The 144,179-nt window shown below is 46.7% G+C and overlaps 3 protein-coding genes and 1 non-coding gene across 7 annotated transcripts; 3 read left to right on the plus strand and 1 right to left on the minus strand.

Annotated features, from left to right (window-relative positions):
- Positions 1-6,142: 6,142 nt before the first annotated feature.
- mllt11 (MLLT11 transcription factor 7 cofactor) lies at positions 6,143-19,526 on the plus strand. Its single transcript, XM_043683973.2, has 2 exons — positions 6,143-6,272; positions 19,166-19,526. Exon 2 carries the CDS (start codon positions 19,188-19,190, stop codon positions 19,434-19,436), a length of 249 nt encoding a protein of 82 aa, XP_043539908.1. The 5' UTR covers positions 6,143-6,272; positions 19,166-19,187; the 3' UTR covers positions 19,437-19,526.
- Positions 19,527-45,902: 26,376 nt separating this feature from the next.
- On the plus strand, positions 45,903-106,329 carry gabpb2b (GA binding protein transcription factor subunit beta 2b). 4 transcript variants are annotated; one of them, XM_043683970.2, is made up of 9 exons: positions 45,903-46,042; positions 71,225-71,332; positions 74,654-74,821; positions 77,524-77,718; positions 80,789-80,930; positions 85,879-85,992; positions 88,344-88,523; positions 91,139-91,251; positions 98,131-106,329. In XM_043683970.2, the coding sequence occupies exons 2-9, from the start codon at positions 71,225-71,227 to the stop codon at positions 98,431-98,433; spliced, it is 1,323 nt and encodes a 440-aa protein (XP_043539905.1). In that variant the 5' UTR covers positions 45,903-46,042; the 3' UTR covers positions 98,434-106,329. The 4 variants fall into 4 exon arrangements, with proteins under 4 accessions (XP_043539905.1, XP_087841168.1, XP_043539904.1 ...); XM_043683969.2 differs by lacking the exon at positions 45,903-46,042 and adding an exon at positions 46,225-46,265; XM_043683971.2 differs by lacking the exon at positions 45,903-46,042 and adding an exon at positions 52,836-53,012.
- A 1,839-nt stretch (positions 106,330-108,168) lies between these two features.
- On the minus strand, positions 108,169-116,379 carry LOC148135306 (cortexin-3). The gene is made up of 2 exons (XM_087985005.1): positions 116,243-116,379; positions 108,169-109,101 (listed from the first exon to the last, which is right to left on the minus strand). Exon 2 carries the CDS (start codon positions 109,032-109,034, stop codon positions 108,801-108,803), a length of 234 nt encoding a protein of 77 aa, XP_087841131.1. The 5' UTR covers positions 109,035-109,101; positions 116,243-116,379; the 3' UTR covers positions 108,169-108,800.
- Positions 116,380-129,949: 13,570 nt separating this feature from the next.
- On the plus strand, positions 129,950-130,021 carry trnag-ucc (transfer RNA glycine (anticodon UCC)). The gene has a single exon. It is a non-coding gene; the product is annotated as a tRNA-Gly (tRNA).
- The last annotated feature ends 14,158 nt before the right edge of the window (positions 130,022-144,179 follow it).

Here is a 144,179-nt window from a genome sequence, read left to right on the forward strand (position 1 = left end):
TGTCAGAGAGTCAGTGCTGAGGGAGTGGGCACTGTCGGAGGGCCAGCACTGAGGGAGTGGGCACTGTCGGAGGGCCAGCACTGAGGAAGCGGGCACTGTCAGAGGGCCAGCGCTGAGGGAGAGATTTCTGTTGGAGGCCCAGCGCTGAGTGAGTGGGCGCTGTTGGAAGGTCAGCACGGAGGGAGAGGGCACTGTCAGAGGGTCAGTGCTGAGGGAGCGGGCACTGTCAGAGGGTCAGCACTGAGGGAGCAAGCACTGTTGGAGGGTCAGCACCGAAGGACTGGGCACTGATGGAGGGTCAGTGCTGAGGGACTGGGCACTGTTGGAGGGCCAGCGCTGAGGGAGTGGGCACTGTGGATGGGGCAGCACTGAGGGAGCGGGCACTGTGTGGAGGGAAGCCATTCTACCCACTTCGACAGCTCTAGACCCTCTTGGTGTGACTATCCAATTGGGCTTTGCCAGTTCTTTCCCTCCCGTTGGGTGAGTTGAACAGGAGGGATTCACTGAAGGGAGGAAGGCTGGATGAACTCATGAGGGAGAAAGGAATAGGAGGATTGAGGAATGGGGGAGAGGGGCAGGGAGAGATGAAGGGGAGGGTCAGTGCTGAGGGGGCAGGAACTGAGGGTCAGAGCTGAGGGAGTGCCACACTATCGGAAGGTCAGTGCTGAAGGAATCCTGCAGTTTGAGGGTTAGTGCTGAGGGAGCACCGTGCTATCAGAGGGCCAGTGCTGATGGAGCACTGCACTGTCAGAGGGTCTGCACTGAGGGAGTTGCATACTGTCAGGGATGCCATCTTTCAGTTGAGATGTTAAACTGAAGTCTCAGTAGCCCCTCTCAGTTGGATGTAAAAGAAAATATTATTTTCAGAGAGAGAGAATAGGATTGTTCTTCTTGATGGTTTTAAAGAGCAGCATTCATTCGAAAAATATCTCATTGCTGTTTGTGGAAGCTTGCTGTGATTAAATTGGCTGCTATATTATAACAGAGACTTGTTGAAGGTGGCTGTAAAGTGTTTAAGGAATACATGAGCCATGACAGGCGATATAAAAATGCAAGTCCTTCATGTTTCCTACAATGGTTCAGTTAGTTTACCACCTGAGTCTCAGCTATCTCCCTTCATCATTTTTTAAAACTTGGTCTATTCTGATTGGGGGCAACGCGAGTTGGTTCAGCAAAGGACTTTAGGCAGCTGAGGCTGGGGAAGACAGTGATCCTCACATTATCCACTGACTACTGGAACAGCACTTCAGGGAAATGCAGAATTGGAAGGTCATGCTGTCTCACTCTGCCTGCAAACTGAAGAAGAACTGGGGCTGTGGTTCACCCCTGAGGACACTGCTGCCTGAGTCAGGAGACTGAGGTTCCCATTCCCCATTTGTCATCACAAGTTCAGTCATGGTCACATGATCCAGGTACAAGCGTTCTGTCATTATCACATGACACTGATACCATCAGCATTGTCAGCATGATGTGTGATCACATAATCAGTGTTGCTATGGTTAGTGTGATGACATCATCGATGTTGCCATCATTACAGGCAATGAGACTACTAGTATTGCTGTATGATGACATCATCAGCATTGCTGTCAAGAACATATGATGATATAATTGGTGTTGGCATAATTACATATGATGACATCATTGGCGTTGCCATCATTACAGGAAATGACATCTTAGTGTTACCATCGTTACATGCAATGACACCATTAGTGTTGCCATCGTTATGCGCGATAGCATTATCAGTGTTGCCATCGTTACGTGCGATTACATAATTAATCTGTTATTATCACAGAATGCTGACATCACAGTGTGACATCATTGGAGCTGGCAGTCGTCTTGGAAACCTCGAGGGTGAGTCATTTTTGAATTTCACATTTAATTATGACACAAGTTATAATTATATGTTAGGCCGAGGGGGTGTTAATATTGGCATTGGGTGAACATCAGAACGAGGAGCAGGAGTAGGCCATTCAAGCCCTCGAGCCTGTTTCACCATCAAATACATTCACAGCTGATCAGATTGTGGTCTCCATTCCACTTAGCTGTCTGCTTGCCCCCCGCCCCCCACCCCCCACCCCAACCACCACCCTCCCCCCATAACCCACGACTTCCTTGTTGATCAAAACTCTGTCAAAGTCAGCCTTTAATATGTTCCCTGAGCCAGCCTGCTCTATCTCTGCAGGAAAACATTCCATACACTAATGGAATTCCTCCTCATCTCCACCTTACAGGGGACAGGCCTTCTTTAGTACACTGCCCTGTTCCCCCCGCCATCCCCCAACAGAGATAAACATCCGCTCAGCACTCACCCGGTCAGAACTCCGCTCACCCCTCCCCCAACCTCCTCCCACCCTCTCAGGATCTCATATGTTTTAGTAACATCTAATTGAATACCAGGCCAAGTGATGACTGATGTTAACTACGTTGGCCAACAGCGGGCAGTGTGACTACTGACATTGCAGTAAGTTGTGTTATGCTACGATGAGGCATTAAGGCTGCTATTGGCAGTGTTCTTTGGAGTGGTCAAGAAACAGACACCTCATCAGATGGCTTTAGATACACAGTTCCCAAGGCTGGTGATTTCCCTCTCCTTGTGCCCATGGTCCACAAATAGATGGAGCTTAATCCCTGTGATAAATCGACAATTCCATTGTTGTTGGCCCGAGAGACAGCAGGCATGGCCCTTGCTTGGCCAACCTTACTTCAAGGATTCGGCCATGAGCCCTTCTTCAGGCTTGTGCCCGAAACGTCGATTCTCCTCCTCCTTGGATTGGTGCCTGACCTGCTGCGCTTTTCCAGCAACACATTTTTAAGCTCTGTTCTCCAGCCTCACTTTCCCTTACTTCAAGGATTCCCTGTCTCCGTGGAAACCAATTCTCTTGGGGGGGGGTGGGGGGGGCACCCAAGGGAGGAGGTCCTGCTCATTTCAGATCACCATCGCAAACTGATCTGGGATCTTCTCCAAGCACGTCGGACCTCAACATGGTTTTATGAGAGAGAAAGCATGGGTCACAGCCTGTCTGAGTTTCTTTGAGAAAATAACCAAGAAGATTGATAAGGGCAGAGTGGTAGACATTGTCTACATGAACTTTGGTAAAGCCTTTGACAAGGTTCTGCATGGTAGACTAACTAGTAACATGAGAATACATAGGATTCGGGGCGAGCTTGCCAATTGGGTACAGAATTGGCTTAACGACAGGAGACAGAGAGTGATGGTGGAGGGTTGTTTTTTTGGGCTGGAGGCCTGTGACCAGCGATATTCCACAGGGATCAGTGCTGGGTCCACTTTTATTTCTCATTTATATAAATGATTTAGATGAGGGATATATAAGGCGTGGTTAGTAAGTTTGCGGATGACACCAAGATTGGTGGTATAGTGGACAGTGATGAAGCTTATCTAAGATAACAAAGAGGTCTAGTTCAATGGGCTGAGGAGTAGCAGATGGAGTTCAACTCGGATAAATGCGAGATATTGCATTTCACTAAAACAAACAAGGGCAGGACTTGTACAATTAATGTTGGGGCCTTGGATAGAAACAGAGAGACCTAGGGGTTCAGGTACATAATTCTTTGAAATTTACATCTCATATTGATGGGATAGTTAAGAAGACATTTAGCATGCTTGCCTTCATTGGTTAGACCTTTGAGTACAGGTGTTGGGGACGTCATGTTGAGGTTGTACAGGACGTTGGTGAAGCCTCGTCTGGAGAACTGTGTCCAGCTCTCGTCGCCCTGTTACAGGAAGGAGATTATTAAGCTGGAGAGGGTTCAGAAGAGATTTACCAGGATGATGCTGGGAATGGAGGGTTTGAGTTATAAGAAAAGGCTGGATAGTCTGGCACTTTTATAGTAGGAGGGGTGACTTTATAAAATCATGAGGGGCATAGATAAGGTGAATGGCAGGTGTCTTTTCTCTGGGTTGGGGGATTTCAAGACTGGGGGCAGACTTTTAAGGTGAGAGGAGAAAGATTTAAAAAGGCCATGAGGGGCAATTTATTTACACAGAGGATAGTTCGTGTGTGGAATGAACTTCCTGAGGAAGTGGGTACAGTTACAACGTTTAAAAGACATTTGAATAAGTACTTGACTAGGAAAGGTTTGGAGGGATATGGGCCAGGAGCAGGGAGGTGGGACTAGTTTAGTTTGGGATTGTGATCATCATGGACTGGTTGGGCTGAAGGGTCTGTTTCCATGCTGTATGACTCTATGATTCTATGTGAGACCTGCTGGTAATGTAGCAGGTACAAGACCCCAGGTTTCCCATCACAGCCAATGGTAAGATGCTGTTTGTGAACAACCTCACCCGAGCAGTATTGGATGGAAGAGAGACTCAAAAATGACAATACCCCACCGAACGGGGTCATTGGGTTTCAACACCGGGAGGCTGTTGGATGTTGGAAAACAGAAGACATACCGATTCACATTTGGGCCGCCCTTAAGCCAAGGAAGTACTTTGTGAAGTGGAACATTGTCATCAAGTTGGGCAGCTGATTTGTACACAGCAAGATCCAACAAAATTCATACTCGGGCAACCTGCTTTGCTTTTTAACTGGGGGTGAATTGTCTTTTTCCCTAGGGTAGGGGAGTCCAAAACCAGTGGGCACAGGTTTAAGGTGGGAGGGGAGAGATTTAAAAGGGACCTGGGGCAACGTTTTCACGCTGAGGGTAGTGCGTGTATGGAATGAGCTGCCAGGGGAAGTGGAGGAGGCTGGTACAATTGCACCATTTAAAAGGCATCTAGATGGGTTCATAAATAGGAAGGGTTTAGAGGGATATGTGCCAAGTGCTGGCAGATGGGACTAGATTTGTTTAGGATATCTGGTTGGCATGGACGAGTTGGACCAAAGGGTCTGTTTCTGTGCCGTACAATGTCATGACTGTGTGGCTGTCACTGGAAGGGCCAGCATTTATTACCCATCCCTAATTGCCCAGAGGGCAGTTATGGATCAACCACATGTTTGGAGTCTGGAGTCACATGTTTGGGCGGCACGGTGGCACAGTGGTTAGCACTGCTGCCTCACAGCGCCAGAGACCCGGGTTCAATTCCCGCCTCAGGCAACTGACTGTGTGGAGTTTGCACGTTCTCCCTGTGTCTGCATGGGTTTCCTCCGGATGCTCCGGTTTCCTCCCACCATCCAAAGATGTGCAGGGTCAGGTGAATTGGCCATACTAAATTGCCCGTAGTGTTAGGTAAGGGGTAAATGTAGGGGTATGGGTGGGTTTCGCTTCGGCGGGTCGGTGTGGACTTGTTGGGCCGAAGGGCCTGTTTCCACACTGTAATGTAATCTAATCTAAACATGTAGGCCATACTTGATAAGGATGGCAATTTCCTTCCTTGAAGGACATTAGTGAACAAGATGGGGTATTTTTTCCGACAATGGATTCATGGTCATCATTAGACTCTTGATTCAAAATTTTTATTGAATTCAATCTGCCGAAGTGGGGTTCAAACCGGGGTCCCCAGCATGTTACCTGGGGCTCTGGATTAGCTGTCCACTGGTAATACCACAAGGGGCTTAGGACCTGGCAATACACTGCCTGGAGATGTGATGGAAGCATCAAGAGGGACATTGGACGATCGTCTGGGGAGAGAGAGCGTGGCAAGCGTGTGGGGAATTGGCAGGAGACGGGCATGGAGGTCACCATGCTCGCTTGAAGGGCTGGGACAGGCAATGATGGGCCGAACGGTCTCCTTCCGCACCGTAGGAATTGGGTGACGCTGCTTTGGTGTCTCATCCGGAGTTCGGATATGATTGAAAATCGTTTTCGCGATGCAGTGCTGGCTCAAACACCGGCTTGTTACAAAGACAGAAGAGCAGATGCATTCTAAGCCTACCCTGCACTCCAACATTGTGCTCCTTGCACCTGAATCCGTCTCCCTCCACCCGAAACATCCTGGTCTGCCCTGTGCAGCCTCTGCCCTAACACTGTTGCCTCGCTGGGCTGCATATTCCATTGTCTCTGGGCCTGAGCCTTGGGACCATCGGAGAGGTCCAATGGAAAGGGAGGAGGCAGCTGGAGACAAAGGCAGGCAGCTGGGGAGCTGCTCTTGATGGAATAATTCAGGCGTGAACTGTTCCAGACAGCATCTGCTGCATTGCAGTAGAGAGAGGTCTCCTGCCTGAAGGGGGTGGGGACAGCATCTCGAAGCTGACTCTCTCTCTCATATACAGACACACACACACTGCTCCTCACAGGCACATACAAAGAGCTCCCTTCAGCCGTCCAAGGCAGCGTCTCCTGGAGAGCGACACTTTTTTTTTCCGGATAAGGTCAGTATCTGTCTCATTTTCCTTCCAGATCATTATTTACTTTCCTCCCAGCAACACCTCAAATATTTAATATTTACCTGCGCTGTCATCGCTTAGTATATCTGGAGACTGGCGTTCATCTTAAAAGTGGATGCTTAAAACAACATTTCAAAACATTTTCTTTAAAAATGGTGCTGATTTATTAGCTGCGGGAAATATTAGCAAGAAAATATTTATTTTGTGCAAAGTGGAAGATTTTTGAGTATTGTCTTCAAATTTCCCTGATCTATTTTTGTTTATATCTATTCCTGGGTCAAATGGAATTCAGAGACAGATTTGGGATTTGTCTGTGTGTGTATGTGTGGCCTAAATTGGGCATCTCTTCAGGAAGATGCCAGAGGCTAGTGAAGAGGTCATCTTTCCCAGACTCTGTCAGCAGACTTGCTGCAGAATTGTTGCAAGTGCTTCTCTAGGGTGGGGCACACCTTTCATTGTAATATCTCGCAGACGATGAAAAATCACTCTCCGAGACACTGCTGAAGAGCACAGGGGAGAGAAGGGATCGCAGGGGGCTGGGTGGGGCGTTAGCCAAATTATTTTCAGCATTGTGGATAATTTAATCTGAGAGCTGAAACAGCAGCTGCTGAAAGCATTCGCAGCCCAGAATCAGCTGGGAAGGTGGCGATCATTTCTGCTGGTCATTCAGCTCTTCTAGCAAACCCCACCAATGACACAGTCTGCCTAGCTCAGTTATCCCTTCAGAGATGAATCTGGAATGTGTGTCGAGATCTAAATTGAGCATCCCTTGCTGAGAGGGCGTAGCACAGAGGATGAATTAAATGCGGTTTGCTAATTAATCGACATGGAATATAGCCGTAGAGCACAGAAACAGACCCTTCAGTCCAACTCGTCCATGCTGACCAGATATCCTAACCTAATCCAGTCCCATTTGCCGGCATTTGACCCATATCCCTCTAAACCCATATCCCTCTGTTCATATACCCATCCAGCTAAGTTTTAAATGTACTAGCCTCCAACCCCCCCCACTTCCTCTGGCAGCTCATTCCATACACGCACCACCCTCTGCATGAACAGGTTGCAGCTCAGGTCCCTGTTAAATCTTTCCCCTCTCACCCTAATCATGTATCCTCTAACTTCTGGACTCACCCTGGTGAAACGAACCTTGACTCTTCACCCTACCCGTGCCCCTTGTGATTGTGTCAACCTCTTAAGGCCCCCCCCCTCGGCCTCCTGGTCCAAGGAAGATGGAGCCTCTTCCTGCAGCTCAAACCCTCCAATCTTCTTGTAAATCTTTACTGTACCCTTTCAGGTTTCACAATGTCCTTCCTCTAGCAGGGTGTCCCAATACTCATTAAACGTAATTGACTATTCAAATATTCTGCACGTGAGTGGGCAGATTTCATTAGCGGACAGGTACTGATAATTAGATTAGATTGCCTACAGTGTCCACACTTAACCCACCCAGACCCATTCCCCCTTACTAATGCGCCTAACACTACGGGCAATTTAGCACGTCCAATTCACCCTGACCTGCACATCTTTGTGACTGTGGGAGGAAACCGAAGCACCCGGAGGAAACCCACACAGACACGGGGAGAATGTGCAAACTTCACACAGACAGTCACCCGAGGCGGGAGTTGAACCCAGGTCCCTGGCGCTGTGAGGCAGCAGTGCTAACCACTGAGCCACCGTGCCGCCCCTAATGTGAAACCGAATCATCTGACGCAGTTAGAATCAGCAACACAAAGCCTTTCTTTGTAGCGGGCGTTTGGGACCGCCTGTTTAGAATCTTTTGTTGCGTTTTAGGTCGTATTTCAGCCCCTTTGGTCATCCAGCACACTCGGGTATGGGAGGGGTGTGGGCAGATTGGAGGAGGGCTAGCCAGGCTGGTTATAAACAGCAGGCTGTGGACTGCAGCTTGCCTGTCCTCCTCCTCCTCTGCGGTTACATCCCTGGGAGAAGGAGCACGTGGTGTTCATCAACCCCCTTTAGATAGATGGGGATACAGTGCCTTATTTCCCCCCATCAAATCCATTTTGGTTTAGTCCTTTTCCGCTCTCCCCAAGGGGCAGCACAGTGGCTCAGTGGTTAGCACTGTTGCCTCACAGCGCCAGGTTCAATTCCTGTCTCAGGTGACTGTCTGTGTGGAGTTTGCACATCCTCCCCATGTCTGTGTGGGTTTCCTCTGGTTTCCTCCCAGAATGCTGAACAGGCTGGGGCTGTTTTCCCTGGAGCGTCGGAGGCTGAGGGGTGACCTTATAGAGGTTTACAAAATTATGAGGGGCATGGATAGGATAAATAGGCAAAGTCTTTTCCCTGGGTTCGGGGAATCCACAACTAGAGGGCATAGGTTTAGGGTGAGAGGGGAAAGATATAAAAGAGACCTAAGGGGCAACCTTTTCACACGGAGGGTGGTACGTGTATGGAATGAGCTGCCAGAGGATGTGGTGGAGGCTGGTACAATTGCAACATTTAAGAGGCATCTGGATGGCTATATGAATAGGAAGGGTTTGGAAGGGTATGGGTCGGGTGCTGGCAGGTGGGACTAGATTGGGTTGGGATATCTGGTCGGCATGGACGGGTGGGACTGAAGGGTCTGTTTCCGTGCTGTACATCTCTATGACTCTATGTGCAGGTTAGGTGAATTGGTCATGCTAAATTTGTTCAGGGATGTGTAGGTTAGGTGTATTAGGTCTGGGGTAAACGTAGAGCAGAGGGGAATGGATCTGGGTGGGTTACTGTTCGGAGGGTCAGTGTGGACCTGTTGGGCTGAAGGGCCTGTTTCCACACTGTAGGGATTCTATATGTATATCTAACTCCTCTCCCACCGCAATCATGATGGGAAGTTCTTGCAGTTACATGTGATTCTAGGTAGAAGAAAAAATATGCTGTAGCTCCCCACCCCCCTGCCCCCATCCCGTATCCACAGGGGATACATTCTAAGGCCTAACATGGATGCCCAAAACACGGATAGTGGCAAACTCCACTCTTTTAAATGGAAAAATTACCTCGTCGGCAGCCTCCTGGTTCATGGTTCTAGAATGTTCCATGGAATATTTTCAGGCCGCGACAAACCGTGGATAACTGAAACCTCGGAAGCCAATTCCGCAGTTACAATGGTCGCCCTGTAAATACAATCTCTGTCTCCAGTGGTGCAGTGACAATGCCCCTACCTCTGACCTAAGAGGCCTCAGTTCAAGTCCCCTCTGTTCTAGAGGCATGTCATAACTTCTGAACAGTGTTGTGAGTGTGGTGCTGGAAAAGCACAGCAAGTCAGGCAGCATCCGAGGAGCAGGAGAATAAGCCCTTCATCAGGAACCTCTGAACAAGCTGGTTAGGAAAAATAATGATAAAACTAGGCTTTAGGCCTCTTGTGGTGCAGTGGTAGTGAGCCAACCTCTGTCCCAAGAGACCCAGATTCAACCCCCATTTGGTCCAGAAAATAACAATTGGAAAATATCTATGAAACTAGTCTCGGTGATGGTGACCATGACGACAATCATCGATTGTGGTTAAAGACCCCAATGGGTTCACTAACTGGGAAAAGGAATCTGCTGTCCTTACCCAAGTCTGGACCTACACATGACTCCAGACCCCAGACAACGATGGGGTTGTCTCTTAACCACCCTCCAGCGTTGGCCCACCACTCGGTTAATGGTCAACAAACATGACTTTGCCAGCAATGCCTGCAGCCCACCAAAGGATTGGGAGAAAGAGAAGATGGTGGAAGGCTCCCTGTTGACCAGAGCTAGGCCCCAGTCTCCTTCCACTGGTTTAGCAACCCACCATTCCTGGCCAATCAAAAGTCTTCTCACTTGGATTATATTGAGGGGAGATGTCAGCTCACACCAGGATCAGGGGTATTGGGGGGCGGCAGGAGAGAGCAATTCTTGATCTCTCCCTCAGAGGCTTACGTGATATCCAAAAGATGGCACTTCCTACAGTGCGGCATTCCTTCAGCATTACTATCCAACAGTGCAGAGTCCCTCAGCGTTGACCTTCTGACAGTGTCCGCTCCCTCAGCACTGACCGTCCAATGGTGCCCGCTCCCTCAGTGCTAACCCTCTGACAGTGCCTGTTCCCTTAGCGCTGATCTCTGACAGTGTGGCGCTACCTCAGTGCTGACCCTTCGACAGTGCAGCACTCCCTCAGCACTGACCCTCTGACATTGTCTGCTCCCTCAACACTGACCTTCTGATAGTGCCTGCTCCCTCAGCACTGACCCTCTGACAGTGCCCACTCCCTCAACACTGACCCTCCCACAGTACGGTGCTCCCTCAGCACTGACCCTCTGACAGCACCCGGTCCCTCAGCACTGACACTCTAACATTGCCCACTCCCTTAGCACTGACCCTCCAACATTGCCCACTCCCTCAGCACTGACACTCCAACATTGCCCACTCCCTCAGCACTGACCCTCCAACAATGCCCACTCTCTCAGCACTGACCCTCCGACAGTACCCACCTTTGGTAGTTCATTCCATACACGCACTATCCTCTGGTCCTTTTAAAATCTTTCCTCTCTCACCTTAAACGTATACTTAAGGAGTTCTGAGGAAGGACCACTGGACTCGAATCATGAACTGTGATTTGTCTCCACGAATGCTGCCAAACCTGCTGAACTTTTCCAGCAATTTCTGTTTTTGTTAATGATTTCCAGCATCTGCAGTTTGGTTTTTATTAAACCTAGTCCCTCTAGCTTTGGACTACTCCAACCTGGGGAAAAAGACCCAGGTTATTCATCCTATCCATGCCCCTCATGATTGTAAGGTCACCCCCCCAACCCCTGACGCTCCTGGGAAAGTAGTCTCAGCCTCTCCCTCCAACCCCAGCAACATCGTTGCAAATCTTTCTGGACCCTCTCAAGTTTAAGAACATCTTTCCTATAGCAGAGAGACCAGAATTGAACGCAGTATTCCAGAAGTGGCCTTATCAATGTCCTGTACAGCCGCAATGTGTGACATCTCAACTCCCATACTCAATGCACTGACCAATGAAGGAGAGCAATAGCTATACAGACCCTTCAGTGCAATACATCCACACTGACCAAGTTTTCCAAACGAAACCAGTCCCAATTGCCTGCGATTGGCCCATATCCCTCCAAACCTTTCCTATTGAAGTTCCTATCCGAATGCCTTCTTAAATCGTGGAGATGTATTTGTAATTTTCCAAACCATTGACAAAATTCTTCAATCTAAGCAGCTTTGGAAAGTGAAGACTGCTTCCAGATAGGTACTAATGTGGATGAGAATACAAATATACTTCAGAAATAACCCCAACCCACGCTGGGTTTCCTCTGGGTGCTCCGGTTTCCTCCCAAAGATGTGCAGGTTAGGGTGAATTGGCCATGCCAAATTGCCCACAGTGTTAGGCGCATTAGTCAGAGGGAAATAGGTCTGGGTGAGTTACTCTCCGGAGGGTCGGTGTGGACTTGTTGGGCCGAAGGGCCTGTTTCCACACTGTAGGGAATCCAATCTAATCATCTTATCGTGAGGCATGATGTTTGTTCTGCACTTTTATTCACTGGATCCTATGACAGAAAGAGATGCTGCAGTTAGCCAGATGGGCAAATTTATAAAGATTGTCTTTTTAAGTGTCAATAATTGATTTGGTCTGAATCAATAGTTTATATGTTTGTAAACAGCTGCTTCATAGGCAGATTTGCAAAACCTAATCACAGAAGTGGATATTTAGATTCAAATACCCTTTCTCACAAAGGGACATATCAGATTAATCAGTAAGGGAATCAACAGTTATGGAGATGAGATTCCCTACAGTATAGAAACAGGCCATTCGGCCCAACAAGTCCACACCGACCCTCCGAAGAGTAACCCCACCCAGACCCACTTCCCTACTCTATTTTTACCCCTGACTAATGCACCTAGCACTATGGGGTAATTTAGCATGGCCAATTCACCCAACCTGGACATTTTTGGATTGTGGGAGGAAACCAGACCACTCGGAGGAAACCCATGCAGACACGGGGAGAATGTGCAAACTCCACAAACTAATGGGGGACTCGCTCCAAAGGGGAGTGGGGGGTGATTGGGGGACTCGCTCCCACAGGAAGTTGGAGGGAGAATGGGAGAATGGGGGAGTTGCTTCCACAATTAGCAGAGATATATTGCATGGGGGAGCAGGAGATAGATAGAAGGATTGGGTGAAGGGGAGGTAATGAAGATGAGGTTGGGAGGAAGCTGGTGCACACAGAGGGTCCGAATGGCCTGTTTTGCGTGCTATGATCCCAGACGACCAGGGGATCTGAGGCAGGAACTGAACCCAGGTCCCTGGCGCTGTGAGGCAGTAGTGTTAACCACTGAGCCACCATGCCACCCCGATTCTTAAGGGGCTTGACAGGGTCAATGCTGAGAGGATGTTTCCCCTCACGGGAGGGTCTAGGACCAGAGGGCACACCCTCAGAACAAAGGGGCACCAATTTGAGACTGAGATGAGGAGGAATTTCTTCTCTCAGGCGGTTGAGAGTCTTTGGAAGTCCTTGCCACAGAGAGCTGTGGGGGCGGAGTCCTTGTGTATATTGAAGATGTGGAAGTGCTGGTGTTGCACTAGGGTGGACAAGGTCAGAAGTCACATGACACCAGGTTATAGTCCAACAGGTTTATTAGAAATCACAAGCTCTTGAGCGTAGCTCCTTTGTCAGCTTGTGATTTCAAATAAATGGGTGGACTATAACCTGTGTGCTTTCTGACCCTGTGTATTTAAGGCTGAGATAGATTTGTCATCAGTTGGAAATCAAGGGTTACAGGGATAAAGGGCAGGAAAGATCACGATCCTATTGAATGTGGAACAGGCTCGAGGGGCCGAATGGCCTACTCCAGTTCCATTTCTTATGGTCCTATTTTCACTTTGTAAACCTCAGACCCATGAGAGACAGATGTCACTTCCCCCAATGAAATGAGGGCACCATCTGGCATTGCCCAGGCAGAGATGCCAAATCCAAGTCCTGACCAGTGACTGAGTCACAAATGTATTATTGGGACTGGCAACTGCTCGCTGCAAATACAGAAGGCTGACCATCCACATTTTTATTCTCCCTCGTCAGAATTTCTCTTCCCAGCACAGATCTGTAACTTTTTATAAGGCACTCTGCCTCATTTCACTTTCTGAGCAGGAGGGAAGTCAGTCAGGATTTCAAAGTCTTTGCTGAAATCAGGAGGCATGGTGACTCAGTGAGTTAGCACTGCTGCCTCACAGCACCAGGGACCTGGGTTCAATTCCTGCCTCGGGTGATTGTCTGTGTGCAGTGTGCACATTCTCCCCGTGTCTGTGTGGGTTTCCTCCCACAGTCCAAGGATGTGCAGATCAGGTGAATTGGCCATGCTAAATTGCCCATAGTGTTAGGTGCATTGGTCAGGGGTAAATATAGGATAGGTTACTCTTCAGAGGGTCAGTGGTGGGCTTGTTGGGCCTGCGTCCATACTATAGGGAATCTAAGTAAATCTACTATTCACATGCACCATACCTTTCCCTCCATTACCATCTCGAATATATTCAATGGCTGAAATTCTGTGGCAGAGATTTCCAAAGGTTCCCCCACACTTTCTGAGTGAAGAAATTTCTCCTTATCTCAGCCCCATGGTGTGGGACTGTGACCCCGATTCAAAATTCCCCCCACCTTCTGGGGGAAGTCATCAAAAAGGACCCGAGAGACAATGTTTTCACCCAGAGGTGTGTGTGCGTGTGTGGAATGAGCAGCCAGAGGAGGTGGTGGGTGTGGGTACAGTTACAACATTTAAAAGACTAGGAAAGGTTTCAAGGGGTACGGGCAGGCAAGGTGGGACTAGTTTAGTTTGTGAAATCTGGCCAGCTCGGAGCAAAGTTTCCGAGCTGTATGACTGTACCCTTTCTGTGTCTGTCCCATCACGTCTGGTAAGAATTCTAAAAACGTTGCAGAAATGCAACAGGCCTGAGGTGGAGAAAGCAGTCCCATGTTTTGACTCCGATAATGACCCTTCCTCAGGACCGTTAAGGAATCCATTTTGAGATCTAATCTCGTTCCACTGATCCCCAGAGAGCAGGGATCCAGTTGATCTGGTCTTTCCTAATAAGGCAATCTCTCAGTCTCAGGCATTAGTTGGGCCAACCTTTGTTGCACTAAACCAGACAATACTCCAGGCGTGTTCTCATCCTGTTTATATCTAAATGCAGTGAGACCGAGAAAAGAGCTCTGCATTCAAATACACTTCCACTCGGCGATGGGTGGGGGAGGCAAGGAGACAGTGGAGAACGATTATTGGGATGTACTTCTACTACAGTGTGGCTTCCCCACCATGATAAAGTACGATGTGGGGAAGCAGACCAAAACGGGGAGTAGGCCAATTGGCATATCCACCACCATTAAGTCAGAGAATGGGGACGGGGGGACGGGACATAATCCCACGAGGAGTGGGGGACATGTCCCACGGGGAGTTGGGGGGATAATGGGGGACTCGCTCCAAAGGGGAGCGGGGGGAGATTGGGGGACTCGCTCCAAAGGGGAGCGGGGGGAGATTGGGGGACTCGCTCCCACGGGGAGTCGGGGGAGAATAGGGGATCGCTCCCACAGGGAGTTGGAGGGAGAATGGGAGAACGGGGGAGTTGCTTCCACAGTTAGCAGAAATATATTACATGGGGGAGCAGGAGATAGATAGAAGGATTGGGTGAAGGGGAGGTAATGAAGATGCCGTTGGGAGGAAGCTGGTGCACACAGAGGGTCCGAATGGCCTGTTTTGCGTGCTACGATCCCAGACGACCAGGGTTCACAATGATGAGGCCGGATCTCCGTGCTGACCCCTGGCAAGCGAAGGGGACCCCAGCTGGTGGTTTTGCCTGGACACTGGCCAGTTCATACAATCGGCATTGTTCCTGCTTTACATCAGAAATAAATAATTCCTTATCAAAGGAATTGCGCTGCACTGCCATTCTTCCTGCAGAATTCCCAAGGTAGGAGCTGTGCAGAGGAAAATGATTTCAAAACAGAGAAAAGAACATAACTACTGAAAAATATGGGAGTATCTGCAGAGAATAAAAGTCAATAAATAATTCAATGGGAGTGAGTGAGTCATCGTTATTTAATTTCTCAGTCCTGGTGTTGCTAGGCCTACCTTTATCGGGGTCCTCGGGTCCTGGTAATAGAATCATAGTCAACAGGAGTAGGCCATTCTTCCCTTCGAACCCACTCTGCCCCTCAATACTATCATGGCTGATCATCCAAATCAGTCCCCTGTTCCTGCTTTCTGCCCGGTACCCTTTGAGATTATTCCAGAAAAACTAAGCTGTTGGATAAATGGGGGCTTCGGGGCAACATGACTGGTCTATGAATCCAAAAGCAAGCCTAGGCCAAGGTGAGACATGGCTCCAAATCCCATTTTCATCCCACTGAGTCCATAATGACCATTCAGAGAGCACCCCACTTGGACCCACCCCACTATCCCTGTCATCCTGCATTTCCCATGGCTAATCCACCCTAATCTGCACATCCCTGGACACTGTGGGACAATTTAGCATGGCCAATCCACCCTAACCTAAACATCCCTGGTCACTACGGGACAATTTAGCATGGCCAATCCACCCTAACCTAAACATCCCTGGTCACTACGGGACAATTTAGCACGGCCAATCCACCCTAACCTGCACATCCCTGGGCACTATGGGTAATTTAGCATGGCCAATCCACCCTAACCTGCACATCCCTGGGCACTATGGGTAATTTAGCATGGCCAATCCACCCTAACCTGTACATAGAGTCACAGAATCATAGAGATGTACAGCACGGAAAACAGACCCTTCATTCCAACTTGTCCATGCCAACCAGATATCCTAAATTAATCTCGGCCCATTTGCCAGTACTTAGCCCATATCCCTCAAAACCCTTCCTATTTCATATATCCATTAGATGCCTTTTAAATATTGTAATTTAAAAGCCTCCACCACTTCCTCTGGCACTCATTCCATACACGTACCACCCTCTGCAAGAAAATGTCGCTCCTAAGGTCCCTTTAAATCTTTCCCCTCTTACCCTAAACCTATGCCCTGTAGTTCTAAGCTCCCCCACCCCAGGGAAGAGACCTTGTGTATTCACTCTCTCCATGCCCCTCATGATTTTATAAACCTTAAAAAGGTCACCTCTCAGCCTCCGACGCTCCAGGGAAAACAGCTCCAGCCTTTTCAGCCTCTCCCTACAGCTCAAACCCCCTGACCCTGGCAACATCTTTTCTGAACCCTTTCAACTTTCACAACATCCTTCCTATAGCAAAATTGCACACAATATTCCAACAGTGGCCTAACCAATGTCCTGTACAGGCACAACATGTCCCCCTAACTCCTGTACTCAATTCTCTGACCAATAAAGGAAAGCATACCAAACGCCTCCTTCACTATCCTATCTACCTGCGACTCCAGGAGCTATGAACTTGCACTCCAAGGTGTCTTTGTTCAGCCACACTCCCCAGGACCTAACCATTAAGAGTATAAGTCCTGCTAAGATTCGCCTTTCCAAAATACAGCACCTCGCATTTATCTAAATTAAACTTCATCTGCCACTTCTTGGCCCATTGGCTCATCTGATCAAGATCTCGTTGTACTCTGAGGTAACGTACTTTGCAGATGAATATAGGCTCCAGGATCTGGGGGGGGGGGGGGGGGGGGGGGGGAACCCACTCACCTCCCTCCCACCCACCCCGAACACCTATATCCTCCCCACTTATAGAACATAGAACATTACAGCCCAGTACAGGCCCTTCTGCCCTCGATGTTGCGCCGCCCTGTCATACTAATCTGAAGCCCATCCCACCTACGCTATTCCATGTAAGTCCATTTACCTGTCCAATGACGACTTAAATGCACTTAAACTTGGTTAATCTACTACCATTGCAGGCAAAGCATTCCATACTCTTACTACTCTCTGAGTAAAGAAACTACCGCTGACATCTGTCTTATACTTATCTCCCCTCACTTTAAAGTTGTGTCCCCTCGTGTTTGCCGTCCCCATACTTGGAAAAAGGCTCTCCCTGTCCACCCTATCTAACCCTCTGATTATCTTGTACGTCTCTATTAAGTTACCTCTCAACCTTCTTCTCTCTAACGAGAACAGCCTCAAGGCCCTCAGCCTTTCCTCGTAAGACATTCCTTCCATACCAGGCAACACCCTAGTAAATCTTCTCTGCACCCTTTCCAAAGCTTCCACATCCTTCCTCTCATGCAGTGATCAGAACGTTACACAATACTCCAAGTGTGGCCGTACCAGAGCTTTGTACAGCTGCAGCATAACCTCCTGGTTCCGGAACTCAATCCTTCTATTAATAAAGGCCAAAACACTGTATGCCTTCTTAACAACCCTGTCAATCTGGGTGGCAACTTTCAGAGATCTGTGTACATGGACACCATGATCTCTCTGCTCATCTGCACTCCCAAGAATCTTACCATTAGCCCAGTACTTTGCATTCCGATTACTCCGTCCTCACACTTGTCCACATTAAACTCCATTTGCCACCTCTCAGCCCAGCTCTGCATCCTATCTATGTCTCTCTGCAACCTACTACATCCTTCGTCACTATCCACATCTCCACCGACCTTAGAGTCATCCGCAAATATACTAACCCACCTTTCTAAGCCCTCATCCAGGTCATTTATAAAAATGACGATCAGCAGTGGACCCAACACCGACCCTTGCGGTATGCCGCAAGTAACTGGACACCAAGATGAAAACTCAATAAGATTCTTTAGGCATGACCTACCCTTCACAAAACCGTGCTGACTGTCCCTGATCAGATTATTCTTTTCTAGATGGTTATAAATCCTATCACTGGTCTGTAATTACCAGGGTTGTCTCTACTACCGTTTTTGAACAAGGGAACCACATTTGCTATCCTCCAGTCCTCAGGCACTATTCCTGTAGACAATGATGATTTGAAGATCAATGCCAAAGGCTCGGCAATCTCTTCCCTTGCTTCCCAGAGGATCCTAGGATAGATCCCATCCAGCCCAGGGGACTTGTCTATTTTCACACTCCTTCAATGGTGGTCTTATCTTTTGCATCCAGTACAGAGGGCAGATAGGGCCTTGTGATTAGCACTTCCCCCTCATGACACTCCACCCCATGCCCCCACCCCCCACCCAGAGCTGCAATGCATGCGCCGGTCTCAATTTTCCCAGAATGAGCCTGTGAGTCTCTGGCGCATCAGCCAAGTTGTTGCCATGATGGATCGAGTGCCTTATATATAAATGCAAATCTCTTCTTTACAGTATACTGCTCCCTGAGTGCTTGTTTGCACCTCCCACAACCATTCTGGTGCCCTGATCTAAGGAAAGATGGACTGAGCATCAGAGGCAGTCCAGAGGAGGTTCACCCAGCTGATCCTGGGGACGGTGAGGTTGAGTAGGTTTGGGGCCTGTACTGATTGGGATTTAGAAGAATGAGAGGCAACCTTAGAGAAACAGACAAGAATTTTTGGGGGAGACGTGGAGAGGTTGTTTCCCCTTGTGTGGGAGAGTCTGAGAGCAGAGGGGCATCGTCTCAGTGTAAGGGTGGCCCGCTGAAGAGAGTGATGAGGAGAGAATGGCTTCTCCCTGAGGGGAGTGTGTGTGTGTGGAAATCTCTACCACAGGGAGTCTGAGTCACTGAGTATATTCAAGGCTGAGAATTTTCATCAGGAAGGGGACCGAAGGTTATGGGGTGAAAGTGGGAGTTGAGGGTGATCAGATTGGCCGTGATCTCAATAAATGGCGGAGGAGACCTGATGGGCTGAATGACCTCGCTCTGCTCCTATCTCCTAGGTTCTAAGAGCGAAGCCGGTTCTGTAAGGTTGACGTTTGATTTGAGTGCATTGCCTGAACCACTGACTATGAGTGAATTCCACCCCCCCCACCCCCTGCCCCTTCAATTCCTGCTCTCCTAGCTTCCTGTTTTTCAGTGCAAAGATGCTGGACGTCCTGAACAGCCAGTTTGACTCCTTTCTCTTCTGGAGGACCCCCATCCCTGTGGTGGACATCTCCGAGATCGAGGTGCTGGGGCTCGACGTGCCTGAGTCTGGCGCCGGGGGCCAGAGTACGCCTCGCAGCTCACGGGACATGGAGGAGCAAGACGGAACACTGGCCCAGTACAACACCTTCAACTTTTGGAGGGAACCCATCGCTAGTTTCAGTGGCCTCGACCTGGAACAGCTCTGAGTCAGCGCTCCGACGAATGCCGCCGTGAATGAGTTGTTAATGTATTGTTTCCCAGAATCCATAAAGTTTTACCGTGAACATGTGAAAGAATCGCTTGCTTTACTGCCAACGCGTCCCTGTCACCTTCAATCGCCCCTTCAAAACACACTGCGTGTAACGTCCTCCACTGCTCAGTTGTTCAGCTTCCTGTCAGGACGAAGCAGAGCAGGAGGAGGCCATTTGGCCCTCTGTCCGTACGCTGGCTCTTTTCCGGGACTGTCCCATCATTTCCGTTGCACCTGCCCAATGCCAGGGGGCGGCCCAGCAGCTCAATAGTTAGCACTCCCGCCTCACAGCGCCAGGGTCCTGGGTTCGATTCCACCCTCGGGCGACTGTCTTTGTGGAGTTTCCACATTCTCCATACCCCAGGTTTCCCCCAGGTGGTCCGGTTTCCTCCCATAGTCCAAAGATGTGCAGGTTAGGGTGGATTGGCCATGCTAAATTGTCCCATAGTGACCAGGGATGTGCAAGTTAGGGTGGATTGGCTGTGCTAAATTGTCCCATAGTGCCCAGGGATGTGCAGGTTAGGGTGGATTGGCCATGCTAAATTGTTCCATAGTGCCCAGGGATGTGCAGGTTAGGGTGGATTGGCCATGCTAAATTGTCCCATAGTGCCCTAGGGATGTGCAGGTTGAGGTGGATTGGCCATGCTAAATTGTCCCATAGTGACCAGGGATGTGCAGGTTGAGGTGGATTGGCCATGCTAAATTGCCTGAAGTGTGCAGATTAGTTGGATTGGTCCTGGGAAAGGCACAGTTATGGGATAGGGGATGAGGGTCTGGCTGGGATCCTCTTTGGAGGGTTGGTGTGGAATCGATGGGCCGAAAGGCTGAATTTCCCCACTGTGGGGATTCTATGATTCTAAGCACTGCATCGTGAACCCATTGCTAAAATAGGGATCCATTTCCCCTCCCTCCATCATCAGATTGGCAACATTGTCTGTTGATAGTCTCTGAAAGGCAGAGGAACAGGACAAAATCATTCGATTATGATGGATCCACTTTCAAATTCCCATCAATATGGTCCGCTCTCCCAACTGCCCCTTAATCTCCCCTTAAACTGCCCCTTAATAAAGATCTATCCATCTTCCATGCATCTCAGTTCTGATACTTTCAACTGACCCACGCTCCTCCCTCCGCCACCCTTTATGTGGGTGGGGTTGGTGAAAAGGGATAGTTTTGCCCTGAATGGCTTGGTTCGAATTTTCATGGTTTTGGACTGCGCCCCCCCCCACTCTCCTACACCTTGCGAGGGCATAGTTGCTTTCCATCGATCTTATCGAATCCTTTAACACACAGGATTCAAATCCCACCACGTCAGTCTGTTAAATTTGAGTTCGATAAAGATCTAGAGTTAAAAAGAAAATCAACTAATCTAACTGGTCAGGCTCACTAATATCCTTCAGGGAAGGTAATCTGTCATTCTTACCTGGTCTGTCCCAGGTGACTCCAGATCCACAGCAATGGACTTGACTTTTTAACTGCCCTTAGGTTTTGGCACATCCATGAGGGGCTTATGCCCAAAACATCGACTCTCCTGCTCCTCAGATGCTGCCTGACTGGCTGTACTTTTCCAGCGCCACTCTGGACTCTGATTCTCCAGCATCTGCAGTCCTCACTTTCCCCTACATCCAGCACACAATTTCTTTTCAAAAAATCTCATCGAGATCACCCCCTCAGTACAACATTTAAAAATGCATCTGGATGAGGACATGAATAGGAAGGGTTTAGAGGGATACGGGCCAAATGCTGACAAATGGGGCCAGATTAATTGAGGATATCTGGTCGGCGCGGAGGAGTTGGTGTTTCCTTGCTGTATGACTCTGTGCGCTGAAACTGAAGATAAAGCTCTCCCGACACTGTCCCCATCGGTTTGGCAAACTTGGCCAGCATGGACGAGTGGGGCCGAAGGGCCTGTTTCTGTGCTGAGTGACTCTCAATGGAGAAGTTGGGGGAACATCTGTGACAAGATGGCCTTTTAGATGGAAAAGGGCGCTCTGTCGGCCTTGGCATCATCACCCTGTTGTGTTGGTTGGTAAACGTTTTTTGCTTCAAAAACACTGGGATCGGGAAATTGAGGGGGTGGCGGGGGTGGGGCTGGGTGCCCTGTGTCGCAACAGAACTTAGATGACTAACTTTCCCCCTCCCAGTTGAGACGCAAAGCAGATGCACAATTGCAATGCTCTCCGCCCCACAATCTCTGTTCTTAATTTATCACACTCAGCCGCATGGTATGTTCACCAGAAAACTGACAAAAGGGGGCCACATCTCCTTGAAGAGACGGGCCTCGTTGAGGAACAAGCTTGGGAACAGAATAAAGTCACATTTAGCATGTCAAAAATAATCGTTTGCGGGTCTTGTTCATGTGAATTATTCACTTGACATTTTTGGTGCCTTAAATGTATATATTGAATGCGTTTTCTTAATGAATTTGACTTATAAGGCAACTGAGGGACACTGGGTTCTGTTATCCCAGAGAGGACCTAGTGACTAGTACCCAGGGGTTGATGGGACAGAGCGAGAGTTCAAGAGTGAACATGGGGTGGCCACCCAAAAGCCAAAGTGAAGGAATAAATGAAGGGAGAGGTAGCAGCAGATCAGTCAATGCTAACATTGGTTTGCAAATGTTACCGGATGCAGAGTTTGGGAAACATCAGCGTAGCCCTACTTTCAGAGCACTGGCTTATTTGGAGGGTTCTGGCTACTCAAAGGTTTGGTACAGGGAACAGAAACCGGCCACTCAGCCCATCTGTTCATGCTGCTATCTTCTGCTCCACCTCAGCCTCCTCCCACCGTCACCTCGGCATCTCCCTATCCTATTCCTCACTACTTTGTATGTTTATCTAGCTTCCACCCTTCAATTTATTACTACTCTTCACCTTCATTGTATTGCTACTGCTCACCTTGAATTCTCCCCATGGGAGTGAGTCCCCCATTCTCACCCCACTCCCTGTAGGAGCGAGTATCCCATTCTCCCCCCTCACACTCCCCATTGGACCAGATCCCCCATTCGACCCCCTCTCCCTGTGGGAGTGAGACCCCCATTCACCCCACTCCGCACAGGAGCCAGTCCCCCATTCTCCAGCCCACTGCCTGTGGGAGCAAGTCCCCCATTCTCCCCACTCCCCGTGGGATCGAGTCCCCCATTCTCTCCCAACTCCCCGTGGGAGCAGGTCCCCCATTCTCCCCCCATTCCCTGTGGGATCGAGTCCCCCATTCTCTCCCAACTCCCCGTGGGAGCAAGTCCCCCATTCTCCCCCCACTCCCTGTGGGAGCGAGTTCCCCCATTCTCCCCCCACTCCCTGTGGGATCGAGTCCCCCATTCTCTCCCAACTCCCCGTGGGAGCAAGTCCCCCATTCTCCCCCCACTCCCTGTGGGAGTGAGTCCCCCATTCTCCCCCCCACTCCCCGTGGGATCGGGTCCCCCATTCTCTCCCAACTCCCCATGGGAGCAAGTCCCACATTCTCCCGCCAACTCCCCGTGGGAGCGGGTGCCCCATTCTCCCCCCACGTCCCATGGGAGTGAGTCCCCCATTCTCCCTCAATCCCCGTGGGAGCGGGGCGAGTCCCCCATTCACCCCCCACTCCCCGTGGGAGCGAGTCACCCATTCTCCCCCCACTCCCCGTGGGAGTGAGTCTGCCATTCTCCCCCCACTCTCCGTGGGAGCGAGTCCCCCATTCTCCCCCAACTCCGCACGGCAGTGAGTCCCCCATTCTCCCCCTCCTCCCTGTTGCAGCAAATCCCACATTTTCCCCACTCCGTGGGTGAAGATGTTTCTCCTGAATTCCTGCCTGGATTTATTACCAACCGTCTTATATTAATGGGCATCCCTCCCCATCGAGTTTTGACCTTTCCCACAAGTGGAAATGCTCTCACTCTGTCCTACCACCACCTTACCATCCTGTTAAGTACCATTATCTGATCGTTATATACCTCGGGTACATGGACCTTCGTGAGACTCAGGTCTGCTGACCACAATTTCAAAGGTCTGAAGCCTTCTGGGACACTAGAGGAACACCAGTTCTGAAGAAAGATCTTTGGACCTGAAACATTAACTCCGCTTTCTCTCTCCACAGATGCTGCCAGATCTGCTGAGTTTCTCCAGAAAATTTCTGTTGTTGTTTTTCCACCCCACCTGCTGTTGGACGACGGGGTGGAATTGCTGGATTATTTCTCCCTTCACCCGTCTCCCTCACACACGTGTCTTTTGCCAGGACATGGTTCCACAGGGAGCAGACTCTCACCTGTACAATGTCAAGGACCCAGTCCACAGAGGGGAGACATACCCTGCTTTCTGAAAGAGTCGATTTTATTTTATTTTTAGAGTCATAGAGGTGCACAGCACGGAAACAGACCCTGTGGTCCAACTCGTTCACGCCGACCTGATATCCTCGATAAATTATAGAACATAGAATATTACAGCGCAGTACAGGCCCTTCTGCCCTCGATGTTACGCCGCCCTGTCATACTAATCTGAAGCCCATCCCACCTACACTATTCCATGTATGTCCATATGTCTGTCCAATGACGACTTAAATGCACTTAAACTTGGCAAATTTACTACCGTTGCAGGCAAAGCATTCCATACCCTTACTGCTCTCTGAGTAAAGAATCTAGTTCCATTTGCCAGTATTTGGCCCATATTCCTCTTAAGCCTTCCCGTTCGTATATTGTTGCATGTATTGGGATATTGTTTTGCGTATTATCCAGACAAATCCTACCTTACATATGTACGTGTGGTTCTGTTCGCCAAGCTGGGAATTTGTGTTGCAGACGTTTCGTCCCCTGTCTAGGTGACATCCTCAGTGCTTGGGAGCCTCCTGTGAAGCGCTTCTGTGATGTTTCCTCCGGCATTTATAGTGATTTGTACCTGCCGCTTCCGGTTGTCAGTTCCAGCTGTCCGCTGCAGTGGTCGGTATATTGGGTCCAGGTTGATGTGCTTGTTGATTGAATCAGTGGATGAGTGCCATGCCTCTAGGAATTCCCTGGCTGTTCTCCGATAATAGCAATTTCATCAACAGATGCCTAAGGGAAAGACAATGGAATGAGGACATGCCACGACCCAAAGGACTAGCCACACTACCGTACATCAAAAACATTTCTGAACTGACAGCCAGACTACTGCAACCACTAGGACTCATAACAGCACACAAACCAACAGCCACTCTCAGACAACAACTCACCAGGACAAAGGACCCGATACCCAGCATGAGCAAAACCAATGTAGTGTACAAAATCCCATGCAAGGACTGCACAAAACACTACATAGGACAAACAGGAAGACAGCTAACGATCCGCATCCATGAACACCAACTAGCCACAAAACGACATGACCAGCTATCCTTAGTAGCCACACACGCAGATGACAAGCAACATGAGTTCGACTGGGACAACATTACTATTATCGGACAAGCCAAACAGAGAACAGCCAGGGAATTCCTAGAGGCATGGCACTCATCCACTGATTCAATCAACAAGCACATCGACCTGGACCCAATATACCGGCCACTGCAGCGGACAGCTAGAACTGACAACCGGAAGCGGCAGGTACAAATCACTATAAACGCCGGAGGAAACATCACAGAAGCGCTTCACAGGAGGCTCCCAAGCACTGAGGATGTCACATAGACAGGGGACGAAACGTCTGCAACACAAATTCCCAGCTCGGCGAACAGAACCACAACAACGAGCACCCGAGCTACAAATCTTCTCCCAAACTTTGAATTCCATATGTACATCAGGGTAATAGAACAGAATGCAGAACACAATGTTACAGCTACAGAGGAGGCACAGAGAAAGATCAACTCTTATGTACGAGAGGTCCATTCTTAACAGCAGGTAAGAAGCTGTTCTTGAATCTGTGAGTATGTGATTTCAAACATTTGCATCTTCTGGGTGGAAGAGAGTATTATCAAGATGAGAGGGGTCTTTGATTATGTTGGATGCTTTCCCGAGGCAGTGGGATGTATAGACGGAGTCAGTGAATAGGACTTTGGTTTGCATGGTGGACTGGGCTGTGTTCACAACTCTCTGTAATTTCTTTGCCATCCTGGGCACAGCAGCTGCTATACTGTGATGCGTCTACAGACAATGCTTTCTATGGTATATCTACAAAGATTGAAAAGAGACATTGTGGACATGCTGAATTCCTTTCGCCACCTGAGGAAGTAAAGTATGCATTGATGTGGATGGACCAGCATGGATTCTTGGTGATATTTACTCCTAGGAACTTGAAGTTCTCGAACATCTCAGAATTTAATCGTCCTCCCAACTGCTTCCGCCATTAGCTGAAACTGTGATCAAACTGTTATTCCTCAACCTCCCTGTTCTTTATTCCTCCCCAACCCTACAGCCCCGAATTGTCCTCTCTCAGCAACCTTTAATACACATTGGGTTTTCTGATATCCTTGCCTGCCCCTCTTTTTTGTCTGCCTGGGGCTGTTTTCCCTGGAGTATCGGAGGCTGAGGGGTGACCTTATAGACGTCAATAAAACCATGAGGGACTTGGATAGGGTGAATAGCCAATAGTCTTTTTTTAATCCCCCTAAGTTAGGGGAGTCCAAAGCTAGAGGCCATAGGTTTAAGATGAGAGGGGAAAGATTTAAAAGGGACCTAAGGGGCAACTTTTTCACACAGAGGGTGGTGCGTATATGGAATGAGCTACCAGAGAAAGTGTTGGAGGCTGGTCTAATGACAGCATTTAAAAGGCATCTGGATAGGTAGATGATTAGGAAGGGTTTAGAGGGATATGGGCCAAATGCTAGCAAATGGGACTAAGTTTGGGTAGGTCTGGTTGGGCTGCTCTTCAGAGGATCGGTGTGGACTCGATGGGCTGAACGGCCTCCTTCCACACTGTAGGGATTCTATGATGAGATCTATTTGGATATCTGGTCACCATGTATTGGTTGAAGTGTCCGTTTCCATGCTGTCCGACTCTATGACTCTGTTTGTAAGACCCCCTTTCCAGTCTGCTTTGCAGGGACTTTAGGGATTATTTACAGACCAACAGTTGGTGCTTTCGGTGAGGTATTAAAGGCTGTTATGGCACGGTGGCAGTGTTCCTGCCTCTGAACCAGGACGCCTGGGTTTGAGTCCCACCTGCTCTGGATTGGAAACCATCTCCCAGAACTGTGAACTTCTGCATTTGTCTCAATCCCTGTTCCTTCATCCCCACAGTGCACGCAAAACACATGCGCAGGATTCTATATGTATCGATTTAAAAAGGTGTTTTAAATCATGATTTGGAGGTAAAAGCCCTGGAGTAGTAAGCCAGAGGCCTGGGCTAATGCTTTGAAGTCAAATCCCTTGCAATTTGAATTTGGTTAATAAATCCACCATATATAAAGTTAGTCTGAGTGCTCGTACCTGTAAAATAACCCATGGTTATTGTAAAAACCCATCGGCGTTCACTCGTGGGGAGGGGAAACGGTCATCCTTACTTCCAAGTGACTCCGGGCCCAGAGCGGTGGGGTTGACTCTTATTTTCCCCTCAAGGTGACCCCTGACTCAGGTCAAAGGTCAACGAAGGATGGATGACATGGGAAAGGTTTTGAGGCACCTGGGCCAAATGCTGGCAAACGGGACTGGTTCAGCTTAGGAAACCTGGCTGGCATGGATGAGTTGGGCCGAAGGGCCTGTTTGTATGACTCGATGACAAATGCCAGCCTTGCCAGTGACGTCCGTGTCCCATGAAAGGCTTACTGAGGGGGACTTAGAGGGAAAGTAGGAGAAACTGAGGACTGCAGATGCTGGAGGTCAGAGTCGAAGAGTCCGGTGCTGGAAAAGCACAGCCTGTAAGGCAGCATCTCAAGGAGCAGGAGAGTCGACGTTGTGAGCATCAGCTCTTCATCAGGAAAAGTAATCGGACGTGCCACTGGAACAATAAAATTGGTAAATGGCGGCTGGAGGGAATACATTTTGGCAGCAGATTGCTTATTCACTCACAAGGAAGGGCAGGCAGGGGAGGCATCGGCTTCCTTTTGGGGCTAGGACATCATCATGCCGGGGGGGGCATACATTTGTAATGTCCAAACCGTATCCATATGGGTGGGGGCTCTCACAGTGGCTTTAACACCATCTCCCTGCCCTCGCTTGGCAGAGTGGTAGTCACCCTGAGCTGACCGTACTCCCAAGGGGCGTGAGATGGCATTAACCCCCCCCCCAACAAGTTGTAAAGGGTTGGGTGAGGACTCATGAGACCAATGATTTGGAGCTATGGAACAGTAAGAGGGCTGTGATGACGCCATGTTTTTGCTGAAAAGCATTTAACGCACACCATTTTCACTGCAGCAGGAGACAGATTTCAGGTCATTCAGGCCCTGTCCACGGTTTGAAGGAAATTTGTGAAGACTCAAAAGTCGTTGTGTTTGCTTTTGATTGACACTCCGTGGCCGCCATTACTGCCTGGGACCACTTGACCCCAAGATGGCGGCTTGTGACCCCAGCTGACAACCTGCACAGTGTGGCCTTCAGACCCACACCCAATGTCACTCACCGCCCTCATCAACCATGAGGCGGTGCTTAGGAATTCTTCCCTTTGTAGGAAACTTCTAAAATGTGACATCCAGGGATATCAGGAAATATCGGGCATTTCACGGGATAAAGTACATACCGCTGTGTGTTACTTGCTGTTGCTTTATTTGAACTGACCAATGAAATGGGAAACATTCAATAAAAGGAAGATGTGTTGTCAATGTTTTTTGTGCTGACTCCACCCACAACAAGCTCTGTTTTCATGACAGAAGTCAGGGGCTTTGGTGTTTTGAAAGAAGAGCTGTAGAGGCAAAGAATCCACACAATATGGAAGCAGGCCATTTGGCCCATCGAGTCCACATTGACCTTCCGAAGAGCATCCCAACCAGACCCACCCTATCCCTGTAACCCCACATTTCCCATGGCCAATCCACCCTAACCTGCACATCCCTGGGCACTACGGGATAATTTAGCATGGCCAATCCACCCTAACCTGCACATCCCTGGGCACTACGGGATAATTTAGCATGGCCAATCTACCCTAATCAGCACATCCCTGGACATATAGGACAATTAGTATGGCCAATCTACCCTAACCTGCACATCCCTGGACACTATGGGACAATTTAGCATGGCCACCCTAACCTGCACATCCCTGGACACTATGGGACAATTTAGCATGGCCAATCCACCCTAACCTGCACATCCCTGAACACTATGGGACAATTTAGCATGGCCAATCCACCATAACCTGCACATCCCTGGACACTAAGGGACAATTTAGCATGGCCAATCCACCCTAACCTGCACATCCCTGGACACTACGAGACAATTTAGCATGGCCAATCCACTCTAACCTGCACATCCCTGGACACTATGGGACAATTTAGCATGGCCAATCCACCATAACCTGCACATCCCTGGACACTAAGGGACAATTTAGCATGGCCAATCCACCCTAACCTGCACATCCCTGGACGCTACGAGACAATTTAGCATGGCCAATCCACTCTAACCTGCACATCCCTGGACACTATGGGACAATTTAGCATGGCCAATCCACCCTAACCTGCACATCCCTGAACACTATGGGACAATTTAGCATGGCCAATCCATCCTAACCTACACATCCCTGGACACTACAAGACAATTTAGCATGGCCGATCCACCCTAACCTGCAAATCCCTAGACACTCTGGGGCAATTTAGTGTAGCCAATTTACCTAACTGGCACATCTCTGGACCTTGGGAAGAAACTGCAGCACCCAGAGGAAACACGCACAGACACAGGGGCAGGGGGAGAATATGCAAACTCCATGCAGTCGCCCGAGGTTGGAATTGAACCCGGGTCCCTGGTGTCGGTAGGCAGCAGTGCTGCTAACCACTGTGCCACCATGTCAATCCGTATCACAGTTGTGTACCAGCTACGTGATGCACAGCAGCAATTCACCGAGGCCCTCAACACTTGGCGAGAGGATCATGAACGAGAGGGTGTGTAGTTAAAGTAATTAGTCAAAGAAGCAAACATGACATGAGGTGAAAGCTCTCCACGCAGTGAGTGGTTTGAAACTGGAAAGTGGCCATTAACAGACCCGGGCAGTGGGTCACAGCAGGGGTCTTAGTGTCTAACTGCCTATCCCACTTATGGAGAAAACAGGGAATCATTTCTGCGATTTATTCGTACTGCGCAATCCAGGGGGAATACACCAATGAGGTCTAACCTCTCTGGTATAAACAGAAAGGTATTATCAATGCATGCATGTCATTTTGATAAGGCTTAGCCAATTCTCCTCGACATTGTCCAACTTGCTCCCCATTGCTCAACATTAAAATGGGACTAGATCAGTTCAGAATACCTGGTCAGCGTGGGTGAGTTAGGCGGAAGGATCTGTTTCCGTGCTGTAAAACTCTATGACTATGGTTAAGAGCTGATATCATAGAAGCCCTACAGTGTGGAAACAGGCCATTTGGCCCAACAAGTCCACACTGACCCTCTGAAGAGTAACCCACTCAGACATATTCCCCTACCCTATTACTCTACATTTACCCCTGAGTAATGCACCTAACCTGCACATCCCTGGGCACTATGGGACAATTTAGCATGGCCAATCCACCCTATTCTGCACATCCCTGGACACTACGGGACAATTTAGCATGGCCAATTCACCCTAACCTGCACATCTCTGGACACTACGGGTCAATATAACATGGCCAATTCACCCTAATCTGCACATCCCTGGGCACTATGGGACAATTCAGCGTGGCCAATCCACCCGAACTTACACATCTCTCGGCATTATGGGCAATTTAGCATGTTCAATCCACACTAATCTGCATATCCCTGGACACTACGGGACAATTTAGCATGGCCAATCCACCCGAACTGACACATCTCTGGGCATTATGGGCAATTTAGCATGGCCAATCCACCCTAATCTGCACACCCCTAGGCACTACGGGACAATGTAGCATGGCCAATCCACCCTAACGAACACATCCTTGGCACTACGGAACAATTTAGCATGGCCAATCCACCCTAACCTGCACATCCCTGGACACTATGGGCAATTTAGCATGGCCAATCCACCCTAATCTGCACATCCCTAGGCACTACGGGACAAATTAGCATGACCAATCCACCCGAACTTACACATCTCTGGGCATTATGGGTAATTTAGCATGGCCAATCCACCCTAATCTGCATATCCCTGGACACTACAGGACAATTTAGCATGGCCAATCCACCCGAATTTACACATCTCTGGGCATTATGGGCAATTTAGCATGGCCAATCCACCCTAATCTGCACACCCCTAGGCACTACGGGACAATTTAGCATGGCCAATCCACCCTAACCAACACATCCCTGGCACTACGGAACAATTTAGCATGGCCAATCCACCCTCACCAACACATCCCTGGCACTATGGGACAATTTAGCATGGCCAATCCACCTTAACCTGCACATCCCTGGACACTATGGGACAATTTAGCATGGCCAATCCATCCTAACCTGCACATCCCTGGACACTATGGGCAATTTAGCATGGCCAATCCACCCTAATCTGCACATCCCTGGGCACTATGGGACAATTTAGCATGGCCTAACCAACACATCCCTGGGCACTATGGGAAAATTTAGCATAGCCAAACCACCCTAACCGACACATCCCTGGACACTATGGGACAATTTAGCATGGCCAATCCACCCTAACCTTTGGATTGTGAGAGGAAACTGGAGCACCCTGAGGAAACCCACGCAGCCATGAGGAGAATGTGCAAACTGCACACGGACAGTTACCCTGGGGTGGATTCAAACCTGGGTCCTTGCCGCTGTGAGGCAGCAGTGCTAACCACTGAGCCACTATGCCATGCAAATTGACACCAAACTAGCTCCAGCTATATTACAGATGTTCTTTCTTTGGTGAAACGTGTGTGACTTATACTGAGTTTGAATTTTAAACTCGAGGTGTTGGTCTATTTTTGTGAAGAGGTTTAAAAATGAGCTAAGTCAGTCTTTCCAGTGCCATGAATTTAAATCAGTGAATGTTACCAGGAGTATTAATGGAAACTTGTGGATAGTTTACAATCAGAAACAGAAAATGTTAAGTCTGGGATGAGCAAAGTTTTTTTTTTAAATTAGCTGAAAGGCTTTTGGAGTTTTGAAGAAGGTCTGCCTGGAGTCAGAAGCATGCAAGATTGTACAGCGTAGTTGAGGAAATAAATTAACTCAGTGAAAAGAGTAGTTTGCAAAATGTCCAGACGAGAGTGTTTGATTAGAACTCTGCAGATTGTTAAAGGGCTAAGGAAGCTGGAACTCTCAGTTGTATTAGTGGTTACGGGAAAAGCTCTGACAAGAAGTAGTTAAGTCAAACCCATGGTTTGGATAGGGAAGGAATTCCTTTGGATTTTGAGGTTTTCAGCAGTATTTTGATTTATTGTGTATTTTGAAGTCTTTCAAACTGTGTTACATTGAGATAGGAAATCAGTTTAGCTCAGTTGGCTGGGTTGTTGGTTTGCAGAGTAATATAATGCCAAACAGTATGGGTTCAATTCCCATCACTGGTTTGAGGTTACCATGAAGGACTCAACTTCTTCCCTCACCTGAGGGAGGCCTGGTGGCCCTCAGGTTAAATCACCATCAGTGACAGCAGCCCCTAAGGTCTGGTTAAATGATGGCGATACAATTCAATATGTTTAGATTACTCAGCGTGTCTTATTTTGTTTTTCTTTCTTTTGTGTCTTATTGTTAAAAAACACGACAAATTTAAGGGAAAAATAAAAGCAAAGACATGATAGAACATAGAACAGTACAGCACAGAACAGGCCCTTCAGCCCACGATGTTGTGCCGACCATTGATCCTCATGTATCGTTAGCCATTTCTGCCCTGGGAAATAGTCTCTGCCTATCGACTCTATCTATGCCTCTCATTATCTTGGTCTATCAAGCCTGATTTAATTATGGGAGCACAACACTCTAGATCAGTCTTCGGGGATGCCACATCGACCTAAGTCCAGAATGGCATATCACTTAACCTCAACTTGTCACATGCATTAAGGGAAAGAGGCCACTCAGGCCTTCAACCCTGCTTCACCATCTCATAGAATATACAGTGCAGAAATTAGTCACTCGGCCATCGAGTCTGCACTAACCCTTCGAACAGCATCTCACCCAGACCCAGGCCTTCCTAACCTATCCCTGTAAAGCTCCATTTTGCATGGCAGTTGCTTTATTTGAACTGACCAATCAAATGGAAAACATTCAATAAAAGGAAGATGTGTTGACAATGTTTTTTTGTGGTGACTCCACCCACAACAAGCTCTGTTTTCATGACAGAAGTCGTGGGCTTTTGTGTTTGAAAGATGAACCACAAAGTAGAGTCAAAGAGTCCACACAGTATGCAAGCAGGCCATTTGGCCCATCGATGACACACCGACCCTCCAAAGAGCATTCCACCCAGACCCACCTTATCCCCGTAACCCCACATTTCCCGTGAGTAATCCACCCTAACCTACACATCCCTGGACACTATGGGGCAATTTAATATGGCCAAATCTAGACACCTTTGGACTGTGGGAGGAAACCGGAGCAAACCCACGCAGACACGGGGAGAATGTGCAAACTTCATGCAGACAGTTGCCTGGGGGTGGAATCAAACCCAGGTCTCTAGCGCTGTGAGGCAGCAGCGCCAACCACTGAGCCACCGTGCCACCATTTGATAAGACTTTATTGTGGTCTTAACTCCATGCCCTTTGACTCCCTCAAGGGTTAAGAATCTGTCCAACTCAGGCTTAATTTAATCATCTAGCCTCCACCACTCACTGGGGCTGGGGGGGGGGGGGCGAGGGAGGGGGGATTACACAGACTCTTCAGACAAAAAAAATCTTGAGTATAGCTGACAGAAAAACAGATTAACACATTAAATGGGAAACCCCCTCAGTTTTAAACTGTGCCCCTTAGTTCTAACCTTTCTCACACTTGGGTACACATTCTGTCAGCGGTCACCCTGTCAAGTCCCCTTAGGAGCTCACATAGAGTCACACAGCACAGAAACAGACCCTTCGGCCCAATTTGTCAATGCCGACCAGGTTTCCCAAACTAATCTAGTCCCATTTACCTGTGTTTGGCCCAAGTCCCTTACATTATTTGTCCAAATATCTTTTAAATGTTATAACTGTACCTGCATCCACCATTTTCTCTGGCAGTTCATTCCACAAATGAACCACACTCTTGTTTGAAAAAGGGTCCCTTTTAAATCTTTCTCCTCTCACCTTAAAAAGGTACCCTCCAGTTCTGAACTCCCTTACCCTCGGAGAAAAGACCTTTTTCAATTGACTTCATTTATGCCCCTCATGATTTTATAAATCTCTTTAAGGTCGACCTTCAACCTCAGGCGCTCCAGGGAAAAAAATCCCAACCTCTCCATATAACTCAATCCTCCAGTGCTGGTAACATCCTGGTAAATCTTTTCCGCATCCTCTCCAATTTAATAATATCCTTGCTATAGCAGGGCGACCAGAGGTGTACATGGTACTCCAGAAATGTCTTAATAATCCTTTGTAAGATAAAGAGACCAAAATTGTGTACAGTACTTTAGATCTTCACACATCAATTCCTTGCAAGACAGGAGAAACTGCATTCCTATTTTTATATTCTAGTCCCCTTGTAATAAATTCCCCTTGGACGTGACTTTTCTTAACTGGAAGTGCTGCCTGGGTCTCTGCTGCCTACACCCTATGCACTGCAGCAGTTCAAGCAGACAGCTCACCACTGCCTTCTCCAGGGGAAATTTGGGACGAACAGTAAATGCTGGGCCCAAACAAAGACTGATACCCACTTATAGAATCATAGAGATGTACAGCACAGACCCTTCGGTCCAACTCGTCCATGCTGACCAGATATCCTGACCTAATCTGGTCCCATTTGCCAGCACTTGGCCCATATCCCTCCAAACCCTTCCTATTCATATGCCCATCCAGGATGCCTTTTAAATTCTGTAATTGTACCAGCCTTCTCCACTTCCTCTGGCAGCTCATTCCATACCTGTACTACCCTCTGCGTGAAAAAGTTGCCTCCTAGGTCCCTTTTATTTCTTTCCCCTCTCACCCTAAACCTATGCCCTCTAGTTCTGGACCCCCCCACTCCAGAGAAAAGACCTTGTCTATTTACCCTATCCATGTCCCTCATGATTTTGTAAACCTCTATAAGGTCACCCCTCAGCCTCCGACGTTTCAGGGAAAACAGCCCCAGCCTGTTCAGCCTCTCCCTGTAGCTCAAACCCTCCAACCCTGGCAACATCCTTGTAAATCTTTTCTGAACCCTTTCAAGTTTCCACAACATCCTTCCGCTAGGAAGGAGACCAGAATTGCACGCAATATTCCAAAAGTGGCCTCACCAACATCCTGTACAGCCACAATGTGAACTCCCATCTCTTCGTTAGGGTGGGGGAATCTAGAACTAGAGGGCATTGGTTTAGGGTGAGAGGGGAAAGACGTAAAAGAGACCTAACGGGCAATGTTTCACCCAGAGGGTGGTATGTATATGGAAAGAACTGCCAGAGGAAGCGGTAGAAACTAGTACAATTGCAACATTTAAAAGGCATCTGGATGAGTACATGAATAGGCAGGGTTTGGAGAGATATGGGGCGTGTGCTGGCAGGTGGGACTAGATTGGATTGGTCAGCATGGATGAGTTGGTCTGAAGGGTCTGCTTCCATGCAGTACATCTCTATGACTCTATGCCTTGGGAAAGCAGCCAAAATAATTAAAGATCCCTCCAACCCCAATTATACTCTCTTCCAACCTCTTCCATTGGGCAGAAGTTACAAAAGTTTGAAAAACACATACCATTTAATAACAGCTTCTTCCCGCTGTTATCAGACTTACGAACCTACCCCTCATATACTAGAGTTGATTTTTCTCTGCACCCACTCTGTATCTGTAACACTTATGCCGACCACAAATGAACCACACTGTGTGTGAAAAAGGGTCCCTTTTAAATCTTTCTCCTCTCACCTTAAAAAGGTAGCCTCCAGTTCTGAACTCCCTTACCCTCGGAGAAAAGACTTTTTTCAATTGACTTCATTTATGCCCCTCATGATTTTATAAATCTCTTTAAGGTCGACCTTCAACCTCAGGCGCTCCTAAGGGGACTTGACAGGCTGACAGAATGTGTCCCCAAGTGTGAGAAAGGTTAGAACTAAGGGGCACAGTTTAAAACTGAGGGGGTTTCCCATTTAATGCGTTAAACCCCCTCAAAATATATTAAGAAGACAGTGTAGACCCTAACCTTTTCTAATTTTAAAGTTAAGTGTAAGATGCTGAATTCCAGATGCAATTCAATTGGTCAAACTACCCGATTTTAAGCAAAACACACTTTTACTTTTACACTGCAGTTAACATACAGAGAGACTAAAAAGAATTGGCTTAACTGGATCTATCGAAATGCTTAACAAAATAATAGATACATTAACTACGACTAATTAACTGTTCCAATACAGAAACATCCCATTAACACACCCTGGCACCACTCCCCACCTCTTCCTCTGCTACATTGATGACTGCATTGGCGCCACCTCGTGCTCCCGCGAGGAGGTTGAGCAATTCATCAACTTCACCAACACATTCCACCCTGATCTTAAGTTTACATGGACCATCTGTGACACCTCCCTACCCTTCCTGGACCTCTCCATCTCCATTAATGACGACCGACTTAACACTGACATTTTTTTTACAAGCCCACCGACTCCCACAGCTACCTGGATACACCTCTTCCCACCCTACCACCTGCAAAAATGCCATCCCGTATTCCCAATTCCTCCGCCTCCGCCGTATCTGCTGCCAGGAGGACCAGTTCCACCACAGAACACACCAGATGGCCTCCTTCTTTAGAGACCGCAATTTCCCTTCCCACATGGTTAAAGATGCCTTCCAACGCATCTTGTCCACATCCCGCACCTCCGCCCTCAGACCCCACCCCTCCAACCGTAACAAGGACAGAACCCCCCTGGTGCTCACCTTTCATCCTACCAACCTTCGCATAAACCAAATCATCCATTGACATTTCCACCATCTCCAAACAGACCCCACCACCAGGGATATATTTCCCTCCCCGCCCCTTTCCACAAAGACCGTTCCCTCCATGACTACCTGGTCAGGTCCATGCCCCCCAACAACCCACCCTCCCATCCTGGCACCTTCCCCTGCCACTGCAGGAATTGCAAAACCTGCTCCCACACCTCCCCCCTCACCTCCATCCAAGGCCCTAAAGGAGCCTTCCACATCCATCAAAGTTTTACCTGCACATCCACCAATATCATTTATTGTATCCGTTGCTCCCGATGCGGTCTCCTCTACATTGGGGAGACTAGACGCCTCCTAGCAGAGCGCTTTAGGGAACATCTCCGGGACACCCGCACCAATCAACCACACTGCCCTGTGGCCCAACATTTCAACTCCCCCTCCCACTCTGCCGAGGACATGGAGGTCCTGGGCCTCCTTCACCGCCGCTCCCTCACTTCCCGACACCTGGAGGAAGAACGCCTCATCTTCCGCCTCGGAACACTTCAACCCCAGGGCATCAATGTGGACTTCACCAGTTTCCTCATTTCCCCTTCCCCCACCTCATCCCAGTTCCAAACTTCCATCTCAGCACCGTCCCCATGACCTGTCCTACCTGCCTATCTTCTTCTCCACCTATCCACTCCACCCTTCTCTCTGACTTATCACCTTCATCCCGCTCCCATCCACCCATTGTACTCTTTGCTACCTTCCCCCACCCTCCTCCCTGACCTCTCACCTTCATCCCCACCCCCATTCACCTATTGTACTCTATGCTACTTTCTCCCCACCCCCACCCTCCTCTCATTTATCTCTCCACGCTTCAGGCACTCTGCCTGTATTCCTGATGAAGGGCTTTTGCCCGAAACGTCGATTTTCCTGCTCCTCGGATGCTGCCTGAACTGCTGTGCTTTTCCAGCACCACTCTACTCCAGAATCTGGTTTCCAGCATCTGCAGTCATTGTTTTTACCAAAGGCAAATTCAGTAAAACAGATTGTCTCACATGCAATTCTAGCAGCAGGAAGAGAACCCCAGCTTTTAGCTGCAACAGAGAAAGGAATAAGCATCAAGGCCCCTGCAACTCCAGGAAACTAAACCTAAAAATTCTGGTTCTGTTGGGCTTGACTCCACCCATCCAGGCTGCTTCTATTGTTCCAACGTTTGATTAAAAAAAACCCGAGGACTCACATGCTGTTTACTTTATTGGATTTGGAGCAGACTGCTCATCACCTCTGTCTCAACCTTTCTTTATTAAAAAGGACAAAATATGCCTCTTGAAGCCACATTATCGTCAAACCTCCCTGCTTTAAAAAAAGAACGAACAATATGCAAAGGTGGCCTTATGTTTAAAAACCTTTAGTTTTATGCTATTAGTGAACTACAATACATGTACATACATTGACTCTAAGCATGCAAATGTTCACTGCTACAGTCCATTTCAGTCTGTTTTTCCCCTCCATCAAATGCCTTCATCTTCCTTCATCAAAGTTGCAAAAATGCATTGGTAGCTTGGGCAGCACAGTGGCTCAGTGGTTAGCATTGCTATCTCACAGCGCCAGGGACCTGTGTTCAATTCTGCCCTCAGGTGACCGTCTGCATGGAGTTTGCACATTCGTCCATGGAGTCTGCATGGGCCCTCTCTGGGTGCTCTGGTTTCTTCCCACATTCCAAAAATGTGCACGTTAGGCAGACTGGCCAAGCTAAATTCCCCTGTAGTGTCCAGGGATGTACTGGCTAGGTGGATTGGCCATGGGAAATGCAGGGTTACAGGGATGTAGTGTGGGAGGAGGGTGGTGGGTCTGGGCAGGATGCCCTTTTGAGGGTCAATGGGCTGAATGGCCTGGTTCCACATTGTAGATATTCTATTCTATGGAATTACATTCTCTCTCTTCCTGCCCTGTGTATAATTATTAAATGGATTGGCTGCAATAATAAGCTCCATCTGAAAAGTCTGGAACTTTTATCCTTAAAATTTTCCAAAGACTTTAAGGGGTTATAATCAGTATATACAATTGTCTCAAGACACATCATTGGCAATATAAATGTTGTAGCGCAACACCAAGCCCCAGGTCTCCTTCTCAATCATGGAATATTTCTGTAGATGATTATTCAATTTTCTGGAAAAATGCCCAACAGGTTTTCCTCTCTTCTTGTTGTCTTCTTGCAAGAGTACAGCACCAACCCTCTCATCGATAGCCACCTTGAATGGCTTTGTGTAATTAGTTATGGCTAACACTGGGGCAGTGATTAACGCAGCTTTCAGGCCGTCAAATGTCTTCTGACAGGCCGCCATCCACTGAAATTTTTCTGCACTTCTTCAAAATGTCAACCAGTGGAGCAACCACACTGCTAAAATGCGGTATGAACTTCCGATAAAAATCACTCAGTCCCAGGAATCGTAATACTTCCCTCTTCATCGATGGTATGAAAAACTCCCCAATAACCTCTGTTGTCACGTCCCATGGGCCCATCTGTCCATGTCCAACGACATGGCCTAGGAACGTGACTTGGGCTTTTGAAACCTCACTCTCAGCCAGGTTTATCACCAAGCCTTCCTCCCCAAGTCAATCAAACAATTTGAATAGATGCTGCAAATGTTCCTCCATGGGTGACTCAAAATCACCAGATCATTAATGTATACCACACAATCGGGTAATCTTTGAAATGTGACTAGCATATTTTTCATATCAAGTTGCATGTCTTTAAATTGGCACAGTCCATTCGATGTCACAAAAGATGAAATTTCTTTTGTTCTTCGGATAAAGGTATCTGCCAGTATCCTCTAAGTAAGTCCTACTTAGAAGCATGTCCCATCTTCTCAATACAGTCTTCGAAATGTGGAATAGGATATGATTCAGACATTGTAATTGCATTGACTTTGCAATAGTTCGCACATAACCATCGGTTACCATCTGGTTTTAGCTTCATTACGATGGCCGAGCTCTAGTCACTGCAACTCACTTTGATTATATTGTCTTTGAGCATGCATTCAATTTCTTTTTGAACCAGTGCCAGCATTAGAGGGTTAAGTCGATAAGGATGTTGCTTAAGTGGAACAGCATTTCCTATATCTACACCATGCATAATCAGATTAGTACTTCCCAGCTTATTCCCATATATCATACCATGTGATTGTAATAACTCTTTCAGGTCACTTTGGTATTCCTCAGGAAGATAACACAATTTATCCTAATTTGTGAGAACTTCCTCAACTCATTGAGAACTTTCTGAACTCATTGTCCAATTTAATTTTAAGAATTTCAATTCAGAATCATCTGAAGTCAGTTCTTCACTTTGTGCTGTAACCAGTAATACTTTTGCTTTCCTTCATTATCAAAATACTTATTCAGCATATTCACATATGCGACATTTATTTCTCTCAGGCACTCAACAAATAATTCAGCTCATTCAATTTGCTTTCGATTTGATAAGGCCCACTAAACCTTGTTTTTAAAGGTTCATCAATTACTGGGAGTAACACTAACACTGTACGTCCATTAGCAAAACTATGAATTCTTTGATTTATTATCTGCTTCCTGTTGCATCACATACTGAGCTACTTTCAAATGCTGTCTAGCCAACTCACCCACTCTATTTAATGTCTGCTTAAAATTTGACGCATAATCCAAATATGTGGTCTCTGAACTGACTTACCAAGTTCTCCCTAATTAATTTCAATGATCCTCTCACCTCATGCCCCAAAACTAATTCAACTGGACTGAATTTAGTTGATTCATTAGGTGCATCCCTAATTGCAAAACATATAAGTGGAATACCTTTATCCTAGTCCTCTGCATAGTCTTGACTATAAGTCTTCAACATGGTCTTTAAATTTTAAAGCCACCAAAATTGCTCCCTACGATTCTGGATGGTAGGCAGTGGATTTGTATTGTTTTATTCCTAAGCTATCCATTACTTCCTTGAATAATTTTGATGTAAAATTTGACTCTTTTCTGCATCCTTTCAAGTTTAATATCTTTTCTATCGTAGGGAGACCATGAATAATTTTTATGTAAAATTTGACTCTTGATCCAATTGTATTTCTGTGGGTAGCCCGTATCTAGTAAAATATTTGAGTAACTCTTCTTCAATCCTTTTAGCTGTGATACTGAGTAATGGAATGGCCTCTGGAAATCTACTGACATATCCATTAAGGTAAGAAATACTGTTTTGCATTTTTTGTTTTAGTATCATCACACGCTATATTATGCATTCTGTTCTATTACCCTGTTGGACTTGTGGAAGGTATGATTTGGTTGGTTAGCATGCAAAACAATACATTTCACAATATCTCAGAACATGTGACAACAATAAATTAAATCAAATCAAGATTTTTCCAAAATGCAATGCTATTTGATAGGGATCTTTGACTGTACATGCGCTCAATGGACCTTTAGGACCCAGAGTAAATAGTAATAGAGATGCACAGCAAGGACACAGATCCTTCAGTCCAACTCATTCATGCTGTCCAGATATTGTAAATTAATCTAGTATTGGTACCTGCCTCCACCACTTCTGCGTGAAAAAGTTGCCCCATTAACGCAGAAGTGGTGGAGGCAGGTACCAATACAACATGCAAAAGATATCCGGATGGGTGCATGGATAGGAAGGTTTTAGAGAGATACAGGACAAATGCTGGCAATGGGACTAGCTTAATTTACATAGGATTAAGGTGAGAAAGGAAAGATGCCCTCTAGTTTTGGGTTCCCTCACCTTGGGGAAAAGACCTCGGCTATTCGGCCTATCCTTGCCCCCCCATGATTTTATAAACATCTAAAAGATCACCCTTCAGCCTTGAACAGTCATAGAGATGTACAGCACAGAAACAGACTCGTCCAGGCCATTCTAACCTAATCTAGTCTCATCTGCTAGCAAACGAAAAGAGCTGGTCATTGACTCCAGGAAGCGGAATGGAGGGCACGCCCCTGTCTGCATCAATGGTCCTGAGGTGGAGATGGCTGAAAGCGCCAAGTTCCTCGGAGTGATGATCACCAAGAATCTGTCCTGGTCCATCCACGTGGATGTGACAGCCAAGAAAGCACAACAACGCCTTTACTTCCTCAGAAGGCTAAGGAAATACAGTAGCTCCTCGACCTACAAACTTAATCCGTTCTGGGACCCAGATCGCGAACCGAAAAGTTCGCAAACTGAATCAATTTTCCCATTGTTCGGATAGTCAAAGCGCGCGTAGCAAAGCAGAACAATGACAGTGAAACCATGGGCTTTTTGCGTTCGTACCTTCGTTCGTATCCTGAATTTCGTACGTACGTTGAAGCAAACTTTTACGTACAATCCTGTTCGCAAACCGATTTGTTCGTGAACGGGGTCGTTCGTATGTCGAGGCGCTACTGTATGGCATGTCCATTACCAATTTTTAATCGATGCACCACAGAAAGCATTCTCTCTGGATACATCACACCTTGGTACGGCAGCTGTGCTGCCCAGGACTGTAAGAAACTACAAAGAGTTGTGAACACTGCATCACACAAGCCAACCTTCAATCCATTGACTCTATCTATACTTCTCACTGCCTCGGAAAGGCAGCCAACATCATCAAAGACCTCTCCCACCCCAGCTATAATCCCTTCCAATGTCTTCCATTGGGCAGAAGATTAAAAGAGCTTAAACACATGTACCAACATAGTTTCAAGAACAGCTTCTTCCCTACTGTAATTTGACTTCTGAATGGACCTTTCAAATTTAATGTTGATCTTGTGCACCTTCTATGCAACTGTAATATTGTATTCCTCAATCTTATGCACTTTCTATGACATGATCCATCTGTACTGCATGCAAAACAAAACTTTTCACTGTACCTAGGTATGCGTGACAATAATAAATCAAAATATCTACCTGAGAATTAAATTGATAATTCTTGCTGGAAGAGTGTGGAATGTGGGAAGCCTTGCATTCGAATTGCGCTGATTGTAATGAGGTCAGCCAGGTGGACTTCATAGAATATTAATTCTCTGATTGGGCTGTTAACCTGGTCCAATCAGGGAGCACTGACCAACAGATTCAAACAGGAGTGACAGAGGCTCTGCTTAGGCTGAGGGAGTGGGATCAGTGAAGGGCTTGCCATTTTGTGTTTGGAGGGGAAAGAAACACACAGTTAGTGTGTTAATGCTGCTGTTGGCTTTTCTATGAAGGAGGAGTTTTTTTTCTCTCTCTCTCTTTCCCCTTGTTTCAGGTAGACATTTTTGATTTTGTTTGGTTTTCTTTATTGTTTGGGGGGGGGGGGAATCAAGAGTGTCAGAGGCGCTGCTCACTCTTGAGAACTGGCTCTGAGGGAGCTGGATCAGGGTTAAAGACCCTCTATGTAATAAACAAAAGGTGACTCCATGATGGGATATTGGCCTCTGGAGTTATTTCAGGAAAAATCCTACCTAGGGGTAGCAGTGAGGACTATGGCAGCAGAAGAGCTGAGAATGAAGATGATCATGGAGATAGCAGTTGTGTGAATATGTGGTCAGAAGCTAATTTTGGGGTCACCCAGAACACTGACACTGGGTTTAGTCTCAGTTGTTGGGGGAGGGGTGGAGCATCCAAGGAACAGGAGAATCGACGTTTCGGGCATAAGCCCTTCAAGCTTATGCCTGAAATGTCGATTCTCCTGTTGCATTGGATGCTGCCTGACCTGCGCTTTTCCAGCAACACATTTTCAGCTCTGATCTCCAGCATCTGCAGTCCTCACTTTTTCCTCGAGGGGTGGAGCAGTTGGGTGAGTGGAATTTGGAAGTGAGCAAAAATGCTGATTTTAGTCATCCTGATTTTTAACTGGAGGAACTCTTAGCTCATCCAGTTCTGAGTGTTGCATGAGCAATCTGATTAATTTTAGCAACTGTGTAGGAGTAGTTGCTGATGAGAGCTGGATGCTGTCAGCTTATACACTGCAAATGAATGTTCAATCAAACCTATTGTCAAACTCTCCTTCTCTGAAATTTCTTCCCTAATTTATCCACATAAACCAAAATTGTTCTGCTAAATCTTTTGGTAAAAGGCTGCACATCTGTGGAGTGTAGCACCCAGATGAACTGGATCAATATCTTATCTGTAGAAGATGTGGGAGGAGAAGCAGACCATTTAGCCCATCGAGCCATTCAATGGGATCAAATGGCTGAGTCAACTGGTTCCCTATCTTCCCCAGTAACTATTGATTCCCTTATTTAAAAAATTCTCACATGAATATGCCTAACTACTGAGTCTTGACCGCCTTGTGCAATAAAGAATTCTACAGATTTCTCACTTTGAGAGAACAGATTTTTTAAAAAATTGATAGACTAAGTGGTCATGAAGATTCATGTGGGAAAATGTGAAGTTCCTTTTTGTAAGGGAAGATGAAAGGGGGTATTATCTAAATGGGGAAAAGCTGCTGTAAAGTGTAATGCAAAAGGTTTCAGGTAGCACTTGTGCATAGTTAGCACATAGATGTAGCAGGTAATTTTAAAGGTGAATTGAGATTCTGAAGAAGGGACACTAGACATGAAACATTAACTTTGCTTTCTCTCCACAGGTGCTACCAGACCTGCTGAGTTTCTCCGGCAAATTCTGGTTTTGTTTCAAATCTTCAGCATCTGCAGTTCGTTATTTTATTTTGGGCTAATTAAATGTTAGCCCTAATTTTGAGGGGTTTGAAGTACAAGGAAGGAAGTTTTGCTGCAATTGTATAAATTATTTAGCAGACTATCTTAAGTACTGTGAGCAGTTTTGGTCCTCTTATTTAAGGAAAGATATTTTCATGTAAGCTGTTCTGAGAAGGTTCACTAGATTGATCCCCAGTATGGAGGGATTGTCTTAGAGCAAAGGTTGAACATTTTGGGACTCTACTCAGTGGAATTTAGAAGAATGAGAGGTGATCTCATTAAAATGTGTAGGATTCTTAAGGCACTTGACAGAGTTAATAGTGAGAGGCTGTTTTCCCCTTGTGGCAGAGCCTAGGTTCATAGGGCATAATCTCAGGATAAAGGGGTGCCAATTTAAGACTGAGATGAGGAATTTCTTCTCTGGTTGTGTTTAGACTCCCTACAGTATGGAACAGGCCCTTCAGCCTGAGGTCCTTGACACAGATCAGGGGTGAGGACACAGACCATACGTTTAAGATTTAGGTAGTCACATTCTTGATCAATAGGGGAACCAAGTAAAATGACATGATGGATGTCATCAATATCAGCCATTACATGCTCATTGCCCTTCTCCAGTCATAGAGATGTACAGCATTGAAACAGACCCTTCAGTCCAATCTGTCCATGCCAACCCAATCTAGTCCCACCTGCTAGCACCCAGCCTGCATCCCTCCAAACCCTCCCTATTCATATACCCATCCAAATGCCTCTTAAATGTTGCAATTGTACCAGCCTCCACCACACCCTCTGGCAGCTTATTCCATACACATATCACTGTGTGGAAAAAGTTGCCCCTTAAGTCTCTTTTATATCTTTCCCCTCTCACCCTAAACCTATGCCCTCTAGTTCTGGACTCCCTGACCCCAGGGAAAATACTTTGCCTATTTACCCTATCCATCATAATTTTGTAAACCTCTAAGGTCACCCCTCAGCCTCTGACACTCCAGGGAAAACACCCTAGCCTATTCAGCCTCTCCCTATAGCTCAAATCCACCAACCCTGGCAGCATCCTTGTAAATCTTTTGATTCCTTATTGTCTCAAGGAGACTTATTGTCCCACTTGAGACTTTGCCCTGTTACTAGACTTCCCCCACAAGGTGAAAACAACCCCTCCCTGTCAAGTTCCCCCATTTTAAAAATGTATTGCCTCAGAAAGGAGCTAAAAATAAAACTGTCAACCTCTGATCTCCCAGGTCTACAAGACATTTTATTTAAAAAGTTTAATTCCCAACAACTTATGGCATTGTGTTTTGATATGGAGGTGCGGGTGTTGGATTGAGTAAATGTTTATTGAGGGAAGGGGGGGAAAAAAAACACCATCCCTAATACTCTTTGCAATACAGTTGATGGCGGGAAACAGAGTTGGCTTCATGGAAAAAAAAGCGCGCCAAACCAAACACGTGCCCGGGACTACTTCCGCCCTCAGCCCGAAACCGCGTCGCTCATCGCCTCCCGCGCGCGTCACCCTCCGCGGGGAAAAGAATTAGTGCGGCTCCCTCAACGCGCCGGGCGACCAGAGAGAGAGAGAGACCCGAGAGAAGGGGAGGGGGTGAGAAACCGAGAGGTCATATCGTACCGGGGCCGTCATCCCGTTTGAAGGAGCGGGGGGTGGGGGGAGAGAGAGTATCCTTCCGCCCGCCCGGCCGGGAGACCTTCCACTTCCGGAGAAGAGGCGGCCGCCATTTTGTTGGCCCACCTTTTTTTTAAAAAAAAAATTGACAAAACAAACTCAGAAAATATTTCTTTTCCCCCCCGACGCGATATTTTTCCACCTCCCTGACGGCAAAAGAGGGTCGATTCTCCTCAGGAAAACGACGGCCGGCGTTATATGTTGGAGGGAGGAGGACGAAGACGACGACGACCGCCGCCGGGTGCGGGGAGGAGGGGGGGCAGGCGGTTTGTTGAGATAAAAAGGTAAAGAAAAAAGACGGCGTCCGCTTCAAACCCAAAAACCCTCCCCCTTTCTCTTTTATAACCCAACCCCCCCCCCCCCCCCCACTCTTCCTCCACCTCTTTCCTCCTCCCCTCTCGGCCCGGGCCTTCATTTTTTTTTCCCTTTTCCCCCACCCCCCTCCCTCCCTCCTTTTCTATTTTCGCCAAAACAACAAAAGACCGAAGTTAAACCGTCCGCCTCGAGGTAAAAGATTGGGGAGCCGGAGAGGAAGGGAAGGAGAAAGGAGAGAGAGAGAGAGAGAGGAAGGAAGGAAGGAAGAGGGGAGGAAGAGGAGGGGGGAGATATAAAAAAAAACGGATGAAGTTTTTAATTCCAGGTTTCTCCACCGGATGTGGAAGTCGACTTTAGAAGAAATTCATCGACTTCCCCCGGAAAAGGCGCCACTCTCTCTCTCTCTCTCTTTGTCGGGTTTCCTGTTGTCCCCTCTTTTATTTTCGTCCTTTCCCCACCTTTGTGTTATTTTTAAATGTCTCCCCCCCCCATCTCTCAGTCTTCATGGGTATTCGCGCGCTTCTCTCTCTCTCTCTCTCTCACAATCTCCGCCATTGTCTGTCTCTCTATAAGTGTGTGTGAGAGATGGGGGAGGAGGGGGTTGTGTGTGTTTTTATTCACTTACCTGTGACTCTCTGTCTCGGGGATTGATGGCGGCGGCGGCGGCTCGATTCTCCTCCGGGACACGAAGCGGATCCAGGGGCTGGAGCTCGGCGGCTCGTCTCCCTGCAATCCCTCACCCCCCCCACCCCCCACATCCCTCACCCCCCCACCACCCACATCCCTCACCCCCCCACCCCCCACATCCCTCACCCCCCCACCCCCCACATCCCTCACCCACACCCCCCCACATCCTTCACCTCACCCCCCCATCCTTCACCCCCCCACATCCCTCACCCCCCCCACATCCCTCACCCCCCCCACATCCCTCACCCCCCCCACATCCCTCACCCCCCCCACATCCCTCACCCCCCCCACATCCCTCACCCCCCCCACATCCCTCACCCCCCCCACATCCCTCACCCCCCCCACATCCCTCACCCCCCCCACATCCCTCACCCCCCCCACATCCCTCACCCCCCCCACATCCCTCACCCCCCCCACATCCCTCACCCCCCCATCCCTCACCCACCCCCCACATTCCTCACCCCCCCCACATTCCTCACCCCCCCCCACATCCCTCACCCCCCCCACATCCCTCACCCCCCCCCACATCCCTCACCCCCCCCCACATCCCTCACCCCCCCCCACATCCCTCACCCCCCCCCACATCCCTCACCCCCCCCCACATCCCTCACCCCCCCCCACATCCCTCACCCCCCCCCACATCCCTCACCCCCCCCACATCCCTCACCCCCCCCATCCCTCACCCCCCCCACATCCCTCACCCCCCCCACATCCCTCATCCCCCCCCCACATCCCTCCCCCCCCACATCCCTCCCCCCCCCCACATCCCTCCCCCCCCCCACATCCCTCCCCCCCCCCACATCCCTCACCCCCCCCCACATCCCTCCCCCTCCCCACATCCCTCCCCCTCCGTCGCTGTCCCCACTCCCTCCCTCTCCGTCGCCCTCCCCCTCCGTCGCTCTCCCCACTCCCTCCCTCTCCGTCGCTCTCCCCACTCCCTCCCCCTCCGTCGCTCTCCCCACTCCCTCCCCCTCCGTCGCTCTCCCCACTCCCTCCCCCTCCGTCGCTCTCCCCACTCCCTCCCCCTCCGTCGCTCTCCCCACTCCCTCCCCCTCCGTCGCTCTCCCCACTCCCTCCCCCTCCGTCGCTCTCCCCACTCCCTCCCCCTCCGTCGCTCTCCCCACTCCCTTCCCCTCCGTCGCTCTCCCCACTCCCTCCCCCTCCGTCGCTCTCCCCACTCCCTCCCCCTCCGTCGCTCTCCCCACTCCCTCCCCCTCCGTCGCTCTCCCCACTCCCTCCCCCTCCGTCGCTCTCCCCACTCCCTCCCCCTCCGTCGCTCTCCCCACTCCCTCCCCCTCCGTCGCTCTCCCCACTCCCTCCCCCTCCGTCGCTCTCCCCACTCCCTCCCCCTCCGTCGCTCTCCCCACTCCCTCCCCCTCCGTCGCTCTCCCCACTCCCTCCCCCTCCGTCGCTCTCCCCACTCCCTCCCCCTCCGTCGCTCTCCCCACTCCCTCCCCCTCCGTCGCTCTCCCCACTCCCTCCCCCTCCGTCGCTCTCCCCACTCCCTCCCCCTCCGTCGCTCTCCCCACTCCCTCCCCCTCCGTCGCTCTCCCCACTCCCTCCCCCTCCGTCGCTCTCCCCACTCCCTCCCCCTCCGTCGCTCTCCCCACTCCCTCCCCCTCCGTCGCTCTCCCCACTCCCTCCCCCTCCGTCGCTCTCCCCACTCCCTCCCCCTCCGTCGCTCTCCCCACTCCCTCCCCCTCCGTCGCTCTCCCCACTCCCTCCCCCTCCGTCGCTCTCCCCACTCCCTCCCCCTCCGTCGCTCTCCCCACTCCCTCCCCCTCCGTCGCTCTCCCCACTCCCTCCCCCTCCGTCGCTCTCCCCACTCCCTCCCCCTCCGTCGCTCTCCCCACTCCCTCCCCCCCCGTCGCTCTCCCCACTCCCTCCCCCCCCCGTCGCTCTCCCCACTCCCTCCCTCCCCCGTCGCTCTCCCCACTCCCTCCCCCGTCGCTCTCCCCACTCCCTCCCCCCCCGTCGCTCTCCCCACTCCCTCCCCCCCCCCGTCGCTCTCCCCACTCCCTCCCCCCCCCCCGTCGCTCTCCCCACTCCCTCCCCCCCCCGTCACTCTCCCCACTCCCTCCCCCCCCCGTCGCTCTCCCCCACTCCCTCCCCCCCCCGTCGCTCTCCCCACTCCCTCCCCCCCCCGTCGCTCTCCCCACTCCCTCCCCCCCCCCGTCGCTCTCCCCACTCCCTCCCCCCCCCGTCGCTCTCCCCACTCCCTCCCCCCCCCCCCCCGTCGCTCTCCCCACTCCCTCCCCCCCCCCCCCCGTCGCTCTCCCCACTCCCTCCCTCCCCACTCCCCCCCCCCCCCCCCCCCCCCCGTCGCTCTCCCCACTCCCCCCCGCCCCCGTCGCTCTCCCCACTCCCCCCCCCGTCGCTCTCCCCACCTCCCCCCCCCGTCGCTCTCCCCACTCCCTCCCCCCCCGTCGCTCTCCCCACTCCCTCCCCCCCCGTCGCTCTCCCCACTCCCTCCCCCCCCGTCGCTCTCCCCACTCCCTCCCCCCCCGTCGCTCTCCCCACTCCCCCCCCCCCCGTCGCTCTCCCCACTCCCCCCCCCCCGTCGCTCTCCCCCCCCCCCCCCCGTCGCTCTCCCCCCCCCCCCCGTCGCTCTCTCCCCCCCCCCCCCCGTTCCCCCCCGTTCCCCCCCGTCGCTGTCCCACCCCCACCCCCCGTCGCTGTCCCACCCCCACCCCCCGTCGCTGTCCCACCCCCACCCCCCGTCGCTGTCCCACCCCCACCCCCCGTCGCTGTCCCACCCCCACCCCCCGTCGCTGTCCCACCCCCACCCCCCGTCGCTGTCCCACCCCCACCCCCCGTCGCTGTCCCACCCCCACCCCCCGTCGCTGTCCCACCCCCACCCCCCGTCGCTGTCCCACCCCCACCCCCCGTCGCTGTCCCACCCCCACCCCCCGTCGCTGTCCCACCCCCACCCCCCGTCGCTGTCCCACCCCCACCCCCCGTCGCTGTCCCACTCCCACCCCCCGTCGCTGTCCCACCCCCACCCCCCGTCGCTGTCCCACCCCCCGTCGCTGTCCCACCCCCACCCCCCGTCGCTGTCCCACTCCCACCCCCGTCGCTGTCCTACCCCCCCCCCCCCCCCGTCGCTGTCCTTCTCTTCCCCCCAGGCTGCCCCCACTCTGACCCTACCCCACTCTGTCCCCCTCCCCCCGTCGCTGACCCCACTCTGCCCCTCCCCCCGTCGCTGACCCCACTCTGCCCCTCCCCCCGTCGCTGTCCCCACTCTGACCCTACCCCACTCTGTCCCCCTCCCCCCGTCGCTGAGCCCACTCTGCCCCTCCCCCCGTCGCTGAGCCCACTCTGCCCCTCCCCCCGTCGCTGAGCCCACTCTGCCCCTCCCCCCGTCGCTGAGCCCACTCTGCCCCTCCCCCCGTCGCTGAGCCCCCTCTGCCCCTCCCCCCGTCGCTGAGCCCCCTCTGCCCCTCCCCCCGTCGCTGAGCCCCCTCTGCCCCTCCCCCCGTCGCTGAGCCCCCTCTGCCCCTCCCCCCGTCGCTGAGCCCCCTCTGCCCCTCCCCCCGTCGCTGAGCCCCCTCTGCCCCTCCCCCCGTCGCTGAGCCCCCTCTGCCCCTCCCCCCGTCGCTGAGCCCCCTCTGCCCCTCCCCCCGTCGCTGAGCCCCCTCTGCCCCTCCCCCCGTCGCTGAGCCCCCTCTGCCCCTCCCCCCGTCGCTGAGCCCCCTCTGCCCCTCCCCCCGTCGCTGAGCCCCCTCTGCCCCTCCCCCCGTCGCTGAGCCCCCTCTGCCCCTCCCCCCGTCGCTGAGCCCCCTCTGCCCCTCCCCCCGTCGCTGAGCCCCCTCTGCCCCTCCCCCCGTCGCTGAGCCCCCTCTGCCCCTCCCCCCGTCGCTGAGCCCCCTCTGCCCCTCCCCCCGTCGCTGAGCCCCCTCTGCCCCTCCCCCCGTCGCTGAGCCCCCTCTGCCCCTCCCCCCGTCGCTGAGCCCCCTCTGCCCCTCCCCCCGTCGCTGAGCCCCCTCTGCCCCTCCCCCCGTCGCTGAGCCCCCTCTGCCCCTCCCCCCGTCGCTGAGCCCCCTCTGCCCCTCCCCCCGTCGCTGAGCCCCCTCTGCCCCTCCCCCCGTCGCTGAGCCCCCTCTGCCCCTCCCCCCGTCGCTGAGCCCCCTCTGCCCCTCCCCCCGTCGCTGAGCCCCCTCTGCCCCTCCCCCCGTCGCTGAGCCCCCTCTGCCCCTCCCCCCGTCGCTGAGCCCCCTCTGCCCCTCCCCCCGTCGCTGAGCCCCCTCTGCCCCTCCCCCCGCCGCTGAGCCCCCTCTGCCCCTCCCCCCGCCGCTGAGCCCCCTCTGCCCCTCCCCCCGTCGCTGAGCCCCCTCTGCCCCTCCCCCCGTCGCTGAGCCCACTCTGCCCCTCCCCCGTCGCTGAGCCCACTCTGCCCCTCCCCCCGTCGCTGAGCCCACTCTGCCCCTCCCCCCGTCGCTGAGCCCACTCTGCCCCTCCCCCCGTCGCTGAGCCCACTCTGCCCCTCCCCCCGTCGCTGAGCCCACTCTGCCCCTCCCCCCGTCGCTGAGCCCACTCTGCCCCTCCCCCCGTCGCTGAGCCCACTCTGCCCCTCCCCCCGTCGCTGAGCCCACTCTGCCCCTCCCCCCGTCGCTGAGCCCACTCTGCCCCTCCCCCCGTCGCTGAGCCCACTCTGCCCCTCCCCCCGTCGCTGAGCCCACTCTGCCCCTCCCCCCGTCGCTGAGCCCACTCTGCCCCTCCCCCCGTCGCTGAGCCCACTCTGCCCCTCCCCCCGTCGCTGAGCCCACTCTGCCCCTCCCCCCGTCGCTGAGCCCACTCTGCCCCTCCCCCCGTCGCTGAGCCCACTCTGCCCCTCCCCCCGTCGCTGAGCCCACTCTGCCCCTCCCCCCGTCGCTGAGCCCACTCTGCCCCTCCCCCCGTCGCTGAGCCCACTCTGCCCCTCCCCCCGTCGCTGAGCCCACTCTGCCCCTCCCCCCGTCGCTGAGCCCACTCTGCCCCTCCCCCCGTCGCTGAGCCCACTCTGCCCCTCCCCCCGTCGCTGAGCCCACTCTGCCCCTCCCCCCGTCGCTGAGCCCACTCTGCCCCTCCCCCCGTCGCTGAGCCCACTCTGCCCCTCCCCCCGTCGCTGAGCCCACTCTGCCCCTCCCCCCGTCGCTGAGCCCACTCTGCCCCTCCCCCCGTCGCTGAGCCCACTCTGCCCCTCCCCCCGTCGCTGAGCCCACTCTGCCCCTCCCCCCGTCGCTGAGCCCACTCTGCCCCTCCCCCCCGTCGCTGAGCCCACTCTGCCCCTCCCCCCCGTCGCTGAGCCCACTCCGCCCCTCCTCCCCCCGTCGCTGAGCCCACTCCGCCCCTCCTCCCCCCGTCGCTGAGCCCACTCCGCCCCTCCTCCCCCGTCGCTGAGCCCACTCCGCCCCTCCTCCCCCCGTCGCTGAGCCCACTCCGCCCCTCCTCCCCCCGTCGCTGAGCCCACTCCGCCCCTCCTCCCCCCGTCGCTGAGCCCACTCCGCCCCTCCTCCCCCCGTCGCTGAGCCCACTCCGCCCCTCCTCCCCCCGTCGCTGACCCCACTCCGCCCCTCCTCCCCCCGTCGCTGACCCCACTCCCTGTGGCCCCACCATCACTGACGCTGCTCCCCTCCTCTGCCCACCATCGCTGGCCCTGCTACCTTCCCCAGTCCCCTTCCAACCCCTGCCTCAGCAATTACTGACCCACCCCCCACCAGTCACTCACTCACTTGTTCCCCTGCTTCTCAACTCCCTCCCCCAAAGCACCCATTCCCCTGCTCCCTCCCCCCATACATTTGTTCCCCTCCCCTCCCATCCATTTCAACGCTCCCCCTCCCCATCCACTCATTTCCCTGCCCATTCCCCCCACACAGCCACCAGCTCCACACCACAGAGCCCACGCACCCTCATCCTGCTACCCCATCCTGCACCTCAGATTCCAACACCCTCACCTTAGATCTCAGCATTTTGGATCCCACCTTCCCCCCCCCCCCCCCCCCCCCCCCTTTAATGTAACTTCTCAATCATTGTGCGCGCACATCCCCCCAACCTGAATTGCCCACCACTGTGTTCCCTGCTCACCCTTCCCCTTCACCTTCACCCCAGCCCACCAATATTAACTGGTGGTGAATCCTTGTGTACGCCTTTTATTTATCTGGTTGTGTTGCTGTTGGTTTGATTGGATAGTGCTTGTATGTGCTCTTATGTTTGTGAACTATTTACCTTTGACCTTACCAAAGAAGTTGCTCTTCAAAATGTATAAATCTAAACGTGAGCTGAAATTTTATTTGTGTGACGCTGTGCTGTCTTATTTGTTTGCATTGGTGTTGTCATAAGTTTATTCACTGAACACATCTTGTTCTGATTTCAGACTATCTGCACTATTGCAATTTTGAAAAGAATTTGTTCTGATGACTTAGGACTCTGAGTGTTTGTGTTCGAATCTTGAGGATTTTGCATTTTCATGTTGCAATACTAAAAGGCAACAGGTGCCTAGAAAATTGAGTTGCCCTTGCATTTTGGTACTGACCCTGTTGTCCTGTTTGTAATGTTAAGTTAACTTGCTTGAATCATCAGCCATTTGGACAGAAGATTAAATTGAGGCCCTGTTCGTCATTAGTCAAATGTAAAGTATCCCCGGCCGCTAATGGAAGACGATAAAGGGTAGAGATCTCTTGGGTGTCCTGGGGCCAATATTTATCTCTTGACCAACATCACCATATTTAAAACAACTATCTAGGGATAGTTCATCACATTGTTGTTTTGGGGAGTTTACTGTGTGCAAATTGACTGTGGTGTTTTCTGAAACCGTAACTGTCTGTCAAAAAGTATTGGTTATGGAAAGCTTTTAGAGACATGCCAATGATGAAAAGTTAGTTGGACTTGGGAGTCTGTCTTGTGATACACCAGTCAATCTGAAAAGTGTGACAAAGCTCAGATTGCAATTTTTGGCCTTTGTTCGTTGATGATTTGCACTCAATTGACTGCTCTGTCTAAAGTCAAAAAGTGTGGTGCTGGAAAAGCACAGCAGGTCAGGCAGCATCTAAGGGCGGGAGAGTCGACATTTCAGGCATAAGCCTGCTCCTTGGGTGCTTGCTGTGCTTTTCCAGCACCACACTTTTCCTCAATCTGATCTCCAGCATGTGCAGTCCTCACTCTTCCAGCTCTGTTTACAGACCTGAAACAAAAGTTACAAAGTCTTTTGTGGATTGAAACCAAATTGAATTAGAATTGGATAACTACTGGCAGGGGAAGAGGCAGTGAGTGGGGACTAGACTACTTCAATACTTATTTTTCAAAAATGAGCACAAGTGAAAAAGGTGAGTTGGTGGACTAGTAATGTCGGAGGCCCAAGCTGATGGATATAAACTCCATCATGACGAATTATATTTTATTCAAAATAATGTAGAATAACTCCACACAGACAGTCGCCTGAGGCTGGAATTGAACCTGGGACCCTAGTGCTAGGTTTGATTCCAGCCGCTGGCGACTGTGTGGAGTTTGCACATTCTCCATGTACCGACGTGGGTTTCCTCCGGGTGCTCCAATTTCCTCCCGCAGTCCAAAGATGTGCGGGTTAGGTGAATTGGCCATAGTGTTAGGTGCGTTAGTCAGAGGGAAATGGGTCAGTGTGGACTGGTTGAGCTGAAAGGCCTGTTCCCACACTGTAGGGAATCTAATCTTTTTTTAAAAAACCTAGCTAAATGGTTACCATTGTTGATGTTTATAAATCCACATCTAGTTCACTGTCATTTAGGGAAGGATACCTGTTCTGCTTACCTGGTCTGGCCCAGTGGGACAACCGCACCACCCTGTGGCCAACCACTTTAACCTCCCCCTCCCACTCTGCCAAAGGAAATGCAAGTCCTGCGCCGCCTCCACTGCTGAATCCAAACCACCTGACACCTGGAGGAAGAATGCCATATCTTCCACCTTGGGACCCTCCAACCACGCGGTATCAACGTCAATTTCACCAGTTTCCTCATTTTCCGCCCCCATGTCAGATCCAACCCTTCAACTCGGCACCTCCCTCTTGAACTGTCATACCTGTCCATCTTCCTTCTCACCTATCTGCTCCACTCTCCCCTTTGAGGTGGTGGACACTGTTCTTAAAATGTGAGCCAATGGGTTTGCGGATTCTGCCTTTGAAAAGAAAAATCTTGTCCCTGTTTATCTTAATTTCTACCTTTTCCATTTTGTCAAAGGTAAAAGATAGGATATCAACATAGCACACTGTCTCCTGGTCAAGTAACTCTGAATTTAGGATTCTTATCCTTGCTTTAAAACCTTCTATAGCCTCACCCTTCCGTCTTTCAGCCCACAACCCTCTTGTTTAATTCCAGCCTCTTCTAAGTCCCCCCTAGATTCCATTCCTTCATGATTGGTGGCCATGCCTTCAGGGACTGGGAGGTTTTGTGATGTAGGAGGCACTAAAGAAATATCGGTTGTTGGCCGGGTGAAAATGAGAGACATGAGGTGTGATAAAAATAGAGCTACTTAGACTTTTTAATTTTCCCCACTTGCTTCTTTCAGAATTATGTGGGAGGCTTGTAGAAGGAGAGAAATGGGGTTATGGAAATAATTGAGCATGAAAGTACTTATTTCCACTAATCAGGAAATGAACTCGTGCTCGATATCCAAAACCCTAACTACACAAGTCGAGGACGTGAAGGCAGAGTTAGAAAGGCTCAATCAAGGTAGACATGAATGGAATTTGGAATTTTGTCTCTTCCTTCCCCTAGCTTGATCAGCTCCTGTAATCACTGTCAGAGTTTTTTTTTGTAGTTTTTATTACATTTTCAGGTTAGATGCAGTGATGTTGGGGGAAGTCCATTTTAACTTTGGCTTTGCAGCCTTGGAGAGCAAGGACAGTAAGGGAAATGTATATATAATGTAAAGATTACATTGATTACAGAAATAACAAGTTTAAAACACAGTTGAAACTGAACAGTTAAGACAATGGGGTGTAGGTTCAACTGGGAGTGTACTGCTGAGCTATGGATCTTAAAGCCATAGGTTAGTTCAGCAAGCAGACTGAGGCTGTATACGACTCTGGTCAGACCACATTTGGAGTATAGTGCATAGTTTTGGGCCCCATATCTGAATCGAGAGTGTAGTGCTGGAAAAGCACAGCTGGTCAGGCAGCATCCGAGGAGCAGGTGAATTGGTATTTGGTATTTCGGGCATAAGCCCTTCATCAGGAATGAGGCTTGTGGATCAAGGAGGCTGCGAGATAAGGGGGGGGGGGGGGGTACGAGGAATGGGACAGATGAAGGTCAGGTGGAAGTGATAGGTCAGAGGGGACGGTGGAGTTGTTGGGTGGGAAGAAAGGAAAATGGTTAGGTCGGACCAGTCAAGGGGGTGGTATTGAGTTGGAGGCTTGGAACTGGGATAGTCCAGGTGTAGTCTGACTCCCACAGCTACCTGCTCTGCACCTCCTTCTGCCAAAATGTCATGTTTTATTCCCAATTCCTCCATAGAACATCCCACATGACCGCCTCCTTCAAAGACCGCAATTTCCCCCCTCACGTGAAAGTTGTTGCCCTCCACATCTCCTCCACTTCCCACTCGTCTGAACTTGAACCTCACCCTTCCAATTGCAACAGGGGCAGAACCTCTCTGGTCCTCACATTCCAACTCACCAACCTCCAAATACATTGCATCATCTTCTGCCACTTGCAAACAGAGCCCATCACTAGGGATGTATTTACCCCCTCACCCCTTTTGGCATATCGCAGAGACCATTCTCTCTGCGACTCCCTGGTCAGATCCTCCACACCCCCCACCCACCGCAGGAAGTGCAAAACCTGTGCCCTCACCTCTGTCCAATGCCCCAAAGGATCTTTGCACGTCTGACAGAAATTTAGCTGTACTTACACCCACATTATCTATTGTGTCCGTTGCACCCAATGTGGTCGTCTCTACATCGGAGAGACAGGATGCTAACTTGCAGATCATTTTGGAGAACATCTCCGAGACACCTGCACCAACCAATCCCAGTGCCCTGAACATTTTAACTCCACCAAGGACATGCAGGTAGGTCATGGGCCTCCTCCATCACCAAACCTTTACCACTCGATGCCTGGAGGAAGAATGCCTCTGCCTTGGGACCCTGCAACCATATGGGATCAATGTGGATTCTCACCAGTTTCCTTATTTCCCCTCCCCCATATTATCCCAGTCCCAAGCCTCCAACTTGGCACCAGCCCCTTGACTGGTCCTACCTGTCCATCTTCCTTCCTTCCCACCCACTGGCTCCGACCTATCACTTCCACCTGCACCTTCATCTACCTATCACATTCCCAGCTACCCCCTCCAGCTCTATCCCCACCCCAATTGCCATTTATCTCTCAGCCCCCTTGGCCCACTAGCCTCATTGCTGATGAAGGGCTTATGCCTGGAACGTTGATTCTCCAGCTCCTCAGATGCTGCCTGAACTGCTGTGCTTTTCCAGCACCACACTCTCACCCCTGATCTCCAGCATCTGCAGTCCTTGCTTTCTCCCATATCTCAGGAAGGATGTACTGGCTCTGGAGCGTGTTCAGAGGAGTTTGATGAGAATGGCCCCAGAAATAAAAGCTTAATCTGTAAGGGACGTTTGACGACACAGGATTTATACTCAGTGGAGTTTAGAATGGGTGAGGGGGTATCTAAATGAAACATACAGAATACTGAATGGCCTGGATAGAGTAGATGTTGAGAAGATGTTTCTAGTGGTAGGAGAGACGAGGACCCAAGGCCACAGCCTCCGTGTAAAGGGAAGATGTTTTAGAATAAGAGATAAAGAGAAACCTCTTCAGCAATCTATGGGATTCATTGCCACGGAAGGCTATGGAGGCCAGATCATTGAGTGTGTTTTAAGACTGAGATAGATAGGTTCTTGAGTATCAAAGAGACCAAGGGTTACAGGGACAAAGGGGTTGAGAAACTTATCAGCCATGATTGAATGGCAGAGCAGACTTGATGGGCTGAATGGCCTAATCTGTGCTCCTATGTCATAGTCATAGAGATGTAGAGCATGGAAACAGACCCTTCGGTCCAACCTGTCCATGCCAACCAGATATCCCAACCCAATCTAGTCCCACCTGCCATCAGCCCATATCCCTCCAAACCCTTCCTATTCATATACCCATCCAAATGCCTCTTAAATGTTGCAATTGTACCAGCCTCCTCCACTTCCTCTGGCAGCTCATTCCATACACGTACCACCCTCTGTGAAAAAGTTGCCCTTTAGGTCTCTTTTATATCTTTCCCCTCTCACCCTAAACCTATGCCCTCTAGTTCTGAACTCCTCGGAGATTTTAATTAGAAAAAGCAAATTTGATTATTTCCCTCAACTTTCCTCAGATGAACAGCTATTGCTTTTACTTTGCCTATCACTGAAGGAAAAGGCTGAATAACTTCACTCAATTGACTGATTTGCTGAGGTCCTGCATTAATTTTAATGTTTGGCCCTTGGGGTTACAGATTTTAGCGTCTGATTGGCTGAAAGTCAACCCTGAAAACTGAGTTTTCCAGAGCCAAAAATGTGAGCTTTGTAGTGAAATGTTCAGGGAACATTGCTGATTGAGTCATTCTGGCACTGACCCAGGAGCCTGCTCATGTCCCTTCTGACAAGAACCTGATGCACTCTCTTGTTTCTAATGGGCCAGATGTGCTAAGTGGAGATGTGGGAACCTAAGTGTTTGATGAAGCACTTAAGATTCCATGAAAATTGGAGGAATTACATGGAATCAGGCCATGTTGGATGACACAAATTATAAACCTTTGACTTGCTCATTGTATTTACCCAAAAGAAAAAGTTTACTAACTTAATGATGCTCCAGATTGCATGGCCAACACCTCTGTCTCAGGCCTCTGCAATGCTCCAGCAAAGCTCAGTGCAAGCTGGAAGAACAACACCTAATTTTCCTCTGGACTCGGTATCCAATTCAATAATTTTAGGCCTAAACTCTTCCCATGTCCTAAACTCCCTACCCCACACACCAGGCCTTTTATTACGCACTACCTATTGTAGGCTTCTAACAGTCTCCATTAACAGCTATTCACCCTCCCAGCGGATTGTTATCAAGTCGTTTGTCTGTCCAACTGTTCTATCTCTTTGGGCTCTATCCCTATGTATTGTTTACTCCTTAAACCCCCTCCCAAAAAAAACTTCTGCATATAAACTGACATTTTCCAAGCTACCATCAGTTCTGAGGCAGGGTCACTGGACCCAACATGTTAACTTTGATTTCTCTTCACAGATGCTGCCAGACCTGATGAGCTTTTCCAGCAACTTCTGTTTCTGTTTCTGATTTACAGCATCTGCAGTTCTTAGTTTTTACTTGCATGTATGTTGTATTGGGAGGAGTTTGCTGAATGGGACATATCCTTGTGCTCCCACTCAAGTTGCACAGGAAATTAATTGACATACATGAAGAGCAAATGAAAGCAAAGTACTGCAGAGGGTGGAGATATGAATCAGCAACAAAGTGCTGGAGAAACTCAGCAGGTCTGGAAGTACCTTAAATATTGCTAAAAGCAGACCAGAAGTTGAAAGCTTTTCATTTTGCACTCCTTAGAACTGGACACATGAAACTGAGTTAAGAAAGAGACACCATATACATAATGTGAAGAGGGTGCTGATTGAACTGTAATTGTAAGAGGTATAGCAAGGACAGCTAACTGTCAATCTTTACGATAAGACCAGGCAAACGCATTCTAATTAGTCAGGGCATTGCCATGGGGATGCAACAGAGTCTGACTGTCCCTCTCTCACCCCTTTTTTTTTGGAAAAGGTGCAACGTATGTACAAATTCCTTTTGCCTACATAGGGTCTTGAATATTTACATATGTAGCTTCTAGCATGCTCAAATCCTGTGGTTCAGCTGATAATCTTAAATTGGTTTCTGATATAACTCTTGGCATAGCCCAGGTTATTTAGTGAATGATTTCCAATAGTAGAATCACATCTAATGGTGAATGTACTTCCCTGAGACTTGCAAGCATGAGCTGATTGAACACGAGTGGCCTGCTGCCAGCTGCAGATATTTGACAGGGTGCCTTTTTTATTCCAGCCACCAGTTGTGGGAGGGAGGTGGAACCACAGCACAGCTACACACACACAAGCTGCATTAGTCAAGTCAACAAAGACACTTGCTAGAGCATACTAATCTGAAAGCAGCAGACCTCAGAAGCTAAGTAGACTCACTTAGTACTTGTATTCCCAGACAGATTTATCTTAGGTGCAGAAGGAAGGATCTTGTGGCTCGATGGTAGCATTGCAATATCTGCCCTAGAAAGTCTGGTTTCAAGTTCCAGTTCAGGATGTGATGTCCACTGAGATGTGCCATGGCATGTCTGTCCATGTTGATTGACTTTCCTTTTTTTCGAAAGAAAGGGTCCTCACTAACCTTTTTAAGATGGAAGATTAAAAACATAGATGTTATTTGCTTTTTAGCTTATCAAACATATTTGCAACCAATCTGGGGTGTGCACAAATCCAAAAATTGTTAACAAGCGGCCTTGGTGGATATCAATCACTCCATGCCTTCAATTGCTTTGTCCCTAAGTTCTTGACAGTCACTTCCTTGACATCACCACCCCTCACTCCTCCTTTTAAGGTGCCTCTCAAAGTCTACTTTATTTCCACAAATATCTCGTTATGCAGCTACATTACAATTTGTTAACACATCTGTGAAATGCATTAATGTTTTAGGGTATAGGTTTGCTCACTGAGCTGTAGGTTTGATATCCAGACGTTTCATTACCTGACTAGGTAACATCATCAGTGGCGACCTCCAAGTGAAGCGAAGCTGTTGTCTCCTGCCTTCTATTTATATGTTTGTCCTGGATGGGGTTCCAGGGGTTTGTGGTGATATCATTTCCTGTTTGTTTTCTGAGGGTTTGATAGGTGGTATCTAGATCTATGTGTTTGTTTATGGCGTTGTGGTTGGAGTGCCAGGCCTCAAGGAATTCTCTGGCATGTCTTTGCTTAGCCTGTCCCAGGATAGATATTGTCCCAGTCGAAATGGTGGGTTTTTTCCTCCCTGTGTAGGGCTACGAGGGAGAGAGGGTCGTGTCTTTTTGTGGCTAGCAGGTGTTCGTGTATTCTGGTGGCTAACTTTCTTCCTGTTTGTCCTACGTAGTGTTTCTGGCAGTCCTTGCATGGAATTTTGTCCATGGGTCTTTTTAAGTTTTAGTTTTTGTTTGAGGGTGTTGGTGGGTGTGTGCTACTACGATTCTGAGGGGTCTTAGTAGTCTGGCTGTCATTTCTGAAACTTTTTTTTGTCTTTGAGAGTTAAGTGTTACAGGAATTCAAGTTTTCAGTAACTGGATGGATGTAGTATGCTTTGTGAGGAAAGTGTGGTTCCTTGTCTTCAGAGCCCTGATACAGATCAGTTTCATTTTTGAAATATTTCTCTTCTCTTCTCTCAAATTTTTGAACTTGCTTTCCTTATCCATATTTTTGATTGTTATTTCTGGTTCTACCCTTTTGCATAGAAGTCATGCTGCAATATTTTTGCATTGGAAATGGTGCCTTAACCAGATGCCAAACATGTTGCTGCAAGGTTGAAAAATGGTAACACTTCTCCCCTGTGAAGAAGCACTATCTCTAGGATTTCAGTAAAGAGTAAAATTAGCACTCTTATAACTGCCCTACTGGTTATTTCTGTACCTGGAAATATGGGTGGTTTTACAGGCCTATGTTGTGATGATGAAACAAGAATGGAAAAGTATTGTTTATTTCCCCTTCAGTCTACGATAAATTTGTTTCGTGACATTATTGACCAATGTTCATAACTCAATCGGACTACAAGTTAAAAATGCATCTCACTGTTGAACTGGTTGGGGATATTCAGGGCTGTGGAGGTGGGTACCATATCAGCCAGCATCACCTGAATAATGGAATAGTCTTGAGGGACTGAATGGCCTAATTTTTAAAAGTCCCTTGTTAGCCAGCAGATCCAGAAACATATGACTGGTCTGTGAGTTTGGGAGAAAATGAGGACTGCAGATGGGCACTCCCCTGCACCTTGGATGCTACCTGACCTGCTGTACTTTTTCAGTGCCACACTGGTCTGCTAGTTTGAGGCACCCTATAGCAGGTTCTAAATGAGTCAAGATTAGACTGATGCTGAAAAAGCACAGCAGGTCAGGCAGCATCCGAGGAGCAGGAAAGAAAATCAGGAATGAGGCTGGGAACCTTGGGGTGGAGAGGGATGGTGGAGAGATTTTATCTCTGCATCCCTGAGGCTTCCAGCTTCATTCGTGATGAAGTGCTTTTGCCTGAAGTGTCAATTTTTCCTGCTCCTTGGATGCTGCCTGACCTGCTATGCTTTCTCAGCACCACTCTAATCTTGACTCTAATCTCCAGCATCTGCAGTACCTACTTCTGATGACTAAACGTAATGACCCATGTGAGATTGGAAAAGCAATAATTCTGTGTTTGGTACAGATGAGCTTTTCTTTCTCATGTCTAATTTGAAATGCAGCCCTTGACTCGTGGTTGCCAAATACCTGAATCCTTTCTTTGCTCTGTGAAAGGCTGAGCACAATGTGGATTTGCTGACAGTAGTCCCTGTGTATTACCTCTGATCCCAAATGATGATGCATCGTTACATACTCAATCCACATCTTGCCTCTTGGTAATATCATCTGAAGCTTCCACATGTATGCTGATGACACCCAACCTCCATTTCACCACAACGTTTCTCAACTTCTATACTGCTTGTGTTATCAGATCACTTGTTTTAACATTTGGTTTTGGAGATTTCTCTGGTTAAACAATGGAAGAACAGAAAATCTGGATTATTGAATATATTTGAGGTTATTTATCAAAAGCCAACTTCATGATGCCCTTTGCATAGCACACCAAATTAATCCCAATCTATTGTAATCTGATTATAAAACATAGGAACAGAAGCAGACCATTCAGCCCATCGAGTCTACTGTGCCACTCCAATGAGATCATGGCTAATCTGATAATCCTCACTCCACTCTCCTGCCTTCTCCCCATAACCCTTAATTTCTTCACTGCTTAAATACTTGTCAACCTCAGCCTTGAATATACTGTGACCTATTCCCAACAGCCCTCTGGTAAAGAGTTCCACAAGTTTTCAATCCTCTGAGAAAAGAAATTCCTCCTTATCTGTATGAAATAGGTATATTTAAAAATTGAGATTGTGCCTGCGGTCTCCCACAAGGGAAAATAAACTTTCCACATTCACCTTGTCAACTCCTTTTAAGAATCTTCTATGTTTCAATAAGGTCACCTCTTATACTTCTATTTTCCAACAAGCACTTGACCAACCTATTGAAATTCTCCTCATAAGGCAGTCCTCTGGACCTGGTCTCGATCCAATGAACCTTCTACGGGCTGTTTGTCTATTTAGATAAGAGGCCTGTTTTATATTCCATTGTGTTTACATTTGCTATTATCCACTGAACGTGGGTGCTAGGATTTTGTGATTGGTGGGGCTAGTTACTACTACCACCTGCCCCCCCCCCCCCCACGCGCGCGCACACAGTGTATGGTACCTTAAATACTATCTGATAATCCAAATATATTACAATTGCTGCCTTTCCCTTATTTCTCCTGCTTGTTGCCTCACTACCTCTAGTAAATTTGTCAGGCATGATTTCCCCTTCATGAAGCCATTCTGACTCTGCTTCATTTATATTATGCACTTTTTTTTTGTCTCCTTGCCTCCTTAAATCCTCTGGGACTTCTTCAGAATCTTAAGTATTCTAAAAAGATTTCAATTCAAAATGTTGACTTCTCTAGAATATTCTAGTGATCTTCATGAACCACTACTGTCATGGTATATTTTTAAAATTTATTTAGTGAAAGAAATCATGCTCTTTGAAAAATACAGTGGTTTATACTTTGCTTTGGTATTATGTAGGATAGTGGTTCATATCTCAGCCCTTTTACAATTGGCTGTCTGTTTTCTTTCTGTGAAGGGCCACCTCAAGTTTTAAGCCTTAAAGATGCTGTAGTTTGATATTGAATGTCCAGCTTGCACGTTATGGTGCAGCAAACACACAGTTGCACTTTTCTTTTTCAAATTTCCCCAGGAATGGTGATTCAGTTTCATGTTGGCTCCTTTCCATGTCACTCATATTTGGTTGAAAAGAAAAGGAAGTCCCTATACTGAAAGGCTCCTATGTGCCATTGCTGAAGATTATGATTTTTGTCATATTGCCCAACTGCATTCGGAATTTCTGAAAAACAAGCCATGGGATTTGCAAATAATGTTTCATGACTCCAATTTTCTCGTTGCATCACAATTACTCTTGGCATAAGTTCCAAAACCATCCTCACAGGAAGTTCTAAGGGCTGTTCCTGGTTCTAATTACATTTGCGCTATATTTTAGTTTGAAGGCAACTGACTTAAAACTTGTTCAATAGTCAGGCAGAGTTCTTCCACATCATCGCTCTGAAGGTTCAAATTACATTTGGTGTCTAATTACATTTGGTGTCTAATCACATGCTAATTTTGTATGGCTGATCTGTTCCAACATTTTGCAATCTGAAGAACATTGCACCACTCAAGCCTGTTTTGTCATTCTATGAGATGGTGATTGTGGTTGATCTTCTGTGTCAACTTCACTTTCTTGCATCACTCCTATATCTCCCGGCTCACTCAATGAGCAAAAATCTATCTGTCTTGAATAAGGATTACCTGTGTGTCCTTATCCTTTTGAGTAAAGAAATTCCAGTTTACAATGCTGAGTGGCTGATTAGAACATACAACAATACAGTGCAGAACAGGGCCTTCGGCCCTCGGTTGCGCCAACCTGTGAACTATTCTCAGCTTGTTCCCCTACACTATCCCAAAATCATCCATGTGCTTATGTAAGGATTGTTCAAATCTCCCTAATGTGGCTGAGTTGACTACATTAGCAGGTAGGGCATTCCACGCTCTTACCACTCTGCGTAAAGAACCTGCCTCTGACATCTGTCTTAAATCTATCATCCCTCAATTTGTAGTTATGCCCTCTCGTACACGCTGATGTCATCATCCTAGGATAAAGACTTTCACTGTTTACCCTATCTAGTCTTCTGATCATCCTGTATGTCTCTATCAAGTCCCCTCTTAGCCGCCGCCTTGCCAGTGACAACAGGTTCAAGTCTCTCAGCCTTTCCTCATAAGACCTTCCCTCCAGACCAGGCAACATCCTGGTAAATCTCCTCTGCACCTTTTCCAATGCTTCCACGTTCTTCCCGAAATATGGCGACCAGAACTGTACACAATGTTCCAAGTGTGGCTGCACCAGCATTTTGTATAACTGCAGCATGATATTGCGGCTCTGGAACTCAATCCCTCTACGAATGAAAACTAACACACCATATGCCTTCTTAACAGCACTATCAACCTGGGTGGCAACTTTCAGGGATCTGTGTACATGGACTCCAAGATCCCTCTGCACATCCACACGGCCAAGAATCTTTCCATTGACCCAATACTCTGCCTTCCTGTTTTTCTTCCCAAAATGCATCACCTCACATTTAGCTGCATTGAACTCCATTTACCAACTCTCAGCCCAATTCTACAGTTTATCCAAGTCCCCCTGCAACCTGTAACATTCTTCCACACTGTTCACTCCTCCACTTACTTTAGTGTCATCTACAAATTTACTAATCCATCCACCTTTGCCTGTGTCTCAGACATTTATAAAAATGACAAACAGCAGTGGTCCCAAAACAAATCCTTGTGGCACACCACTAATAACCGGACTCCAGGCTGAATATTTTCCATCAACCACCACTCGCTGCCTTCTTTCAGAAAGCCAGTTTCTAATCCAAACTGCTAAATCACTGAAGAAGGGCCTGTGCCCGAAACGTCGAATCTCCTGTTCCCTGGATGCTGCCTGACCTGCTGTGCTGTTCCAGCAATAAAGTTTCAACTGCTAAATCACCCTCAATTCCATGCCTCTGTATTTTCTCCAACAGCCTACCATGTGGAACCTTATCAAAGGCTTTACTGAAGTCCATGTATACCACGTCAACTGTCCTACCCTCATCTACATGCTTCATCGCCTTCTCAAAAAAACTCAGGTTTGTGAGACACGACCTGCCCTTGAAGAAACCATGTTGACTATCTGAAATCAAATTTTTGCTTGCTAGATGATTATAAATCTTATCTCTTATAATCCTTTCCAAAACCTTTCCTACAACAGAAGTAAGGCTCACTGATCTATAATTACCTGGGTCATCTCTGCTGCCTTTGAACAATGGCACATTTTTAATCCTCCAGTCCTCTGGTACCAAACCTGTAGACAATGACGACTCAAATATCAAAGCCAAAGGCTCTGCTATCTCCTTCCTAGCTTCCCAGAGAATCCTCGGCTAAATCCCATCTGGCCCATGGGACTTGTCTACTTTCACTCCAAGAATTGTTAACACCTGTTCGTAACTAACCTCTATCCTTCCTAGTCTAATATTTTGTACCTCATTATTCTCCTTTTTCTGAGTGAAAACCGACGAGAAATGTTTGTTTGGCACCTCTCCGATCTCCACAGGGTCCACACAGAACTGTCTTTGATTGACCCTATTCCTACCCTAATCATCCTTTTATTCCTCACATATCTAGAGAAAGCTTTAGGGTTCTCCTTTATTCTATTTGCTAAAGACTACTCTTTGCTCTTAACTCTCTCTTTAAATCCTTCCTAGCTGATCTGTAACTCTCCATCGCCCCATCTGAATGGTCTTGCCTCATCAACACATAAGCCGCCTCCTTCTTCATAACAAGAGATGCAATTTCTGTTGTAAAACACGGTTTCCTTACCTTATCACTTCCTCCCTGCTTGACAGGGACATACCTATCAAGGACACGTAATATCTGTTCCTTAAAACAGCTCCACATTTCCATTGTCTGCATCCCCTGCATTTTGCTACTCCATTCTATGCATCCTAATTCTTGCATAATCTCATTATAATTGCCCTTGTCCCATCAATAATTCTTGACTTGTGGCATGTGCCTATCCCTTTCCATCACTAAACTAAACGTAACTGAATTATGGTCATGCTCTCCAATGTGCACACCTACAACTAAATCAAACACCTGGCCTGGTTCATTACCAAGCACCAGATCCAGTGTGGTCTCCCCTCTTGTCAGCCCTTCGATATACTGTGTCAGGAACCCTCCTGTACACATTGGGCAAAAACTGATCCATCTGCCGCACTAGAGTTATAGCATTTCCAGTCAATGTTAGAGAAGTTAAAGTTCCCCATAATGACCACCCTGTTCCTTTCACTCCTACCCAGAATAATTTTGCTAATCCTCTTTTCCACCTCCCTGGAACTCTGTGGAGGCCTATAAAAAAACACCAACCATTGTGACCTCTCCTCTCCTGTTTCTAACCTCAGCCTACACTACCTCAGTAGACGAGTCCTCATCAAAAGTTCTCTCAGCCACCGTTATACTATCCTTGATTAACAAGGCCATGCCTCCCCCTCTTTTACCGCCTTGCCTGTTCTCAATGAAAGACCTAAATCCTGGAACCTGCAACATCCATTCCTCACCCTGCTCTATCCACGTCTGCAAAATGGCCACAACATCGAAGTCCCATGCTGCAAGCTCACCTACTTTACTTCGTACACTTCTGGCGTTGAAGTAGACACACTTCAAACCACTTTGCTGTCTGCCAGCACATTCCTGTGACCCTGAAATCCTGTCCCTGTCCTTCCTACTCTCATCGTCCTGTGCACTGCAACTACATCTCCGGTTCCCATCCCCCTGCTGAGCTAGTTTAAACCCACCCAAATAGCACCAGTAAATTTCCCATCCAGGATTTTAGTACCCCTCTGGTTGAAGTACTTTTTTGTCTAGCAACTCATAGTACAAGGGTTTGGCTTCCACCAGGGCAGCTGGTGGAATTGAAAGCTAGTCTCGATGATTGTGACCAACCATCATTGTGATTAAAAATCATCTTGTTCACCAACCAGGTAGGAAATCTGTCATCCTTTAGCAGGATACGTACCATGGCTCCAAACCCACAGCCTTGTGATTGACATTTGACCGTCCACTGAAATGGCCCTAGCAAACCACTTAGGGTCAGTTAGAGATTGAGATCAAATGTAAACTAACTAGTAGCGCTTGCGTTCTGTGAAAGAAATTCTACTGAGAGACTTAGTAGCCAATGAAATACTTCTCATTTGTCTGTCGTAACCACATTGTACGCAGCGTGATTCCTCTTACTGACCGATCTCATTTCGTGTCTTTTGAACTTACAGAAACTGGTAGAGTAATGCTGGTCTTTAAACTGAAATAGGGATAAAAGGTCTCCATCTTTATCTGAGAGAAGAGACAGGACTTCTGTTTAACCATTTCATCTCAAACCATTTCTTACCAAAATTAGCATCTTGACCAATGCAATAGTGTGCTCAAATGTCAGCCTATGTTATGCTTTGAAGTCTCTCTAAAGTAGAACTAAAGTCAAAGACTGGGACTTTTTCCCACCGAAGCATAGGAAGTTGAGAGATGACCTTGTGGAAGTTTATAAAATGAGGGTATAAATAGGGTTAATGGTCATTGTCTTTTCCCTAGGATATGTAAGTTCAAGACAAGGGTGTGCATTTTTAAGATGAGAGGAAAGAGATTTTAAAAGACATGAGGGGTAAATTGTTTACACAGATGGGGCTCGTGTGGAATGAACCTCCTGAGGAAGTGGTGGATTTAGGTACAATTACAATGTTTAAAAGACATTTGGCGAAGTACATGAATAGTAAAGGTTTGGAGGAATATGGGCCAAGAGCAGGCAGGTGGGACTAGTTTAGTTTGAGATTATCTTTGGCGTGGACTGGTTAGACCAATGGACCTGTTCCCATGCTGTATAACTATATGACTGTATAGGGTCATTGAACCAGGATTGAACACTGTCTGTCCATTTCTGTGAATTATACCTGTTCGGTGCCTCCTCCCAGGACATACTTCACTAGTGTATCTCCCATGGCTTTCCCATTTTAGAAATTGAAGGATCAATCACATTTCCGTCATTAGCTCTAGTCTAGGTTTGGGGGGGTTGAAGTCCAGGAATGCCCATAGAACAATCTGCTGCTTAGTGAGATAATGTCCAAGTAAGAAGACTGTGACACAGATTGCAGATTTTATACGTACTACTCAATTTCCTATTGCTGTTGGGAGTTCTGTCCAACTACAACATGGATATTGGAGGGGGAGTAATTGGGTTAGGGTGAACAGTTGTGATTCAGCTCTTTTTCTTAAGTCCTACATTTTGTTTTATTTCTATTTTTCATTGTAAATATTAATAAATGTTGAATAGACTAAGCTGGCATACTGTAACATGCCCCTCCAATTATGGCATTTCAGTGCTTGAACAGGTCAGAGGGTCAGTACAGTGCTATATGTTACGCAATTCCTTTTCTATTATAAATTTGTTTTAAAAATTAAATATACTTTATTCATAAAACATATCTTTGTGTATGTACATACATAGTCACAAATGCAGTGGCGTGTCAAGGAAACTGAACTACAAACTTAGAATGGCTCAGTGAATTAACTCTTCAAGCTGCTCCATCATTCTATAGTGTTATGATTCGATTAGATTTCCTACACTATGGAAACAGGCCCTTCGGCCCAATGATTCCACACTGACCCTCCGAAGAGTAACCCACCCAGACCCATTTCCCTCTGACTAATGCACTTAACACTATGGGCAGTTTACCATGGCCAATTCACACTAACCTGCACATCTTTGGACTGTGGGAGGAAACCAGAGCACCCGGAGGAAACCCACGCAGACACAGGGAGACTCCACACAGCCAGTCACCTAAGGTGGGAGTTGAACCCGGGTCGCTGGTGCGGTGAGGTAGCAGTACTAACCACTGTGCCACCGTGCCGTGGTAGATAAGTGTGAACGTACGAAGGTAGAATGAAAGAGCATATGCAGTCACAAGATGTCTAATATATATTGACTAAGTTATGGTGTTATGCATTGTGCAACACTGACACAACAGCATCTGGAATACATAGTGAAGAATAACATATGGAAATTAGTCACCTTGGAGTAAAGTGCAAAGGCACCATGAAAAATGAATGAACCTTGCTCTTTTTTTCCCCCCCTCTTTTCCTCCCTTTCCCTGCCTCTCATATCTGCTGGTGCCAAGTATTCTCTGATGTTCCTTGTTGAAAGTATAAATTGCAGTGTGGGTTGAGATTGGGAAAGTAGCCAGTATAAGATCACTGGCCCCTTCCACTGAGCCAATTAAATCCTATTGTGGACCAAGTTGGCTAAAGTTTTCCATACAAATGAAATCAAAAGCAACTCAACCTCTTCACTCCGTGCAGCTTTCCTTCCTGCATTTCCTACAGTCTGTTAAAATCCAGACGTGGAAGTGTGTCATTAGACCATAGTGGGGGGATGGGTGTGGCCCGGTATTCCCTCGTCTCTGCACATTTTAGCAAAATTCACTGAGTGGACTCAGGATATATCCTGAAGTTTATTTTCTTTTTGACCTGTTCTATTGGGATCAAATGTGTCCCTCTTGTCTGCCTCTGTTGTTCCTCACCTCCACTCATCCCTTAGAAAACCCTAAATTCTGAAGCAGCAGAGATGAATTAATTCAATATGTTCCATTTGCTGTGGTTTACTTTAAAAGCAAGCAGCACTGTGTTAGTTGTTACGAGGCTAGTGTAGCTTAGTAGGTTAGTTTCTTTTAATGGTATCATAGAACATTCTGATAAAACTGTTGCAGTATGAGCTGACTCTAGTCACTGTGAAAAGGCTCGTTGTCACTGATGTGAGTTTTCCCACCTCTGTGTCCAGGATGCTGTTATCTCTGCCCAGGTTAAAGATCCAGAGATGTTGGTGGCTCTGCATTTGCTTTACCCAAACGACCATCCTTATTTGTTAGTTGACTTTTGACGGGAACTATTCGACCACGTGCAGTGAAGGCCTAAAAACCGAAAGAACTGCAGGTGCTGCAAATCAGAAACAAAAACAAAAAATTGCTGGAAAATCAAAGGTCTGGCAGCATCTGTGGACAGAATTCAAAGTTAACCGGGGTGACCCTCCGAATGCAGTGAAGGCATGTTGCCAGTATATGCACTTCCATGGCCCACTTGGGTGGTAGGCGTGATTCCTTGGTACACTGTTAGCAGTGGGAAACCTAAAATTTAATTCTTGTTTCCATAGCCCAGAGGCAATGAGACCAATGTCAGCATCTTGTCTCCCGATCGAGCTTGTCAGGTAACTTATCAGGCCATGAATCAAACCAGCATCTCTCTTGAATTATATGGTGTGTCATACATCAGGTGCTTTTCCATTGCCTTGCTAGACCGTGGATAATTTTGAACCCCTAGGTTGTGTTGAAGAGGAAGCATGCTGAATCGGGCAGTAACAGCGAGTGTGTGTTCCGAGTGTCACTTGTCTTCGGTATTTCTTAGCGAACAATAAGTTTTCAATCTCTCAAGCTCTAACTGTTTAACAGTCTGACTTTTTTTTTCTTGTCTTGTCCTTTTTGAATTGGCCAGATGTCCCTGGTGGATTTGGGGAAGAGGTTGTTGGAGGCCGCTCGAAAAGGACAGGATGATGAGGTGCGAACACTAATGGCAAATGGTGCTCCCTTCACTACAGATTGGGTAAGTGAACCATTTTTTTTCGGTGTGAGTGCTGGTTGGTGAACATCAGGCAGTATATTTTTTAAAAATGTGATGTTTTTGAGCAGGAACTCTGCATTCTGAACATGGCCCATCCCCAGGAAGCATTGAAGAAGAAAGAGGTGCTTTAAAACCTCAAACCACAGCTGACTGGCTATGAACCAGTAATACAGCAGGCAATATGTTTACTTTTAGGGAATACTCTGGGAGCCCCTGGATAACAGTATTTGGGCCATTGGATTCTAGTAGTTAGGAAGATGATGTGAATGCACCCAGACATTTAGAGATACTAGACACAAGCAAATCAGGTGGGTTAGAAATAATGGTGAATATGGAGCACATGGAAGTTAGGTAGATTAAAGCTGCTTTGTATGCGTATGTGAGAATGGGTGTAGGAAAGAAAAAGACTGTGTGGTACCGTCTGTCAGGAATCATTCGTGTGTTGATGAGAGAGAAGACTGGGAATTAGAACAGTCGCTATTCATGAATCCAGAGGGAGGTAAAGATAACAACAACATTGCATTCCAGGGCAATTGTCTGGGAGGACAAGTAAAGCATCAGTGCTTAAAGCCTTAGTTATAATCACCAGGAAGGATTTAATCTGCCTGACACAAGTCTGAACTTGAACCTGAGATAGTCTGAGTTAATTATTCTTCAAGAATCTCCCCTCATAGTCTGCAAGGGAAGCCACAAGAAGAATGTCAATATTGGATTTGTTCTAGACTAACAATAATGCTTCCTTGTGCTGGGGTGGCAAGAGGAGGAGTTGGGATCTAGTATTAAAATAGTGGTTAATTTAAGGATGAAATAAAGCAGAACACTAGCAAAAACTATTTTAAGAAATTGAATTTTAACTAAATTCCACCAGTTTCCATGGTGGGGTTTGAGGCCCTGTCCCTCTAACATTACCTGGGTGTCTGGGTTACAAGTTCAGTGTTTTAAAACTGCACCACTGACTTCACTTTTTTTTCATAATCCTGTTGTACTCGTTGACATTAGTAGGGAAGATGTGTTGGGTAGGCCAGAAGTTATTATCCCCAGGACCCAGATGGGATCTATCCCAGGTTGCTGAGGGAGGCGAGAGGGGAAATAGCTGGGGCCCTGATAGATATCTTTGTAGCATCCTTAAACACGGGAGATGCCTGAGGACTGGAGGGTCGCTGGTGTTGTTCCCCCTGTACAAGAAGTGTAGTAGGGATATTCCGGGTAACTACAGACCAGTGAGCCTGACGTCAGTGGTGGGAAAGTTGCTGGAGAAGGTACTGAGGGATAAAATCTATTTATATTTGGAAAAGAATGGGCTTATCAATGATAGGCAACATGGTTTTGTGTGGGGGAGATCGTGCCTTACCAACTTAATAGAGTTCTTTTGAGGAAGTGACTGAGTTGATAGATGAAGGAAGGGCTGTAGATGTCATATACATGAACTTTAGTAAGGCGTTGATAAGGTTCCCCATAGTAAACTAATAGAGAAAGTAAAATCACATGGTACGCAGGGTGTTGTAGCTAGGTGGATAAAGAACTGGTTGAGCAACAGGAGACAGAGTAGGAGTTGAAGGGAGTTTTTTTGAAATGGAGAAAGGTGACCAGTGGTGTTCCACAGGGATCAGTGCTGGGGCCACTGTTGTTTGTGATATATATATATGAGATCTGGAAGAGGGCATTGTTGGTTTGCAGATGACACGAAGACTGGTGTAGTAACAGAAAGCATAGGGGACTGTCAAAGAATACAGGAGAATATGGTTAGACTGGAGAGTTGAGCGGAGAAGTGGCAGATGGAGTTCAATCTAGGCAAATGTGAGGTGATACATTTTGGGAAGTCTAATTTTAGAGCGCAGTATACAGTAAATGGAAGTCTGGAGAAAAGTTGATGAGCAGAGAGAACTGGGAGTTCAGGTCCATTGTACCCGGAAGGTTGCTGCACAGGTGGATAGTGGTCAAGAAGGCATTTGGTATGCTTGCCTTCATCGGACTGGATATTGAGGATAAGAACTGGCAGGTTATGTTAAAATTGTACACTATGTTGGTTCGGCCGCATTTAGCATACTGTGTACAGTTCTGGTCGCCACATTACCAAAAGGATGTGAATGCTTTGGAGAGGGTGCAGAGAAGGTTTACGAGGATGTTGCCTGGTATGGAAGGTGCTAGCTGTGAAGAGAGGTTGAGTAGGTTAGGTTTGTTTTCATTAGAAAAAAGGAGATTGAGGGGGGGATCTGATTGAGGTCTACAAAATCAAGAAAGGTATAGAAAAGGTAGATAGAGATGAGCTTTTTCCCAGGGTGAGAGGTCAAGGTGTGAGGTGAAAAGTTTAAGGGGGATACACGCAGCAAGTCCTTTACACGGGGTGGTACGTGCCTGGAATGTGTTGCCAGCAGAGGTGACTCCAGATCCATAGCAATGTGATTGACTGACTCATCACTACCTTCTGAAATGGCCTGGCAAGTCACTCAATTTGAATGTAAGTAGTGATGGTGTTATGTGTAGGGCAGTTTAGAAATTCACTGAGGAGGCTTGTAGAACTTGAACCGGGAGAAATCTATTAAATGTCTTTAGAGCTATTCAAACTGATCCAAAGCTCTCGCTCCGAGTCACCAGACCCACTGTTTTAAAGAGACAGCATTCGCTTCCAACTGCATACATAACATCCCTCCTTTTAATTTAATAACTCCCATTCATGAACATATATACAACATTTGTACTGTCATCATAGTAAACTTATTTTACATAGTCAGGAACATTTACAAAGGCACGGAAAGCATGTGAATGACCACTCTCTCCACCTGTGCAAGTCCTGGCCAATCAGATAGCTTTGTATCATTAGCAAATATAGATACATTAATGTCTGTCTGTTCATCTAAATCATTCAGAAATAGCTGAAGTCTCATGACTAATTCGTGTGGCACCTCACTGAGCACAGCTTGCCAGCGTAAAAAGTTCCCTTTTAAAGATGGGAAGGACATGTGGTTTTGTCAGCAGTGTCCATATCCTAACCAGGTTAAGGTCACATCTTGCTCTGGTGTCCTCCACTGGTGAGCTCAACCTATTGATGGTCATCCTAGAACGGTCACTGTCTAGGCTTGAGAAACGGAAGGTTGACTGCGTGCTTGTGAACTGCTTTCCCACAAATCAGAAAGAGCAGAAGGGACAGAGTGCAGCTTTTTAAAATTGAAGCCTCATGTAGCGAAGCATTGTCATCGATTCACTCGCGTGTCTTTCAGAGGCAATACTGCCAGGTAGCACCATTTTATCTCTGGGCACATCTTGCTGTAATAGAATTTGATGTATCATTCTCCTTCTCCCTAGCTGGGCACATCTCCTCTTCATCTTGCAGCCCAGTACGGTCATTATTCAACAGCAGAAGTCCTCCTCCGGGCCGGAGTTAGTCGGGACGCCCGAACCAAAGTTGACAGGACACCACTGCACATGGCAGCAGCTGAGGGCCATGCAAGCATTGTGGAGCTCTTGATCAGGGTAAGCTTTCAGTAGAGATTTGCCCATTGGGAGTCACTTCCCTGCTTTATATCTTTTAAAAATGAAACAAACTATGACCAAATTCTTTGACTAAAAGCCACAAGTGTCAGAGTTGTGCAGCTGGTCAGTCAGTTTCTGGCAGACCCCCACCGTGCCCCTACACAGCTGCTGGATACGTGTGTTTAATACTGAGAATCAATTTTCTTTCCTACAATCCAAACTGAATGCTTCCAAACAGGAGAAGGCAAAGTCAAGAGAAGAGAGGTGCTAAATATATTCACAAAGAAACAGTGTTGGGTCAATGCTCAGCAGCTGGTATTTTATCTGCAATACTCTATACAGAGCAACCTCGATTATCTGAGCATCGATTATCCGAATGAGATCCCAAGGCCCAGATGCTCGGGTAAACTGTTGTCCGAACATTCACTTTATCCGAACAAAATACTCTGTCCGTGTCGTTCGGATAATTGAGGTTGCCCTGTATATCACTGAAATAGCAAGCTGATAAGGCCATTAACAGAGAGCAGGCCAAGCTCTGGGGTTCAGTTCTCGAGGCATGGAATTGAAAAATAGAATAATCGCCTTAAACATGTTTTAAGTCTTGGGTGGATCAGACTTGGTGTTCCTGTGAACAGTTTAGAGACACTGGAGAAGGTGCAAGAAAAGATTTACTGGAATACAGCAATGCTGCTGCAACCAAAAAGACTTTAAGCCTGTTGGGGAAGATTAAACGATGTTGGATCCTTTTCTGGTTATGTTAGGAAGTAGAGAGATTGACTCAATTGAGGTCTTTAAAGCATGAAAGGATTTGATAGAATTAATGAAAGGCAGCTGTTTCTGTTTGTTGGGGAAACTAAAGGTATGGTTCAGAGAGCCCTCTTGTGGCACAGTGGTAGTGTCCCTACTGCTGATGACCAGGAGGCCCAGGTCCAAGTCCAAGTCCCACGTCCCACCTGCTTCAGAGGTGTGTCGTAACATCTCTGAACAGGTTGATTAGGGAAATTAGTTTAAAGGAAATATTTGGGTCAGCTATATAAGGCTGAACAATCTAATTGGGAATTGAGGGCAAACTTGTTCACCCAAAGAGTTGGGGGAGAAATGGGACTTACTCCCACAGGGAGTGGTCAAGGTGAATAATAGATCCATTGAGAAATGAAGCTGGGTAAGTACACAGTGGAGAAAGGAATAGAAAGATACGATGATGAAGTTAAACGAGGAAAGACAGCAGGAGGCCATGTGGAGCAATAATACCAGCATTAACCTTTTTTTGGCTGAATCAATTGTTCCTGTGCTGTTTGCAGGAATGAAGCATCAGAAAAGCTGATAGCAATCTTTTCTTAGATATGTGAAGAAGTAGTAACGACAGCTGATTTTGTATTCCAACCTGTCCCTCAGCAATGTCCGAGAATGTGCTGTTTGTTTGCTGGCTGCAGCTCGGGTTGGTGTGGGCCTCAAACATTTTGGATCTGTGAAAGATAAATGATAGCGTGAGTTTACAGATTGGAGAGTAGGAGCAGGAAGGTGCAAATGGATTTGGGTAAAGTGGTGCACAGAAAGTGAGAAGCTAATGGATTGGTGCAGAAAGTTATGGAAAACACGAATAGATTGGTTTTGTGTGGATTGCATGTGTTGACATGTAAATGTGAGAAAATCGTATATGGAGGCTTGTTTTGGCAGCACTTGGAACACTGTGATCAGCTTTAGGCACTGGATCTCAGGGAAACAGTCTCCTGCACTGTTAACCCATTTTTATAGATGCACTGCAGAAAGCATCCTATATGGATGCATCATGGCTTGGTATGGCAACTGCTGTGCCCAAGACGGCAAGAAATTAGCATTGTGAATGTAGCCAAGTCCATCATGCAATCAGCCTTGCATTTGTTGACTCGGTCTGCATTTCCTGCTGCCTCAGGAAAACAGCCGACGTAATCAAAAACTCCTCCTGTCCAGGTTATACTCTCTTCCCACCCTGCTCCATGGGCAGGAGATACAAAAGTTTGAAAACACGTACCAACAGACTCAAGAATAGCTTCTTCCCAACTGTTATCAGACTTATGAACAGACCTCTCATATGCTAGAATTAATCTTTCTCTACACCTTTTTTTTGTAGCTTTAACTCTATATTTTGCATTCTACCCTGATGTAGTTACATTAGATATGATTTATCTGGGTAGCACACAAAACAATACTTTTCACTGTACCTCGGTATATGTGGCAATGATAAATTAAATAAAGCATTAAATTATGAATCTGGCATATATTCAGTTTAAGGTGATTTTAATTGAGATATTTAAAATTTTATAGAATAGATACCAGGGAAACTATTACCTTTGGGCAAAGCAAAAGGGTATGATCTTAAAAGCTAGAGCTAAGCCATTTGGAGTAAAATCAGGGAGCACATTTGCATACACAAGGTAGTGATGTAAATCCGGAGCTTATAGCCTCAGAAGGCTGGAGATGCTGAGGGAATTAAAATTCCTAAGGTTTGAGATGGATGAATGGATTTTGTTTATTATAAAAATGAGGAAATGGAATTTAGATGCCAATGCCAATGATCTACTTGAATGGCAGGACAGATTTGAGGGGATGAATGGCCACCTCCTGTCTTTTTGCCACTAGTCGTCACTTTGTCTCAGATGTGTGCAAATGCAGGCTGGCTCAATGACGCATGTCCAAATACCTTCTTTTTCTTTCCAATGTAGAACAATGCAGATATAAATGCTAAGGACATGCTGAAGATGACTGCTTTGCACTGGGCAGTGGAACATGACCATCGCGAGGTGGTGGAGATTTTGTTAAAATATGGAGCAGATGTTCATGCTTTGAGCAAATTTGACAAAAATGCCTTTGATATCGCCCTTGACAAGCACAATCCTGAATTGGTGGGAATATTGCAGGTATGTGGAAAGATGTTTGGAAGGTGTGGGTGAGTTTTGGTAAATTTGGAAAGCATTGCTTCAGTTTACTAGAAGAATTTCCAGATAAAAGAGAACACAGCACCCTTGTCATGTAATTATTGGGTCAGAGCAGGAAGAGAAGCTAGCATTCTTATGGCACCTTTTATACCCTGGAGACCCTTTTTTAAAGCATTTCAGAATGCATGAAAAACAGACAAAGTGTAACTGTTGCTCTAGGAGGGTAGTGGTTTGAGTACCATAATGGCTTTGTTGGCTATGAACAAAATTAGCCACAGCCCTTGCTCCTAATTTATTATGTAGCTGAGCTGGGAGGTGGTATTGCTGAGAAATCAAGATTAGCTGAGATATCTTTATGGGCAGCTAATGTGGCTACTCTTCCTGAATAATATATCCAGGAGAAATGGGTGAGATACTTTTTCAGTAATGGCAGGTGGTACAGGAGCTTCCCCTATAAAGAATTGGTCTCTGCAGAACAGAAAAGAGGGGAATTACAGCTATTTTGAGAGCAGGGTTTAATCATCAGTAGTGTGTTCTTTATAATAGATGTAAAGAACCTTTCGTACTTGTAACAGAGTTTCATTCTTGGTACTACCCATGACCGGTTGATGAGCATGTTTCATGTGGTTGTAATACACACAATACAGTGAGACAGAGGATCTAAAACTCTTTCTACCTAGGGAAATTGCAACTAAATTGTTACAATTGTTTATGTGCCAGGTTCCCTTTTGAGACATTTTCATCAGTAAGCAATGCCATTGTTCAGTGTTGACTTGAAAGTACAACCACAGGAAGGTTGGGTGAGAACATCTGCAAAATTTTTAATAATCCTGATAGTTGGAGACAGGGTTGGTAGGCATTAAGCAATGATGACTTTTACGTATACACCATTAATGTGATGGTTTTCTGCATGTTTGCCCAACTGGCTGCTGCAGTGCAGCCTTGATTTATCATGTTAATTCTGAATTCTCCATGAACTCTAGCACAAATGGGATCTGTCAAACTTCATTTGGAAGTAACCTTGTTTGACATAACTCTGGGAGCATAATGATGTTCATTAGAAAGACTGCAGTTTTCAGAATACCCATTATTTTAAACAGTTAATGTCATCCGCCAAGAGCTTCTCCGTAGACACAGCTAACTGAAATGTTGCACTAGTGTCCAGTAGGTTCATTTTCTAAAGTAACTCCAAGTGAGTCCTGTGGCCTATCTTTGCCACAGCATTACGTCTACTTGCCGAGATGCAATGCCTTAACATCTGCTGCCCAGCTGTGCACTTAGTAATGTCACCATCCAGATTTCAATGCCAAACCAGTTAGCTTTGGTAAGCATGTAAATATCCATATGGATTCAATGAAAAATTACCTTAAGAATGCACGTCAATGCTAAAGTGTCTTGAAGCTCAGCTATCGCAAAATCACTCTCACCTATTGAGGAAAAACTCTACAGGCTGGGGCTGTTTTCTCTAGAAAAAGGAAGATTGAGTGACCCAATAAAGGGTCTGTTGTTTGGATGGAGAGAAGCTTGGGTGGCTGTCTTATAAATAATTTGGGTTGCATTGCCTGCCAGTGCTCAGTATGCTTGTACTTAAGCTGCCAAATGAGGCCTCCCCATGTTTCTGAAACTTAACCCAGCAAGTGTGAGCACATAGGACAGGTTGTCAGGAATAGGATGCAAAAAATATTCAAGCAGATTTAGAATTCTGTATTAGATTAGGAAGATGATTGGATGTGTTGGTCTGGATGACCCCATGGACTTTGAAACCTATTCATGATTGCAGATTACTGAAGCATCATGAAGTAATCATATAATCCCTACAGTATGGGAACAGACCATTCAGCCCATCGAGTCCACACCAACTTTCTGAGAAGCAGCTCACCCACAGACCCACCCCACTACTCTGTTTCTGTAACCCTGCACTTCCCATGGCTAATTCACTTATCCTGCACATCCCTGGACACAACGGGCAATTTAGCATGGCCAAATCACCCTAATTCTCACATGTTGGACTGTGGGAGGAAACCGGAGCACCCAGAGAAAACCCAAGCAGATGCTGGTGAACGTGCAAATTCCATGCAGTTAGTCGTCTGAGGTTGACATTGAATCCAGGTCTCTGGCACCGTGAGGCAGCTGCGCTAACCAGTGAATCACCATTCTGTTCACAAGTCCTTTAGAGGAGGCCAAGGACCTGCATGTCCTTGGTGGAGTGGGAGGGAGGTCCTTGGCCGCCTCCATCACCAGAAAGGACATGCAGGTCCTTGGCCTCCTCCATCGCCAGACCCTGACCACACGACGCCTGGAGGAAGAGTGCCTCATCTTCCGCCTAGGAACCCTCCAACCACACGGGATGAATGTAGATTTCTCCAGCTTCCTCATTTCCCCTCTTCCCCCCCCCCCCCCCCCCCCCCCCCCCCACCTTATCTCTGTCCCAACACCTGGATTCAGCACCGCCCTCTTGACCTGCAATCTTCTTCCCGACCTCTCCGCCCCCACTCCCTCTCCGGCCTATCACCCTCACCCTCACCACCTTCCACCTATCGTGTTCCCAGCGCCCCTCCCCCCTACCTTTTATCCCAGCCCGCTTGGCACACCAGCCACATTCCTGAAGAAGGGCTTATGCCCGAAACGTCGATTCTCCTGCTTCTCGGATGCTGCCTGGCCTGCTGTGTTTTTCCAGCACCATATTTTTCAACTCTGGTCTCCAGCATCTGCAGTCCTCACTTTCTCCCAGTATACAGCATTTCCAGGCTTGGCATACAAAGTTTTCTCTGCTCTGATATTGTGACCCAAAAGATACTCTATGACATGCTTTTACTCCAGAAGGGCATGGGCTACTGCCTCCGTGTTTTAGATTTCCCACATTTCCCAGCCCCCAGAGTGGAACTGCTGGGTTTTTTTTTGACATTGAAGCAATGTGCTCCATCCTTGTATGATGTTGCTCATTACCTGACCCTGGGATTTCTAACTCCTCAAAGTGCCACTTTGAAGGTGTTAAATCTCTGAGCACACCATAGTATACCCCATGTAACAGGTTCACTCATGTCCTTTGCAGGAAGCCATGCAGAATCAAGTGAACACAAATCCAGAGAGGACAAATTCAGTCGCTGTCGCCACACCACAGTTCATCATTGCGCCTGCAGGAGTGATGAACCTCTCAGGACTGGTTTCTTCAACATCTACCAAAACAACCTCAGGTGTGTAAAGGGCAAGTTATGGCCTCCCCTTACAAAGGCTGAATTTCAGAATGGGACAATCTGAGGTGGTTAACACTGTTGTCAGTGGGTTTGTGTGTAATCTTTTCTTTGTATTTACTGTTACCCATCATGGCTGTGCTGAGTTGGTCATTATCACTTTTTGATATAGATGATGATTGTGTTAATTGTAGGGTCAGAGGCCTGGCTAGGGGTTAACCCTTGCTGATCTATTCGCTCTTCCTGTCCGCAAGTAGACCTTGGACCTTGCCAGGAGCTCCACTCATGCCACGTTTCCCCATGTTTGCCTCCTGTCTGGCTGTTAACAAAGTGACCTGTTGAAATCAAACACTACCAGGCCAAGTGCAGCACTGGTTAGATGCAGAATAACTGCTATCCCCTCACCAACACAACCACCACCACCACATACACACCCACCCTTCGTTTCTTCATGCACTTCCACCAAGTGTAGCATGCATCATGTATAGAATAAATCTCCCTCCACACTGCCTAACAAACACACACCAAGAAAGTTGACTCAATGTGTCCGTGTTGTACTCACCCACCTAACCCATTCGGTCTGGTTGTCATGTGTTCCACGGGCTGGTTGCTCAAACCAGTGGAGGCTGTGTCGCCTATTACCACCAATTCAGTTTATCTTCCCCACCAAAACATTTGTTTGTGGTGCCCACAGACACGGTCAATGGATTGTTGTCAATGTATGAAAGTAAGCAATAAATGTAGAATCTGGATAGACAGTAATGGCTGAACCTTTTTCTAATTGGAACCCAAGCGTGTGTCTGGGTTCACCCTGCCATTCTTGTTGCAGTGGACCCAACCCCAAATGGGGGACCTCCTTTGATGCACAGAATGAAATCATCTAGCTGAGCAGGGATGAGGACACAAGTCCCTCCTTTAACTTCAGAACCATTGCAATTCAGCTGGAAGAAGTGAGCTTTTCATTGTACTCGTGAGTACATGTGACAATAAAGCTAATTCTAATTCTGAAAGAGGAAGTTCAGAGTGCCATAACCAAGGTAGAGGATGGATGCATCAATGATTCCTTTTAAATGGGAATGTTTACATTTTTGTCATTTTGGCAATTAATAGTTCTTTTCTGCGGAACATCACTTTTAAGACCTAGCAGTATTAACAAGGTGAAAGAAGGACATTTTCATGTCAGTGTAACATTTCATCCATACTTTTCCCTTGAACTGAGTGGCTTGCTTGGTCATTTTAGAGGGCAATTAAGAATGAAACACATTGTGAATTTGGTGTCACATGTAGTCACAAGTTTGGCAAGGATAGCATATTTCCGCTGATGGGCATGAATGAACCAGGTGGGATTGTACAAGAATTGATAACAGACTCTCGGTCATCATTGCTGGTTCAGGTGGAATTTAAACCCATGTCTCCGGTGCGTTAGCATTGAGCTTCTGGATCACAGGTCAGTGACATCTCCTCTGCATCACTGACTCCCCTCTGTCACAGAATTGTTTTTCCATTGCAAAGTTGTCTTGATTTCCAAAAATCTTAGTGAGTCCTCTGTCACTTTTTTTTGACTTCTATCATTGTGACCCTGGTAATGTATTGTGTGTCTGTGTGTTCGTATCTGTACCTGTGAAAATTAAACCGTATCCGCCCAATGGTTGATGCCAACTCACTGTCTTTATACCCATGTAAATCAGCATGGTCAAAGAAATAAATGCATTCTGAAGTTAGGCAGTGTCTGTGGAGAGAGAAAGCAAGTTAATGCTTCAGGTCCCATCAGAAGTGGTCAGGGATCGCAGAAGATTTGGATGGAACGGTATTACTTTCCATTCTGTGTCCTTGGTTTGGGAAAGAAAGATCGGCTTGTGTATGAGCTCATCACTGGTGTCGTTTACACAAGCTGCTTGATATGTTTACATTATAATTTTTTTTTTAGAATTTTGAGGGTTTTTATTGGCTAGTGGAGAGGACCCAGGGAGATGGTGAGGAAAGAGATCGATCTGAGACGGGTATAGCTGAGAAGAGAAGTGAGTCAAACAGTCAGAGCAGACAGGGACAAGGTAGGACTAATAAATTGAACTGCATTTATTTCAATGCAAGGGGCCTAACAGGGAAGGCAGATGAACTCAGGGCATGGTTAGGAACGTGGAACTGGGATATCATAGCAATTACGGAAACATGGCTCAGGGATGGGCAGGACTGGCAGCTTAATGTTCCAGGATACAAATGCTATAGGAAGGATAGAAAGGGAGGCAAGAGAGGAGGGGGAGTGTCGTTTTTGATAAGGGATAGCATTACAGCTGTACTGAGGGAGGATATTCCTGGAAATACATCCAGGGAAGTTATTTGGGTGAACTGAGAAATAAGAAAGGGATGATCACCTTATTGGGATTGTATTATAGACCCCCGATCATCAGAGGGAAATTGAGAAACAAACTTGTAAGGAGATCTCAGCTATCTGTAAGAACAATAGGGTGGTTATGGTAGGGGATTTTAACCTTCCCAACATAGACTGGGACTGCCATAGTGTTAAGGGTTTAGGTGGAGAGGAATTTGTTAAATATGTACAAGACAATTTTCTGATTCAGTATGTGGATGTACCTACTAGAGAAGGTGCAAAACTTGACCTACTGTTGGGAAATAAGACCGGGCATGTGACTGAAGTGTCAGTGGAGGAGCACTTTGGGGCCAGCGACCATTATTCTATTAGATTTTAAATAATGATTGAAAAGGATAGAGCAGATCTAAAAGCTGAAGTTCTAAATTGGAGAAAGGCCAATTTTGACAGTATTAGGCAAGAACTTTCGAAAGCTGATAATGGCAGATGTTCGCAGGTAAAGGGAGGGCTGGAAAGTGGGAAGCCTTCAGAAATGAGATAACGAGAATCCAGAGAAAGTATATTCCTGTTCGGGTGAAAGGAAAGGCTGGTAGGTATAAGGAATGCTGGATGACTAAAAAAGTTGAGAGTTTTGGTTGAGAAAAAGAAGGAAGCATAAAGATTAGATTCGATTAGATTCCCTGCAGTGTGGAAACAGGCCCTTCGGCCGAACGAGTCCACACCGACCCTCCAAAAGTCACTCCCCCCCTCCCCCCGACTAATGCACCTATAACACCATGGGCAATTCAGCATGGCCAATTCACCTGACCTGCACATCTTTGGATTGTGGGAGGAAACCGGAGCACCCGGAGGAAACCCACGCAGACTGAGAGAATGTGCAAACTCCACGCAGACAGTTGCCCTGAGGTTGGAATCGAACCTGGGACCCTGGTGCTGTGAGGCAGCAGTGCTAACCACAGAGCCACTGAACCATAGATCGAGTGAATCTTTAGAGTATAAAGGAAGTAGGAGTATACTTAAGAGGGAAATCAGGAGGGCAACAAGGAGACAAAGCTCCTTGAAAGTGGAGTTGCAGGTAAATAGGATAGTGAAGAAGGCGTTTGGTATGCTTTCCTTTATTGGTCAGAGTATTGAGTACAGGAATTGGGACGTCTTGTTATGGCTGTACAGGACATTGGTTAGGCCACTGTTGGAATATTGCATGCAATTCTGGTCTCCTTCCTATCGGAAAGATGTTGTGAAACTTGAAAGGGTTCAGAAAAGATTTACAAGGATGTTGTCAGGGTTGGAGGATTTGAGCTACAGGGAGAGGCTGAACAGGCTGGGGCTGTTTTCGCTGGAGCGTCAGAGGCTGAGGGGTGACCTTATAGAGGTTCACAAAATTGAGGGGCATGCATAGGGTAAATAGGCAAAGTCTTTTCCCTGGGGTCGGGGAGTCCAGAACTAGAGGGCATAGGTTTAGGGTGAGAGGGGAAGATATAAAAGAGACCTATGGGGCAACTTTCTCAAGCAGAGGATGGTACGTGTATGGAATGAGCTGCCAGAGGATGTGGTGGAGGCTGGTACAATTGCAGCATTTAAGAGGCATTTGGATGGGTACATGAATAGGAAAGGTTTGGAGGAATATGGGCCGGGTGCTGGCAGATGGGACTAGATTGGGTTGGGATATCTGGTCGGCATGGACGGGTTGGACCGAAGGGCCTGTTTCTGTGCTGTACATCTCTATGACTCTATGGTGTGCCTTATTTTGATTTGAGGCGCTGCTCACAATGATTGCTGCAGGAGTACAGTGCAAGTTATACTGTGGAGATTCAGGTGAAGTGCAGAACAATTCAGTGTTGAAAAACTAGTTGGACAATGACGTGTGGATGAGAATGTTTAAATAATCAGATTGCTTCCAATGTTTCAAAACAAAGTCTATCCAACAGCCCCTTCGAGCGTGTGAGTTCAAGATGAATGTTTCTCTTTTTTTTAAGAGAAAACTATTGTCCCTTCCCCTTGTGATGGCAATTCTTGCTGATGTGAAGTTTCAAGTCTGCTTCATCTAACATGTCATTTGTCTCCTGGAAGACTAGAAGGATATTATTAGATATTTATCCACGTGGAGGGGTGTGGGGAAAGAAGAGTGAGGGTAATGCCTAGAGATCTGGATTACTCATTTGGACTTTTTTGAACTCTGCCCTCTGAGTACTGCAGCCAGTGGCTGCTCCACTAGTTCAGACCAGCAATCAACCCTGTAGCCGTCCATATCTCTTGTGGCTAAGTACAGCACTTTCTTTTTCTTGTTATCTTGAAGAGCACAGAGAGCCCAAATAGTATTCTTCTTAATAATACAGAAAAAGTTCTGTCTCCAGAGTTGGAGATAACTGGCACCGAACTGTCATTTGCAACTTCTTAAGAATAGTCTATTTACTTCGATGTAATTTTTGAACCATGGCAAAATATAAGATGGTCAAATGAATCAGTGCCCTATGCTGTTTTTGTAATACAGCATTGAATATTTGCCACACTTTATCAAACTACATATATAAGATTTTTTAAAAAATGAGTCTCCATAATTTCCATCCTTAGTTGCTCATGTCTTTGTTTGGTACTGAGTCTAACCCCTCGTTACCTCTGCAGGTGAATCTGGTGTATCCACAGTACAGTATGGTAACTCCACAACCTCAGTACTGGCTACGCTGGCTGCTTTAGCTGAAGCTTCAGGGCCACTCTCAAATTCACCCCGAAGTACAGGTAATTTCCACAAATGTATCGTAAAGTGTGCCCTTTTTAAATATATATATGATACAAATATATTTGGAATATGTAAATATTCCATAAGTTTTTTAATTTAAAAGTCTGCCCCTTAACAGTTGAGAGTGCATAGTTCGAACATAAATGTGGCACAGGCAGAATTAGGGTAGAACTAATACCACCATTGCAACTAAAACAAAACATTCTGAACAGTCATGCTATATGAACAGTTTGGAACTGACCAGTTTGCTACTGGAGGTGCCAGGGCTAAATGCAGCACATGGATCTAGTTTAGTTTGGGAAACTTAGTCAGCATGGACGAGTTGGACTGAAGGATCTGTTTCTGTGCTGTATGATTCTTTGACTCTATAAATGATCATGACAGAAATTGCAATGTTCACGAAGAATGTGGATACCGATTGTTTTAATTACAAAAAATTCTCTTTGCTGTGCTGCCCTATATATTCACTCAGATCCTGGAATGAAGAGTTCAACAGCTTCTGCAGCTTGTGTTAATATATTTCTGTCACAGCGGGAGGGAAAATGATTTTCTCTCCACAATATGACCAAACAAAAAGAAGTGAAACTCATTAAAAAATAAGGCTGGCTCCAAGGCAATTAATATTGTACCAGAACACTCCTCAGTATTTTCTTTTGTGGCTTTGTTTGCCCATAGGCTAAAATCCCAGCAATAACGTTTCTTGATGCTTGAATAAATGTTATTTACTGTACCTATTGATGTTTGTTTTATATTCGCAGTGTGTGAACTGAGGACAGGCAATGCAAATTACTGCAGAAAGATGAGGATTTCCCTGACCCTGCTGACAGGGGGTTATGATGCAAATTTTTGGTGTTGCTAGATGCGAGACTATTTTAAGATAACAACCAACCATGATCTAATTATATGGTTTAACAGGCCCAAGGGGGCTGATTGGCCCACCCCCTCCTGTTCCCATGTTTTTCTGATAGGTTGATATAACTTGATGAACAAAACCAGACTGTAAATAGTAAACATGAGTGAAATGAAGTGGTCAGTGAAGTGGGCTCCCACTTTCCAACCATCAACATGATTTTGCCAGTACATGGATCCCCAACTTACAAACACTCACATGTTTGAACACAATCCCATACTGGGGTATAATCTTAAAGATCCAACCCACAAATGTTTCTGTACTTATAAACTAATATTCTATATTGTCCAGCATTGTGTTCTGACTTGTGTACAAATTAGCTTGCGAACCAAATCAAGAATGGAACCAGTTCACAACCTAGGGATTGCTTAATTCTAATTGTAATGCTATTTAGCTGGAGCCCTCGAGATCCTCCTTGTGCATTGATGACCGAGTTTATTCAATAAAGAGTACCTCTGGGACGCCTACTGGCGATGGGGGAGAGTGAAGCTTGTAGCTTTTTCAATCGGGGAAATCTTTGTCCAACGCTGGCATGTTTTTTTTAAGTTTGCAATATTACTGGTTGTGAAACTGAATGCCTGTGTGTTAAGTTAATGATTTTTGAGAAATATTTAATGAGACAGTAGCCATGGTGACTGAAGAGTTAGGATCCCTTTGACCCTCTTCTACCATTTGATAAGTTTACAGTTGATACTTTATATAATTTTCCTCCCCGCTACCATGTCCCTTGATTCTTCTTGCATCTAAGGATCTGTCAATCTTAGCCTTGAATATACTCAATACTGGAATAGAGAAATCGAAAGATTCTTCTGCGTTTAATAAAAGTTTCTGTGTGAAATGGCTAATTTTCTTCATTGATCTTGTGACCCTTAATTCTGGACACTCTAATCAGGGTGAAACAGCCTCTTGGCATCCACAATGTTAAATGTTTCATCACATCTCTCACTTTTCTCAAGTGCGGACAGTATACTTCATTCTGCTCTGAGACAGTCCCATAATCTCTGGTATCGGCCCAGTGAATTTTCTTGGGTCAATTTTGGGTAATTAGTCATAGCTTTTCTAGCTTTTACTTTTAATTTCTGGAAAATGTCATTGTTGCCAGTAGATGACCACTTCATTATTTTTCCCAGAATGTTGGCAGCAGCCAAAAAGTGCCTGAAAAGAGAGCTTATTTAAGGATTCAGATGGAAATTTTTTTTTTTCACTTTTCTCTTTCAGATCCTGACCAACCATTCACAGCAACTTCTATCTTTAATACTGGTTTACTGTATTTTGCAATTTTTTTCTCAACTTATAGCACTCTTTACTAGCTCGTGCAGAAGATGAGCTCTGAGCCCACATTCTGGTAAATGGCGAGTGTGCTATGCTGCATCCTTGAGGACGGTACTTCTGAAATTCTGGCTCTCTATTGAATGAGCTTTTATTTTCTTCTGTTTCCAGGTGCAACAGAGGAAGTGGTGACTGCAGACTCGGTCGACTCGGCGATTCAGCAGGTCGTAGGCAGTGGAGGTCAGAGGGTTATCACCATAGTGACGGACGGTGGGGTGCAGCTGGGTAACCTTCCAGCGGGCATTAACACTGGCCAGCCATTCATTGTGACCATGCAGGATGGACAGCAAGGTAGGCGAGGAATCATTCATATAGCAGCCAGAATTGGGTTTCATGGGTTCCCATAAATTTTGAAATAAGCTTGTTAGCCTCTCGTCCACTCTTTCTCCGTTCATTTTCCTGGCCTATTTCTCTCCCCAGCATCTGAAGGGCCTACTGTTGGAAGACACTAGCTTCTCATACGTGCCCTTTCTGGCAGTGGTCTTTAGATCACAAAAAAGTTAGATCCAGATTTTATTTTCTCCTTGCTCTTCCCTGTAAGAGTTAGGGGGTAACTACTGCCCCACTCAGTGCAGATTGACAGTCACCAGAACTGTTACAATGCAGAAGACGGCTAATTGGCCCAGTGCCACTGACTGAATGAGAACTCATCTAGTGTCATTCTCTGCCTTCTCCCAGTAACCTTGCATATTTTTTCCTTTTCAAATAACCATTCCATTACTTTCTTGGAAGCCTCTGCCCCCACCAGATTCTCAGGCAGTGCATTTGGAACCCAAAACACTGGCTGCATGCAAAAATAATTTTTTCATTATCACTATGTTCTTTATGAAGCCTAATGCATTTTCTCGTTCTTTATCCTTTTGAGGATTAAAACTTAAAATATTTCCTGGTCTGCTGAGCATTGGTGTCACAACATGTCCTCATTCTGCTGAGCTGTTGGAAAAATAAAACTTTCCTGTTGTGTGACTGCACAGAGTCAAACACACAAATTATATTCACTGCCTCACCCAGTCCTATGTGTCATCAAGAAAGCTGATAGCTTGGTTTGGAAACAGGTCAGCCACCTTTGCATATTCACCTGGTGCCTGCGTTTACATTCGGGGAAAATCACTCTTGTACAATGGTAGTCCTGTTCTGCAGTGTCCCTTTTGGTTTGCATGCTATGCGTTGCAGCCATAATGTCCAGAGTAAGAAATAAATCTCGGTTTTCCTTGAGTTAGGACATCTATTATAGGGTATTCCTGAATGACCCATCTGATCAGCCTTGCTGGAAAATACAAGTCCAGTGCAGGGAGTGTTTTAACCTCAGCTGACCCTTAGTAAGCTTGCAGATAACACAAAGATTGGCAGAGTTGAGGGTTGTGAGAAGGATTGTCAGAGGATACAGCAGGATATAGATAGTTAGAGGCATGTGCAGGAAGTTAGCAGATGGAGTTTAATCCGGGCTAATGTGAGGTGATACATTTTGGAAGGTCAGGTACAGGTGGAAATTAAACAGTGAATGGCAAAACCTTTGATAAGCAGAGGGTTCCGGATGTGCAGATCCACAGCTCACTGAAGGTGGCAGCGTAGGTAGATAAGGTAATGAAAAAGGCCTATGGCATGTTAGGCCTTCATTGGAAGGGGCATTGAGTATTAGGATAGGCAAGTTATGCTGCAGCTTTATAGAACTTTAGTTAGGCCACACTTGGTCTGGTCACCACACTGCCAGAAGGGTGTGGATGCTTTGAGAGGGTACAGAAAAGACTTACCAGAATGTTACTTGGTATGGGGGATTTTAGCCTTGAAGGAAGGTTAGATAGACTGGGTTTATTTTCACTGGAACACAGGAGGTTGAGGGGTGACCTGATAGTAGTTTACAAGATTGTGAATGGCATGGATTGAGTGGAAAGTATGAGGCTCTTCCTCCAGGGTGGAAGGTTCAGTTACGAGGGGGCACAAGTTCAAGATGCGGACGGGGAGTTTAAAAGAGATGTGCCAGTCGAGTTTTTCGTGCAAAGAGTGGGAATTGCCTGTAACATGCTGCCAAAAGTGGTGGTGGAAGCAGACACAATAGCAGCATTTCACCAGGACGAATGCATGAATAGGAAGGGAGGAGAGGGATACGGATCCTGTAAGTGAAGACAGTTTTAGTATGGCAGGGCAACATGTGTCGGTGCAGACCTGGAGGGCCTGTCCTTTGCTATTTTGGTCAGAGTGGTGCTGGGAAAGCACAGCAGGTCAGGCAGCATCCGAGGGACAGGAAAATCAACATTTCAGGCAAAAGCCCTTCATCAGGCTTTTGTCTGAACCATTGATTTTCCTGCTCCTCAGATGCTGCCTGACCTGCTGTGCTTTTCCAGCACCACTCTGATCTAAACTCTGGTTTCCAGCATCTGCAGTCCTCACTTTTGCCCCTTTGCTATTTTGTTCTTTGTTCTCAGCTGTGATGCCTTTTTAATCAAGTAGTATGCATGGTAATCTGTCAGAGCTCACTTAGAAAAGATTAGTTTTATTTGTTTTAGAAACAAAGCACTGTTGTTCCTGTCTAGAAGGACAGAACTGATAAGCCAAAAGGTTTCTATTAAGCTTGTACTGTTGCTTGGTTTGAGCACGCTTGTACAGGTCTGGTCTCCTTAGAATGAATACATAACAACAAGAATCTAAAGGCCTTGAACAAAATGCAAATTGAATTAATGGTAATCTGTCAGAGCTCACTTAGGAAAGATAAACAATCGGGTGAGGTGCTGGAGCTACCTTGCGCTTTCACCCTGGGGTCAATTTTCAGGAGAGGTGAAAGAAAGCTGTATGGTAAGTATCATCAGTGACCTGTTTGAGAGGAGCGGATGGGGTGAAATGATGATTAATTACAGTGTGCTGCTTGCCAGCATAATATTTCTTACTGGAATCCTGTTCCTGCTTTTCAGTTTTGACCCTCCCAACCACCCATGTTGAGGAAGAGACAGTCATCACTGAAGAAATGCCAGCAAAGAAAGAGTGTCTGGAAGAAGTCCTGAATCATTCCGAATCAATAGAGAAGGTAAAGTGAAGCATACAACATTGTTTTATTTAGTTTCAAAATAGTGCTTTGACCTTCTCGAGCTACCGAAAATTAATATTCCCACACAACTGACCAGAGTTAGTGTTGTTGAACCTGTGAAGTAACCTAAAATGGCAATTCTGCTTCCTAAAAATAGTAATGCAGTTTATTAAAGTTTATTAATTTTTTTTTTTTAGAAACAAAGCGCTGTTGTTCCTGTCTAGAAGGACAGAACTGATAAGCCAAAAGGTTTATATTAAGCTTGTATTATTGCTTGGTTTGAGCACGCTTGTACAGGTCTGGTCTCCTTAGAATGAATACATAACAAGATACTAAACGCCTTGAGTAAAATGCACATTGAATTAATGGGAGGATAGCAGCAATGCAATGTTTGACCAGGCGTCAAAAGATTGCACTGGCTGGGCTTCCTGTCTCTAGAAACGTGAAGGTTGACCTAATAATTGAGTTCATTTAATTCTTTGCTGGGAAAGGAGAGTTGCCCAATGATGAGAGGCTGAGTAAATCAGATCAATATTCTCTGGTATTTAGAAGAGTGAGAGTTGATCTCATTGAGGGAGACAAAATTCTGAAGGGCTTGACAGGTCATAGAGTCATACAGATGTGCAGCACAGAAACAGATCCTTCAGTCCAACTCGTCCACGCCGACCAGAATAAATCTAATCCCATTTGCCAACATTTGGCCCATATCCCTTTAAATCCTTCCTATTCATGTCCCCATCCAGATACCTGTCAAATGTTGTCATTGTACCAGCCTCCACCGTTCTTCTTGCAGCTCATTCCATACAAGCACTACCTTCTGCATGGAAAAAGTTACCTCTCGGGTCCTTTTTGAATCTTTACCCTCTCATCTTAAACCTATGCTCTCTAGTTTTGGACTCCCTTACCCTGGGGAAAAGATCTTGTCTATTTACCCTATCCATACCCCTCCTGATTTTATAAACCTCGAAGGTCACCCCATTGCCTCTAACACTCCAAGGAAAAAAACCCCAACCCATACCTCAAACCCTCCAAATCTGGCAACATCCTTGTCAATCTTTTCTGAACCCTTTCAACTTTCACAATATCCTTCCTATAGCAGGGAGACTAAAATTACAAGTGGTATTCCAAAAGTGGCCTAACCAATGTCCTGTACAGATGTAACATGACCTCCCAACTCCTATTTATGCACTGACCAATAAAGGCAGGATGCCAAATGCTGCCTTCACTGTGCTGTCTACCTGGCATGACTCCTTCAAGGAAATCCGGTAACTCAATCTCACACATGGGTGTTGCAGTGCTCCACATGATGCTATAATACAGCAGGACATTTACACTGTGCACCTACAGAGGTCATAGATATATAGAGTCATACAGCACAGAAAGAGACCCTTCAGTCCAACTCATTCATTCATGCTAACCAAAGTTTCCAAACTAACAAATTCTATTTGCCTGCATTTGGCCTATATCCTTCTCAACCTTTTCCAATTCATTTACTTCTCCAAATGTCTTTTGAATGTTGAAATTGTACCTGCACTGATTGCTTCTGGCAGTTCATTCCATGTATGAACCACCCTCTGTGAAAATGTTGTCCCCCAGGTTCTTTTTAAATCTTTCTTCTCTTACTCCCTCACCTTGAAAGTATGCCCTGTAGTATAGCAACTTAACACCCACCCTTGGACGAGTTGGACTGAAGGATCTGTTTCTGTGCTGCACATCTGTATGACTCTATGACCTGTCGAGCTGCTTTGTGCCATTGTCTGTGTTTCAAACCACCTTCTTCTCAATCCACCTTCACCTTATTTTATCATAACCTCCTATTTCTTCTTCTTCTCGTGAATTTATCCAGTTTCCTCTTAAATACGTCTCTGCTGTTGGCTTCAACCAACCACTCCCTATGGGAGTGTGTTCCACAGTCTCCCCACTTTCTGGCTCAAGTCCTTTCTTCTGAATAGTTAAATGAATGCATCAATGAATGGCTATCTCGGTCTGGTCTCGCCCATAATTGGAGTTATCTTCTCTACATTTACCATACCAAACTCTTTTATGTAAGAACAGAAAAAATAGGAGCGGGAATATTTGGCCTACCAAGCCTGCTCCACCATTCAGTACAACACAGCTGATCTTGCATTTTACCTCCGCACTCCCACCTGGCCTGCATATTCCTCGATTCCCTGAGACAAGAGAAATCTAGACCAGCCTTAAACACGTTCTACTGTGAAGCATCCGTAACATTCTGGGTGAGAGAATTTCAAAAGTTCCACAGCCCTTTCAGAGAAGAATTCCTTATCTCAGTCCTGAATGATCAGTTCCTCATCCTGAGACTGTGCCCAATGTCCTGGATTCTCCAACAATATTTGCTTGATGCCTACAGCCACCTTGAGCTGGATATGTAATTGCTACATACACTCCTTAGTGTCTGCAGATCCGCGCTATCACAAAGGTGACCCTAAATTTTTCTTTTTCCCTCGTGAACCTGTCCATTCTCACCATGCAGTCATAGAGTTGTACAGCACAGAAACAGACCTTTCTGTCCAACCCCGTCCATGTCGACCAGATATCCCAACCCAATCTGGTCCCACCTGCCAGCACCCAGCCCATATCCATCCAAACCCTTTCTATTCATATACCCATTCAAATGCCTCTTAAATGTTGCAATTGTAGCAGCCTCCACCATTTCCTCTGGCAGCTCATTCCATACACGTATCACCCTCTGCGTGAAAAAGTTGCCCCATAACTTTCTTTTATATCTTTCCCCTCACACTCAAAACCTATGCCCTCTAGTTCTGGACTCCCTGACCCCAGGGAAAAGACTTTGCCTATTTACCCTATCCATGCCCCTCATAATTTTGTCAACCTCTATAAGGTCAATCTTCCGCTTCCGACGCTGCAGGGAAAATAGCCCCAGCCTGTTCAGCCTCTCCCTCGAGCTCAAATCCTCCAACCCTGGCAACAGCCTTGTAAATGGCCAATGGGCTGAGAAGTGGCAGATGGAGTTTAATTCAGATAAATGTGAGGTGCTGCATTTTGGGAAAGCAAATCTTAGCAGGACATATACACTTAATAGTAAGGTCCTAGGGAGTGTTGCTGAACAAAGAGACCTTGGAGTGCAGGTTCATAGTTCCTTGAAAGTGGAGTAGCAGGTAGATAGGATAGTGAAGAAAGTGTTTGGTATGCTTTCCTTTATTGGTCAGAGTATGATAAAGTTACAGGGTGGGAGTATCCTCAATTTCTGTTATCCATGGGAATTCCATGTGTCTATCCCCCACGATGACAAGGATTTGGTCTATGTTGTAGAGAAAATGGGTTGTTCTGAAAAATAATGCTGGGTGTTACGGTGGCACAGTAGTTAGCACTGCTGCCTCACAGCGCCAGAGACGCGGGTTCAATTCCCGCCTCAGGGGACTGTGCAAACTCCACACAATCATTCTCCCCGTGTCTGCGTGGGTTTCCTCCGGGTGCTCCGGTTTCCTCCCACAGTCCAAAAATGTGCAGGTTAGGTGAATTGGCTACGCTAAAATTGCCCATATTGTTAGGTGCAGGGGTAAATGTAGGGGAATGGGTCTGGGTGGGTGTGCTTCAGCTTGTCGGTGTGGACTTGTTGGGCCGAAGGGCCTGTTTCCACACTGTAAGTAATCTAAATGCTCTTTGCAGATTGCTTTCACAAATACTCTGATCAAAATCAGAGTAACAATTGGACTCTCCTATGACAGAAAAAATGCAGTTGGAAAGGGCATTTGACCCACAGTTTTGAAGTTTAATTTTCATTTATGGAAAGGGAAGTACTGTTTGTCAAACAGTTATGTAATTACTCTTTTTTTTATAGATATTTTTACTGAAAATTTAACATGTTTTTACAAATTTACAAAAGAAAACTTAAAAAAAACCCAAGTATAAACATTGGCATACAGTTAAATCTTAAATAAATGATAACCAAAATCTATCAAACAAGAAAAAAAGAAATACCAAGAGGAAGAAAAAGACAAAACTCAACTAACTACTCATCTAACTTACACTCTGATTAGTTGTATCATTAAAATTCTTACATTATTCAAGAGAAAAAAAACCCAACAGATAACACATAAATTGAGCAGTGATATACGTGCTCGGAATGTGTTAACATCAGATCACGTCAAAACCCGTATTTATCCAAAACATCCCGAGCATATAAAATTCACAAAAATAAAAGCTCTTTAGTACATTCAGATCAATATAATAAAAAAAAGTATTTCTAAATAGTAAAAAAAAAGTATAAAACTTATTTAAACGGAGATTTAAACTTATTCCCAGGGGGCATCACTTCCTTTCCAAAAAACCCCATCATAACCTCTCCCAACCAGTGCCCCACCCTTGACCCAGGCACCCCACAATAGGATGAAAAAAATTCAAGTATACTACTGAACTAAAACTAACAGTGAGTATCCTATTCCCCCCCCAAACCAACACCTGGATATATTTGGTAATGTTAATACCATATATGAACATATATGACTATAAAATTACAGTCTCAGCAAATAATAATTAAATATTAATACAAAATAATAGGGGAAAACAACCCCGCTCCCAAGGACAAAGATAAAATAAGATAAGGTAGCCACCTTCTCCCCCATTCCCCACCCCCCCCCCCCTCCCCCAGCCATCTACATTAACTAGACCCCCTGGCCCATATATATATTTTTATATATAAAAGGGGGGAAAGAAAATCGCTAAGTAAAGGATGAATAAATAAACCCTTCTTCCCACCCCCCGGAGATAATATTAAACAGTAAGGTAATGAAAGGAAAGAAAAAAGCGGGTAAACCGGGGTGGGGGTAGGGCAAAACAACATCAATTAACTCTTAGAATTTGTTTAAGAGAATCCAAAAGTTCCTTGGCCTTCTCCGGTGATCTGAAGTTATACACGGACCCTTCATGGCTGAAGCGTAGTATAGCTGGGTAGCGCAAGGAGTATTGAATGTTTAAATCCCTTATTCGCTTCTTTGCTTCATCAAACGCCGTCCTCTTTCGGACCAGAGCTGAGGAAAAGTCCTGAAATAACATAATCTTGGATCCTTTATAAGTCATGGCTTGGGGATCTTTCCCAAGATTTCTGGAGGCTTCCAAGAGCATCTGCCTCACCTTATAGCTCTGCAGCCCTAACAGGACTGGGCAGGAGTGCTGGTTCGAGCCGGGCCCGTGTATTGCAGCCTGGTAGGCCCGTTCCACCCTTACCTGGCCTGATCCAGCCTCCAGATTCAATAACTGCGGAAGCCACTGTTCAAGGAACTTGTAAGTTGGCCGCCTCCTTCCCGTTCGGGAAGGCCCAGCAAATGAATATTTTTTCGACGATCTCGAGAATCAAGGTCGTCAGTGTGATTCTCTAAGGCCTGGACTTGCTGCTCAAGAGTCCGGACCCAATCCACGGCCGATTCTGCAATGGCCTCTGAGGTCGCGGCCTTTAGCTCCGCCCCTCCGACTCGGCATTCAATTTCTTCGATGTCTTGGCTGTGCTTTTGTAGCGCGGCCGAGAATGAATTCCATCGACTTCGGGACTCTTCAATGAAAGCATCGATCTTTGCATCGAGTTATTTCCACGAGGCTCGCCACCATAGGTAAGCCCCCCGGGACGGCTGCGGATGTCGCAGCTGGGGAGGGTGGGGGAGGGGCTCCTGCCTGCTGAGAACTGCGGGCTCCTTTTCCCCATAGTCATTTTTACAGGAGACAACTGTTTAAATTTAGTACCAAACCACTAATTACATTAAGTAAAAACTATTTTTAATTGATTTGGTGAGTGTGGTGGAGGAGGGTGGCCCACTTTGCCTAGGTATTGGGAGGAGCACTATAGACTCAGACTTGCTGAGTCGCTGCCATCTTGGATCTCCCGAAATTACTCTTTTTAAGAAGCTCTACAGGCGTTGACATTAAAAGCAGCAGGTGCAGGTCATGACATGTATGGATAAAGGGAAGATGAAACCAAGTCTTATTGATTCACTCCTAAAATCCCATTGGCATGTCCCAGTCTCGCTGTCGCTTTATTGCTTGCTCTCTTGCTCTCTAAGAAAATAACTTGGGGAAATCATTCACTTACATCTTTTTCAAGGCCACCAATTATCCCCCATCCATAATTACCCCTTGTGAAGGCAGTGGTGAGCTGCCTTGAATTGCTGCAGTCCATATATTGTAAGTCTCTCATTTTCTCTCTTCCCGCTCCCCCCCCACCCCCCAAAAAAGATGGTGCAGGGTTTTTTCTATATTAAGTCACAGGATGAGGGTGTCACTGTCCAAGCAGCACTTATTGCCCATCCCTAATTGCCCAGAGGGCAGTTAAGGGCAACCACATTGACTGTGGGCCTGCGGACCCATATAGGCCAGACCAGGTTAGGATGGCAGTTTCCTTTCCTAAAGGATATTAGTGAACCGGAAGGGCTTTCTGACAGTCAGCAATGGATTCATGGTCATTGTTAGATTCTTAGTTCTAGATGTTTTGTTGAATTCCATTTCCACCATCTGCCACAGTGGGATTTGAGCCCGGGTCCCCAGAATGTTATCTGGATCTCTGGATTAATCGTCCAGCGATTAGTACCACTACGCCATCGCCTCCCCTCCCCTGTGTTAGGGAAGGAGTTCCAGGATTTTAACCCAGCCACAGCAAAGAAACGGCTAGTTTATAGTTCCAAGTCAAGATAATGTGTGGCTCAGAGGGGAACTTGCAGTAATAGTTTTGCATGCATCTCTTACCCTTGACCTTGCAGGCTAGAGGGGGTGCAGGTTTGGGAGGTGCTGACCAAGCAGCCTTGCTGAGTTGCTGCAGTACATCCTGGAGATGGTGCAAATTGCTGCCACTGTGCTTCAGTGGTTGAGGGACTGAATGTCACCGCTACTATTGACGGTCTCTTGTTTCAGGACACGAATGACTGCTTGGAGAGGGAACTACTTCAAAAGCAGCTCCACGAAGCAAACCGGAAAGCTCAGGAGTACCGGCAGCAGCTGATGAAGAAGGAACAGGAAGCAGAGGAGTACCGCATGAGACTGGAGGCTATTGCAAGGCTCCACACCACAGCTGAGGAGATCACTGTTGTAGAGGAGGTCACAGATGATGGCACTGGCACGGTGATCACTATGGCAGCAGAGCTGGAAGGTCCTGAGACCACGGTGGAAACAATGGAACAGCCTACTGACATGGCGACAGAAACAGTGACTTCGTAAAATCTCCCTCTCAGCGCCCCCACTTCCCCATCCCCCACAACACCAACCTTCAAAACCTTCTCCCTGATGCATTTTGTTTGTCAAATTTGATGCGCCTGTGTTTGTGCGCACAAGTCAAGTACAGCTCGGGGGCAAGCTGTTGGTCACTGCCACACCCCACACACAGACGATCACTTTATGATTGCACAAGAATTCCTCTTGGAACTCGACACCAGGAAACCTTTGAACGCTAGCAGGTACAATTTTTTTCCCCTGGATTTTCAGAAAATGGGGAGCGATGGGAGGATGTTGGGTGTTGCTAAGTGCGTTGTTAGAATCCAGATACTCCAATTCACGTCCAAGCAGGAGAATATCCAGCAGCTTGAACTCCATTGGGGTTATGGTTTTGACTGCAGGGGTTTGGTGGGAAGTGAAAAGAGGGAAGGATGGAAATTAAACGGCTTCAACGTCAACGTTGTTTTGTTTCTGCTGCGAAAGCACCGAGAGGCAAGGCTGGCGAAATGACGCTGGCCCTGCAACTTAATACATCCACACGCCTGGGCACCATGACCTCTTGGTGTATGTCTTCTCTGGGCCATCGATGTTATGTCTGCATTTTAATAATTTCAAAAAAAAAATATGTAGTAGAGTCCTTTTGCCTTGAATACGGAGAAAGAAACAAACAGTGCAAAATCTTCCTATGGGTAATTTTAAATTATTTTGAACTGTGAGAATTTCCCACACTGCAATATGCAATCAGTTATTCACCTGGTAAAGAGAATATTTTAAGTTTGTGAGCAGCGTGGGGGCAAAGCGAGTCCACTAATAGAGACTTTTAAAAAATTGTTTGGTAATATTATTTGGTATTATTATGTACCAATTCCTTTGTCTGTATTCCCGCAGAGGTATCTTTCTGACAGATGTAAATTTCCCCTCTGAACTTCTGCCAGTAGGTAGACAGGGAGTTTGCTGTTTGCTGCTGACCTTCAGAGTCTGTGAAGATTTGCATTCATTTAGCACCTTCTCACATTGCTCAGAAATGCCACAAAGCATTTCGCCTGCAGCGAACTGCTCTGAAGTGCAGTAACTTGTTATGGAGGCAACGTTCAAAGATAAAGGTGCTGACCACTCCTTAGTTGTCAGCATTTCAGGGGTTTTCAACCATTTTGGATGTTTCATTTCAGAAGAGATTGAAACAAAGTCTAAGATTGAAATGTCACCTCTTCAACCCGTTCCCCCATTCTGTTTTCAGTGTTCCAGTTTAATTTGAAGCTTCAGAAGGTTCTATTCTGGCTGTGGAGGGTTCCATCACATGGCCTTGGAATTGGCAGAAGTGCCCAGGCATCTTGCAAAAGGTTTTCTCTTCTTGTTTATAACACCCTTTATTTTACCAGCATCTCCAAGATTTTGCATAATTAATTAACAAAGATGGTCAAAGTAAATGAAACAAGTGCATCATGGTGTTTTTTAAACTCCTGTGATTCTTCCCCCAGCTGTTGCTGCAGCAAATTTTCAGGAAGATAATCTTTTTTTCTCCCCGAAGACTCCTGAACAGTTCAAAGGGCTGGTGAACCCTCAATGAGAAAGCGGCTGATATATCCACCTTGAGCATTTTGTCTTCCTTGATCCCAATTAAAATGAGACCTGTTGGATTTGTACTCGGTCCAACAACAGCCACATCACTAGAGTCCAAGGACCCGAAACTCCAGGTTCAAAGACCTAAAGTTTAGATCAGTTTTGTCAGTATCCCTTCATATAAATCAAGTTTGCTTTATTGCCGAAGTAGGTCCCCTCTGTGGGCAGATGTTAGAATTTATTAGTAACTTTCCCCTTTACTCTTTTGAAACATAGACTTGAAGTTACCTGATAATTTGAAGGTAAATACCAAGTCTTATGTGGGCCTTCAATCCAGTTAGATGCCTGGATGTTGATCAGGGACAGGATGTGGCTTCATTCTGGTGCCCTGCTATTTGGAACTGTATGCCAAAAAATCACAGCTGGTCCTGCACAGATATGGCCTCTTTGCTCATGAGGCACTTGGATATGAGTGATGTTTGTGTGATAATTCCCCTGGCATAAATGAGTAGCAGAGGGGGAAATCTCTGTTTGCTTCCCAGTGTCTCCTTTTAACTGAAGCTGGTCTGTAAAGTGAGATCTGAAGAGCATCAATTGAGTTGAGATTGTCAAACGACATAACTTGGTGATGAAAAGGTGGTCATTTATGCAGCATTTAATTGTGTCTGAGACATGGTGGAGAGCACTTCCTATACAATACCTTGCCTACGTAACAACTGCACTTCAAACACCTTGTTGCTTTGGTGTCCTTTCATTTATATTTCAGAAGGTGATCACATTTTTAATAGATTTATTTTCTAATGAACCTTCCTGTGGACAGGTTTGCTTTTCTCATTTACAGCTGCATTGTGCATTAGCTGTACAGCCAGGGTCTCGCATAATTTTCTCGACCCTTTTTTATATTTAAAGAAGAAATTTGTATTTTTAAAATCATTTTTACTGTTGTCTAAGGTTGTGCCTCATAGTTATTTTACAACTGAATATTCAGTTTACGCAATTGGTTATATTAAAGCACCGTTTTAAAAAGGTGTCTTCTCTTCGGATGTGTATTTAGGGTCGTCTTGTGATTTATGGTAGTCTGGTCACGTGGAAGTTGTAATGTCCTGTTGAAGAGCACAGTGGGTCATTTCAAAACAGCCGTCAGGGTTTTCATAATGGCTGGCACGCCTGGCATCAGTAAACTCGAATGAAATGGGTGCAGTGTTGTTCAAAATGGCTTTAAGGTCGCTTAAGATGGCTGTCTATGCAAGTCACTGGTGAAAGTAAAAACAAATGCCAGCATATTGCTTCATCCTGTCTTCTGCTATTGCTTCAATGTTGTCCCAGTATTTGAACTTACAGATTATAATCTTCATTTGGAGGGGTCACTGACTTCCCCAAACTCCAGGCACGAAGCTGGCCATAACTCTGTGTTTGTGTATTTTTTTTTCCTCTTTAAATTGCATCAAACGCTGGACATTTTCTATAAGATTATCTGCTTGTTGAGCAGCTGCCCTTTTGCAAACAGTCTTTCTGGGTTATGATCATCTAATTTTCCTACTCATTCAAACCGCCTCCTTGCCTGACTGAAATTAAACAGCAGATGGCTTCTGGCTCACTGTCACATGGACCATTCTGCACTCACTTGTCCCACACTCGCTCTGGGGGGGTGGGCCGTGTTACTTGCAGTAAAGTGGGATTCCTACTTGGTTACTTGTGTAATTATGCTTTCCACTTCTTGACTTTTGGTACTTACCAATCAGTGATGTAACATAAGTTGTTTAAACATTTTCTGTAACTCTTTTAAACGTGTTGTCTCTAGAAAAATATCAGTGTTTTTTGTTTGTCTCATTCCTCCCTTGCCCCCCCCAACAAATTGGTCCTAACAATTCTTCACCCAACCTCTGGGAAACCAAAACAGAGACTAGATTGAGTATTAATGGGCTCTGGGAGCTGGCAAGAAATCAATCTGTGTAGAGTTGTGAATAATAGATCAGTGCAATGGGTCTCAGTCTTGCTCTGAATTGGTTGCTGGGGAAAGGCAGACAACCCACATTCATGTGACTGCTCTGTGGCTTCACAGAATTTAAACTATTTACCACCATGTTGTGTGACATGGAAGTGCAGAGCACTTTGGGTAGGATAAGTTGGAGAGTTTATTCTGAGATAGTGGCAGAGGTGCAGACAGATTTTTGATTTTCTACAGAGTTAGGGGCAGACAGAAAAGTGAGTTTCAGGGAATGATTGGGTCAGCCTTGATCTTGAATGATGAAGCAGGCTGGAGGCGCTGAATGGTTTACTCCTATTTTCTTACGTTGATACGGTATTGAAAGAACTCGACTTTCTCCAACCCATTTGTTTGCAGCTGTGTGCTGGTCCTGGTACAGCTAGTATATTCTGTGGCAGCTGTGGGCTTTTCATTTCCTCGCACCCTCCTTTGCATGCTTTTTCTGTATCAGTTAATTTTGTTTATTCTCTTTTTGCTCTCGATCTCTCTTGATTGAATCCTAACTCTGAGATGGTGATCTTGTCGGTTTTTCTCTCCATTAACTCTGCACGTTGTCTGCCATTTTCTGCTAAGCCACATGTCTCTTTGTGCTGAAAGGGTTATTTGTATATGAATCCTAAATCTTTTATACGAGGTACTCCAACTTTAGGAGCCAGCTGAGCTAACAGTGACTGGAGGGAGATGCAGTTAAAGAACCTTATGGTGAAAAGCTGAGCAGTGTGGAATCGTGGAACAACACAGCACAGAGGGAGGCTGTTCAAGAGTAGAACTGTTGATGTGCATGATAGTGTTGCTATTTGGACAGCAGTTAGCTTCTGATGGATACCATTCAGCGCCTTGGGCCTGTTGTCCCATTTAGTTTGAATTGTCTTAGCTCCACCTTCCTGGTCCCCTAACCTTTAATTCGGTAGCCCAACAAAAAAAAAACTCAATCAGGATTGGGTGTGATGCTTTTGCAGCCAGTGATCTATAACCTCTCCATCAAATCAAGAAAGTAGGAGCAGACCATTTGCCCCTTCACATTTGCTCCACTACTCCAAGGCAATCATGGTTGGATCTCCTGTCTGAATGCCATATTCCCGTTCTTTCTCCATACCTAAAAAACTGTCAACATTTTTCTTGAATGTACAGAGCCAGTGTCCGCAGGCCGACCACCCTCTTGAGTGAGTAAATATTTCCTCATTCTCATGTCTAAATGATTAGCACCTGCAACAATAACATTAGGGGCAGGAGTCGGCCATTTGACCCTCTGAGCCTGCTCCACTATTCAGGGTATGCAAGGCCGATCATCCAACTCAACAGCCTGTTTCTGCATTTCACCCCACATCCTTTTTGATTACTTTAGCCCCAAGTGCTATGTCCTCCTTTAAATCGGTCAGCAGTCACACAACACCAGGTTATAGTCCAACAAGCTTTCCGAACACTGCTCCACTTTACCTGATGAAGGAGCAGCACTCCAAAAGCTTGCGAATTCGAATAAATCTGATGGACCATAACCTGGCGTCGACCTTGTCCACTCCAGTCCAACACCAGCACCCCCACATCGTCTTGAACTCGAGTAATAGGAATGTACAGGATAGATGCACACCCTTCTGTCCAACTCGTCCATGCCAATCAAGTATACTAAATTAAACTAGTCACAGCATTTGGCTCATTTCCCTCTAAACCCTTCCTATTCATTTATCCATCCATATGCCTTTTAAATGTGGTATTTGTACCAGCCTCCACCACTTCCTCAGGCAGCTCGTTTCAGACATGCACCACCCTCTGCATGAAAAAGCTGCCCCTCAGGTCCCTTTTAAGTTGTTCCCCTTTCTCACCTTAAACTTATGCCCTCTAGTTTTGGACTTCCCCCACCACCCCAGGGAAAAGACCTAGCTCTACTTACCCTATCTATGCCCCTCGTGATTTTTATATTTTAGAATCACCCCTCAGCCTCTGACGCTGCAGGGGGAATAGCAAAGTCATACAATGTTTTGACATTGACAGCTTTCTGTGATAGTGAATTCCACAGACTCACCTCTCTGGGTGAATAAATTTCTCTCCATCTCAGTCCTAAAAGTTGACTTGATCCCTGGTTCTGGACTCCCTTACCGCTGGGAACCTCGATCATGCATGTATTCTGTGTAATCCTGTTAGAATATTGTAGGTTTCAGAGAGCCCCCCCCCAACCATTCTTCTGAATTCCAGTAAATAAAATCCTATGCCTCCTATGTCGGTCCCACCATCCCAGGAATCCCTCTGGTAAAGTTTTGTTGCACACTCCATAGGAAGCACATCATTCCTCAGATAAGGAGACCATATTCTCGACATGATCTCACCAAGACCCTGTACAATTGCAACAAGGCATCCCTGTTGCTGTACTCGAATCCTGTTGTGATGAAGGCCACCATACCATTTGCCACCTTCACTGCCTGCTTCACCTGTATGCTTGCTTTCAGTGGTGTATTTCATTACAAATTTCCCTCTCAATTTATTGCCATTTAGATAATCACCTGCTTCCATTTTATTTTCTAGAATTCCTCCTGAGTGGAAACAGGCCATCAAAGTGGAAACCTCCCAGTTATCCACTCTGTATCTGTTCGCTCACACAGCTTGGCGTAATGTGGGACAAAGCCAGTAAAGCAGGTGTACGCCACTATTTTTGTTCTTCCCTTGGAGAATGCCATTGTCGTCATCAATTTGCTCACTGCCCTGGTACCAGGTTAGGAGGTGCAGCATCCTATAAGAAAGGGAAGAGCTAAGGGTCTGGGTAGGGTCACGTTAGAGAGTGGCCAATGAGGAGTTTTGAGGAAATTGAGAGTGAGCTGATAACCGGGGACGATGTGCTGTAGGAGAGCAGAGTGGGAGTGTACCTGACTGACATCTCTAACAATCTAACTGCAATCATGTTTGACACTTGGAAATTTCGGTTTTTAATTGCAGTGGCAGAGGTTAGGTTGAGGAAGAGAGGGGGTTGGGGTGGACCTGCTGTATGGGGAAGCTTCAGCGTGTTGCCACCCAGTTCTATTTTCCTTTATTACAGTCTAGTCTACTGAACTAGAGTGTCCCGTGTGGGTAGCAGGGAACTTTGAGGTTGTGCAAGAGGATTGGAACCAGTTTTGCAATGTCATCTGTGTCCCTTGCAGGCTTATGGATGGCTTATACATCCCACTTTTTCTCCATCTGTTGCCACATAAGTAACGTTTTCCCCTTGTTGAAAATCTGAAACAAAAACAGAAATCGCTGGAGAAACTCTGGTCTGGCAGCATCTGTGCAGAGAAAGTAGAGTAGAATCCCTACCATATGGGAGCAGGCCATTTGGCTCATTGAGTCCACACCAACGTCCTTCCCAGACCCATCCCACCCACCACCCTAACCCCGCATTTCCCATGACCTATCTGCCTACACATTCGTGGACGCCGTGGGAACTTTAGCATGGCCAATCCGCCTAACCCGCGCATCTTTGGACTGTGGGAGGAAACCAGAGCACCTGGACAAGGGGAGAATGTGTAAACTGCACACCGGCAGTCGACCGAAGGTAGAATTGAACTCAGGTCCCCTGGCATTTGTGAGACAGCAGCGCTAACTACTGAGCCACCATGCTGCCCAAGAACTTGAAACGTTTGCTGGACTCCAAACGTTCACTGTACTTTCTTTCTCCACAGATGCTGTCAGACCTCCTGAGTTTCTCCAGTAACTTCTGTCTCTGTTAACCTTTTTCTCACGTTTCATATAGATCAAATGTTTTGTAATTCCCCTGTGCTGAGCAAAAGTGACTGCTGTTTTGTTTTTTAAATTCAAGTGACAGATCAGTGAATTCAAATGTCCTAATCCCAGGGGAGGAAAATGCGAGGAACAAAGCATTCTCTCTCAGCTGCCTCTTCCTTTTTTTTCCTCATATTAACCCCAATCCACCCCAGCAGCCAGTGTTGGCAGCTCAAGTATCAGATTTGTCCTGTGATTGTGTGTCTAGATGAATTGTCTTGCATCATTCATCCTGCTTTACTCAATACTGTTCTTAATTACTGTTACTATTATCACCCCAAAACTTGCATCTTGGCTTTTGTTTATAAATTGGAAAATTTGAGTTTAGTGTTGGTGACCTTTTTCGTTCCAAAAACAAGATCATTGGTGACCGGTTTGGGAAATGAATTCCCATTGCCCTCGGCCATGGGGAAGCCTCAAGTTGTATCTGGTGCGCCTTTAGTACAATGTACTGTAATTATCTTGTGTACAGGATTCCGTTAGAACTAGCTGCGTTCTTTTTAGAACCTGTACAAAGTGATACAGATTGTTAAATAAATCTTGTATATACATTTTTGTACCATTATTAAGGGCAGACCTTTGCTAATAAAATGCAGAAAAAGAATTGCTTTGTTAGACATGCGTGCTTTTCTTAAAATCCCTTCAAGAGTTGGATGTAATCTCGTTGAGCTACACTTCTGCAAGCGCTTGGCACATAGTGGCATCTCTACTTGGGTCAAGAACGAACACTGATCAGGTAACCCTTCCAACCGTCGCGCCTGGAGGGCATCCTGCTGTAAATGTCTGTGATTTAATTGTATTTAATACGTGCAAGATTCACTCAAATGTGCAGCCTTCTCACGTTGCACAGTGTGACTCATTCCCAACAACTGATCAAAGCATCTCTCCACTCTCCTAAGCAATCAGGTTAGATAGCTTACAATGAGGCACTGTATCAGAAACAAATCATCCAACGGAAACTTAACAGGACTGGAACGGTAAGTTGACAAAATCAAATCAAAATCACATTGTCTGGCATTGATGGAGAGGCCCAGCCCTCGCAGTGCCCACCAGTCAGTAAAGGACTCCACTGAGTTGGTGGACACCACATACTCCCTGTCCTTAGAGGCCACGTACGAATGTAACTGTGAAGGGAGAGGTGGACTGTTTGCTACCACTGCCACCTCCACTGTCTAATGTTTAGCCGAGGAGAAGGCCCACGAGGGGACCTTCAGTTCTGTCTGCTCTACTCTGCATCGGGTGTCAACAGAGGGGGAGCATGGTCTAAGCATGAACTCACTGACCCCCTGACTCTGTCCCACTTTCTCTCCTTGACCGGGGAACCTGGCCGAGGATTGTTTACCTAGGATTGTCAACTCTGCTTGGAGATAGTCAGAGACAATTTGTTCCTAGACATCATCTGATTACTTAGCTTTGGCAATCCATTGGTGAATATTTAATGTTGCCTTCCTGTATTTTTAATGCAGGAAATATGGCTACCAATTTACCCACAGCAAGTTCCCAAAGATATCAATTTGACACGGACCAAATTAGTTTCTTTTAGTGACATTAGTTAAGGAATAAATATTGGCTCTAGGGCACTTAGGACACCCAAATGCACACTGAATCTTTTACACCCGCCTGAAATGGATGGTTGGAGGTCTTTGTTTAACACCTTATTTGAAAAACGCCTCAAAAGTCATAGTCATACAGCACAGAAACAGACCCTTCAGTCGTAAACAGTCCATGCCTACCATAGTCCCCCCTGCCAGTTCCTGGCCCATATCCCTCCAAGTCTTTCCTATTCATATACTCATCCAAATGTTTTTTAAATGTTGTAATTGTGTCCACTTCCATCACTTCCTCTGGAAGTTCATTCCACACGCAAAAATAATTTTCCCCTCCATTCCTTTTTTATCACCTTAAAAATATGCCCCCTTGTCTTGAAATCTCCCATCCTTGGGAGAAAGGTACTTGCCATTAACCCTATATATACCCTAATGATTTAATAAATCCCTAAGATCACCCCTCAACCTCCTGCGCTCCAATGAAAAAATTGCAGCCCGTTCTTCGTAAGTCAAACATTCCATACTTGGCAACACCCTGGTAAATTTCTTCCGACCCCTCTCCAGCTTAATAATATCCTTCCTGTAATAGGGCGAGCAGAACTGGACCCAGCATTCCAGAAGGGGCCTCGCCAGTGTCAATATGATGCCCCAACTCCTAAACTCAAAGGACTGAGCAATGAGGGCAAATGTGCTAAATACCTTTCCAACCAACCTTTCTATATGTGATGCAAAGAATTGTGTCTGAACCCCCTAGGCCCCTCTGTTCTGCAACACTACCCACAGCTCCAACGGCCAAGTTTGGGATATCTCCAAAAGCCAAACATTGCCTACAAGATAACATAAATGGAATGTTTCACAATGGGGGGAAAGAGAAGAGGAAAGATTGTGACAAGAGAAAAGTTGGTGCTATGCCATTTAATTAACTTTTTTTAAAAGTGTTTGGAGCAGAAAGATTTATTTCAGGAACATTGAAGAGGCAACCACAACAAACAAGCAAATGCATAGCTCGTCTCAGAAATGTTGTTACATTCTCGCAACGAGTGTGGAAAAGCAGTAACTTGTGCTCCTCGTTTTTCAGATTTCCAGCATTACTGTTGCATCAGATTGGAAATCACCACTTTGTCTCAAGCGCCCCACCAGCTTGCCAGTCTTGTATCTTTGTTCTCGATTGCCTGTTTTGTTCTCCACACTACTGCCCCAATTGTCGACCTGCACCCTCCCCACCTTCAATGGCACAAATTTCTTTGACCTGCAAGTCCCATCAGTCTCCTGTTGCCTTCAGCATTGTGCGCGACAGTCTTCAATCGCTCTTGGCTTCCAATTAAAATTGCTTTCAAATTTGACCGCTGTGTTAGCCAATTGGAAAGCCCTCTGTTTGTTACACTGATATTAAGTTGGACCTGTGATTGGGTAATTGGGTGGAATCTGGTGGGTAGGTTGACTCTGCAATTCAACGGTAGTGTCCTGCTGAGGAAGAAGGTTGTTAAAGGCAGTCTACTACGACGAGTCCTCTCCCTCAGGTCTGCCCAATTTCATGCCATTCTGTAGTCCAGTGCCTCTTTCTCCATGTAGTTTGTCCACGTCGAGGATGACATGCTCTGGTAGGGGTCCAACAAGATCCGGAAGCAACGGACGATGAGAAGGCCCAGGAAGGCGAAGAGGAAGACAACTAAGACTAAGGTGGTCTTCTGCTCCAGGGTTGCATTGGTGAAGCTTGTACTGGCAGCTGACATGGGTAGAGTACTACTCAGAAGATCTTGGGTCATGCTGACCCCTTTTGGGCTTATTCCCTGGCAACCATCCAAATCTGTGTTCTGGTCAGCTTCCAAGCATCTGCAAGAAAATTGAAGCAAATTGAAGTCCCTTGGTGATTTTTATCCGAACGTACCTGACCCCATGAAGTGCTTACGACAGAATAAGGGCCTTGCGACTGCATGTAATTCTGCTCTGTGAGGCCATGCCTTTTCATGATCGCAAGAAAATAGGAGCCAGTGTGTGCCATTTGGCCCTTTGAGCTTGCCACCACTATTCAATGTGATCATGGCTGATCATGCAATTTCAATCTCCCACTCTGGCTTTTTCTCCATACCCGCTGATCCCTTTAAGCCACAGGGGCCGTGTCCAGCTCCCTCTTGAATATATCTAACTGACCCCAACAGCTTTCTGTGGGAGAGAATTTCAAAGGTTCGCATCTCTGAGACTGAAGAAATTCTTCCTCATCTCAGTCCTGAATGGCGTACCTCTTATTAGACTGTGGCCTCCAGTTCTGGACTTCCCCAACATCGGGAACATTCTTCCCACATTTAGCCTATCCAGGCCCATCCGGATTATATTTGCTTCTATGTGATACCCCACCCCCAATTCTTCTAAATTCCAGCGAGTACAAGCCCAGTCGATCCCGTCGTTCCTCATACGTCAGTCCTGCCATCCCGGGTATCAGTCTGGTGAACTTTCACTGGACTCCCTCAATAGTAAGCATGTCCTTTCTCAGACTAGGAGACCAAAACTGCACACAGTACTCAAGATTTGGTCTCACCTAGGCCCTGTATAACTGCAGCAAGACATCCCTACTCCTATACTCCAGTCCTCTTGATATGAAGGCCAGCATGCCATTAGTTTTCCTCACTTTGGATCATCTGCTCATACCTCCGATGAATGCCCGTGTGATTATGCCAGGAGGGCATAGAATTTTGCAAGAATGGAGGAGGCCATTCCCATCAGTCCCCTGCCAGCTCTTAGGGAGGAACTGTCTGGTTTGCCCCACCACCTCCTTGGTCTCTCCCTTTTCAAAGCGAGTTCTCAGGTCCCTCTCCACAAAATCACTGACATGTTCCCCATACCTAGCTGCCCCTTGAACCGAGTGTAGTATCATTTCAGGGGGCAGCAATCCATCCCCATGGGCCCGGAGTCATGTGGGCCAGACCGCACAAGCACGACCGACTTCTTTCCCTTGAGGATGTCAGTCAAGCAGATGAATTCAACGATGGAGGCTAGTCTCACAGTCACCATTACTGCGTTGATTAGTTTTCAATTCAGCTTGTTTTTTTTTTATAGAAGGTGTGCTCTTAAACCCAGCTAAACATTTCTTTTTCCCCTGTTATCAAATCACTTTCTGATTCTTTTTATCATCCATTAATCACCCCCAGTAAACCATCCCCATGTTTCCAATTGATCAAGCAAAGCCATCATGAGTAATGCAAAGGTGAGAGAGAGTAAGGAATAGCAAGAGAAGATTAAATCACAATGGCGTTGGAAATTAAAATTAAGTGTTCTATCTCTTGCAGTGCCCAACTCTTCCCTAAAGGCATGCTTGTCTTCATTAGTCCTTTGGAGTATAAGAGTTGGGCCATCATGCTGAGATTATACACAATGTTGGTGAGGCCTCTTTTGGAGTAGAACATAGGACATAGAATATTACAGCGCAGTACAGGCCCTTCGGCCCTTGATGTTGCGCCGCCCTGTGAAACCAATCTGAAGCCCATCTAACCTACACTATTCAATTCTTGTCCATATGCCTGTCCAATGACCATTTAAATGCATGTAAAGTTGGCGAGTCTACAACTGTTGCAGGTGGTGTTCCATGCCCCTCCTACTCTGAGTAAAGAAACTACCTCTGACATCTATCCTATATCTATCACCCCTCAATTTGAAGCTATGCCCCCACCCCGTGCTGGCCATCATCTGAGGAAAAAGGCTCTCCCTGTCCATCCTCTCTAACCCTGTGATTATCTTTTATGTCTCAATTAAGTTACCTCTCAACCTTCTTCTCTCTAACGAAAACAGCCTCAAGTTGCTTAGTCTTTCCTCGTAAAACCTTTCCTCCATACCAGGCAACATCCTGGTAAATCTCCTCTGAACCCTTTCCAAAGCTTCCACATCCTTCCTATAATGCGGTGACCAGACTGTATGCAATGCCCCAAGTGCGGCCACACCAGAGTTTTGTACAGCTGCAGCATGACCTCATGGCTCTGAAACTCAATCCCTGTACCAATAAAAGTTAACACACCATCTGGTTGTCCTGCTACAGGAAGGATATTCAGAAGAGAAGATTCAGAAGAGATTTACCAGGATGTTGCCAAGTGTGGAAGGTTTGACTTACAGGGAGAGGCTGGGATTCTTTTCATCGGTGTGTAGGTGGTTTATAAAATCATGAGGGATATAGGTAAGGTGAATGATAGGTGTGTTTTCCCTAGGGTGGGGATTTCCATAACTCCATAAGATATAGGAGCAGAAATTAGGCCATTCAGCCCATCGAGTCTGCTCTGCCATTCAATCATGGCTGAAACATTTCTCGATCCCATTCTCCTGCTTTCGCCCCATAGCCCTTGATCACCTTGACAATCTATCCATCTCCATCTTAAATATACTCAATTACCTGTCCTCCACAGCCTTCTGTGGCAGTGAATTCTGTAGATTCACCACTCTCTGGCTGATGAAGTTTCTCCTTATCTCCATTCTAAAAGGTCTTCCCTTTACACTGAGGCTGTGCCCTTGGGTCCTAATCTCTGCTAGCAAAAGAAACATCTTGGTAATATCCACTCTTTTCCAGGTCATTCAGTATTCTACATGTTTCAATTAGATCCCTCCTCATCCTTCTAAAGTCTATCAGGTATAGACCCAGAGTCTTCAAGTGTTTCTCATATGTTAAGCTTTTCATTCCTGGGATCACGCTCACGAACCTTCTCTGAACACACTCCAGGGCTAGTACATCCTTCCTGAGATTTGGGGCACAAAACTGTACACAAATGTGGCCTGATCAGAGCGTTACAGAGTCCCATAAGTACATCCCTGCTTTTATATTCAAGTCCTTTCAAAATCAGTGGCACCATTGCATTCGCCTTCCTAACTACTGACTCAACCTGCAAGTGTACCTTGAGAGAATCCTGGACTAGAACTCCCAAGTCTCTTCGCACTTCAGATTTCTGAATTTTCTCCCCATTTAGAAAATACTCCATGCTTCAATTCTTCTTACCAAGGTGGAGAAAGTGAGGACTGCAGATGCTGGAGATCAAAGTTGAAACTTTATTGCTGGAACAGCACAGCAGGTCAGGCAGCATCCAGGGAACAGGAGATTCGACGTTTCGGGCACAGGCCCTTCTTCAGGAATGCCAAGGTGCATGACCTCGCACTTTCCTACTTTGTACTCCATCTACCACTTTGTCCACTCTTCTAGCCTGTCCAAATCCTTCTGCAGCCTCTCCACCTCTTCAGTACTACCTGTCCCTCTGCCTATCTTTGTATCTCCTGCAAATGTAGCCAGAATGCCCTCAATGTACATCTTTAATGTATAAAGTGAAAAGTTGTGGTCCCAATGCTTGTGGAACACCACTTGTCACTGGCTACCATGCTGAGAAAGACCCTTTTATCCCCACTCTCTGCTTTCAGCCAGACAGCCAATCTTCTAACCATGCTAGCACCTTGCATCAAACACTATGGGCCCTTTATCTTACTCAGCAGCCTCCTGTGCAGCACCTTATCAAAGGCATGGGGATATCTGTTAAGGTGAGCAGAGAGATTTCAAAAGGTGAAGGGAAAATATTTTACACAGGGAGTGGGCTGTTTATGGGACAATCATCCTGAAGTGGTAGATGTTGGGTACAGTTACAACATTTAAAAGACATTTGGATAAGTGCATGAATAGGAAAGGTTTGGAGGCATATGGGCCAAGCGTAGGCAGGTGGGGCTAGTTTAGTTTGAGATTATGCACAGCATAGATTGTTTGGACTGGAGGGTCTGTTTCTGTGCTGTTTGAATGCATGTTGAGGTTGTAAAGGACGTTGGTGAAGCCTCTTTTGCATGACTGTATACAATTCTGGTCGCTGTGTTATAGGAAGGGTATTATTAAACTGAAGGAGATTCAGAAGAGATTTACGTACCAGGATGTTGCTGGGAATGGACGGTTTGAGAGGCTGGATAGACTGGGACTATTTCATACTACATGTGAGGGGATCTTCAGTAAGCTGTCCTCCGAGGGATAGGATGTTAGATTAGATTTAGAATGGGGTGGCACGGTGGCTCAGTGGTTAGCATTGCAGCCTCATAGCACCAGGGGATCAAGGTTCGATTTCAGCCTCGGGCAACTGTCTGTGTGGAGTTTGCACATTCTCCCCGTGTCTGTGAGGGTTTCCTCCCACATTCCAAAGGTGTGCAGGTCAGGTGGATCGGCCATGCTAAATTGTCCATAGTGTTATCTGCATCAGTCAGAGGGAGTGGGTGGGCTACTGTTCGGAGGGTCTGTGTGGACTTGTTGGGCCAAATGGCCTGTTTCCACTCTGTAGGGAATCTGATCTAATTTAATCCAATAACAAAAGAGAGGCAATAGTTCCCATTGCACAAACTCTCCATAAAACCCTTCCAAATAACTGTCTGGTTCTTGAAATAGCTGAGGTGACTCGTTACATTGGGATGTTAAATCACTGGCCCCCATTGCCATCTTTTCCTCCTCCTGCCCCCTCCCAGGGCAGGTATCCCAAGACAATCTTTATCTTGCATCCAACATGACTAAGACTAAACCCAGTAAGCCCAGGTCACTCGCTGCTTGTGGGATCTCACTGTGCATACACAGGCTGTTATGTTCTGTACATTTACAACAGCGAGTTGAGAGATCCTACAGGCTGTGTCCTGACGGTGGTTATTAAATGCCCCTATCTTCGCTATTCTGAACCAGAAACACACTCATATTGGAAAGGAAAGAGCAGAAAACCTGCAAAACCAAATTAGCAATGTCACGCAAAATGTGTCAGGTCCATAGATGGAAGTGATTGCTTCTGTGGGCAGGCACCCCAAGGATTAAGAAGGCAGGTCAACTTATTGCAAAGGGAATGCAGTATGGAAGTGAGGATTTTTACTAGTTCTGCATGTATGCTGTGAGGAGATAGAGTCTAGAATGAGGGACACAGTTTGAAAGTGAGAGGGTGTGCAGAGTTGGAGAGAGTTTCCTTGCGAGTCTGTGGAATTCTCAGACCATTGATTATCTTTAAAGGTAGAGTTAGACAGATTCCTGATGAGGAAGTCAAAGCGAAGAGCGGCACGGTGGCTCAGTGGTTAGCACTGCTGCCTCACAGCGTCAGGGACTTGGGTTCGATTCCCATCACTGTGTGAAGTTTGCACATTCTCCCCATGTCTGTGTGGATTTCCTCTGGGTGCTCCTGTTTCCTCCCACAGTCACAAAGATACGCAGGTCAGGTGAATTGGCCATGCTAAATTGCCCATAGTGTTAGGTGCATTAGGGATAAATATAGGGTAGGGGAATGGGTCTGGGTGGGTTACTCTGCGGAGTATAATCCTATTCATGTACTTATCCAAATGTATTTCAAATATTCTTATTGTACCTGCATCTACCACTTCTTTGGGCAGTTCATTCGATACATGCACCACTCTCTGGTGAAAAAGTTACCTCTCAGAACCCTTTTTAATCTTACCCCTCTTATCTTCAATCTATGCCCTCTGGTTTTGGACTCCCCCAACCCAGGGAAAAGACCTTTGCTATTCACCTTACATAAGCCCCTCATGATTTTATAAATCTCTACAGTCACCTCTCGACTTCCTACGCTCCAGTGAAAAATGTCCCAGTCTCAACTCAAACCCCCCACTCCCAGTAACATCCTGGTAGATCTTTTCTGCACCCTTTCCAATTGAATAGTATCCTTCCTATTTCAGGAGACCAGAATTACACACTGAAATATTTTCACAGAGGCCAGTATCCCGTCACCTTTTATTTACATGTGGAGAGTACTTGACAGTGATCCAGCTCCCTCAGAGCCAGCTCTCCGAGTGAACAGAACCTCTGACATGCCTGCCTATATGTGTCAGCCGGGGCTCCCCGATTGGACCAGGCTAACAGCCCCAATCAGGGATCTCACATTCTGACGTTGTTACAATTGCTACACTTACACAATATTCCAAAACGGGACTCACCAATGTCCTGTACAGCCACAACATGACACCCCAATGCCTGTAATCAATGCAATAAAGTCAAGTGTGCAAACACCTTCTTCACCACCCTGTCTACCCACTACCTCTGACTGTGCCCACTCCCTCAACACTGACCCTCTGACAGTGCCCACTCCCTCAGCACTGACTCTCTGGCAGTGCATGATCCCTCAGCACTGACCCTCAGACAGCACCCACTCCCTCAGCACTGACCCTCTGACAGTGCCCACTACCTCAGCACTGATCCTCTGACAGTGCCCATTCCCTCAGCACTGACCCTCCGACAGCACCCGCTCCCTCAGCACAGACCCTCCGACAGTGCCTGCTCCCCAGCGCTGACCCTCAGACAGTGCCCGCTCTCTCAGCGCTGACCCTCCGACAGTGCCCGCTCCCTCAGTGCTGATTCTCTGACAGTGCCTGATCCCTCAGACAGTGCCCACTCCCTTAGTGCTGACCCTCTGGCAGTGCCCACTCCCTAACATATAACACTGTGGGAGGTGGGGAGGGTTGTGCATTGGGACATGAGGATAAAAACACAGGCTGATGCCTCCTTCCTCCAGCCCAGACCCTGCTGTCCTTCTGCGCCAGCTTTACGGGAGTTTAAAATTCCCAAACTCTTGTCCAGCCGAGCCGTCTGCCCGTTCCTCTTGGAACAGGTCCAATTCCATCAGAACCTTACTTGCAAAACTAATGAAGTGATTCAGCCACAGCCAGAGAGAGAGAGAGAGAGACAGAGGTATACTGGGGTTTAGCATATCCATTTGACTGGAACGTGAGAAACTGCAATAATAGCAAGAATTAGCTGGAACCTTTTCATTTCGTCTCCTTGTTAATGAAACAAAACAATGAAATAAGAAAGGTAATCTTTATAAAAGTAAAATGGGAAAGAATATATCATTAAAGCACCAACCTCTGATAGATTGAATGATATGACGAGACTCACCTAATCAGGAATATTTACACTCTACCAGCCAATTCTAAAATTCCTGATGAGATTCCTGCTTATTTTTATTTCAGTAGAAAAGAAACATGCATTACCCACCCGGTTTGTGTTGCAAGGGTCGTCGTCAGTTCCTTGTCTCAGTAAATAGTGCGTTGGTTTCCCCCTTGCTACTGTGGTAGCTGTCGCTGTGATTTCTTCCCTGTTCTGTGGGTGTTGAAGTCAACAGGAAAAATAGCCTCCACTTTCCACAGACAGTCTCACACACACACACATGCAAAGGCAACAATCTTAGCTCCACCTCACTCTCTCGGTATTGGTTGTATCGAATTAGCAGATCCCTTGTCTGTCTGGGAGAGGGAGGTTTCAGCAAGAGTGGGAGGTGGGGCAGACGGGGTGGAATTGCAAGAGACCTGAAAACCATAAGATATAGGCCATTCGGCCCATTGAGTCTGCCATTTGATCATGGCTGACTTATTTCTCAACCCCGCACTCCTGCTTCCTCCCCATAACCCTTCATCCCCCATCCAGTTCTGCTGGCTGCAGCTTTGGCTCAGTGGTTAGTACCACTCCCTCATGGTGCCAGGGACCTGGGTTTGATTCCACTCTCGGGTGACTGTCTGTGTGGAGTTTGCATGTTTTCGCCCCGTGTCTGCATGGGTTTCCTTCGGGTGCTCCACTTTCCTCCCATAGTCCAAAGGCGTGCAGGTTAGACTGGAATTGCCCATAGATCCCAAGGCTGTGCAGCTTAGCGTGGATTGGCCATACTAAATTGTCTCATAGTATCCAGGGGTGTGCAGGTTAGGGTGGATTGGTCATGCTAAGTTGTCCCGTAATGTTCAGGGATGTGCAGGTTAGGGTGGATTGGTCATGCTAAGTTGTCCCGTAATGTTCAGGGATGTGCAGGTTAGGGTGGATTGGCTATGCTAAATTGTCCCATAGTGTCCAGGGATATGCAGGTTAAAGTAGATTTGCCATACTAAATTCTCCCATGGTGTCTATGGATGTGTGGATTAGGGTGGATTGGCCAAAGTGGCCATACTATAGTGTCTGGGAATGTGTGGGTAAGGGTGGATTCGCTGTGCTAAATTGCCCCGTAGGGACAATTTAGCATGGACAATCCACGCTAACCTGCACATCCCTGGACACTATGGGACAACTTAGCATGACCAATCCACCCTAACCTGCACATCCCTGGACACTATGGGACAATTTAGCATAGCCAATCCACCCTAACCTGCACATCCCTGGACACTACGGGACAACTTAGCATGGCCAATCCATCCTAATATAGGGAAATAGATGGTGACATCTTGCAAAATGTCCAGATTACAGAGGAGGAAGTGCTGGATGTTTTGAAATGGTTAAAGGTGGATAAATCCCCAGGGCCTGATCAGGTGTACCCGAGAACTCTGTGGGAAGCTAGAGAAGTGATTGCTAGGCCTCTTGCTGAGATATTTGTATCATCGATGGTCACAGGTGAGGTGCCGGAAGACTGGAGGTTGGCAAATGTGGTGCCACTGTTTAAGAAGGGCGGTAAAGACAAGCCAGGGAACTATAGACCAGTGAGCCTGACCTCGGTGGTGGGCAAGTTGTTGGAGGGAATCCTGAGGGACAGGATGTACATGTATTTGGAAAGGCAAGGACGGATTAGTGATAGTCAACATGGCTTTGTGTGTGGGAAATCATGTCTCACAAACTTGGTTGAGTGTTTTGAAGAAGAGTGTTTTGGGCGGCACGGTGGCACAGTGGTTAGCACTGCTGCCTCACAGCGTCAGAGACCTGGGTTCAATTCCTGCCTCAGGCGACTGACTGTGTGGAGTTTGCACGTTCTCCCCGTGTCTGCGTGGGTTTCCGCCGGGTGCTCCGGTTTCCTCCCACAGTCCAAAGATGTGCAGGTCAGGTGAATTGGCCATGCTAAATTGCCCGCAGTGTTAGGTGTTAGGTATAGGGGTAAACTGTAGGGGTATGGGTGGGTTGCGCTTCGGCGGGTCGGTGTGGACTTGTTGGGCCAACGGGCCTGTTTCCACACTGTAATGTAATCTAATGTAATCTGTAATCTAAAAAGTAACAAAGAAGATTGATGAGGGCAGAGCATTAGATGTGCGCTATATGGACTTCAGTAAGGCGTTCGACAAGGTTCCCCATGGGAGACTGATTAGCAAGGTTAGATCTCATGGAATACGGGATAACTAGCCATTTGGATACAGAACTGGCTGAAAGGTAGAAGTCAGTGGCACGGTGGTACAGTGGTTTGCACTGCTGCCTCACAGCGCCAGACACCCGGGTTCAATTCCCATCTCAGGCGACTGACTGTGTGGAGTTTGCATGTTCTCCCCGTGTCTGCGTGGGTTTCCTCCGGGTGCTCCGGTTTCCTCCCACAGTCCAAAGATGTGCTGGTCAGGTGAAATGGCCGTGCTAAATTGCCCGTAGTGTTAGGTAAGGGGTAAATGTAGGGGTATGGGTGGGGTGCGCTTCGGCGGGTCGGTGTGGACTTGTTGGGCCGAAGGGCCTGTTTCCACACTGTGAGTAATCTAACCTAATCTAAAGACAGAGGGTGGTGGTGAAGGGTTGTTTTCAGACTGGAGGCCTGTGACCAGTGGAGGCCACAAGGATTGGTGCTGGGTCCTCTACTTTTTGTCATTTACATAAATGATTTGAATGTGAGCCTAAGAGATACAGTTAGTAAGTTTGCAGATGACACTAAAATTGGAGGTGTAGTGGACAGTAAATAGGGTTACCTCAGATTACAATAGGATCTGGACCAATGGGCCAATGGGCTGAGAAGTGGCAGATGGAGTTTAATTCAGATAAATGCGGGGTGCTGCATTTTGGGAAAGCAAATCTTAGCAGGACTTATACACTTAATGGTAAGGTCCTAGGGAATGTTGCTGAACAAAGAGACCTTGGAGTGCAGGTTCATAGCTCATTGAAATTAGAGTCGTAGGTAGATAGGATAGTGAAGGCGGCGTTTGGTATGCTTTCTTTTATTGGTCAGAGTATTGAGTACAGGAGTTGGGAGGTCATGTTGCCGCTGTACAGGACATTGGTTAGGCCACTGTTGGAATATTGCGTGCAATTCTGGTCTCCTTTCTATCGGAAAGATGTTGTGAGACTTGAAAGGGTTCAGAAAAGATTTACAAGGATGTTGCCAGGGTTGGAGGATTTGAACTACAGGGAGAGGCTGAACAGGCTGGGGCTATTTTCCCTGGAGCGTTGGAGGCTGAGGGGTGACCTTATAGAGGTTTACAAAATTATGAGGGGTATGGATAGGATAAATAGGCAAAGTCTTTTCCCTGGGGTCAGGGAGTCCAGAAGTAGAAGCCTTGGTTTAGGATGAGAGGGGAAAGATATAAAAGAGACCTAAGGGGCAACTTTTTCATGTAGGGGGTGGTATGTGTATGGAATGAGCTGCCAGAGGATGTGGTGGAAGCTGGTACAATTGCAACATATAAAAGGCATTTGGCTGGGTATATGAATAGAAAGGGTTTGGAGGGATATGGGCCGGGTGCCGGCAGATGGGACTAGATTGGATTGGAATATCTGGTTGGCATGGACAAGGTTGGATCGAAGGGTCTGTTTCTGTTCTGTACATCTCTATGACTGTATGACTCTTATTCCTGGACACTATGGGACAATTAAGCATGGCCTATCCACAATAAACTGCACATCCCTGGGCACTATGGGACAATTTAACATGGGGAGAAAGTGAGGTCTGCAGATGCTGGAGACCAAAGTTGAAACTTTATTGCTGGAACAGCACAGCAGGTCAGGCAGCATCTAGGGAACAGAAGATTCGACGTTTCGGGCACATGCCCTTCTTCAGGAATGAGCAGAGAGTGTTCAGCAGGAGAAGATAAAAGGTAGGGAGGAGGGACTTGGAGGAGGGGCGTTGGAAATGTGATAGGTGGAAAGAGGTCAAGGTGAGGGTGATAGGTCGGAGTAGGGTGGAGGCGGAGAGGTCAAGAAGAAGACTGCAGGTCAGGAAGGCGGTGCCGGGCTGGAGGGATTCGGCTGAGACAAGATGGGGGGAGGGGGGATGAAGAAACTGGTGAAGTCCAAGTTCATCCCCTGTGGTTGGAGGGTTCCCAGTCGGAAGATAAGACGCTCCTCCTCCGACCGTCGCGTTGTTGTGGTTTGGCGGTGGATGAGTCCAATGACCTGCATATCCTCGGTGGAGTGGGAGGGGGAGTTGAAATGCTGTGCTACAGGGTGATTGGGTTGGTTCGTCCGGGTTTAACATGGCCAATCCACCCTAACCTATACAATCCTGGGCCCTACGGGACAATTTAGCATAGCCAATCCACCCTAACCTATACAATCCTGGGCCCTATGGGACAGTTTAACATGGCCAATCCACCCTAACCTGTACATCCCTGGGCACTACAGGACAATTTCCCATGGCCAATCCACCCTAACCTGCCCATCCCTGGGCACTACAGGACAATTTAACATGGCAATCCACCCTAACCTGCCCATCCCTGGGCACTACGGGACAATTTAAAATGGCCTATCCACCCTAACCTACACAATCCTGGGCCCTATGGGACAATTTAACATGGCCAATCCACCCTAACCTGTCCATCCCTGGGGCACTATGGGACAATTTAACATGGCCTATCCATCCTAACCTGCATTCCTTTGGACTGTGGGAGGAAACCCGCACAGACATAGGAAAGAGTGTGGAAGTTCCAAGAAGACAGTCACCCAGGTCCCTGCTGCTGTGAGGCAGCTGTGCTAACCATTGAGCCACCATGCCTTATCATTGATCTGTAAGTGGCCCTGTTCTCTCCCTCTTTACACTTTCATCATTAAGATGCCCATCAAAGCTCATAAGCTCACCTTTGCCATGTTTTTGTCCCCTCGCTTTACCTGCCTGTATTCCTGTGGAGACTACTCACTAATTAGCTTCCCATCTGTTTTTAGAAAATCTCAATAACCTGCACATCCCTGGGCACTATGGGACAATTTAACATGGCCAATCCACCCTAACCTATACAATCCTGGGCCCTACGGGACAATTTAGCATAGCCAATCCACCCTAACCTATACAATCCTGGGCCCTATGGGACAGTTTAACATGGCCAATCCACCCTAACCTGTACATCACTGGGCACTACAGGACAATTTAGCATGGCCAATCCACCCTAACCTGCCCATCCCTGGGCACTACGGGACAATTTAACATGGCCTATCCACCCTAACCTACACAATCCTGGGCCCTATGGGACAATTTAACATGGCCAATCCACCCTAACCTGCCCATCCCTGGGGCACTATGGGACAATTTAACATGGCCTATCTTTCTTAACCTGCATTCCTTTGGACTGTGGGAGGAAACCCGCACAGACACAGGAAAGAGTGTGGAAGTTCCAAGAAGACAGTCACCCAGGTCCCTGCTGCTGTCAGGCAGCCGTGCTAACCATTGAGCCACCATGCCTTATCACTGATCTGTAAGTGGCCCTGTTCTCTCCCTCCTTACACTTTCATCATTAAGATGCCCATCAAAGCTCATAAGCTCACCTTTGCCATGTTTTTGTCCCCTCGCTTTACCTGCCTGTATTCCTGTGGAGACTACTCACTAATTAGCTTCCCATCTGTTTTTAGAAAATCTTCAGACTTGGTTATAAAATAAATAAATTTTTGTCAAACAGATCATTAATATTTATGGTACATGGTGTGGCCCCAGTCCCGACGTCTGTAGCACTAGGTGCCATCCTATTATACAGACGAGAAGATGGAAGCTCAGAACTAAACATTGAGGGGTAGGTGACTTTTTGAAAGGTAATAGATAGTAGCATAGCATTGTCAAAAAGCCTGAACCCTGGTGGCATCCACAATGAAATATTCAAAGGAAGTATTCTGAATGCAATCTTATGAATCCTTCCCAATCAATACTAAAATGAGCATCACCTATGAGTAATGTACTGCCTTATTTTTAACATGCCCTCATTATCTCCTGAATTCCTCTTTGTCTCTGGAGGTCACTACTGTTAGGGAAGCAAATGCTACTCCCACAAGCATTTTCTTCCTACTTTATTACTGTTTGAACTATAGGGAGAGGATGAATAGGCTGGGGCTATATTCCCTGGGGCTGAAGGCATGACCTTATGGATGTTTATAAAAACATGAGGGGGGGCATGGACAGGGTCTTTTCTCCTGGGGTGGGTGGAGTCCAAAACTAAATGGCATAGGTTTAGGGTGAGATTTAAAAGGAACCAAAGGGACAACGTTTTCACACAGAGTGTGGTGTGGAAGGAGTTGCCAGAGGAAGTGGTGGAGGCTGGTACGATTACAACATTTAAAAGGTACCTGGATAGGTGTATGAATTGGAAGAGTTTAGAGGGATATGGGCCAAATGCTGGCACATGGGACTAGATTAATTTGGGATATCTGGTCAGCATGGATGGGTTTGGATTTGTTTCCATGCTGTACAACTCTATGACTCTAAATGGATTCTGTATATTACGAATATTTAGTGCTATCATGCTTATTCCCTCTTGCGGTGAGATGACAATATTTTAATAATATTTAGCTCCAAGTTTGCACATAAATGCAGCTCTTAAAAATACACACCTCCATGTTAATTAAGCTCTTAGTTTACATGCAGACTATAATTGCAAGTATTCATTTATTACAAGAAATTATGATAAGTTTGGCTTGCACAAGTTACTCATCATCATCTGAGGTCTCTCAGAGATGGGATGACTCTCTTCCACTCTCAGGTGAGTCTGTAGGTGGCTGTACAAACTGATGGGGCTACCATAGGCTCTGTTACACTTGGGGCAGAAGGTGGTCACGGGAAGGGGTGAGTAATATTTGCAATAGTTGCCCTGTTGATGTGGCATGTGCTGCTTTCGCTGCTGTCGTTTTTTTCCCGACGGCAAGTCTCGAGGTGCTCAACATTTTCCCAGATGCTCCTCCTCCACTTCGGACTGTCTTGGGCCAGTGATTCCCAGTGGGGAATGCCGCACTTTCCCCCCGAGTGAGGCCTTGAGGTGTACCCCTGAAGCGCTTCCTCTGTCCGCCTGCCTTTTCGGAACTGGGAATAGAGCACCCTGCTTGGGGAGTTTCGTGTGGATCATGGGGACGACGCGCCCAGGCCATCGAAGCCAACCAAGAGGTAGTCAGTGTCTCGAAGCTGGGGATGATGGCCTGGTCGAGGGGCACTGGTGTTCTCCCAGTGGCTCAGCAGGATCTTGCACACGCAGGGACTGCCCCAGCACCATGAGGTCCCTGCTGTAGATAGCCCACGTCTCAGAGCCATATAGGAGGGTGGAACCACCACATCTCTGTAAACCAAGAGCTTGGTGTTGGATCTGATGGACAGGTAGTTCTGCTATAACCCGCATTTATTAAATGTGATTTGTCTGTCATGCGATTGGTGAATTAGAGTCATAGAGTCATAGAGATGTACAGCATGGAAACAGACCCTTCGGTCCAACCCGTCCATGCCAACCAGATATCCCAACCCAATCTAGTCCCACCTGCCAGCACCCGGCCCATATCCCTCCAAACCCTTCCTATTCATACATCCATCCAAATGTCTTTTAAATGTTGCAATTGTACCAGCCTCCACCACTTCCTCTGGCAGCTCATTCCATACACGTACCACCCTCTGTGTGAAAAAATTGCCCCATAGGTCTCTTTCCCCTCTCACCCTAAACCTATGCCCTCTAGTTCTGCTCTCCCCCACCCCAGGGAAAAGACTTTGCCTATTTACCCTATCCATGCTCCTTAGGTCTCTTTTTTTCTTTCCCCTCTCACCCTAAACCTATGCCCTCTAGTTCTGGACTCCCCCACCCCAAGGAAAAGACTTTATTAACCCTAACCATGCCCCTCATAATTTTGTAAACCTCTATTAGGGCACCCCTCAGCCTCTGACACTCCAGGGAAAACAGCCCCAGCCTATTAAGCTTCTCCCTATAGCTCAAATCCTCCAACCCTGGCATCATCCTTGTAAATCTTTTCTGAACCCTTTCTGAAATTTCACAGCATCTTTCTGATAGGAAGGAGACCAGAATTGCACGCAATATTCCAACAGTGGCCTAACCAATGTCCTGTACAGCCGCAGCATGACCCCCCAACTCCTGTACTCAATACTCTGACCAATAAAAGAAAGCATACCAAACGCCACCTTCACTATCCTATCTACGACTCCAACTTCAATGAGCTATAAACCTGCACTCCAAGGTCTCTTTGTTCAGCAACACTCCCTGGGGCCTTACCATTAAGTGTATAAGTCCTGCTAAGATTTGCTTTCCCAAAATGCAGCACCTCGCATTTATCTGAATTAAACTCCATCTGCCACTCCTCAACCCATTGGCCCATCTAGTCAAGATCCTCTTGTAATCTGAGGTAACCTTCTTCGCTGTCCACTACACCTCCAATTTTGGTGTCATCTGCAAACTTACTAACTGTATCTCTTATGCTCACATCCAAATCGTCAACCGTTATTTTCAAAATGGAGTGAATTCCTGTTCGCTGTTGCACAATTCTTGTCCCTGGCGCTAGGTATCGTGGAGGAGTTGACTCAGCGTTGGCATCACGTGATTAGTTGGCTCATGCACTTTCTCACGAAAGGTATTGTGGAATGTTTGTGGAGTTGGAAAAGCATTGTGAAAATGTCTCTACAGCCTGAGGGCAAGACTCAGGGAGCAATCTGTTATTCTAAAACTTTAAAGAGTTGAGGGAGGAGTGAAATTTCACTGGGATTGACTAACAGTAAAAGGGCAGTGTTGAGGAGCAGATGAAACTTGGCTTGGCCATTTGTATTAAGATCCTGGATTAGTGGTGCTGGAAGAGCACAGCAGTTCAGGCAGCATCCAAGGAGCTTCGAAATCGACGTTTCGGGCAAAAGCCCTTCATCAGGAATAAAGGCAGTGAGCCTGAAGCGTGGAGAGATGAAGGGCTTTTGCCCGAAACGTCGATTTCGAAGCTCCTTGGATGCTGCCTGAACTGCTGTGCTCTTCCAGCACCACTGATCCAGAATCTTGTTTCCAGCATCTGCAGTCATTGTTTTTACCTCGTTACATTTGTATTAAGAGCCTTTTACTCTATTATTGTTCAAAAAAGTATGTTCAGATGTTAAAGTGTATCTGCAGACACATGAGACATCTGTTTCAGGTACTAATCACTGCAAAAAAGTGCCAGGACAGGAGCTTGGACATGGTCGGTCAGCTGCTCAGAGACCGGAAACTCTGCCCATAGTGGGTGAGGGAGAGAAAGGTGTTACTTTTGGCGCATGTGTGGAGATATCCAGAGGGGGTGAGTAGGCTGTGCAGAAGAAATTCAGGGTTAGTCAGGGTCAGATGTTAGCGAGGATGAGAGTGGGTAGGGAAGATGTTGCAGGAAATGGTGGGAACCGTAGCAGAGATAGGGTGAGTGTGAGATATCGCTGAAGAGATGGTGGCACTTTCATTGGCAGAATGAAGGTCATTGATCTAGCAAGCAACAATTTGATTTCAGATAGTCAACATGGTTTTGTCAAGGGCAGGTCGTGTCTTACAAACCTCATTGAGTTTTTTTGAGAAGGTGACCAAGCATGTAGATGAGGGTAGGGCAGTTGACGTGGTATACATGGACTTCAGTAAAGCCTTTGATAAGGTTCCACATGGTAGGCTGTTGGAGAAAATACAGAGGCATGGAATTGAGGGTGATTTAGCAGTTTGGATTAGAAACTAGCTTTCTGAAAGAAGGCAAGCAAGTGGTGGTTGATGGAAAATATTCAGCCTGGAGTCCGGTTACTAGTGGTGTGCCACAAGGATCTGTTTTGGGACCACTGCTGTTTGTCATTTTTATAAATGTCTGAGACACAGGCAAAGGTGGATGGATTAGTAAATTTGTAGACAACACTAAAGTAAGTGGAGGAGTGAACAGTGTGGAAGAATGTTACAGGTTGCAGGGGGACTTGGATAAACTGTAGAATTGGGCTGAGAGGTGGCAAATGGAGTTCAATGCAGCGAAATATGAGGTGATGCACTTTGGGAAGAATAACAGGAAGGCAGAGTACTGGGTCAATGGAAAGATTCTTGGTAGTGTGGAGTCCATGTACACAGATCCCTGAAAGTTGCCACCCAGATGGATAGTGCTGTTAAGAAGGCATATGGTGTGTTAGGTTTCATTCGTAGAGGGATTGAGTTCCGGAGCTGCAATATCATGCTGCAACTATACAAATGCTGGTGCGGCCACACTTGGAATATTGTGTACAGTTCTGGTCGCTATATTTCGGGAAGGATGCGGAAGCATTGGAAAAGGTACAGAGGAGAATTTTACCAGGATGTTGCCTGGTCTGGAGGGAAGGTCTTATGAGGAAAGGCTGAGAGACCTGAAACTGTTCTCATTGGCAGGAAGAAAGCTAAGGGGGGGGGGAGTTTGATAGAGACATACAAGATGATCAGAGGATTAGATAGGGTAGACAGTGAAAGTCTTTTTTCTAGGATGATGATAACAGTGTGTACGAGAGGGCATAACTACAAATTGAGGGGTGATCAATTTAAGACAGATGTCAGAGGCAGGTTCTTTACTCAGAGAGTGGTAAGGGTTTGGAATGCCCTACCTGCTAATGTAGGTAACTCAGCCACGTTAAGGAGATTTAAACAATCCTTAGATAAGCACACGGATGATTTTGGGATAGTATAGGGGCTACGAGCTGAGAATAGTTCACAGGTCGGCGCAACATCGAGGGCCGAAGGGCCTGTTCTGCGCTGTATTGTTCTATGTTCAATGTTGTATCTTCTTCCTACGTTCCTTGCATTCCTTCAGCTGGTTGAGACTGCACTGGCCTGGATTGTAACCCTGGTCCATGGTTCCAGTAGAAAGGTGTCCTCTGTTGGCCCGAGAGAATAGGACATCCTGCGTCTGCATCACCTCACCCCATCAGCAGCATCTCCATGTCCCTGCCCACAAACAGAGGCACCAATTTTCCGTTGTCTACGACATTCGGGGCTAATGTGCATTCTTAATATTTGCACTAACAATGTTCTGCATATAAATGAAGTGATTTGTTAAGTTGGAGATGTGTAGTCTACATATTTGCAAGTAAATGAAGTGATTTATTAATTTGTATAGTCAGTCTTAAAATTTGCAGTAGCCATGACTTGGAGATGCCGATACTGGACTGGGATGGACAAAGTTAAAAATCACATAACGCCAGGTTATAGTCCAACAGGTTTATTTGGTCGTACTAACTTTTGGAGCGCTGCTCCTTCATCGGGTAGTCATGGAATATAAGCTTATACTCCTTATTCTCCACGACCACCTGATGAAGGAGCAGCGCTCCAAAGGTTAGTGCTTCCAAATCAACCGATTGGACTGTAACTTGGTGTTATGTGACTTTTAACTAGTTACAGTAGTTATATTTTCAATGTGAATGAACTGATTTGTTGATTTGCATATTCATTCTTAATATTTGCAGAAGTTTATTTTCCATGTAAATGAAGTGATTTATTGATTTGGAGTTGTGCATTCTTCATGTTTCTAATAGTACTGTTTTGCAAGTAAATGAAGTGATTTGATAATTTGGATATTCATTCTTAATATTTACAGTAGTTAACTTTTCTATATAAATGAAGCAATTTAAAAATTTGAAGATGTTTCTTAATATGATATTTTGCATGTGAATGAAGTGATTTATTAATTTTTAAATGTGCATTCTTAATAGTTGCAATATTAATATATTGCACGTAAATAGTGATTTATTAATTAGAATATTCATTCTTAATATTTACAGTAGTTGCAGTTTCCATGTAATGAAGTGGTTTAATAATTTGGAGGTGTGCATTCTTAATATTTGTAGTAGTTATATTTTCAATATAGATTAAGTGATTTATTAGTTTGGATGTGTGCGATCTTAATATTTGCAATAGTAATATTTTGCATGGAAATAAAGTGATTTATTATTCTGGAGGTGGTGAATTCTTGATATTTTCAAAATTAATATTTTGCATAAACATGAAGCGATTTATTAATTTGGATATTCTTTCTTAATATTTACAGTTATTATAATTTCAGTGCAAATGACATGATTTATCAATTTGGGGGTGTGCTCGTAATATTTGCAATAGTAATATTTAGCACATAAATGAAGTGATTTATTAATTTGGATATTCATTCTTAATATTTACAGAAGTTATATTTTCCATGTGAATGAAGGCATTTATTAATTTGGAGGTGTGCATTCTTACTATTTGCAATAGTAATATGTTACATGTTAATGACGTAATTTATTAATTTGGAGGTGTGTATTTTTCATATTTGCAATAGTAATATTTTGCAAATAAATGAACTGATTTAATAATTTGGATATTCATTCTTAATATTTACAGTAGTTAATTTTTCTATATAATAATTTGGAGGTGTGCTTCATGTTTACCATAATGATATCTTGCATGTAGATGAAGTGATTTATTAATTTGTATGCTCATTTTCAATATTTACAGTAATTACATTTTCTATATAAAAGTGGTGATTTATTAATTTTGGAGATGTGCATCCTTAATATTTACAATAATATTTTGCATGTAAATGAAGTGTTTTATTAATTTGGAAGGGCATTTTTAATATTTGCAATAATGATATTTTGCATGTAAATAAAGTCCATTTATCACTTTTTAAATGTGCATTCTTAATATTTGCAAAAGTAATATGTTTCATAGAAATGAAGTGACTTATTAATTTGGAGGTGTGCATTCTTAATATTTGCATTGGTAATACTTTCCATTAGATGAAGCGTTTTATTGATTCGCAGATGCGCATTCCTTATATTTTCAACAATAATATTTTGCCTATAAATTAAGTGATTTATTAATTTGGAGGTACACATTCTTAATATTTGGAATAGTAATATTTTACAAGTAAATGAAGTGATTGATTAGTTGTTAAATCTGCATTTTTAATATTTGCAGTAGTAACATGTCATATAAATGAAGTGATTTAATACTTTGGAGGTGTGCACTCTTAATATTTGCTTTGGGAATATTTTGCATGTAAATGAAGTGATTTATTGATTTGGAGTGTATTATTTATGTTTTCAACAATAATATTTTGCATATACAATAGTATTTACAATCGTAAAATGCTACATGCAAATGAGTTACATTAGTTTGGAGGCATGGATTCTTAATATTTACAACAGTAACATGTTACATGCAAATGAAGTGATATATTAATTTGGAGATGTGCATTCTTAATATTTGCAATCTTAATGTTTTGCATATAAATGAAGTGATTTATTAATTTGGAGATGTGAGTTCTTCAAAACTGCAATATTTTGAAAGTAAACGAGGTGATTTAATCATTTGGTTATTCATTTTTAATATTTACAGTTATATTTTCCATATAAATGAAGCAATTCAATAATTTGGAGGTGTATTTAATATTTAAAATAGAGCTCTTGCATGCAAATGAAGTGAGCTATTAATTTTTAAATGTGCATTCTTAATAGTTGCAATTGTAGTATTTTGCATATAGATAGTGATTTATTCATTTGGAGGGGCATTCTTAATATTTACAATAATGATAATTTGCATGTAAATTAAGTAATTTATTAATTTTTAAATGTGCATTCTCAATACTTGCAATAGTAATATGTTGCATATAAACAGTCATTTATTAATTTGGAGGTGTTTAATATTAAACATTTTACTGATAGCTCAAAGCAAGCGAGCAGTGTTGCAGTCCTGGCGCAGAGATGATGTCACAATTGAAGGCTTGGATACAGAAAATGGATACATTGAAAACGTTGCACAGTAAACACCACGTGACACTGTTTAAGCTCTATCAGAGGCCCTGGCACCGCGAGGTAACAAGGCGATGGTGGTATAGTGGTGAGCATAGCTGCCTTCCAAGCAGTTGACCCGGGTTCGATTCCCGGCCATCGCATGCCTTTTATTTTTCTTGTTTCCCTCCAAGTTTATTTTTTCTTTCACCAATGACACCTTAAACCTTTTGCAACCGCCTCCGACAGGTGCAATCATTTAATCGTGAGCGGGTTGCAATTTTAAAATGTCGCCTTTATGTTTGCGAGGTGCGATTTTGTTGAGGAGTGTGGCTGGACGGACGGGGGCCAGTTGCAGAGTCTGAGCAGTAGGAGGCGCACTGCCTGGTGTCTCAGCTTCCGGGTTGGTGAAAGACAACGGTGTGTTCGTTCGTTTAGCGATTCGCTGTCTTTTTTCGTTAACCCCGACCTGGTCAAAGCTTTGCAATCGTGGGCTTGCAAACGTCTCCGCATATTTGAAAGATTGCTGGAGCTGATTTTGAAATAATGACTGCATTATTCAGTAATTCATTTCTGCTAACATCTTGCCCAAGTTTGCAGTGTCTCACCCTGAGAAAATGATTTGCAATCATTTTGGACTTCTTGTGAGAAATTGAGTGGAAGGCAAATAGAGGGTTTTAACAGCATAAGGCAGCTGGACGCAGTAGAAAGGGCAGAAACTATTCCCAGAGGATTGAGATTTAAACTGATTCTCAGTGTACCCACATCCACCACTTCCTCGGGAAGTTAATTCCACACGCGAACCACCCCTCATGTCTTTTTAAGATCTACAGATGCCGGTGTTGTACAAAGTTAAAAATCACACAACACCAGGTTAGAGTCCAACAGGTTTAATTCGAAGCACACTGATGAAGGAGCGTCGCTCCGAAAGCTAGTGTGCTTCCAATTAAACCTGTTGGACTATAACCTGGTTTTGTGTGATTTTTAACTATGTCCTTTTAAAATCTCTCTCCTCTCGCCTTAAAAATATGACCCCCCCCCCCCCCCCCCCAGTCTTGAAATCCCCCAACCAAGAGAAAAGACATCTACTGTTAATTCTATTTATACCCCTCATGATTTAATAAACTTCTATAATATTGTCTCTCTACCTCCAACTCTCCAGTGAAAGAAGTTCCAGCCTTTCTTTATAACGCAAACCTTCCATTCCCAGCAACATCCTGGTAAATCTCTTCTGAACCCTCTCCAGCTTAATAATATCCTTCCTATAACAGTGCGACTAGAATAGACAATAGATAACAGACAATAGACAATAGATGCAGGAGTAGGCAATCCTGCCTTTCGAGCCTGCACCACCATTCAATATGATCATGGCTGATCATCCTTAATCAGTATCCTGTTCCTGCCTTATCTCCATAACTCTTGATTCCACTATCCTTGAGAGCTCTATTCAACTCTTTCTTAAATGAATCCAGAGGCTGGGCCTCCACTGCCCTCTGGGGCAGCGCATTCCACACAGCCACCACTCTCTGGGTGAAGAAGTTTCTCCTCATCTCTGTCCTAAATGGTCTACCCCGTATTTTTAAGCTGTGTCCTCTGGTTCGGCACTCACCCATCAGCGGAAACATGTTTCCTGCCTCCAGAGTGTCCAATCCTTTAATAATCTTATATGTCTCAATCAGATCCCCTCTCAGTCTTCTAAACTCAAGGGTATACAAGTCCAGTCATGCTCCAGTCTTTCAGTGTAAGGTAGTCCCGCCATTCCAGGAATTGACCTCGTGAACCTATGCTGCACTCCCTCAATAGCCAGAATGTCTTTCCTCAAATTTGGAGTGGAGTGGAGACCAGTAACTGTGTGCAGTTACTCCAGGTGTGGTCTCACCGGGGCCCTGTACAGCTGCAGAAGAACCTCTTTGCTTCTATACTCAATCCCTCTTGTTTCTATACTCAATCCTTCTTGTTATGAAGGCCAGCATGCTGTTAGCCTTCTTCACTACCTGCTATACCTGCATGCTTACCTTCATTGACTGGTGTACAAGAACACCTAGATCTCTCTGTACTGCCCCTTTACCTAAATTGATTCCATTTAGGTAGTAATCTTCCTTCCTGTTCTTGCCACCAAAGTGGATAACCATACATTTATCCACATTAAACTGCATCTGCCATGCATCTGCCCACTCACCTAACCTGTCCAGGTCACCCTGTAATCTCCTAACATCCTCCTCATATTTCACCCTGCCACCCAGCTTAGTATCATCAGCAAATTTGCTAATGTTATTACTAATATCATCTTCTACATATATTGTAAAAAGCTGCAGTCCCAGCACTGATCCTTGCGGTACCCCACTGGTCACTGCCTGCCATTCCAAAATGGAGCCGCTTATCACTACTCTTTGTATCCTATCAGCCAACCAACTTTCAATCCAAGTTAGTACTTTGCCCCCAATACCATGTGCCCTAATTTTGCTCACTAACCTCCTATGTGGGACTTTATGAAAAGCTTTCTGAAAGTCCAGGTACACCACATCTACTGGATCTCGCTCGTCCATCTTCAGAGTTACATCCTCAAAAAATTCCAGAAGGTTAGTCAAGCATGATTTCTCCTTCATAAACCCATTCTGACTCTGACCTATCCTGTTACTACTATCCAGATGTGTCGTAATTTCATCCTTTATAATAGACTCCAGCATCTTTCCCACCACTGAGGTCAGACTAACTGGTCTATAATTTCCTGCTTTCTCTCTCCCACCTTTCTTAAAAAGTGATACATTAGCCACCCTCCAATCTGCAGGAACTGATCCCGAATCTATCGAACTCTGGAAAATAATCACCAACGCATCCACGATTTCTCGAGCCACCTCCTTCAGTACCCTGGGATGTAGACCATCAGGCCATGGGGACTTATCAACCTTCAGACCTAACAGTCTCTCCAACACCAATTCCTGGCAAATATAAATTCCCTTAAGTTCATGTCCTTCAGCCACTGTTACCTCAGGGAGATTGCTTGTGTCTTCCCCAGTGAACACAGATCTGAAGTACCAATTCAATTCTTCTGCCATTTCTTTGTTCCCCGTAATATATTCCCCTGTTTCTGTCTTCAAGGGCCCAATTTTAGTCTTGTTATTTAGGTAATGTTATTTAGATTCCCTACAGTGTGGAAACAGGCCCTTCGGCCCAACCAGTCCACACCGACCCTCCGAAGAGTAACCCACCCAGACCCATTTCCCTCTGACTAATGCACCTAACACTATGGGACAATTTAGCACGGCCAATTCACCCTGACCTGCACATCTTTGGATTGTGGGAGGAAACCGGAGCACCTGGAGGAAACCCACGCAGACACGGGGAGGATGTGCAAACTCCACACAGACAGTCGCCCGAGGTTGGAATATGGGGATTAATGTAATGATATTGTGATAAGTAAATTAATGAGTGTTAAGCATGGTATGCTATGATATAGTGGAATATAGATTAATGAGGATTAAATATAGTCTACATATTATAGTTATGGAAAGGCGGTTATAGCTGATGTGGGGAGGTGGGTCTATTAAGGTATATGGGCTATGACAGAGACATTGGTTAAGGTAGAAAGAACACTAGGCCATTCAGCCCCTCTGTGCTGTTCCACCATTCAATGAGACTGTCTGATCTATGGCCTAACTCCATATACTTGCCTTAGGCCCATATCCCTCAATACCTTAGCTTAACAAAAACAGATTGATCTCAGATTTAAAACTAACAACTGACCTACAGCTTGAAGTTTATGGAGAGGTTATTGAGTACAGTATTGGGATGTGATGTTACAGCTGTCCAATACATTGGTAATGCCACATTCGCAATACTGCGTATAACTCTGGTCACCTTGCTGTAGGAAGGATGTTATTAAACTGGAAAGGGTACAGAAAAGATTTGCAAGGATGTTACTGAGACTGGAAGGTTTGAGCTACAGGGAGAGGCTGGATAGGCTTGGGGCTGTTTTCCCTGGAGCGTCAGAGGCTGAGGGGTGACCATGTAGAGGTTTATAAAATCATGAGGGGCATGGATAGGATAAATAGACAAAGTCTCTTCCCTGGGATTGAGGGAGTCCAGAAGTAGACGGCATAGATTTAAGGTGAGAGGGGAACGAGTTAAACAGGACCTAAAGGGCTACAGAGGGTGGTACGTGTATGGAACGAGCTGCCAGAGGAAGTGGTGGAGGCTGGTACAATTGCAACATTTAAAAGGCATCTGGATGGTACATGAATAGGAAGGGTTGAGAAGGACATGGGGCAAACACAGGCAAATGGGACTAGTTCAATTTAGGAGCCTGGTCGGCATGGACACGTTGGGCCGAAGAGCCCTAGGACTGGGGGTCCTAGCAGAGATACTTGCATCATCCGTCACTACAGCTGAGGTGCCTGAGGACTGGAGGGTGACTATTATAGAGTATAGAATGTTACAGCACAGTACAGGCTCTTTGGCCCTTGATGTTGCGCCGACCTGTGAAATTAATCTGATGCCCATCTAACCTAACCGTTCCATTATTATCCATATGTATGTCCAATGCCCTTAATATCAGCGAGCCTACTAATGTTACAGGCAGGCCGTTCTACGCCTCTACTGCTCTGAGTAAGGAAACTACCCTGACATCTGTCCTATATCTATCACCCCTCAATTTAAAGCTATGTCCCCTCGTGCTAGCCGTCATCATCTGAGGAAAAAGGCTCTCACTGTCCAACCTATCTAACCCTCTGATTATCTTGGTATCTCCCTATTAAGTCACCTCTCAACCTTCTTCTCTCCAACGAAAACAGCCTCAGTTCCCTCAGCCTTTCCTCGTAAGACCTTCCCTCCATACCAGGCAACATCCTGGTAAATCTCCTTGGAACCCATGCCAAAGCTTCCACATCTTTCCCATAATGCGGTGACCAGAACTATGATGTTGTGCCTTGATTTAAGAAAAACTTTTAAGAAAACCCTGAAAACTATAGATTTGTTAGTCTTACATCATTGGAGGGTAGGTTGCTGGAGGGGATTGTGAAAGATAGAATCTACATTCATTTGGAGAGGCAAGGACTGATTAGTGATCGTCAGCGAGGCTTTGTGCAAGGGAAATCATGCCTCACAAACTTGATTTGAGTTATTTGAGGATATAACCAAAAAGATTGATGAGGGCAGAGCCATCGATATTGTTTACACGGACTTTAGTGAAGCCTTTGACAATGGTAGACTAATTAGTAAAGTTAAGTCACATGGGATTCAGGGTGAGCATGCCAATTGGATACAAAATTGGCTTAACGGCAGGAGACAGAGGGTGGAGGGTTGTTTTTTTGACCTGGAGGCCTGTGACCAGCCATGGTTTCAGGATTGGTGCTGGATCCACAGTTCTTTGTCATTTATATAAATGATTTGGATGTGAATATAGGAGACAATGGTTAGTAAGTTTGCAGACCAACACCAAAATTGATGGTATAGTGGACAGTGAAGAAGGTTATCTAAGTGATCTTGTTCAATTGGGTCAATGGGCTGAGGAGTGGCAGATGGAGTTTAATTTGGATAAATGCGAGGTATTGCATTTTGGTAAAACAAACACGGGCAGGACTTATGCAATTAATGATAGGGCCTTGGGTAATGTTGAAAAATGTGGTGCTGGAAAAACACAGCAGGACAGGCAGCATCCGAGGAGCAGGAGAATCGACATTTCATAAAACTGCCTGAAGAAGGGCTTATGCCCGAAACGTCGATTCTCCTGCTCCTCGGATGCTGCCTGGCCTGCCGCGTTTTTCCAGCACCACATTTTTCAACTCTGGTCTCCAGCATCTGCAGTCTTCACTTTCTCCTTGGGTAATGTTGTAGAACAGAGGGGGCCTAGGGGTTCAGGTACATAATTCTTTTGAAAGTTTGTGTTACAGGTAGACTGGATGGTGAAGAAGGTGTTTAGCATGCTTGCCTTCATGGCTCAGAGCTTTGAGGAGAGGCGTTGGGATGTTACGTTGAGGTTATACGATATGTTGGTGAGACCTTTACTGGGTACTGGGTGCAGTTCTCCTTTTATAGGAAGGAGAGGGTTCAGAAGGGATTTACCAGGATGTTGCCAGAAATGGAGGATTTGAGTTATAAGGAGAGGTTTGGGATTTTTTTTCCCTGGAGTGTAGGAGGTTGAAGCTTATAGAGGTTTATAAAATCATGAGCAGGGGGGGCACAGATAAGGTGAATAGCGACAGCCTTTTCCCTAGGGTGGGGGAGTTCAAAACTAAGGGCGTATGTTTAAGGTGAGAGGAGGAGAGGAGAAAGATTTAAAAGGGATGGGGGGGGCGGGGCGGAGAGGGGGACACAGAGAGAGAGAGAACGTGGTCAACCTTTTCACACAGAGGGTGGTTCGTGTGGGGAATGAACCTCCCGAGGAAGTGGTGAGTACAGATAAAGTTACAACATTTAAAAGATATCTGAATAGATACCTGGGTAGGAAAGGTTTCAAGGGGACATGGGCCAAATGCTGGTAAGTGGTTCAGGTTCAGTTTGGGAAACGTGGTCAGCATGGACGAGCTGGGCCGAAGGGCCTGTTTCCACGCCGTACGACTTTCTGACCTACAACCCCACCCATTGCTCCTTGACCCCACCTTTCCCTGTGAACTTTCCCCTTCTGATTCCCACCTTTTGGAAATTCTTGTTGAATCCGCTCCCAGATCACAACAACTCGCTGGGAGAAGTGAACAAAATCTGCTCATCCCTTTTCAACTGAACCTCTTCAATCTTTGACCTCTGGGTTACTTTCTGAGTGAAAACTGAAATCCTCCTCTCCCCTCAAACGTTTTTACTTGAAATCCATGCCCACCCCCAACATCTCCCAAATCACTGATACCTCACCCGCTGTCCAGGGTTCCACAAAATCATCCCCTGGCCTCCTACAACCCCAGAACTCCCCCCTTCTCCAATCCTCCATCATAGCTATGATTTGGAGATGCCGGTGTTGGAATGGGGTGTACACACTTAAAAATCACACAACACCAGGTTATAGTCCAACAGGTTTAATTGGAAGCACTAGCTTTCTGAGCGCTGCTCCTTCATCAGGTGATTGTGGAGCACACAATTGTAAGACACAGAATTTATAGCAAAAGTTTACAGTGTGATGTAACTGAAATTATACATTGGAAAATACCTCGATTGTTTGTTAAGTCTCTCATCTATTGGAATGACCCTGATAGTTTCACTTCTTTCAGATGTAAATCTCAAAATCTTTTTTAAAAAGTTACATTGAAAAATGTGTTGCTGGAAAAACGCAGCAGGTCAGGCAGCATCCAAGGAGCAGGAGAATCGACGTTTCGGGCACAAGCTCTTCTTCAGGAATGAGGAAGGTGTGCCAAGCAGGCTAAGATAAAAGGTAGGGAGGAGGGACTTGGGGGAGGGGCGTTGGGAATGCGATCGGTGGAAGGAGGTTAAGGTGAGGGTGATAGGCTGGAGTGGGGGTGGGGGTGGGGGCGGAGAGGTCGGGAAGAAGATTCCAGGTCAAGAAGGCAGTGCTGAGTCTGAGGGTTGGGACTGAGATAAGGTGGGGGGGAGGTGGGGGGGAAATGAGGAAGCTGGAGAAATCTGCATTCATCCCTTGTGGTTGGAGGGTTCCTAGGCGGAAGATGAGTCGCTCTTCCTCCAGGCGTCGTGTTGCTATGGTCTGGCAATGGAGGAGTCCAAGGACCTGCATGTCCTTGGCAGAGTGGGAGGGGGAGTTAAAGTGTTCAGCCACGGGGCGGTTGGGTTGGTTGTCCCAGAGGTGTTCTCTGAAACGTTCCACAAGTAGGCAGCCTGTCTCCCCAATGTATAGGAGGCCACATCGGGTGCAGCGGATGCAGTAAATGATGTGTGTGGAGGTGCAGGTGAATTTGTGACGGATATGGAAGGATCCCTTGGGGCCTTGGAGGGAGGTGAGGGGGGAGGTGTGGGTGCAAGTTTTGCATTTCTTTCGGTTGCAGGGGAAGTTGCTGGGAGTGGAGGTTGGGTTGGTGGGGGGGTGTGGACCTGACGAGGGAGTCGCGGAGGGAGTGGTCTTTCCTGAACGCTGATAGGGGTGGGGAGGGAAATATATCCCTGGTGGTGGGGTCTGTTTGGAGGTGGCGGAAATGACGGAGGATGATACAATGTATCCGGAGGTTGGTGGGGTGGTAGGTGAGGACCAGTGGGGTTCTGTCCTGGTGGCGATTGGAGGGGCGGGGTTCAAGGGCGGAGGAGCAGGAAGTGGAGGAAATGCGGTGGAGGGCATCGTCGATCACGTCGGGGGGGGAAATTGCGATCTTTGAAGAAGGAGGCCATCTGGGTTGTACGTTTTTGGAACTGGTCCTCCTGGGAGCAGATGCGGCGGAGTCGAAGGAATTGGGAATATGAGATGGCGTTTTTACAGGGGGCAGGGTGGGAGGAGGTGTAGTCTAGGTAGCTGTGCGAGTCGGTCGGTTTATAGTAAATGTCCGCGTTGAGTCGGTCGCCCGAGATAGAAATGGAGAGGTCTAGGAAGGGGAGGGAGGAGTCTGAGACGGTCCAGGTAAATTTGAGGTCGGGGTGGAAGGTGTTAGTAAAGTGGATGAACTGTTCAACCTCCTTGTGGGAGCACGAGGCAGCGCCGATACAGTCATCGATGTAACGGAGGAAAAGGTGGGGGGTGGTGCCAGTGTAGCTGCGGAAAATGAACTGTTCCACATATCCAACAAAGAGGCAGGCATAGCTGGGGCCCATGCGGGTGCCCATGGCCACTCCTTTGATTTGGAGGAAGTGGGAGGATTGGAAAGAGAAGTTGTTCAGGGTGAGGACCAGTTCAGTCAGTCGAAGGAGGGTGTCAGTGGAAGGGTACTGGTTGGGTCGGCGGGAGAGGATGAAGCGGAAGGCTTTGAGGCCTTCGTGATGGGGGATGGAGGTGTATAGGGACTGGATGTCCATGGTGAAGATAAGGCGTTGGGAGCCAGGGAAGTGTCCCGAACGTAGGTGAGGAGTTCTTGGACTAAGGGGGACAGGACCGTGTCGAGGTATGCAGAGATGAGTTCGGTGGGGCAGGAGCAGGCTGAGACAATGGGTCGGCCGGGGCAGTCAGGTTTGTGGATTTTGAGCAGGAGTTAGAAACGGGCGGTGCGGGGTTGTGGGACTATGAGGTTGGAGGTGGTGGATGGGAGATCCCCTGAGGTGATGAGGTTATGGATGGTCTGGGAGATGATGGTTTGGTGGTGGGAGGTGAGGTCATGGTCAAGGGGCAGTAGGAGGAGGTGTCCGCGAGCTGGCATTTAGCCTCAGCAATATAAAGATCGGTGCGCCAAACTACCACCGCGCCTCCCTTGTCTGCCGGTTTGATAGTGAGGTTGGGGTTGGAATGGAGGGAGTGGAGGGCTGCACGTTGTGAGGGTGAGGTTGGAGTGGGTGAGAGGGGTGGACAGGTTGAGGCGGACAGGTTGCTTTTCCAGCCACACATTTTTCAGCTCTGATCTCCAGCATCTGCAGTCCTCACTTTCTCCTAAAAAAGTTACATTCTCAGGCTAACTGTAACAATTGGTGTTAGCCCAGATAATGTGTTGAAGGTGTTAGCCCCCTGTGTGCTGTTGTCTGTGCCATAATGTTTAGACTGAATCTAACCTAAAAAGTGATTTAACAGGTGGCAAACACCTTCAACACATTATCTGGGCTGACACCAATTGTTAGAGTTAACCTGAGAATGTAACTTTTTTAAAAAAAATTTGTGATTTACATATGGAAGAAGTGAAACTATCAGGGTCATTCTAACAGATGAAAGACTCAACAAACAATCAAGGTAGTTTCTAATGTATAATTTCAGTTACATCACACTGTAAACGTTTGCTATAAATTCTGTGCCTTATAATTGTGTCCTCCACTATCACCTGATGAAGGAGCGACGCTCCGAAAGCTAGTGCTTCCAATTAAACCTGTTGGACTATAACCTGGTGTTGTGTGATTTTTAACTTTGTACAGCCCGGTCCAACACCGGCATCTCCAAATCATGACGACTATCGACACCATTAACTGCCGACTTAAAGTGGAATATCGACACAGACCTCAAGTTTGAATGCAAGCAGGAAAGATCCCGAAAGGATTACGGATCGCGAACCCGCTCAAGTCGACCTACAACACAGACTACGCAGAGAAACATTGCCACCGCACCTCGCGCAAACTCCTCAATCACCTCGTGCGCTGACTCTACAGCAGGTGCCGCAACCTGGAAATTCAGATGGAGTCCACACTCTCGGCCTGCGCTCAGGAGACAGCAGTACGATTGCGGGACATTGCCAAGCAGACAAAGTGACAAAACTACAGCACGTACATGCAAACCAACTGGAGAAACTTGGCATTCTCACCAGTAGTAGCGAAGCCCCACCCTGGCACTGCGGGGAAGTCGAATGTCAACTTATCGGACCACACCAGAAGAGATTGAAGTTGTGAGCAGGGGGTCTCAATTTTTGCCCCACCACTAAAATGGACTCCTTGGTTCTTGCAGCAGACACGGAGGAGTTCATCAGACGAATGAGACTGCGGGAATTCTTTCAAGGTGCCAGCAGGGATCCCAATGAGCCCACTGATGAACTGGAACAGTCATCACAGGGATCTGTAGACCAAAGAAGGTGTCAACTTGGAGCCCACCGGAGGGCCGCTGCCCTGGGCTTGCCATGTATTCTCAAACCGCCAGGAAATATACAAATGCCAGGTTCGTCAGTGAGAGGGAGAGCAGAACATCACCCGTTCACAACGCAATACCATCCAGGCTCTCAAAATCAATCACTACATTGTCATCAAACCAGCAGGTAAAGGAGGAGCCGTTGTCATTCAGAACAGAACAGATTACTGCAAGGAAGTGTACCGACAACTGAACAACCGGGAACACTACAGGCAACTACCAGCTGATCTGACCAAAGAGCACACCCGTGAACGAAACACATTGATCAGGACTTTGGATCCAGTCCTTCAGAGTTCCCTACGCGCTCTCGTGCCACGTACTTCTCATGTAGGCGACTTCTACTGCCTTCCAAAGCCAACACACCAGGACGTCCCATCGTATCAGGCAATGGGACCCTGTGTTAGAACCTCTCTGGCTCTGTCGAAGACATCTTGAAACCCATTGTACAGGGGATCCCCAACTTCTGTCGCGACACGACAGATTTCTTACAGAAACTCAGCACCCACGGACCAGTCGAACCGGGAACGTTCCTCGTCAGGGTGGATGTTTCCGCACTCTACACCAGCATCCCCCACAATGACGGCATCGCGGCAACAGCCTCCGCACTCAACACCAACAACTGCCAGTCTCCAGACACCATCCTACAACTCATCCGTTTTATCCTCGATCACAACGTCTTCACCTTCGACAATCAGTTCTTCATCCAGACACACGGAACAGCCTTGGGGACCAAATTTGCACCTAACATGCCATCATCTTCATGCACAGGTTTGAACAAGACTTCTTCTCTATGCAGGACCACCAACCAACATTATACACCAGGTACAATGATGACATTTTCTTCCTCTGGACCCATGGCGAGGGGGTCACTGATAAAACGACAGTGATATTAACAAGTTTCATCCCACCATCAAACTCACCATGGACCACTCTCTACTATCTGTCTCATTCATAGACACATGCATCACCATCAAGGATGGACACCTCAGCACCACACTCTACCGCAAACCCACAGACAACCTCACAATGCTACACTTCTCCAGCTTCCACCCAAAACATATTAAAAAGGCTGAGAAGTGGCAGATGGAGTTTAATTCAGATAAATGCGAGGTGCTGCATTTTGGGACAGCAAATCTTAGCAGGACTTATCCACTTAATGGTAAGGTCCTGGGGAATGTTGCTGAACAAAGAGACCTTGGAGTGCAGGTTCATAGCTCCTTGAAAGTGGAGTCACAGGTAGATAGGATAGTGAAGGCAGCGTTTGGTATGCTTTCCTTTATTGGTCAGAGTATTGAGTTGGGAGGTCATGTTGCGGCTGTACAGGACATTGGTTAGGCCACTGTTGGAATATTGCATGCAATTCTGGTCTCCTTCCTATCGGAAAGATGTTGTGAAACTTGAAAGGGTTCGAAAAGATTTACAAGGATGTTGCCGGGGTTGGAGGATCTGAGCTACAGGGAGAGGCTGAACAGACTGGGGCTGTTTTCCCTGGAGCGTCGGAGGCTGAGGGCTGACCTTATAGAGGTTTATAAAATCATGAGGGATATGGATAGGATAAATAGACAAGGTCATTTCCCTGGGGTCGGGGAGTCCAGAAGTAGAGGGCATAGGTTTAGGGTGAGAGGGGAAAGATATAAAAGAGACATACGGGGCAATGTTTTCACACAGAGGGTGGTATGGGTATGGAATGAGCTGCCAGAGGAAGTGGTGGAGGCTGGTACAATTACAACATTTAAGAGGCATTTGGATGTGTATATAAATAGGAAGGGTTTGGAGGGATATGGGCCGGGTGCTGGCGGGTGGGACTAGATTGGATTGGGATATCTGGTCGGCATGGACGGGTTGGACCTAAGGGTCTGTTTCCATGCTGTGCATCTCTATGACTCTAAAACAGCCATCCCCTATGGACAAGCCCTACCCGTACACCAGATCTGCTCAGATGAGGAGGAACGTGACGGGCACCTGGAAGTACTCAGGGATGCCCTCATAAGAACGGGGTACGATGCTCAACTCATTGACCGCCAGTTCCAACGTGCCACAGCAAGGAACCGTAATGACCTCCTCAGGAGACAGACACGTGCTGCAACCGACAGGGTACCCTTTGTTGTTCAGTATTTCCCAGCTGAAAAATTACGCCATGTTCTTCGGGACCTGTAACACGTTATCAATGAGGATGAGCACCTCGCCAAGACCTTCCCCACACCTCCAATTCTCATCTTCAAACAGCCACCAAACCTCAAACAGATCATTGTTCGTAGCAAACTGCCTGCTTTCAGGACAACTCCATACAACCCTGTCACAGTAGGCACTGCAAGACGTGTCAGAATGTGGACATGGATACCACCATTACACGTGGGGACACCTCCCACCATGTACGTGGCAGGTAGTCATGTGACTCAGCCAACATTGTCTATCTTATACGTTAGAGGCAGGGATGCCCAGAGGCATGGTACATTGGGGAAACCGAGCAAAGGCTATGACAATGGAAGAATGGGCACCGCACAACAATCAACCGACAGGAGGGTTCCCTCCCAGTTGGGGAACACTTCAGTGGTCCAGGACATTTGACCTCAGACCTTCGGGTGACCATCCTACAAGGCAGACTTCGGGACAGGCAGCAGCGAAAAGTGGCCGAGCAGAGGCTGATAGCTAAGTTCCATACCCACAGGGAGGGCCTCAACCGGGACCTTGGGTTCATGTCACATTACAGGTGACCACCATTGCACTATACACATACACAGACACTCCAACACACACACTCCCTCCCACATGCCTCCTATCACAGACTTAGACCCTTCACACTCACACACATATACACTCTCTCTCAGACACTCACAACCCCCTACCCCAGAGACATACAAACCCACATATACGTTTGTGGGGTGAATTTGTACTTGCAGAGTTACATTGTACTCTGCTCAAAAACTGCAAGAATCCAAGTAAGACTCTGTTAATTCATTTTTTTTAGATTAGAATCAGTCTAAACGTTATGGCACAGACAGGGGGCTAACACCTTCAACATCTTCTCTGGGCTGATACCAATTGTTAAGAGTTAACCTGAGAATGTAAATTTTAAAACAAAGTTTTGTGATTTACATATTAAAGTAGCGAAACTGACATAGTCATTCTAACAGATGAGAAACTTAACAAACAATCGAGGTATTTTCCAATGTATAATTTCAGTTACATCACACTGTAAACTTTTGCTATAAATTGTGTCTTACAATTATGTACTCCACAACCACCTGATGAAAGAGCAGTGCTCCGAAAGCTAGTGCTTCCAATTAAACCTGTTGGACTATAAACTGGTGTTGTGTGATTTTTAACTTTGTACAGCCCAGTCCAACACCGGCACCTCCAAATCATGACGACTATCGACACTATTAACTGCCGACTTAAAGTGGAATATCGACACAGACATCAAGTTTGAATGCAAGCAGGAAAGATCCCGAAAGGATTACGGATCGCGAACCCGCTCAAGTCGACCTACAACACAGACTACGCAGAGAAACATTGCCACCGCACCTCGCGCAAACTCCTCAATCACCTCGTGCGCTGACTCTACAGCAGGTGCCGCAACCTGGAAATTCAGATGGAGTCCACACTCTCGGCCTGCGCTCAGGAGACAGCAGTACGATTGCGGGACATTGCCAAGCAGACAAAGTGACAAAACTACAGCACGTACA

The sequence above is a fragment of the Chiloscyllium plagiosum genome, unplaced genomic scaffold (assembly GCF_037043375.1).
Source record: "Chiloscyllium plagiosum isolate Xiang-an unplaced genomic scaffold, Cpla_swu_hap1 HiC_scaffold_50, whole genome shotgun sequence".
In the NCBI taxonomy this organism is placed as follows: Eukaryota; Metazoa; Chordata; class Chondrichthyes; order Orectolobiformes; family Hemiscylliidae; genus Chiloscyllium; species Chiloscyllium plagiosum.

Bases quoted from the DNA above. Each gene is read 5' to 3' on its own strand.
- LOC148135306 (XM_087985005.1), bottom strand. From the start codon at position 109,034: ATGACCCAAGATCTTCTGAGTAGTACTCTACCCATGTCAGCTGCCAGT.
- gabpb2b (XM_043683970.2), top strand. From the start codon at position 71,225: ATGTCCCTGGTGGATTTGGGGAAGAGGTTGTTGGAGGCCGCTCGAAAA. The intron at 74,822-77,523 runs GTAAGCTTTCAG...TTTCCAATGTAG, and splicing joins TTGTGGAGCTCTTGATCAGG to AACAATGCAGATATAAATGC. The intron at 85,993-88,343 runs GTAATTTCCACA...TTCTGTTTCCAG, and splicing joins AAATTCACCCCGAAGTACAG to GTGCAACAGAGGAAGTGGTG.
- mllt11 (XM_043683973.2), top strand. From the start codon at position 19,188: ATGCTGGACGTCCTGAACAGCCAGTTTGACTCCTTTCTCTTCTGGAGG.